The sequence below is a fragment of the Lissotriton vulgaris genome, chromosome 11, assembly GCF_964263255.1.
Source record: "Lissotriton vulgaris chromosome 11, aLisVul1.2, whole genome shotgun sequence".
Taxonomy (NCBI): domain Eukaryota; kingdom Metazoa; phylum Chordata; class Amphibia; order Caudata; family Salamandridae; genus Lissotriton; species Lissotriton vulgaris.
This window is the reverse complement of record NC_141699.1, coordinates 65,113,055-65,257,233: the sequence shown is the minus strand read 5'-3', so window position 1 is coordinate 65,257,233 and position 144,179 is coordinate 65,113,055. Positions and strand designations below refer to the sequence as shown.

Genomic DNA, 144,179 nt, shown 5'->3' with positions numbered 1-144,179 from the left:
TGACACAAATGGTACAAATGAAAACAAAGAGAAGGCACTTGGGTCCTCACTCTCACCACCCACAATAGTAGAACTTGGAATTAAAGAAAGAACCACAAAAACACCATTGCAGAGAACCACCCACTCATTGCCTACTACAACCAGTGAGGTTTCAAAACTACTAGATCTATAGTCTATAGTTTACACCCATTGTGTATGTATTTTAGTTATCCATGCATAATCAATTGCCACCTCACCTCTACATCCTGTCTTAGACCAACTTCATCCATGATAAAACACTACTTATACCTAAACCTTCATACCATATTCCTTCCAGATTCAAACTTGATTATTTGACAACCACACAACTACAGCTAGAGACTGCGAAGATGCGGAACAACCTCTTACACCACTTTTCCTATTAGCACCAACAGAGCCTTTGTTGGTAGAGGGAACAACTTGGGATTCCGATAAAGTTTGGATGAGGTCGCTATAATAAAATAGACTACTGGCTAATGACCCTGCAGTGGAGACACTTGGTTTCTAAAGCCCATTCACAAAAAAATCAATTGCTTTCCAAATATGTGAACAACAATATGCCCATGATATAACATACATAAATTGTATCTTGAAACCTATCACTTCCCCTGCTATGCACTGAATAACTCAATTTTTAAGGGCACGAAAAATAAAAAGTACCCAATCTTTTGGAATCTTATGCTTCAGCCCGATACTTGTGGCTGGAAAATATATGCAAAATTAGTCTATCACATATTAGGAGGGAATGTTCCTGACGTCACTCCTTCTGGTCCTAGACTTTGGAACGACCAGGCTGTCAAGTTGAGAGAGCATGAAGGTCATCAGGTCTACCCTGGGTTCTAAAAACATACAAAAACATTCCTTTTCTGTTAGGGTTCTTTCTCCTTTTGGTTCCCAGTCACATTTCTTGCAAGGCCCTCGACAAAAGATACTGTGTCAAGAACCCTTTTATGCAGTTTGTCCCAGTAACTCTCATATAAGAACCCTTTTATGCAGTTTGTCCCAGTAACTCTCATATAAGAACTACAATATCCATAATGCATAGCGGCTGAATTCCAAAATTACGGCATAGTGTCCTTCTAATTTATTCCCATTATGGTTATCTGCCAGAGTAGATAAACTTAAAAACAAAATGCTCACCTTCTCTCGCCTTATAGGAGTAAATTCCATGTTGTGCAGGGGAAAAGTTAATCTTCAAATTCCTCTCATGGGGATTGTTTTTGAAGAGCCCCAAGGGATCACATTAACCAAAGTCTTAAATGCAATCAGGAAGCTTCACCCTGGTAAAGCCCCAGGATTAGACAAGATTCCAGGGGACCTATTTTGGGCAGAACCAAAAATATGGGGACCCTATCTTTGGGCAATTTTTAATGCTACCCTGAGAGGTATGGCGATTCCGGACACCTAGCTAGGGGCTGAAATCTTACCAGTCTTCAAAAAGAGCTCACCTCTCCTGCCGACCAACTATAGGCCGATCAGTTTGACCGATGTCACCCAGAAATTGTCTGCAAGGATCCTCCTTGATCGCCTTCATGTGTGGATGGAGGAGTGTGAAATTCTGAGTGTCTATCAAGCCGGTTTTAGAAAAAACATCTCGACCATTGACCACATTTTTAGGCTCCAATTACTATATTGGAAGGCGGTGTTATAAAATTTGAATTTTGTCGATCTGAAAACAGCCTTGATTTGGTCCCTAGAGACAAACTGTGTGAGGTTCTTAAGCAATTGGGAATCTCCCCCTACCTTCTGACGTTGATCATGAGATTGCACGTGGGCAACTTTGCACAAGTAAGGTACGGGAAATTTGGGGAATTAACCCCTCGCTTCCCAGTTAACAGAGGAGTAAGGCAGGGGTGTGTGCTTGCCCCTACCCTGTTTTGTCTTTTCATCAATGCTCTGGTTGCCCAACTAAATGAGGTAGAAGACAACAATGCGCCAAAGCTGGTGCATAGTAAGGTGCCAGCAATGATGTTTGCAGATGACACTTTGTTATTATCTAAGTCACCTATGGGCATCCAGAGGATTCTTGACAGTTTTGTTACATTAAGTAAAAACAGGCGGCTGGAGATTAATACATTAAAGACCAAATTTATAGTTTTCAACATTGCCAAAACCTCACGCCCATGTGGTAAATAAAATTACCGTATCATTTTTCCATACAATTAATAGTCAAAAAGGATAGCTCAATCAAATGAGAGGCAGAGTCCGTGGAATCTGAGTCATACGGGCTTTAATGAAATACCTCGAGGTATTGGACATCGAGTTCCATCACCACTAAGGTTCAGGAAGGGATATTCAACGTTTTATTAGCATCATACATTATATATAGTAAAACAGTATACTTGAATTGAATACAGTAGGCGTAACAGGTGAAAAGAGAGAGATAAGAACACATGTGCGTAACAGGAGGCGTGTAAGAAGGCGTACACATGGGCGTGCACTTGACATGTCAGAGAAAACGTCACATAAAACGTCACAAGTGGGTGGATGCATAGAGAAAGTTTGCAGAGTCGGCAGAAACTCTTGACCTAGATGCGCGTGCAACTGAGCATGACGTGTAACTGGGGAGAGCTGGGGCTTTGACTTTTGCACGAGTAGAGGAGACTGATGTCTGGGGTGTCAGAACGACCTGCACCTATAGCATATCTGGTATCTCATGTTTGGAGGATGTAGTGTCTGAAGTAAAAGGTCTCTCGGGCAGAGGCCGTTCAATACTGAATGCTAGTGCGTGCATACGAATCTTCATGTAGAGTGCGGGGCCATGGGCCTACCATGGTAGCAGGAGCAGTAAATTTCTTGCATGGAGACAGGAAGGCAGGGCCCTTTGCTCTGCAGCCGGGAATATGTTTACCTATTTCACTAGACTGGAATGTGTTTTCGCAGAGGCTGAACAGATAACTGTAGGCAAAATAACGTGTTGGCAGGCAAGCAGGCCGAGCCGGGCACCGCTCGTCTGTTCTAGCATGTACGGGAAGGAAGTTACACGACATACAAGGAACATGGGTGCATGGATGGGGTGCAAGTGGGGGACACATTGGCTACCTAAAAATTTCTATTACCTCATTCCCTCCTTGGCCCCTACTACACCCTTTATGTTATATCTATATTCATAATACCATCTATCTGTTCATATAACATCATTTGCTCTTCTTTCTTCATTCGGGAACGGGAACGTGTACTTGAACGGGGAATACAAGCTGTGGCGCACAAGCCGCAAATCGCTGGCCCACATTGCAGACAGAGACAACAACTGAATAGGATAAGCAGTATGGTTCCTAGGAAGGATAGCAATATCCATCCCCAAGCGGATATCACACTCCAGAGCCAACCGGACCAAGTCCAGGAGCCTGGGTTCTGGTGTATCAGGTGAGCAATTTCGTGAAGCCGGGTTATGGCCTTATACACGGATGGCGCGTTATTAGGAATAAACACGCAACAACTGGATCCGATGACTCTACAAGCCCCGCCCCTATCGGCCAGGATGACGTCAAGGACAAGGCGATTTTGAAGAACAACAAGTCTCATAGCAGACTGCTCCTCAGTCAGGTTACCTAAAGCAAAAGTAGTCTTGTTCACTACTGCTTCCAAAGTTCTGGTCAATCTTCGAATTATCTTACTATTTTGGACAGGACCTATGAACCAAAAATATCCTTTAATATAATCCTTATACTGATCCCATGCTGATTCAGAATAATCGATAACAGGAGGAAGATCTCTCTTATGTCTCACATGTACTAGATGTGGATTTCGATGATAATCAGGCGGGGCTAGGAAAACAGGTGGCAATAGGAACGCAATATAACACGTCCCATCCCAATCTAATGGTAGACGTACATAGGCTGTCTGACCACATATAAAATAAGAATGGCGTGAGGCTTTGAAAGTTGACTTTCCTTTATCGCTGAATTCGACCACAGTATTACAATCACTGTGTCCTAGATGTACTGAACCATTCTTCCTGACGCATAATTCACCTTTCACTGGCAAAACTGTAATAAACGGCAAGTTCGAATTAGTCTCGGACTGGACGTTCAGGATCATGAGATTGAGGGAAAAGTTACCTAATCCATATACTTCATTTTCTAGATCGGTTCCTGTCCTTTGTGGAAGACCTTCCTTGTCTGGGAAACATATTTTATTCATGACTGTATTCAGGTTCCCCCATATCCAATTACCTTGAGAAACCTTGGACTGACTGTCTAGGGAGGACATTAATGTAAACCATGCACAACACGAACCATTATGTGTGAACGGATAAGGAAAGAGGGGCAGAGCTCCATTGTATTTCTGATAGGGAGGGAGTCGGCCACATACCCAGCAATTGGTGGCATTGCTGGTCTGGTGAGAATGATGTAACATACGGATGAATGTATTGTTGCGCATTGCTAGTCGATAGGACAATTCATGAGGGGGCAGGTCGCTGAAAGTGTGCTCTACAGAATTATTAGAGAAAGTATGTACATGTGAATCAAGAGGGAAAAAAACATGTAGCATGAAACTTATGCAGGTGATCGTAAGACTCAGAAGAAACATAAAAACTAATGCAATAACGCATCGACTGTGCAAATTTTTACAATGTTGTTCTCTTTTGTCAGTTCGTCTATCTCTCTGACTACTTGGGTCTATCTTATACATGTCAGAAACCTGTCTAACCGCTTCACCCGAGGGGGACTTAAACAATTAAATGCTGTCTGACTTACTAGACCTCAACTTGGCACGATACTCCTGTTGGGGAGTTTTTTCTATCAGGGGAAGTTTAGAGTCAGTGTCCAAAAGGGGGCAGTCCTTAATCGAAGTCTCTGGACACAGTCCGTGAACTTTTTTAATATGACTGGAGTGTAACCACCCCTTGCGACCTTCCAGCTTTACAGCGGTCCTCGTTGTCATCAACACCAGCTTCGGCTGCTTCCATCTGGGTTCCAGCGGACTTGATCTGTCGAAATTTCTGACATAAACAAACTCTCCCGGAACGACTTCATGCGGTTTTACTTGGGTGTTGTCCGGGAAGGCAGCCGCAACCTGTGAACGACAATATTGTAGTGCAGACATCAAGAAAGCTAGGTAATCTGTCAACATAGTACTATCGACATCGGTAATCTTTTTAGGCATAGGCGTACCCCACATATTGGGAGGCCGCCCGAAAACTACCTCATAGGGAGATAGTCCGGTTCTGGAATGAGCTACCATGCGCATATAGAAAAGGGCAACTGGCAGTGCTACGATCCAATCTACACCTTTTTCTGCACAGACTTTAGCTAATCGTGTTTTCAGGGTTTGATTATGTCTCTCAACGAGACCAGCTGCTTCAGGATGTCGTACGCAATGAAATTTCCACTGGTAACCTAACAGGAGCGATACCTGTTTCATAAGTTCGGACGAGAATGGCTGACCATTATCAGAGTACACGACACGGGGCAAGCCGTATCGTGGGAAAAATTCACGAACCAGCTGCTTGGCAGTGGTCGCTGCAGTGTAATCTGGGACTGGATATGCTTCTGTCCATCTGGAAAGGGCACATACAACTACGAGGACATATTTGAATCCTCTACATCGGTCCATCTGGATATAATCCATCTGGAGGACTTCAAAAGGATGGTCAGGAGGATGGAAACCACCTTGTTCCACGGGAACACCTTTGCCTGGATTGAACTGACAACAGATCATGCAGGTACGCACTTTCTGTTTTGCTGCTGCTCGTAAATGCTTGTTGAACCATAGATTTTGAATGCTATCTAACATGGCTTTTTCTCCTAAGTGTGCTGGACTATGTGCTGTGTTAATGATAACTTGAACCATAGAGTCGGGGAGGAACCATGTGGCTCTTCCCTTCGTCATCCATCCCTGATCTGTTTGGATCCCTCCTTGTTCAGTCCATTTCTTGATTTCGTCTGGTGTTGCATGTGTCTGTATGTCGAGTACATCTAGTGTGGGATCCTTAACTGTCATACAATGTGTCAGTGAAGTTACTTCAGTCTTTGTCATGTCAGTCGGAATGTCTGTCTGAGTCTGAGCTGTGAGTTTGGCTGTTCGGTCTGCTAGGTCGTTACCCTGGGAAATAGTGTCAGTGACTTTCGTATGTGCCTTGCACTTCATGACAGCAATGGATGCAGGTAAATGTATTGCTTCTAACAGGGCTTGAATGAGGGGACCATGCTGTATCTTGGCACCATGAGAAGTTAAAAAACCTCTTTCTTCCCAAAGAACACCGAAGTCATGAACGACTCCGAATGCATACTGTGAATCTGTGTATATGTTTACTTTCTTGTTCTTGGCTAGTATACAGGCTTGGGTCAGAGCGATGAGCTCTGCTGCTTGGGCAGATAATGTGTCAATACGATGTGTTTCTAAGATTTCAGTTTCAGTGGTCACTGCATAGGCGGCCACTAATTCTCCTGTGCTTGTTCTCATACATGAACCATCCACGTAAAGTGTCAGGTCTGGGTCGGGCAATGCGATGTCTGTCAAGTCTTGTCTGGGCTTCGTCACGGTATTGATGACTTCTACGCAGTCATGTGGTGTCGGGTCAATTGTGCTCGATGGTAACAATGTGGCAAGGTTGAGTATGTTGCAACGTCTGATTTCTATGTGTGGCTGGAACAGTGTCAGTTCATAACCTGTCAGTCGTGCTATGGTCAAGTGTTGAGTCTGGGTTCGGTTCAGAAGAACTTCCACAGAGTGTGGAACCTGTACTGTAAGGGGATGTCCTAACACTATTGAGTCGCTTTGTCTGATTGCTAGAGCTGTTGCTGCAACTGATTTCAGGCACGCAGGCAAGGCCTGGGCTACTGGATCCAATGTACTAGAAAAATAAGCACAAGGCTTGTGGTGTCCTGCTTGATCTTGTGTGAGAACAGATAACGCTGTGCCATCGCGTTCAGTAACAAAAAGTGTGAAAGGCTTGCTATAACATGGTGTCGCTAAAGCAGGTGCTTGACATAAGGCTTTCTTTAACTCGTCAAAAGCTTGTGTGTGTTCCTGAGTCCAAGGGAGGACAGTCGAAGTCGCTGCCTCCGGTGTTGTCAACTGTATGAGTGGTTTGGCTAGATATGCATACTGAGGGATCCATTGTCTGCAGTAAGAAGTGAGGCCAATGAAGGCCCGTACCTCCTTCTGTGTCTTGGGTTGTGGCAGATGTGCAATTAACTGGATGCGTTCTGGTGTCAGTTGTCTCCCCCATTTGGACAGCAAGTGTCCAAGGTATACCACTTGCTGGGCACAGAATTGCAGCTTCGAAGGGGACACCTTATGCCCCTTTTCGGCCAAGAAACATAAGACAGTCAGTGACGCGTGCTCGCAGTCACGTTCGGTCCGTGCAGTAATTAACAGGTCATCAACATATTGGAGCCGAGCAGTGTCAGCAGGCATGTGAATACTATCTAGTTGTCGTTTCAGGGCTTGACTGTAAATACTGGGACTTTCCGTGAACCCTTGAGGTGCACGTGCAAATTTGAAGCTTCGGCCATTTAAACAGAACCCGAAAAGGTACTGGCTTTCCGGATGAATGGGGACACTAAAGAAGGCGTTCTTGAGGTCAATTACAGTAAAGAAAGCAGCTTCGGAATCAATGGCAGTCAATAAGGAGGATATGTCTGGCACCACTGGATACTGTGGTATTATACATTTATTAAGCTCGCGAAGATCAATCACCAATCTGTAGACTGGAGGTGCATTTGGGTCAGTTCGTTTAAGAATCGGAATGATTGGAGAATTACATACATTGGAGTCAGTTTCTACAACGACTCCTTGGGCAATGAGCTCGTCAATAATTTTCAGTAAGGCTGTTACAGCCTCAGGGGGCAATTTGTATTGTCGGATTTGGGGCAGTACAACACCTTGCTTAAGTGTGACACGATAAGGTGTAATGTGCATACAACCTACATCAGTCGGACCCTGTGCCCATAAATGCGCTGGTACATTTTGCAATCTTGGATCAAAATCTCGTAACACATAATGACCTTTGAAGTCACGCAAAAACAATCTCACTCCTTCCGGAGAACAACATATTACAGCTCCTAATGCTTTCAACGTTTTAATACCAAGCAGATTTTCAGGACATGCTTTCGTAAGTAACAAGTCTGTAGTACGGGACAATGGTCCAACTGCAAGGGAAACTGGCTTTGATACTTCGTTAACAATAGGCTTTCCTGAAAAACCCAGGGAAACATTCTGTGAGCCTGAGAGGGGTGCCCCTGGAACCTCGTCATGACTGATGGTAGTTCTGCTCGCCCCTGTGTCAATCAAAAATTTTCTGTCTTTCCCTAATACCTGACTATGTACATAGGGATCTTTTTGATCTACAGGAACCTCAATAAGAGGCAAGCCAACCTCCCTCTCTAGGCTGTTTCATGAGTACTGCTGGTAATCGGGGTAATCTGACTGTGCATACTGATACATTTGTTGTGTGACATGTTGCGTGGCAGCAATAGGCTGGGGTAGCGGTTGGGGTACAGATACGGTCTGTAGTCCTTGCTGTGGTGGTTGCGTATTCTGTGGGATATGTTGTGGGACGTGTTCTGGTCTAGGAGGACGCGGTCTTTCTTTCGTTTTGCCTGTAGCAATATTGTGTTTCAAAACGGCACATTCGTTGATAAAGTGACCTGGCTGTTTACAATAGTTGCAATTCCCTTTAACAGGAGCTGCAGAATGACTAGTCTGGGTGGTACCCCTCTTCTGACCATCTGCAGGGACGGACTGGGCAACTAGTACTTTCATTTTCGTATCTTTCATACGTCTCTGTTCATGTTCGTGTTCCTCTCTAAATCGGTTCTGGTGGTACTGTAACATTTGTAACATTTGAGAAGGGGTATTAGCTTGCCATGTGCTCTCGACTTTCAATAATCTATTTTTTACTTGGGGTAAGGAATTCTCGACTAATTTGGTCACAAAAAGATGTGGGTATGATTCGCTACTTGTTTTCAGGCCGCTATTGATAATGAAACATTTCTCAAATCTGGAATAAAAATCACTAGTGTCTTCGTCTTGTTTCTGTTTGCAGGATGAGATTGCATCCTAGTCTTCCTTTTTAACTGTCAATAACCTCGGTAAAACCTGTACTAATAATCCTGGTAATGCTTTAGTTTTGGCCCCGAGACCAGTACCTGGAATACGTGTATTTTCTTCGTCCTCTAATTCAGTCCAGATAATCTTTTTATCTCCCACCTCCCATTCTTTTTCTTTAAGTTTCTCGTAAATACCGGCTGGCAACAGTACTTTTAACATTTTAAGAATGTCGGGATACGTATAGTCTCCCATGAGTAACATGTCCTTTAATTCACGGTGAAAACCTGCCGGATCTTTATCATGACAAGGCACTATTTTTTTCATTTCCAATAGTTCCATTTTGCTTAAGGGTGTGTATACGAATACGCGTTGAAGCGCACCCCCTGGAGCCTGGATGGGATGAACTTCTCGTAAGAAATTCTGTCTGTCTATGTAAAAGGTTTTCCTTACTGGGGGCGGAACAGGAACAAAATGTGGAGTCAGAAACGTTCTGTATTTGTGGCATTGTTCTAGAATCACATTAATTAAATCGGTACCTAGGCCTCTCCATCTTTTCAGGAGTAAGTCTTCCAATATATTATATAGGGGACCTGGATCAGAATGTTGACTCTCATATAACATAATGAGATGTTGGATCATGTACATACCAGCCAAACGCTGTTCGTCTGGGGTAAGACTCAAAAACGTTTGCGCTACTGAATCATCTTTATATATACTATCATTTCCAGCCCATTGAACTGCTGACCGCGCTAATTCCTGATCACGCATTGTACTAAGTTCACTGTAACCTATTCTTTCTTTCAGTATTTTATTGGTGTCTTGAAATACATGTTCAAGAGAACATTGTTCTGGTATGGGAGAAAGGAAACGTTTCTTGTTTTCTAGACGAACGGGTCTGTCAAAAGGTCTGTCAAAAGAATACTGTTTAGGAAGTCTCGCTCTACCTACGTACGCTATCGTCCCTTGGCTGTCTTCTGTCTCTACTAACTCGTCCTCATCTTCGGTTTCATTCTCTTTCTCAGCTCCCCTAACTTCTTTTTCCTTTTCGTGTATTATTACTATTTCTTTGCGGATCTTTCTGTACATGGCGTCTATGCAATTTTGTTTATCATGTTTACCATCAGCTATATTGTTACTCCAATTTATCAGTATGTCCATCTCTTCTGTGCTTGTACCTGGCCGATCTCGTTCTCTTATCAAACAATTTATCAGAAATCGTAAGATCATTTTTTGTGTCTCAACCTTTTGATGTGCCATGGCCTCGCGAATGCATTCTGGTCTCTCCCCTGTTCTAATAAAATGATATATATTGTCTAGATAGTTAGTCATTCCCGGTAAAAGAATCAGATAGTTCGTAACACGTCATAGACGTATCGAAAATAACATCATCTCTTCTTCGCCAGGTACTGGGTCATATCTACAATCGGTAAGGTACTGTTTAAGGGATTGGAAAGTCGCTGCTTTGGGTGTACGCTGTAATGCTAACTCTCTAAGCGTCGTTCGTTTTACTTGTGGCGGGGTGCGAAGGTGACCTCCTACGGCGCCTCCTGTAGCGGAAGCGAGGGCGTGAACTGACTGGGTTGTAGCTGCTGGTGTCATAGCGGGTAAAGGTGGCATATGTAATGGAGGTGGACTCTGGGTTATGGCTGTCGTGAAAGGATTAAGAGGACCAGTAGTAGGCGGGACAGTAACAGTAGCGGCAGCAGTAGCAGTAGGGGAAGTGACAACAGGCGCGGGAAGCGCGTCTTGGGAACGTGGAGGGGTCGTGGCTTGAAGAGTGGCTTGAACAGATGGAGCAGGCTGCTGTACATTATTAACGGGTGGTACAGGTACATTAGTATATGCTGGAGCAACATCATCTAAATAGGAAGAAAGGAAAATGTCTGCTGCGGTTTGTTTATGACGGAGTTTAGTCGGGACCAATGGTGGTGGCAAGTTACGTGATACTTTCGGGGTCGCCTTGAGTAGGCCCTCGGCAAGAACTGGATACAGTCCTGTAATAAGGGCATTTCTTTGTCTGTCTTGTTGTTCTATTCTGACTCGTTCTCCTTCCTCTAGTAACTCTTTTCCTCTAGCTTTTTCGGATTCTTCTCTACTTCTCTCTGCTTTCCTGATTTCTTTCTCTGTTCTTCTATGGGCTTCTTTACGCCATAATTCTATGGCATTTTTCTGGGATTGTCTGGCTTTCTTTTTCCATAATGCTTCTTCTACTCTCATGATGCAATCAGCATCCCATGTCCCTGAGACAGGCCATCTATACTTTTCTTCCAGACCCTTGGTGTAGTCCACCCACAAATCTAGATACAGTATGGCATCTAAGCCATGCTTATTGTACATAAAATGTCCAGGAGTGTCCCTAGGTGGGACGGGAACTGCTTCTTCGAGTATCCCTTTCCTAGTTCCTATCTGACGTAATTTCGAGAACAGGGGCATATTGAGACTGATTTGAACGTGAACACAATAATACACAGTAATGAATTGCAAACAATCATTCATACCACGACATTAAACACATTGAAACATGTCAGACTGATATTACCTGATACATAGAAAACACAAATCCTGAAAGTCTCGAGAAACAAATACTAGAATACTGGATTACTAGATGCACTGCTAAAACAGTACAGACAATACCGGTCCCATAAAGAGACACGTCATACCGCGCTCACCTAAGTGAACACGTCTGGACCAGGTCTGTCTACCCAGACCTGTCTTGACCGGGCCCAAATTAATGGACCCGTCTAGATGCGTTCCCAATAACGGTACTCACCGGGAAGCAAGAACTGAAGGCCTCGGAAACTGGACTGGACTGGACTGCGTCAGGCTACGAATTCTCCTACGCATGCGCATCGGAACAGGTGGGCCTCTGGATACCTCGGACCTTGCTCTCTCGACTCGGGGCTCTGGTCGGGATCCTCCGCATTCCTCACCGCCTCGTCTGGATGCCGGGTCGCAGTCTCGTCTCCTCCGTAGGCCCGAGGGAGATTAGCAGGAAAACCCGCAGGAGTGCACTGGTTCCGTCGCAGCTGTAGAAGGGGCCAAGGCCTGCGGTACATCTCCGGCGAGTGGGGAAGGGGGGGGTCCCTATTCGGGCGCCAAATTATGTGGTAAATAAAATTACCGTATCATTTTTCCATACAATTAATAGTCAAAAAGGATAGCTCAATCAAATGAGAGGCAGAGTCCGTGGAATCTGAGTCATACGGGCTTTAATGAAATACCTCGAGGTATTGGACATCGAGTTCCATCACCACTAAGGTTCAGGAAGGGATATTCAACGTTTTATTAGCATCATACATTATATATAGTAAAACAGTATACTTGAATTGAATACAGTAGGCGTAACAGGTGAAAAGAGAGAGATAAGAACACATGTGCGTAACAGGAGGCGTGTAAGAAGGCGTACACATGGGCGTGCACTTGACATGTCAGAGAAAACGTCACATAAAACGTCACAAGTGGGTGGATGCATAGAGAAAGTTTGCAGAGTCGGCAGAAACTCTTGACCTAGATGCGCGCGCAACTGAGCATGACGTGTAACTGGGGAGAGCTGGGGCTTTGACTTTTGCACGAGTAGAGGAGACTGATGTCTGGGGTGTCAGAACGACCTGCACCTATAGCATATCTGGTATCTCATGTTTGGAGGATGTAGTGTCTGAAGTAAAAGGTCTCTCGGGCAGAGGCCGTTCAATACTGAATGCTAGTGCGTGCATACGAATCTTCATGTAGAGTGCGGGGGCCATGGGCCTACCATGGTAGCAGGAGCAGTAAATTACTTGCATGGAGACAGGAAGGCAGGGCCCTTTGCTCTGCAGCCGGGAATATGTTTACCTATTTCACTAGACTGGAATGTGTTTTCGCGGAGGCTGAACAGATAACTGTAGGCAAAATAACGTGTTGGCAGGCAAGCAGGCCGAGCCGGGCACCGCTCGTCTGTGCAGGATGTAAGTCAGAGGTCAGGGATGCATAAAGTTTTCAGAGACAGAAGAGACTAGGAGCCTCGTTTAAGGGCCTAGCTCAACTGGGCCAGAAAACATGGAGAAAACGTAAAAGTGCACCATGTAAAGACGTTGGCACCATAGGCCTAGAAGCCTAATGAACGGGATTTTCAGGCATGACTGGATAACTGACATGTTAAGGTTGGACGCAAATGCATATGCGTCTTTCTAGCATGTACGGGAAGGAAGTTACACGACATACAAGGAACATGGGGGCATGGATGGGGTGCAAGTGGGGGACACATTGGCTACCTAAAAATTTCTATTACCTCACCCAAACCCCTCTTTAAATTGTACCTTGCTAGAGAGGGTGACTGTCTTTGACTATCTAGGTGTCACGCTGTCCGAAACGTTTGAGTGGGGCCCGCAACTAGCCAAAGCAAGCCGCAAGTTATCCCAGATGGCAGGAGGAATCACAAAAAAATACAGAAATTCCCGGCTGTTCCGGTGACTGAGATTTGCAAAGTGCAAGCCAGGAGCGCTGCAATGTATGGGGCTGAACTATGGGGTCATTGTCCCTCTGGCAGACTGTCTAAAACAGAGAATAACTTCATGAGACAGTTGTTGGGCCTTCCGACAAGTACCCCCCTCATCCCCTTATGCCTGGACCTAGGAATTAGACCTATTGCAGAAGAGACTGGACTTAGACCGCTAACCTTTTGGTGTAGACTGTGGGTGACCTCGGAACTAGCAGTCTACCAGTCAGAACTAAAGGAGATTTTGAGCATCCCGGGTGTGGGCAAATTACAATGGTTTTTACATATAAGGTAAGGATGCTATAGGATAGGTATGCCAAACTTATGGAGCAATCCCGAGGTAGTGTGCCCGACAATTTCACGCTTAGAACTAGTAAGAGCCTATAGATCGCTTAAACTAGCTGATATCCAGTGGAACACTAAACTTGGTCACCTCACAGCTGATTTTTAAAATATAAAGCTGAGTACCACATTGAGCCCTTCCTGGATGATATTCAACCGATCATGGCAAGAAAGTTATACACGCATCCGTAGAACCACAGCCGGAGGCAGATCCTTCTCCCACTGTGCCGCCAAGACCTAGAACACCCTCCCCCTTATCCTACGACAAACCGAAGACCTTCTAACCTTCAGGAGACAACTCAAGACCTAGCTGTACGACCAGTAGCAACAGCACCCCTCGCCCCCACCTCCCCTCCCTCAGTGCCTTGGAACCCTTGCGGGTATGTAGTGCGCTCTACAAATTATTTGATTGATTAATTGATTGACATTCAGTTTAGAATAGGGACCTTGCCGCTTCATGCCTCTACTAACAAATGGTTAAAAGCCCCCCCCCTTGGGTGCCACACTTGCAACTGTGTAGATGAGACTGATACTCATGTTTTTTTCTTTTGTCCCGGCTATAAAACAGTCAGATGGCATTGGCTCGTTCTACTTTGCAGAAATTTGGGGTGTAGGCAGTGTATGGAGGCATATAGTATATTAAGAACTGATACTCACCCACCCATTGTTTTTGCCGTGTCCTGATTTCTGAACATGTGGCATAGTCATAGGGTGCTTTTAAACTCACCACTGCAAGTATAAAATCCCCACAGTGTACATCTTGTCACATTTTAACAATTTTTAACGTTTAACTAATTTGTAACTTTTTCCTAACCCTTTTCACATTCCAAAAACTAAAAGTATTGATGAAATGAAATTTGATCGTACCAAAATGATTTGTGGCTATTCCTTTTATGATAATTTTGGCCATATTTAGGGTATTTGCTGCAGTAGTTGCCGGAGGTCGAGAAGAAGCTTTGTATTTTTTGAACAAGCTACCCTGTGATGAATTTTAATGTTGTCAATAACCAAGTTGTGTTGGTATTTTATTTTTTAAGTATTGGTCTTGTCATGTGTTTTTTCCGCTATTGTTTGTATTACCTACTTTTTATGGTCTACATTTACCGAAATAAAGTTTGTTAGAATGGCATTTCACCTCACTTTTCATGATGTTTCTTTGACTTGTGTTGTGGCTGCCCGCTTAATTCCTTCTCTTGTTCTCGAAGTGCAGGGGCAAGCCCCCGCAAACCCTGGCTGCTGTTAAGATTTCATGAAGATTTCGGCCAGCAGGCCTCCCATTGAGTAAGTGGCAAAGCCTCCTGTATCTGGTATTTCCATTCCAAGTCAAGGCACCCGGCGGGCATCATCGAAACATAAATCCATAAGATATCTTGTGACGATGCAGATGCCCATGTTAACAAAAAAAGGGGGGACAAATTTGTGGGCTTTAGTAGATCCAGCGTACATGCCCTAGATACATTTAACAAAGCGAAGGTACGAAGTTCCTAGGTGATGTGGTAATCCCCATTAAAATGCCGTAGCTAGAATTAGGACCCAGTACTAGAATACAACTAAGGGGCCGGCCCTACCCAGGGTTGTAGGCTTAACGCGGTGTTCCAAATGCATCTCTTACGAACCCTCTCGTTTTGGAAATAAAAACAGATTTGAAATAAAATGCCGTAGCTAGAGAAGTCTGACAGTGTATTACAGGTGGTCAAGGAGGGGAATTCCTCCTTTTGGAACTACGGCTCTCACACACCCAGCAAGCTTGGTGTCATGCTTCATCATTTGAGCCTGCTCCTCGTCGGGCCGGTGCTGCAATGCCCGACGGGCACCCTTAAAGGGGCTCTTTCTCTGAGATCTTCTGTTCCTTGCCGTAAGGGTGCAGTGGGTCTGAGGCAGAGGCGCAACTAGAGCCACATTTTGGGGGGGGGGCTAAGAACAAATTTTGCGGGGGGTGGCTGAATCTTTAAGCAGTAGGCAGAGTGGAGCTGCAGGGGCTCTTAGAAGGGGCGAAACAACAACAATTCTTAGTTAACATGCAAATGGTCTTTAAAACCTGTGAAGTGCTCGGTGCGGCTGTGTTTGTGCCCAGGAAGCTGTCTCATCCTGGGCTGCCAGACACGATGGGGGGCTGAAGCCCCTCGAGTCCAATGGGCGTTGCGCGCCTGGTGTGAGGGGCATAGTTGTGTGTAGACGTGTATTGTGATGTTAAAACAGGTGAGGGAGTCCTCTGTAAGACTTTATTATGTGAGGGACCCTGCCCGAATAAAATAATGCGGGAGGGGTAGCGTATTTTGTTTTTGATATGACAAATTGCATACTCTACTCCCCGATGGTTGACATGTTTCTCGCCCTAATATAGTCATATAATGATATATAGACGCAGACGAGGAAGCACTGAAATGTCGCTAGAAGAGGAAATGAACGAACGCGAGCGGGAAGTGCTATTAATTTTTGATGAAGTAACCACTGGTGTAGCGGCCAAACAACAAACTTCTAAGGCTCGCAACGAGAAGATGCCAGATGTCTTGATACGATTAAAGCGTCTTGAAAAACTGTCCAGAGGGGAGCTCTCTAAATGGTGGGAGTCAAGATCCCTACAACGATATTTAGAAGTAGGGAGGATCCCAAGGGGGTTAAGAATACTTGTAGCCCCGACCTATGAAGACCCTGACCCGCTGATGTTGCAAGAGTGGGCGGACAATAACCAAGAATCATCATTCCGCATGCTTAGAATTTTGATTGAATATGCGGAGAAAGATCGTGCAAAGATGTTAGAGGAAATAAGTCAAATTAACGACATGTTGGCAAAAGAAGACAACCAAGAGCCAATAACCCTTTACAAAAAGGAGATGGGTGAACGCATAAAAAAATTGGCAACTTCCATCAAAGAACGGAAGGCTCAAAAATTTATAAGGGACAAGAAAGATTATGACCGTGGGCAGATCTACACGTTTGCCAAGAAGTTTGAAAATGTGAGGAGATTGAAAATGAGCGGTGCTACCCAGAAACAGCAGATAGCTCAGTCTGGGGTGAGCATTGTACCTAGCTCGGATGTAGTTACCTCAGCAGAGGAAGGTCCTAGTGGGGAAATGGAAGAAAGAATTCCCACTGTGATCGATGAATTTGGTTTTTTTCAGGAGGACCGGCGTTTCAATTTCCGCCCAAGAACCAAGTAAACTACGCCAAACCACCAAGGGCAAAAGGCAAAGGCGCAAAAGGCGCCAAGGTGCAAAACAAAGAATAATAGCTAACACACAGCTGTCACCGATCATTGTCCCAACTATAAGTCAACAACCACCATCAATAATTAATTTGACAGATTTGAAACTCTCCACTGAAGAAGAGCAGACACTCAACTTGGGACTGTCCTTTTGCCCAGAAGCTGAGTTTAATTATGTTCAAACTCGTATCGACATCTTCAAGTTTGCTAGGCTTTTGAAACTTAAAAAACATTTTTCTATGAACCCGAGCTGGAGGAGTGGAGTTTTGAACCCTAGTAACAGTGAGAGCACATTTGGAGAATTGAATGTACAGGATATGGACCTCATGCTAGACTTTTATCCTTCTGTCGGAACAGATGGAAATGATGTGAATGTGAATTTTGAGGAACAGGGACCATCTGAACCTTTGGAACTTATGAGCCACGCGGATGAAGTGGCAAGAACCGAAGGACTGACCATCAATGCCAGCGATCCGACTGGTTTTCGCCCAAGATCCCGTTACACTCCTTATATTGCAGGTGACAACATTGACATTTTCAATGATCTGGTAGTAAATGATTTAAAAAACCTGGAAAAGTGTACTAGTGTGTGCAATAAAAACTTTAGCAAGCAAGAAAAAGCCCAGGCAACCCTTATTGAGAAAATCAAGCAGACTGAGAATTGTATTGTTCGAAATGCTGATAAGGGTGTGTTAGACCTGTCTGCATCTGGGGATACTCTAACCAACATTATTTATTTTTGTCCCCCTTAGCCTCCCAGTGTTTCTATTTTTATTTTTATATAACCACCAGGATTTTTCAGTGCCGTCAGGGGGCTAGGTGTTCCTTGACTATGACGCCATTTTCCCCTCATACTCTGTGAGGCCTAGTTATGCTCCTGGAAAATCTAGGGACACTCAGGAACCTAAAATGGTGTCCACCAACTGCCATAACGGACATTCCAGGGGAACAGGCCCATAGGCTAATATGAGGAAGGTTCCAGAAACATCTAGTGGCTTCCAGAGGTCTCAGGCCACTCTATAAAAGGCCAGTGACCAGCAGCCATTTTGTGCAGTCTCAGGAGTGACCAGTGAGGAGAGAGGCGACTTGTGGAGGAGGATTGTGCACCAGTGGTGACCAGTTCGACCTGTGGGCCGGCTGTCGCGTTATTGGGAAGTGCCCCCTTTCAAGCTGACCAAACCCCACTGTCACGTCATCCATAACGCGTGACCAGAGACTTTGTGACCAGTTTGTGAAGTACTGGGTCGTGTTGAGAGAAGACCCTCATTGTCTGCAGCCAAGCGTCCCTTGTGAGCGACCTGCACATCTGCCCTAAAGGCTATAGGCAGATCAAGTGAACGTCGGACTAGTGTGGGGCTAATTGGCCGAGAAGTGAGGACAGTCCCCAACACACCACTCGAGATTGTCCCAGATGCTTTGGTGAGAAATCGGCGGAAGCGGCTGCGGCCCCTACCTGTGTGGGAGACGCCGAGATCAAGTCTGTCCCAGACGCGTGGGAAGTGGCCAGTTGACCCGTGTGTTGTGGTGAGGAGAGGCGGCATCCGGAGCCGAGCGGAAGGACCCGGCGCGTCAGAAGAGGTGTGCCCAAGGCGAATTCGGAAGAGAGGAAGGACCCGGCCGCGTCACAGGAGGTGCGACCGAGGCGGAGCGGCGCAGCTTCTGCCTGAAGTGACGCGAAAGGAGGCAGAAGCGCCGCCACGGTCCCGTCGGTGGAGCGTCCCAGACGAGCGTAAGCTTCCCCGTCTCCCCCCTCCGACGCCGACCTCACAGAGGCCCTTCGTCAGCGCCAGAAGAAGGCAACGCCGACCGGATTGCCCCTTAAAGAAAGTAAGCCGGGAAGTGGGGAAGCGGGAGGCGGCTGTGCCGGCAGACAGCAACTCGCTGAGGCAGCAATAGCGAGCGCGGCTGCGAAGTGCCGTTTCTTCTAAGATAACCCTCGTGGAACTGTTGACTATATACTCTCTGACTATGAATATGAGTTCATGAAGGGAGGGAGTGTGAAGGGAAACGAATCGCTTGGTTCAGGTGTTTGTGCAAGAATTGTAGAAGCTGGGCTAGAGAGTGCCAGTAATATTTAGAGCTCCCTGACAAAAACCTCTGCAGGCAGTGAATCACCTGGAGACAGTTCCACTTCCAGAGTGGTGTAGCTAGTATAAACAAAAGGAAGCCTTATTAATTCACCTTGTTTTCTTTGTAGCTAAATAACTGGCTGTGGGCTCTGAGAACAGCGCTGCTAGGGGTAGAAGTCTGACAAGCTGACCTGGGCTCTAAGTACAGATGGGTAAGGTACACGCCAAGATTGTGTAAGGTGGCACATTGAACCTGAAAAGTGGGTTTTCCCTTCTGTAACCATTGATTGAAGAAGTAATTTTGTGGAATTGACAGTAACTTATCTCAAGTGAAATGTACCTGTGATTTAGCATTGCTAGAGTGAGAAATGTATTGAAGACTGTGTAACATATGTGAATTTATGCTGAGCTAAATGTAAACGGATTTTGCATATGAAACAGAACAATCATTATTTTTATAAAAGGTACTGGTATTTTTCTAAACTGGTGTAGCGTCTTTTATTTTTAGTGGTCAATCATTGAGTTACTGTGAGTGAGCCTTGTAAGCACTTAACTAACGCCTTAGAGTTTAGCTGTTTCCTCTACTGTGCCAGGCTACCCTATGTAGTCTAGGATACCCTAGGTCTAACATAATTTGTGTTTCAGCGGTGGGATCACGGATTTGTGCTTACACTCACTTAGTAGTAACACAGTGCCTACCACGGGACCACACCTGGAGTTTTCTCCCTGCGGCCCTCCTAATCTGAATTTTGCTTTTCCTAAATTTACTTCTGGTGGTGGGTGGAGGTTGACCCCAGGTCACTTTCTGGATTTCTCCTGTGTAAAAGTGTATTCTCTAAGTGGAAATGGAGGTAAATGTGGAAGAGCTGGAAAACTATACCGTGACCCAACTAAAGGACTGGTGTCAGCAGCAAGGTGTATTTTTTAAGAAAGGCGCCAGGAAAGGTGAGCTGCTGACCAGCATCCGGGCATGGGTGGAGGCTCATTCCGGGGAGGAAATAGATCCAGAGGGGAGTGACAGGGACACTGTCCTTGAGACCGCAACACTGTACCAGGCGGGAGGGGGGGAACCTTTTAACAGGTCCTAGGACACCTTCCAGAGTGGGCAGCAGCGTCTCGGAGAGGGGTTTGACCGACGCCGAGCTAGAGGATAGGAGGGAGGAGAGGAGGATGAGATTAGAACTAGCCAGGATGGACATGGAAAGGGAGGACAAGAGGTTGGCACATGAGCGAACCATCAAAGAGATGGATCTACAAGCCCTAAACCTAAGGTCCCCCAAATCTGAGAATGGTGGCAGCGAAACCAAGTTGAACCCTAGAGAACCCCGACCCTATTTACCCAAAGATGTCATGGCTAGCTATGTACCCAGTGATGATATTGCAAAATGGCTAGCCGCCTATGAGGTCTCATTGAGGGCCCATGGGATCTTGGAAGCCCACTGGGGGGGTGGGTTATATAAATACATGCCACCTGCTGGCAGGGATACCTTGTTGGCCCTGGAGCAAAGTGAGCAGACCTACTACCCTGCTATGAAGGTGGCGCTGATAAGGAAGTTTGGGTTAACCCCTGAGAAGTATAGGCAGAAGTTCCGGGGTAGCCACAAACTAGGTACGCAGAATTGGGTGGACTTTTTGGATTACGCCAGGAAGGCCTTGGAGGGTTGGGTGAAAGGCAGCGAGGTAGGGGACTATGAAGGTTTATATGACCTCATACTCAAGGAACACCTACTCGAGAAATGTCTTCCCGAGCTGCGACAGCATCTGGTGGACAGCAAGCTGACCAGCCCCAGGAAGCTTGCTGAGGAGGCGGACATCTGGGTTAGTACTCGGGTGTCATCTAAGGGGACTGGAGGGGATCCCCAGAAGTCTGGACAGGGCGCCCCCCAGAAGAAAGAGGGCGGGGATAATAAGAGGGAGTTCTCAAGAGGTCCACAAAATACTTCGCAAGGAAGGGGCAGAGGATTCATCCCTAAGAGTAACCCCCCTCGCAACCCTAATCCTGGCCAGAGCCAGCAGCCAAGGGTTGTTCATTGTTTTGAGTGTGGTGGTGTGGGACACTATAAAGGAGATGTGAGATGCCCAAAAAGACCACCCCCTCCCACTGGAGGAAAAGCCCCGGGAATAACTAGTGTAGTGCTCGGGGAGGAGATGCCTTTGGGTAACGGAGGGGAGCGGGCGGGTGTCACTTTAGTGTCCCTGGGTGTTAAAGAGATGGTGCCAAAGACCCAACTGCCCTCTAATACTACCAAGAATGAGCAGTGGGTCACCATCAACGGCCGTAGAGGGGAGGCTCTGAGAGACACAGGAGCCAGTATGACTATGGTAAGGAGTCAACTGGTGTCTCCAGAGCAGGTCATCCCAGATGTACTCCATCCCGCCGTGATGGCTGACGGCAGATTGGGCCACTATCCGGTGGCTGAGGTTCTCTTTGAATGGGGAGGGGTTGCAGGTCCACTTCGAGTTGCCTTAAGCCCTGCCGTGCCTGTTGACTGCCTGTTAGGAAATGATATGGAGCACAATGCTTGGAGGAGGGTGGAGTACCAGACTCACTCTGAGATGCTGGGACCCCCTGACTGGGCCTGTGTCAGCACAAGGTCCACGACTGCCCGAAGGGGGAGTTCACTTACGCTGGAGCCTGGAACAATGGCCCAGCCGGCTGCCAGAGAAGAGAAGGACAGGAGGCCGGAGGACCCTGCCTCGGCATCTCCGCCTCGTGAGACAGACAGGCCACCTGCGGAGGTGGATCTGGAGTCCACAGGGGAGAATGTTGCTTCCTTGGAGAACCTACCCATCCCTACTGAATGGCATGTGGAGGGAGGTCCTTCCCGGGAAGAGTTCTGCAAAGCTCAGAAGGAGTGTCCTACTCTTGAGGGGCTGCGGCAACAGGCCAAAGCCCAGGCAGCAGGAAACATTGTAGGGAGCTACCAGATTTACTGGGAGGATGGACTCCTCTACAGTGAGCCCAAGGCACCTGGACATGGTTCATCCAGGGCCTTGGTGGTCCCTCATTGCTTTAGATACTTTCTTTTGGAACTGGCTCATGAGATACCCTTGGCAGGACACCTAGGACAGGACAAGACCTTTGCCCGGCTTGTCCCCCACTTCTACTGGCCTCGAATGAAAGTGGCGTCTGATACATATGTCGGACGTGTGTGTCTTGCCAAGCCAGTGGGAAAACAGGGGTGAAGCTAAAAGCTCCCCTGGAACCACTACCTGTCGTTAGCACCCCCTTTGAGAGGGTGGGCATCGACATTGTAGGGCCATTGGATCCACCAACTTCAGCTGGTCACCGGTTCATCCTGGTTTTAGTGGATCATGCCACACGGTACCCAGAGGCAATTCCTCTGAGGACCATCACTGCACCCGCAGTGGCAAGGGCCCTGATGGGGATCTTCACCCGAGTGGGTTTCCCCAAGGAGGTTGTGTCCGACAGGGGGACTAACTTCCTTTCAGCATACATGCGGGCTATGTGGAAGGAGAGCGGTGTTACCTATCGGTTTACCACCCCTTACCACCCACAAACCAATGGTCTTGTGGAAAGGTTTAATAAAACCTTGAAAGGCATGATAAGAAGTCTGCCTGAGAGCCTGCGGAGGAAATGGGACTTCGAACTTTTGTACGGGCACCCTGTACGGGGTCCTCTCAGCCTGGTGAAGGACGGATGGGAAAAGACTCCCAGGAAGCTTCCCCAGGACGTGGTGAGCTACATGCTGGCCTTCCGGAGCCAAATGGCTAAGTTGTGGAAGCAAGCTTCTGACAACTTGGAGGCCAGCCAAGCAGTTATGAAGGAGTGGTATGACCACAACGCTCACCCAGTGGAACTGGAGCCTGGACAAAAAGTGTGGGTAATGGAACCTGGAGAGCTAAATGCCCTCCAGGACCGTTGGACAGGCCCCTTTGAGGTATTGGAGAAAAAGGGTAAATCCACCTACTTGGTGGATCTTAAGACCCTGAGACAGCCCCACAGAGTGCTGCATGCCAATCGCCTCAAGCCACACCATGAGAGGCCCGAGGTTGTCTTAATGATGGTGACCGATGGAGCAGAGGAAAAGGAAAGCAAACCTCTCCCTGATCTTCTCTCGTCCCAAGAAAAGGATGGGTCGGTGGAGGGAGTGATTCTCTCACCATCCCTGACTCCTGAACAGCAGAGAGATTGCCGCCAGATCCTGGAGCAATTTTCTCCTCTGTTCTCCCTTGTCCCGGGTAGGACCCACCTGTGTACCCATGACGTGGACACAGGAGACAGCCCACCTGTGAAGTCTAAGATCTACCGGCTGTCGGACAAGGTGAAGGCCAGCATCAAAAGTGAAGTCGCTAAGATGCTGGAGCTAGGAGTGATTGAACCTTCTAGTAGCCCTTGGTTTAGTCCGGTGGTTTTGGTACCAAAAGCTGCCCCGCCGGGCACCACACCTGAATTGAGATTCTGTGTGGACTACCGAGGACTAAATTCAGTAACCAAGACAGACGCTCATCCCATCCCTAGGGCGGATGAACTTATTGACCGGTTGGGAGCTGCCCAATACTTAAGTACCTTTGACCTAACTTCAGGGTACTGGCAGATTTCCCTTACTGAGGGGGCGAAGGAAAGGTCAGCCTTCTCTACACCTCAGGGACACTACCAGTTCTGTGTGATGCCCTTTGGGCTCAAGAACGCCCCTGCCACTTTTCAGCGGCTGGTGAACAAGGTCCTTTCTGGTATGGAAACTTTTTCTGCTGCTTACCTGGATGACATTGCTGTCTTCAGTAGCAGCTGGGAGGACCATTTGCAACACTTGCAAGCTGTTCTTTATGCCCTGCAACAGGCTGGCTTGACAATCAAGGCCAGCAAGTGTCAGATCGGACAGGGGTCGGTGGTGTACCTAGGCCACTTGGTGGGCAGAGGGACGGTGCAGCCCCTCCAGGCAAAGATTGAGGCTATCATAGCCTGGGAGCCCCCCAAGACTCAAACTGAGGTCCGAGCCTTCCTGGGCCTCACTGGATACTACCGTCGCTTTGTGAAGGGGTATGGCACCATTGTGGCACCCCTCACTGAACTTACTTCCAAGAAACAACCCCGACGGGTAATCTGGACGGAGGCTTGCCAGCGAGCCTTCATGACCTTGAAGCAAGCATTGTGTTCCGCTCCAATACTCAAGGCCCCTGATTTTGCTAGAGAATTCATTGTCCAAACAGATGCGTCAGAACATGGCATTGGGGCAGTGTTATCGCAGCGAAATGATGAGGGCTTGGATCAACCCGTGGTTTTCCTGTCTAGGAGACTACTCCCCAGGGAACGGAGGTGGAGTACCATTGAGCGAGAAGCCTTTGCGGTGGTTTGGGCTCTGAAGAAGTTGCGGCCATACTTGTTTGGCTCGCACTTCCTGGTTCAGACTGACCACCGCCCCCTTCGTTGGCTAATGCAAATGAAGGGGGAAAATCCCAAGTTGTTAAGGTGGTCCATCTCCCTACAGGGAATGGACTTTCGGGTGGAACATCGGCCTGGATCGGACCATGCCAATGCAGACGGTCTATCCAGGTATTTCCGCCTTAGTGATGAGAACTCCCAAGGGATTGGGTAGCTCTCCCCACTTTCAGCTGGGGGGGACGCGTGTTAGACCTGTCTGCATCTGGGGATACTCTAACCAACATTATTTATTTTTGTCCCCCTTAGCCTCCCAGTGTTTCTATTTTTATTTTTATATAACCACCAGGATTTTTCAGTGCTGTCAGGGGGCTAGGTGTTCCTTGACTATGATGCCATTTTCCCCTCATACTCTGTGAGGCCTAGTTATGCTCCTGGAAAATCTAGGGACACTCAGGAACCTAAAATGGTGTCCACCAACTGCCATAACGGACATTCCAGGGGAACAGGCCCATAGGCTAATATGAGGAAGGTTCCAGAAACATCTAGTGGCTTCCAGAGGTCTCAGGCCACTCTATAAAAGGCCAGTGACCAGCAGCCATTTTGTGCAGTCTCAGGAGTGACCAGTGAGGAGAGAGGCGACTTGTGGAGGAGGATTGCGCACCAGTGGTGACCAGTTCGACATGTGGGCCGGCTGTCGCGTTATTGGGAAGTGCCCCCTTTCAAGCTGACCAAACCCCACTGTCACGTCATCCATAACGCGTGACCAGAGACTTTGTGACCAGTTTGTGAAGTACTGGGTCGTGTTGAGAGAAGACCCTCATTGTCTGCAGCCAAGCGTCCCTTGTGAGCGACCTGCACATCTGCCCTAAAGGCTATAGGCAGATCAAGTGAACGTCGGACTAGTGTGGGGCTAATTGGCCGAGAAGTGAGGACAGTCCCCAACACACCACTCGAGATTGTCCCAGATGCTTTGGTGAGAAATCGGCGGAAGCGGCTGCGGCCCCTACCTGTGTGGGAGACGCCGAGATCAAGTCTGTCCCAGACGCGTGGGAAGTGGCCAGTTGACCCGTGTGTTGTGGTGAGGAGAGGCGGCATCCGGAGCCGAGCGGAAGGACCCGGCGCGTCAGAAGAGGTGTGCCCAAGGCGGAGTCGGAAGAGAGGAAGGACCCGGCCGCGTCACAGGAGGTGCGCCCGAGGCGGAGCTCCCGCCTGAAGTGACGCGAAAGGAGGCAGAAGCGCCGCCACGGTCCCGTCGGTGGAGCGTCCCAGACGAGCGTAAGCTTCCCCGTCTCCCCCCTCACAGAGGCCCTTCGTCAGCGCCAGAAGAAGGCAACGCCGACCGGATTGCCCCTTAAAGAAAGTAAGCCGGGAAGTGGGGAAGCGGGAGGCGGCTGTGCCGGCAGACAGCAACTCGCTGAGGCAGCAATAGCGAGCGCGGCTGCGAAGTGCCGTTTCTTCTAAGATAACCCTCGTGGAACTGTTGACTATATACTCTCTGACTATGAATATGAGTTCATGAAGGGAGGGAGTGTGAAGGGAAACGAATCGCTTGGTTCAGGTGTTTGTGCAAGAATTGTAGAAGCTGGGCTAGAGAGTGCCAGTAATATTTAGAGCTCCCTGACAAAAACCTCTGCAGGCAGTGAATCACCTGGAGACAGTTCCACTTCCAGAGTGGTGTAGCTAGTATAAACAAAAGGAAGCCTTATTAATTCACCTTGTTTTCTTTGTAGCTAAACAACTGGCTGTGGGCTCTGAGAACAGCGCTGCTAGGGGTAGAAGTCTGACAAGCTGACCTGGGCTCTAAGTACAGATGGGTAAGGTACACGCCAAGATTGTGTAAGGTGGCACATTGAACCTGAAAAGTGGGTTTTCCCTTCTGTAACCATTGATTGAAGAAGTAATTTTGTGGAATTGACAGTAACTTATCTCAAGTGAAATGTACCTGTGATTTAGCATTGCTAGAGTGAGAAATGTATTGAAGACTGTGTAACATATGTGAATTTATGCTGAGCTAAATGTAAACGGATTTTGCATATGAAACAGAACAATCATTATTTTTATATAAGGTACTGATATTTTTCTAAACTGGTGTAGCGTCTTTTATTTTTAGTGGTCAATCATTGAGTTACTGTGAGTGGGTCCTGTAAGCACTTAACTAACGCCTTAGAGTTTAGCTGTTTCCTCTACTGTGCCAGGCTACCCTATGTAGTCTAGGATACCCTAGGTCTAACAGGGTGGGAATGTAGTTCTCTGGGATAGGCAGAAATATATATCTGAAGCCTACAAACAACTAAATAATAGAGCTTGCTATGTGAGAATTAAACAAGAAATCATGTTTAATAGTCATGCACAGTATAACTCAGACCTAGAAAACTGGTATAGCCAGTCTTTGATCACCCATGATGAGCTTAAATTTCTGAAGATATCTAACCCAGTCACCCCAGTGTTTTATTTGCTCCCGAAGGTGCATAAGGATGTACGCAACCCCCCTGGTAGGCCGATTATCTCAGCCATAGGTAGTGGGTTGGAAAATACCTCTAAATTCATTGATTCATTTCTCAATCCTCTGGCTTCACAACTGCCTTCATACATTCTTGATACAGGGGACTTCTTGAAATCCATTTATGACATACCCTAGGAGGAGGATTTGAATCTGGTAACAATCGATGTTACCACATTGTACACAAGCATTAAACATAGCGATGGACTGAATGCCATCAGACACTTTTTAGGAACAAGACCAATCAAATTGTGGGCCCATACGCAAATGTTGTTGTCAATGGTTTCAACCTGCTTAAAGAATAATTTTTACATTTTTAATAATGAACTGTTCCATCAAACCTGTGGTACTGCGATGGGCACCTGCTTCGCCCCCAGCTATGCGAATTTGCATATGGGCTGGTGGGAGGAGCAGGTGATCCGGAAGCAGTACCAAACTGAATGGGAAAACAACATCCTCCATTGGAGTCGTTTTATTGATGACTTGTTTGTTGTCTGGAAAGGCTCTATGTCAGATCTAAACCTCTTTCTGGCAAAAATACAACAGAATAGTTTGAATCTAAAGTTCACGAGTACCGCTAGCACTGAATCTGTCAATTTTTTAGACCTTACTGTTTACATAAAAGATTGTAAAGTACAAACTAAGATATATAGGAAAGAGACCTCTGGAAACACTGTGCTACATGCCAGTAGCTTCCATCCGACATGTCTAGTGAACAGTATCCCCTATGGGGAGGGTCTTAGAGTCCTGAGAAATTGTAGTGACCCACAAGACAGAGAAAATGCCCTAAGAGATTTACAACAGCGCTTTAAACAAAGAGGGTACAGTGATAATTGTCTGAAGTCATCTTTTAATAAAATCAGACAGAAGACCAGAGAGGAAGTTCTTTTCAAAGACAAGAAGATGAAAAAACAGGAAGGGAATGAATGCAGGGTAATCACAAACTACAACAAATTGCATGGCTCTGTGAGGAAGATATTAAGCAGGCATTGGCATGTCATTAAAAATGACCAAATTATTGGTCCTGCTTTAACCACCAGACCTCTGATTACTTTTCGAAAGGCAAGATCCTTTAAACAGATACTAGTCAAAACCACACTGACCAAGGTAAAAAAGAAAAAAAAAAAAAGTAAAATGAGCGATTGGTTGTCCAGAAAGGATGGGTTCCTAAAGTGCAGCAAATGTAAGGCTTGTGAACATGGGAAAAATACCAGTGCATACAAACCAGGCCTCTCAAACAGAATGAAAAAAATCAAAGGACAATTTGACTGTAAAACGGAGTTTTCGATATATGTTTTATGCTGTGGATGTAATCTACAGTATGTTGGTAGTACAATCAAACCCGTTCATCAGCGGATACTACAACATTTGAGGGCGATAAAAAATGCAGACAGGTCATATCCAGTCGCCCCACACTTCGAAAAATTCCATGATAAAAATGTGAGCAGTCTATCCTATTATGTAATTGATTCCGTGCCCTTGAATGAGAGAGGGGGGAATAGGGTGAAAAAACTACGCAAACTGGAGTCGTGGTACATAGTTGAATTAAATACAAAAAGCCCGTATGGATTGAACATTGAAGAAGATCTATACACTCACCTATGAATTGTTTATGATCTTAAAGTCATTTTTTGTGGTTTATTCAACTTCCTGCATAACAAAGTTCATTTTCTCTAGGAGAAAAGTTGTAGAAATATATGTAATTGTTTTTAAATATGTGTTTTCACAGATATCAAATAGAACTGATTGGGTTTGCCCACTGGGGCTTTATTTTTTGATAAATTCTTTTGATTCTTCTATGCACATTTAGAGTACTAGTCGGGCCATATTGGACTTGGATGTCGATTATTGATTATAATTGCCAGTATAGTGGCTTTGGTGAATCAAAAAAAGCCCACTTGGGCTGAATGAGTTTTCCAAGAAACTGTGTTAAGGTCCTTAATTGGGATAGAGGATTGAGCAAATAAGCATGAATTATTTATTGTTTCTTGCCCATTCTTTCACTGTTTTTACCACTTTAAACTAGAGGCTTTATTTATGTATATTGCATTTTGAAACATTCATCTAAATGGCCCGAAAAGAAATTCATTACTTTAATACTGTGCACGAAGAGAATCTATGTAAATAACTTTTCCAGTTCTATGATTTTGTTAGTCACGTGATGCATCACGTGAGTACTGAGCACTTTAAATGTATGTATGTGTTTAAGCAAACTTTATCGTGACCAAGCCTGCTGGGTCAGGCGAAACGCGTCGAAAGCGACTAAGAAAATAAAGAAAAGGTTTTTCCACTACGTTGTGTCGTCTCCTTCGAAAACTGGTTCGAGGTTCTGAGCGCTTTATATATATATATATATATATATATATATATATATATATATATATATATTCACACGATTTAACCAGCAGGTTCCCTCCTCCAGTCCCGGGAAGAAACCACACAGGAGCCGTGGCCACGATTCAGAATTGCAGTTTAATGCGAATCACAAGGACCTACGCGTTTCGGAGTAAAACACTCCTTCCAGGCCCGTGAGGAAGGAGTGTTTTACTCCGAAACGCGTAGGTCCTTGTGATTCGCATTAAACTGCAATTCTGAATCGTGGCCACGGCTCCTGTGTGGTTTCTTCCCGGGACTGGAGGAGGGAACCTGCTGGTTAAATCGTGTGAATTTACGGGGGTGGCTACCCCTGCCGTGTGCCCGCCGAACAAGAGGCTTGGGGAATAGCCATAACTGTGTGTTGATAGATATATATATATATATATATATTGCTCCACAATCCAACTTTGTGTCGTCAGGAAAAACGGCCAGCACACGGGTAATCCGATATAAAAAGTGTTTTATTTGCAACCCCCCTCACCCCAGACAGACGTGTTTCGCTATAGAAGCTTCGTCAGTGTCAATTCGTGTTTGTGTCCAATAGCCATTTTAAAGCCCACCCAGCCTGAATTAATTCATCGACATAAAAGACGGTTTATACATTAAAAAGGCGGCGGCCATCTTATAATGTGCAGTTTCACATACATTGTTAGTGACTTATAATGGCAATTCTAAATAAAGTGCTTAAAGTGCATAATTAGAAATTCATTAAAAACCACAAACATTTATATTTCGTGTACATACTAACATTTTTGAAATATATAAGTCATTTCTTAATTTCAACAGTGACTATTTGATCATGATTTTTGATCGATTTGTTACTATGGTGTTACATCCAGGGATAAATCCCCGAATATCATAATAATGTCAACTGTTATATTTCTGACTTTTGTTATTTAATTTCTTTTAGTTGCTTAGAAGGGGCGAAACAACAACAATTCTTAATTAACATGCAAATGGTCTTTAAAACCTGTGATGTGCTCGGGTGTGGCTGTGTTTGTGCCCGGGAAGCTGTCTCATCCCGGGCTGCCGGACACGATGGGGGGCTGAAGCCCCTTGAGTCCAATGGGCGTTGCGCGCCTGGTGTGAGGGGCATAGTTGTGTGTAGACGTGTATTGTGATGTTAAAACAGGTGAGGGAGTCCTCTGTAAGACTTTATTATGTGAGGGACCCTGCCCAAATAAAATAATGCAGGAGGGGTAGCGTATTTTGTTTTTGATATGACAAATTGCATATTCTACTCCCCGATGGTCGACATGTTCCTCGGCCTAATATAGTCATATAATTATATATATATATATATATATATATATATATATATATATATATATATATATATATCACCTACTGGCGGTCGCCAGTAGGTAGTTATAGTCAGGATCTACTTTCCATAGGAAATCCGCAACATTCTATTGGGAATAACTTTGGCGCCAGTGGACGAATCTTCGCGAATTTCTCAAAGAAGATGGCCCGCTCCGCTCCTTCCCTGAAAATGTGGGGGGGATTCGTCAAGCGGGGGCCGAGATAAAAGGGGGTCCCAAAACGTGTTTTCCCCATGTTAATTTCCATAGGGCGGTTGGACTCACTTTTAGCCCGAACGGCTGAATGGATTTCCACCAAACTTGGCAAAATTGTAGGGACTGGTAGCCCGATGTGCCTTTGCTATGTCTCAAGATATGTGCTCCAGTGGATTTTGAGTAATTTATGTGCAAAAAAATATATCTATCTATAAGCGCGCCCCGGTACTCGCACCGGGGAGCGCACCAACGCGCTACGCAAGTTCGCGTGCGGAAAGCTGATTGGCTCCTGGGTGTCTGTCAACATTCCAAACAGTCCTGAGCGGCCGCCATGTTGTGTCTCGGTAGGTTCGAGACACAAGAGGTGGCAAAAACAAAGGGGGAAATGACCAAAAGGGGGCAGAGTAGACCCCCTCTGATAACTTGCGCGTGCAATGCACTGCTGATGACGTCACATATTACATCACTCATGACATGTCAGTGACATCACTCATGACATCACTGATGACACCATCCTTGTGTCAGAGTGACAGACCTCCTTTCACTGTAATGTAACCCTTGAAACAAATATTCAAAAATAGAAACTAAAATTTACAAAAAAATGGAGATACCCATACCAGTTACAACAACCAATTCAGTAATTCCACCATCTATATACACATCCACTCATTCACCAACTGTTCTATAAAGTCACTCATACATATACTCACTCATCATATGTAGTAATACACCTATACATCCTGTTACACACCGACAGTCATCCAAAACTTACTCACACACATACTCACACATGCAAATAAACTTTTGAACATCCATTTATTTGCATATACAGCTATACACACACTACCACCTTACTTCTAAGGAAACTTACACATACTTACTCTCTTAAACAATCACTTATAGAAACACATACCTATTTAAACAGGAACTCTTACAATCTCTTACTCTCACATATACTCACTTATATACATCAATATTCACATATACTAGATTAAAACATATGTAGTTACTGATAAAGATACTAGTGAGACAGTCATTCACTTAATAACACACACATATACACACTCAGCCACCCATACAGTCCTGCACATATGCTGTCTTCAAAACACATACAAACAGAGAGTCAGTCATTCATGCATCTATGTGCTAAGTCATACCCCCACCAAACCATACAGACACTCATACTGATACTAAAAAAACATCTAACTGTAACTCAGGGCATAGGTGTACCCAGGGCCTACCAGGGGCTGCAGCATGTATTATGCCACCCCTGGCTGGCCTCCTAAATCTGACACAACTGGCTGCACGACAGCTGGGGCAAGGTGGTGTAATCACCCTTTGCTTTAGATATAGTATACCTATATCTAACCCTAAAATGGACACATAGATTCCTATCAGTCACTCCTATGGCAGGCCTTGACGATCCTGAAGGCAGAGTGCTTGGAATCATGTGAGATGGTGCTCTGGCATGAGCTGAGCCTGTCTGCAGCTTGCGGAACCAAGTCCTAATAGCTGTTCCATGATAACGCGTACCATATACTCTTAAGTGCATTATAATCCTCGCGGTTATATGCCAACTCTGGTATCGCTTTATCAAAACATGTCGAGTAAGGTGTCATACGAATTGGAATACTAACCCCTCGCCAATTCTGGCGACGGGGTTAGCATTCCACCCTTCTAGAGGGACACAACATGGATGTAACTGTGAACCCCGGTTAAAGTTAACTCAAGCCTCAGCTCCACAAAATGGATGCTGCCACCACAGACACGAGTCTGACCTCCTGCTGCTGGGAGTCCTTCCAGCGAGGAGAGCTTGGACAAAGGGTTTCCTGTCCGGGGCGGTGCTAGCACCATCCCAGACAGGGTTTTGTGTATCCTGGGTAGGCAGGGCTTTAGAGGAAGGTGACTGCAAGTGGCACCCCGGTGCTCACTATGCATAGGCCGGCTCAAACCAGTTCTAGGGGCACACCAGCCCCTGAGCTGGGGGAAGCCCGGCATGGGAGAGGGGTGTAACCACCCCCCTTCCTGGTCCCACCACTGGGCAGGACCTAGTCGCGTGCCTGCCCCCTTTTGCAGGATAAAGGTAGGAGCAGGCCCCCTTCCAAATTAGATCATCTTTGAATCCTGAAACTACTTTCCACGAAAGGAACTCAAGACTTCTTCCTAAGATTTCTCCCTTGTGACTAAGGAGTAGTCACCCTGCACCCGCAGGCACCATCTAAGAACACTGCGGTTTGCTGCACGTCCTTCCTCCGGAATCCGACTGACCAGCACGACGAGACCCGGCTTCCCTGGCACCTCTGACCTCTACCTACATCTACAGCTAAGCTGAGAACCGTAGGTGCGACGAGACCTCGAGGGACCGGCCATCATCAGAACTGCACGACATCTATTCAGCACGACCGCCGAGGGATCCTCGAGTGAGTGCTTTGGGGTCCGAGAAGCCCCGACCTAGAGCAGCTCCAGCACCGAAGTCCAGCCCCCCAGCATCCACAAGATCTGCGTGGGGCCCTTCTGCTCTTTGCTGCTCACCGCGTTGTCCAGGTCACTTGCCCGTTGGCTACTGGCCCGTTTGACGACGAACTTCGACACTTCCGCCGCTGGTCTGGTTGCTCCAGGCTGGCCCTTGCTCCCCTCCAAAAGAGGAGTACCCCGGACCCTCCTGGTCCACTCCAGACGCCATCTTAGGTCCACCGCGTGGGCTTGCATTTGCCAAGACTTGTTGCCCCAATCCTGGGTCCAGCGACGTCGACAGCAGATACCCCCGGGGGACAGCTCGCCCTCCATCCTGGTCACCGACAACGCCTCCTGGTCCGAGAGACTGCAGAGCACAGCGTCGCCCACTCACCTGGTCGAGGTGACTCCATCCGGTGCCATCCTGGTGCCCATCTAATCACTGGCTAGTGATTCAGAACTTGGTCCCCTCTGCTTACAGGTATCCATCTTCATCGATCCAGGCTTGGATCCATCGAACAATCTTCACTGGTCGCCTGCCAGCAACTTCTTCTTTCAGGCTCCTGGTCCATCAACGCGGATTCCCGATGACACTTGAACCCTATGCAGCCGCAGCCCCTGGGCTAGGTAAACCGAGTACCATGGTGCTCCAGCGTAGATCCACTCTCTACGTGTCTAGATCCACTTTCGTTTTTGACCTACCTAGTCGGGTTCGCCCGAGAACACTAACTTTTGCTTTTACTAGCCTCCATAGACTTTGTCCCGCATCCCGCGTGAGAGTGCACACTCTGCACCCGAGTCCCCTAGGCCTCCTGCTCGTAATCTAAAGGTTCAGTAGTCCAGTCCTAGCGATTCCAAACCCTATGAGATTAGTACTTACCTGCTAGTAATTTCGCATTCCACTTTTAGAGTATATATAGTTTTTCGTGCCCCTCGGGCATTTGTGTAAATTGTGCGACTTAAAGTATTTTCGTAAGAGTTTTGTTGTGTGCTTAGTACCCTGTCCTCATAAAGAGTACAGGGCTGTTGTGATCTAAATAAATACACTGTTTATTTTCATAACACTTGTGTGGTGTCCTTTCACTTGGTGTTCAAGGGGCATATGTGATGGTATAACAGCTGGCTTAACACGCCCTCTAGAGTTTAGCCCGAAGACTGCTCGTATCCATGCTACTAGGATAGCTGGTCTATAAGGTTGACTTACAACCAATCATCAATAAGGGTTGTTTGGACTGATACAAAGTGCTCACTAGAATAGTGAACATTATATATCAGGCCAACTTCTCACATTGGTGGGCAGCGGTTGGGATTTGAGCTTGCTGTTGTTTTACCACACGTATCCTAAGAATATCTTGTGAAAGATCACATAAGTACCCAGGTACATATAACTTAGCTTAGAATACTCTGAGTTCTACTGAACCAGCTGTTGTAGTTCCACAGGGCCTAGCACACCCTGACTACAACTCTTAGCAAGGGATCAGTAGGCAAACAAATAGTGTAGGTAGGTGCATCACTTACACCACACTAGAAGCATGTCTATCCACGGAGAATCTTCCCAGACTCCTCTTGTGGTTGAGGACCCTCCACAGGTCCCTTCAAGATATGCAGCTCTTAGTTTCCAGGAGATGAGACAAGTGTGTACATCCAGGAAGATAAAGCAGGGGTCTAACCGCACCATTCCCTTTCTGATTGGTCTCTTAGAGACTTATGATGCCAAAAGAGCTGAGAATATTGGCCCTTTTAATACAGATGGGAACATGCCTCCCCTAGAGGGAACCACTGGTGACCCTGACCTCCACCTCCAGAACACAGGTAGTGACCTGGAGGAGGATGATCAGGAGTTATCAGGGGATGAGGCAGACAAAGGTCAGGTAGAAGTCAGTAGACTCACTAGGACCAACTTAAGCAGACATGAGAATGGTACTAGGGGACCCCTGGGGCCACCCCCAGGTGGGCTTAACATTGGGAGTGGACGAGTTAGATCTCTCTCTGGAGGCTCTAACAGATCCATTCGAACCAATGGCTCTCAGGCCTCTGCTCACAGAGGGATGACATCCCCTCAGAGGAGAGTGTATGAAGCTAAAGTGAGGGAAGTCAATCTGAGGATTGAAAGGGAAGAACTTGCCCTGGCCAAAGAGAGACTTGCCTTTGCTAGAGAGCAAGAATTGAGTGGGGCAAACCCCACTGGTGGCAGCATTCTCCCAAGAGAAAAAGACAGGAGTTTAGACACTAGACACCTGAGTAAGATAGTGCCCCCCTTTAAACAAGGGGGTGATATCCACAAATGGATAACTGCTTTGGAGAGGGCTTGCACTGTACAGTGTGTCCCCCAGAGTCAGTGGGCAGCTGTCTTGTGGCTCTCCTTTGAAGGCAAAGGTAGAGATAAGCTCCTCACTACTAGAGCTGAGGATGCTAATAATTACCAAGTCCTGAAGAATACACTGATTGATGGGTTTGGCCTAACCACTGAGCAGTACAGGTTGCTGTTCAGGGATACCCAGAAAATTCAGTGTCAGGATTGGTCTGACTTTGTGGATTGTGCCACTAAGGCTTTGGAGGGCTGGTTGCTGGGCAGTAAGGTTACTGATTATACAGGATTGTACAATCTGATCATGAGGGAACAGATTTTAAACAATTGTCAGAACCAGTTGTTGCATCAGCGCCTTGTTGACTCAGATCTGACCTCTCCCCAAGAATTGGGAAAGAAGGCAGACAGATGGGTCAGAACAAGGGTTAAGCAGAACCAGGGCCAGAACCAGGGTGGTCAGAAGAAAGCAGACCAGAATGGTAATAATGCCAAAGGTGAACAAAATGACCAGAAGTCTTCGACAGGCCCCCAACAGAACAAAGAGGGTGGGGGTCAGGCTTCCCAGAAAAAGAAGAACCAAGAAGGCCAGTCAAAAAGGTGGTGCCAATACTGTAAAAGTAAGACTCACTGGTTTAGTGAGTGCACCAAGAAAGGAGGACAAACTCCTGCCACTACAGCCCCTAAGGCACCTGCACCCCCTAGTACAGTCAGTAGTGGTAGTGTACCTCCCAAGGGATTAGTTGGGTTAACCTTGGGTTCTGAGGGGTCTGACAACTTAGTTGGCACACTCACTCAGGCTGTCCTTGTCTGTACAGGGGATATGGATATGTCCCCTGATGTCAGTCCCAATACATTGGGCAAGTACAGGCAGACACCTTTGATAAATGGAAAAATGGCTCAGGCCTATAGGGACACTTGTGCCAGTGTCACCATGGTGACACCTAAGTTTGTGGACCCTGGACAGATCATGCCAGGTACAGATTTCCTGGTGACCAATGCCAGCAACGTCACTACCAGTCATAGTATGGCGATTGTTGCTTTCTCCTGGGGAGAGTAAGTGGCCAAAAGAAGGTTGTAGTTAGTTCAGACCTCCCAGTGGATTGTTTGTTGGGCAATGATTTGGAGTCATCACAATGGTCAGAAGTGGAGCAGAGGACTCACATGGAAATGTTAGGGTTGCCAGCACATGTGCTTGCTGTGACTAGGTCACAGGTCAGAAAATGCCCCACTGAACAGGTGCTGGATCCTGGAACAATGGACCAGACACCTTCCAAGAAGAGGAGCAGTAGGGTTAAGGCATTGCCTTCCCCCTTGCCCCAGGTTGAGGATCAAGTCTCTGAGGAGGCTGCCCTGAAAGAGCTACGGGAAACTGAGCCTAAAGAACTTGAACTTGATCAAGTTGAGTTTCTGGGCTCAGGGGGACCCTCTAGAGAAGACCTGGGGAAGGCACAGTTAGACTGCCCCTCACTTGAACCCCTCAGACAGCAGGCTGCTGCTGAGGCTGTAGGGAATGCCACAGGTACCCACAAGGTATACTGGGAAGATGGACTCCTGTACTCTGAGTCAAGAGACCCCAAGCCTGGTGCAACCAGGAGGCTGGTTATCCCCTTGACTCTGAGAGGTTTCCTTCTTACCTTGGCCCATGAGATTCCCCTTGCAGGACACTTTGGCCAGACAAAGACCTGGGACAGGCTTGTCTCACACTTTCACTGGCCTCATATGAATGAAGATACCAAGGAGTTTTGTCGCTCCTGTGTCACTTGCCAAGCCAGTGGTAAGTCAGGTGGCACAACAAAGGCCCCCCTCATACCACTACCTGTGGTGGGGGTACCCTTTGAAAGAGTGGGGATTGACATTGTTGGTCCAATGGAACCCCAGACAGCATCAGGGCACAAGTTTATACTGGTGGTGGTGGACCATGCCACCAGGTATCCTGAAGCTATTCCACTTAGGACCACTACAGCACCTGTAGTGGCAAGGGCCCTAGTTGGAGTGTTCTCCAGAGTGGGCTTCCCTAAGGAGGTTTTCTCTGACAGAGGTGCAAACTTCATGTCAGGATATCTGACTGCAATGTGGAAGGAATGTGGTGTCAATTACAAATTCACCACACCCTATCATCCACAGTGCAATGGGCTTGTTGAAAGGTTCAACAGGACCCTTAAAGGGATGATTCATGGACTACCTGAAAAGCTCAGGCGTAGATGGGATGTCCTGATACCCTGCCTCTTGTTTGCTTACAGAGAGGTCCCACAAAAGGGGGTTGGCTACAGCCCTTTTGAACTTTTGTATGGGCATCCTGTAAGAGGACCCCTGTGTTTGGTGAAGGAAGGATGGGAGAGACCTCTCAAAAAGTCTGCAACCAACATAGTGGACTATGTACTTGGTCTCCGCTCCAGGATGGCTGAGTACATGGAGAAGGCTTCTAAAAACCTTGAGGCAAGCCAAGAACTCCAAAAAGCTTGGCATGACCAAAAGGCTGTCCTGACTGTGTACAAGCCTGGACAGAAGGTGTGGGTGTTGGAGCCAGTGGCCCCAGCAGCACTCAAAGACAAATGGTCTGGGCCCCACACAATCCTTGAGCAAAAGGGAGAGGTCACCTACCTGGTGGACCTTGGAACTCCCAGGAGCCCCCACAGGGTGCTCCATGTGAATAGGCTTAAAGCATATGTTGACAGGAAGGACATGAGCTTGCTCATGGCCACAGATGAGGGACAGGAGGAAGAGAGTGACCCTCTCCCAGACCGGCTCACTCAGAATCCTGATGATGGATCAGTAGATGGTGTTGTCTTTTGTGGCAGCCTCTCTGAGCATCAGCAGAAGGATTGTAAACTAGTTCTTCAATCTTTCAGACATATGTTTTCCCTGACACCCAGCCAAACTGATTGGTGTACCCAAGAGGTTGACACTGGAGACAGTCTGCCTGTCAAGAGTAAAATCTACAGACAGCCTGATCATGTCAGAGACTGCATCAAGACAGAGGTGCAGAAAATGTTGGAGTTGGGAGTCATTGAACCCTCAGATAGCGCTTGGGCTAGTCCAGTAGTTATAGTGCCAAAGCCTCACACCCAGGGTGGTAAGAAAGAGATGAGGTTTTGCGTAGACTACAGGGGTCTCAATGCAGTCACTAAGACTGATGCCCACCCAATACCAAGGGCAGATGAGCTTATAGATAGATTGGCTTCTGCCAACTACTTAAGTACATTTGACCTGACAGCTGGGTATTGGCAAATCAGGTTAGCTGAGGAGGCCAAGCCTAAGACAGCATTTTCTACCCCTGGTGGGCATTATCAGTTTGTGGTAATGCCCTTTGGTATGAAAAATGCACCTGCCACCTTCCAAAGGCTGGTGAATTAAGTTCTCACTGGGCAGGATGACTTCTGTGCAGCATATCTTGATGATATAGCTGTCTTTAGTTCCACCTGGGAGGATCACCTGGTCCACCTGAGGAAAGTGTTAGAGGCTCTGCAGAAGGCAGGCCTCACTATCAAGGCCACCAAGTGCCAGATAGGGCAGACACAGGTTGTATACCTGGGCCACCTTGTAGGTGGAGGCCAGGTTCAGCCATTGGAGAGTAAGATCCAGACCATCAAGGACTGGGCTCCTCCAACCACCCAGACTCAGGTTTGAGCTTTCTTGGGCCTGACTGGTTATTACAGAAAGTTTGTCAGAAATTATGGATCCATAGTGACTCCACTTAATGAACTGACAAGTAAAAAGATGCCAAAGAAAGTTCAGTGGACGGCAAGCTGTCAAAAGGCATTCGATGACCTAAAACAGGCCATGTGCACAGCACCTATCCTAAAGAGTCCAGACTTCTCCAAATCATTCATTGTCCAGACAGATGCATCTGAGTTGGGTGTGGGAGCTGTTCTATCTCAGCTGAATTTTGATGGCAACGACCAGCCCATTGCTTTTATTAGCAGAAGGCTGACCCCCAGAGAGAAAAATTGGTCAGCTATTGAGAGGGAGGCCTTTGCTGTGGTTTGGGCCCTGAAGAAGCTGAGGCCATACTTGTTTGGCACTCACTTCAAGATTCAGACCGACCATAAGCCCCTCTTGTGGCTAAGTCAGATGAAGGGTGAAAACCCCAAACTTCTTAGGTGGTCCATTTCCCTACAGGGGATGGATTTTACAGTGGAGCATAGACCTGGCACTGATCATGGCAATGCAGATGGGCTCTCCAGGTATTTCCACTTACAGCAAGAAGACTCACCTGGTCAAGGTTAGTTTATTGTCCCAAAGTTTGGGGGGGTCATGTAGGAGAGTAGGGTCTGCAATCCTATGATCACCCCAGATTTTTGCTTTTTGCTTCACTGGTTTACGACTTTCTCTGGCTGTGGGCCAGCTAATCAGACCCACAGCCTAGCTGTTCTCTCACTAAATTGACATGTGCCTTAGGTACATTCACCAATTGGTACTGGGCCACCTTATCAGACCCTGTAACTCAGGGCATAGGTGTACCCAGGGCCTACCAGGGGCTGCAGCATGTATTATGCCACCCCTGGCTGGCCTCCTAAATCTGACACAACTGGCTGCACAACAGCTGGGGCAAGGTGGTGTAATCACCCTTTGCTTTAGATATAGTATACCTATATCTAACCCTAAAATGGACACATAGATTCCTATCAGTCACTCCTATGGCAGGCCTTGACGATCCTGAAGGCAGAGTGCTTGGAATCATGTGAGATGGTGCTCTGGCATGAGCTGAGCCTGTCTGCAGCTTGCGGAACCAAGTCCTAATAGCTGTTCCATGATAACGCGTACCATATACTCTTAAGTGCATTATAATCCTTGCGGTTATATGCCAACTCTGGTATTGCTTTATCAAAACATGTTGAGTAAGGTGTCATACGAATTGGAATACTAACCCCTAGCCAATTCTGGCGACGGGGTTAGCATTCCACCCTTCTAGAGGGACACGACATGGATGTAACTGTGAACCCCGGTTAAAGTTAACTCAAGCCTCAGCTCCACAAAATGGATGCTGCCACCACAGACACGAGTCTGACCTCCTGCTGCTGGGAGTCCTTCCAGCGAGGGAGGCTTGGACAAAGGGTTTCCTGTCCGGGGCGGTGCTAGCACCATCCCAGACAGGGTTTTGTGTATCCTGGGTAGGCAGGGCTTTAGAGGAAGGTGACTGCAAGTGGCACCCCGGTGCTCACTATGCATAGGCCGGCTCAAACCAGTTCTAGGGGCACACCAGCCCCTGAGCTGGGGGAAGCCCGGCATGGGAGAGGGGTGTAACCACCCCCCTTCCTGGTCCCACCCCTGGGCAGGACCTAGTCGCGTGCCTGCCCCCTTTTGCAGGATAAAGGTAGGAGCAGGCCCCCTTCCAAATTAGATCATCTTTGAATCCTGAAACTACTTTCCATGAAAGGAACTCAAGACTTCTTCCTAAGATTTCTCCCTTGTGACTAAGGAGTAGTCACCCTGCACCCGCAGGCACCATCTAAGAACACTGCGGTTTGCTGCACGTCCTTCCTCCGGAATCCGACTGACCAGCACAACAAGACCTGGCACCTCTGACCTCTACCTACATCTACAGCTAAGCTGAGAACCGTAGGTGCGACGAGACCTCGAGGGACCAGCCATCATCAGAACTGCACGACTTCTATTCAGCACGACCGCCGAGGGATCCTCGAGTGAGTGCTTTGGGGTCCGAGAAGCCCCGACCCAGAGCAGCTCCAGCACCGAAGTCCAGCCCCCCAGCATCCACAAGATCTGCGTGGGGCCCTTCTGCTCTTTGCTGCTCACCGCGTTGTCCAGGTCACTTGCCCGTTGGCTACTGGCCCGTTTGACGACGAACTTCGACACTTCCGCCGCTGGTCTGGTTGCTCCAGGCTGGCCCTTGCTCCCCTCCAAAAGAGGAGCACCCCGGACCCTCCTGGTCCACTCCAGACGCCATCTTAGGTCCACCGCGTGGGCTTGCATTATCCAAGACTTGTTGCCCCAATCCTGGGTCCAGCGACGTCGACAGCAGATACCACCGGGGGACAGCTCGCCCTCCATCCTGGTCGCCGACAACGCCTCCTGGTCCGAGAGACTGCAGAGCACAGCGTCGCCCACTCACCTGGTCGAGGTGACTCCATCCGGTGCCATCCTGGTGCCCATCTAATCACTGGCTAGTGATTCAGAACTTGGTCCCCTCTGCTTACAGGTATCCATCTTCATCGATCCAGGCTTGGATCCATCGAACAATCTTCACTGGTCGCCTGCCAGCAACTTCTTCTTTCAGGCTCCTGGTCCATCAACGCGGATTCCCGACGACACTTGAACCCTATGCAGCCGCAGCCCCTGGGCTAGGTAAACCGAGTACCACGGTGCTCCAGCGTAGATCCACTCTCTAAGTGTCTAGATCCACTTTCGTTTTTGACCTACCTAGTCGGGTTCGCCCGAGAACACTAACTTTTGCTTTTACTAGCCTCCATAGACTTTGTCCCGCATCCCGCGTGAGAGTGCACACTCTGCACCCGAGTCCCCTAGGCCTCCTGCTCGTAATCTAAAGGTTCAGTAGTCCAGTCCTAGCGATTCCAAACCCTATGAGATTAGTACTTACCTGCTAGTAATTTCGCATTCCACTTTTAGAGTATATGGTTTTTCGTGCCCCTCGGGCATTTGTGTAAATTGTGCGACTTAAAGTATTTTCGTAAGAGCTTTGTTGTGTGCTTAGTACCCTGTCCTCATAAAGAGTACAGGGCTGTTGTGATCTAAATAAATACACTGTTTATTTTCATAACACTTGTGTGGTGTCCTTTCACTTGGTGTTCAAGGGGTATATGTGATGGTATAACAGCTGGCTTAACACGCCCTCTAGAATTTAGCCCGAAGACTGCTCGTATCCATGCTACTAGGATAGCTGGTCTATAAGGTTGACTTACAACCAATCATCAAAAAGGGTTGTTTGGACTGATACAAAGTGCTCACTAGAATAGTGAACATTATATATCAGGCCAACTTCTCACAAAACATATTTATTTTTCAGAAAGACACACATTCACTGGATGGTGTCATCAGTGATGTCATGAGTGATGTCACTGCCCATGTCATGAGTGATGTAATATGTGACGTCATCAGCAGTGCATTGCACGCGCAAGTTATAGTGATTCCAACTAACTATAACGTGGGAATTTCAATGGTTTTATGCGAGTAAAATTTCCAGCTAACTATAACTGGTGTGAAACCTATGGTTTTTTCAGTGAATATATATATACTAGCAGCCCGCCCCAGTGTTGCCTGGGGCAGAAGGGGGCTGGGGGCTGCATTTTTAGCCCGGGGCCAGAAGGTGGCTGGGGCAGCATGTTGTCGAGCGGTGCACCCGCCGACTCCCTCCCGCCCCCCCGGCCTCCAGCCTCCCGCCCCCCCACCTCCAGCCTCCCGAGTACCGCCCGACTCCCTCCCGCCCCCGACTATTTACTTTTCTTACCTGACCCGCCGCTCCTCCTCTTCATGTCGCCACCACTGCACCGCCGCCTCTTCATGTCGTCGTCGCCGCTACTCACTGCACCACTGCACCACCGCCCCGCTGCTCCTCCATGACGCCGCCGCTCCTCCATGACGCCGCCGCTCCTCCTTCGTCATGACGCACGTCGCGTCGCGGCCAGCGCTAGGTCCCGGCCGGCGCTACTTTCAGGGGACTACTTTGTTTTGTAAATTAATTTTTTTATTTAGCTTTTTTTTTTAAATGTTTATAGCCTATGTCCATCTACACACCCTGACAATTTCAAAGATGTATCGGGTGTGCAGATTGGCGCTGTGGTTCCAGAGATTACCTTGCCAAAAGGTGCAAGTTTTCTCTTTATAATAGTAGTATAGATAGATATAGATATATAAAATAATGTGGTTATTGGTTGATGGCTACTATGGACACTACCCAGGGACTCATGGAATTCAAAGTTTTTTATTGTATTTTGTGTTTAACTTTGAAACTGCTGGTGTAATGAAAAGTGAAGAAAGAAATACATAATCCTCGCCTCGGAGTTCTTAATAGAATTAAAAGTTTCCTTCAATACAGCTAGGAAATGTCTCATTTTGCTTATTAACGTTTTTATTTTACTTTTTACTATTTAGATTTAATTTAATGGTACTGTTTAAAATGCAAAAATATTTACTGTTACACTTTTACTTTTCGTAACATCCAATTATTTTACCAATCTCCAACTACTGACAGCGCTGAGAAAATGACGGTTAAACTACAAATCCCAACAGTCGTAAACCACTAAAGCCGGTGTACTATCAATAGACCCACCCCATCTGTCTTTACACCCCCCACGTTTCCACGCATGCGCAACATTATGCGCATGCGTGGAAACCACATGTCTTGGCTGCATGTATTTTTAAGCTCCCCACTCTCTGGCCGTTTAGTGCGCATGCGTGTGATTACACGCATGCGCTTTCAAGATCCAGCGGCGAACACTACTCCTGCTTGAGCAGCATTAACCACATAACTGCCAGCCAAGGCAGGCAACTGAAAACGGAGCAGAAGGGGAGCCAGGCAGCGGCTGCACAGCTCTCATAGTAGCCACAGCAAGTCAGCTGCACTGCTATATACCGGCGCCGCGGGTTCAGGGAGGTACAGTGACTGCTAGGAGCCAGTGAGCTTACAGAGAGCCCCCTTTTCGGTCACAGGCTGCTCTGAAGACAGGCAGTGGCAGCAAAACACTCTACTGTGTGTGTCACTACACTGTCCGAACACCGCTATCGTACTGGGACATGTGGTATGGTAACAGTTATGTATTACACTGGTGGCCCAAGGAGCTAATGTGCCTACTCCAAGGATCTGTGTTTGCTCTCCTATACTCACATGTTCACTTGTTTCATTCCACATGAGTTTACATAGCTTTTCATCCTTCTGAGGTCGATACAATGAGTACCATTGAACAGAGGATACAAACAGTGGTGCTGTGTTCTGCTAAACAGGCAGAGCACAGCAAAAGACAGTACCACAAGGACAGCACGGCTATACAAATATCCAATCCACCACTGGCCTGAAACCCCCATTGCATGGCCATGCAGTCTATAATAACTGCTGACTGGCACCACTGGTGGACTCAGCAGCTATGACCTGCCTGCTGGAAGCAGGCATGGCGACCAGCTGACAACCTGCAGCCCTGCATTTAATTTGGCCTCATTTCTGACACTGTGGAGTGGGTCAGGTATAAAAACAAATTGTATCCACTTAAAAGATGCCCTCTCCCAGAAACCTCTGAAGGCAACATTGGAGATGATAGATCATTGCAGGATTCCTGTATCCTGGCACCTTTGGAGAAGGCATGTTAGGTGGCAGGGCTGTACTTTTAGAAGACCAGGTGGTGGAGTACAGAATGAGATAGATAGAGTGAGGGCGATAGAGAGATAGATAGATAGATAGATAGATAGATAGATAGATAGATAGATAGATAGATAGATAGATAGATAGCGATAGATAGATAGAGTGAGAGCGATAGATAGAGTGAGGGCAATAGATAGATAGATAGATAGATAGAGTGAGGGCGATAGATAGATAGATAGATAGATAGATAGATAGATAGATAGATAGATAGATAGATAGATAGATAGATAGATAGATAGATAGATAGATAGATAGATAGATAGATAGATAGAGTGAGGGTGATAGATCAATAGATAAAGTGAGGGCAATAGATAGATAGATAGTTAGATAGCTAGATAGAATGAGGGCGATAGATAGAGTGAGGGAGATAGATAGATAGATAGATAGATAGATAGATAGATAGATAGATAGATAGATAGATAGATAGATAGATAGATAGATAGATAGATAGATAGATAGATAAAGAGTGAGGGCGATAGATAGAGTGAGGGCGATAGATAGAGTGAGGGCAATAGATAGATAGAGTGAGGGTGACAGATAGAGTGAGGGCAACAGACAGAGTGAGTGCGACAGATAGAGTGAGGGTGACGGATAGATAGAGTGAGGGCGACAGATAGAGTTAGGGCGATAGATAGATGTGTGTGGTTGTGTGTGCATGTAGTTGTATGTGTGTGTGGTTGTATGTGTGGTTGTGTGTGTGGTTGGGTGTGATTGTGTGTGTGGTTGTGTGTGCGATTGTGTGTGTGGTGTGGTTGTGTGTGTTCGTGCGGTTGTGTGTGTGTAGTTGTATGTGTGTGTGCGCGGTTAGAGAAGGATGCATGTGGAAGAGAGCAGCAGATCAGCACAGCAAAAGAGAACAGGGAGTTAAAGAAGGAGGCGGTTGGAAGAGAACAGCAGATCAACACGGGAGAAGAAAACAGGGAGTTAGAGAAGGAGGCGGTTGGAAGAGAACAGCAGATCAGCACGGGAGAAGAAAACAAGGAGGTAGAGAAGGAGGTGGGGTGGAAGAGAACAGCAGATCAGCAAGAGAGAAGACAACAGGTAGTTAAAGAAGGAGGTGGGTGGATGAGAGCAGCAGATCAGCACATGAGAAGAGAACACGGAGTTGAAGAAGGAGGTGGGGTGGAAGAGAGCAGCAGATTAGCAAAGGAGAAGAGAACAGGGAGTTAAAGAAGGAGGTGGGGTGGAAGAGAGCAGCAGAATAGCATGGGAGAAGAAAACTGAGGTAGAGAAGGAGGCGGGTTGAAGAGAGCAGCAGATCAGCTCTGGAGAACAGAAGTGAACAGGGAGTTGGAGAAGTAGGTGGGTGGAAGAGAGCAGCATAACAGCACAGCAGAAGAGAACATGGAGTTAAAGAAGGAGGTGGGGTGGAAGAGAGCAGTAGATCAGCAGAAGTTAACGGGGAGTTAAAGAAGGAGGCGGGGTGGAAGAAAGCAACAGATCAGCACAGGAGAAGAGAAGAGAACAGGGAGTTAGAGAAGGAGGCGAGGTGGAAGAGAGCAGCAGATTAGCACAGCAGAAGAGAACAGGGAGTTAAAGAAGGAGGTGGGGTGGAAGAGAGCAGCAAAACAGCACGGGAGAAGAGAACAGGGAGGTAGAGAAGGAGGTGGGGTGGAAGAGAACAGCAGATCAGCATGAGAGAAGAGAACAGGTAGTTAAAGAAGGAGGTGGGTGGATGAGAGCAGCAGATCAGCACATGAGAAGAGAACAGGGAGTTAAAGAAGTAGGCGGGGTGGAAGAGAACAGCAGATAGTCATAGGAGAAGAGAACCGGGAGTCACTTTTCATCTCTTATCTTTATAACCCTCCTCCCCCATTTATACCCCTGTGAAGCCTGATACAGATAGTCCACACTCACGTGCATGCGTTTCCAGGAGCCCCCATAACCGGCGCATTTATCTAATATGATGTCTACCTCCTTCATTTCTGTCTAACGGTAACCGGTCGCAGCATCGCACGCCCCGCATGGCTTCTTGGGTAGTAGACGAGCGGCCGCGCTCCCCACGCTAAGATGGCGGCCGGGGAGGCAGGCGTCACACAAAAAGATGGCCGCTGAAACGTCGGTCTTCTCATCGAAATAACAGGCCGCATCCCTCACAAAGATGGATGCCAAAGTAGTCTCTGCTCTTGCACAACGCGTAAGGACTAGAGTATCGCGTCCTTCAAAACAAGGCTAAAGCGGTTATTGGGATCCACGTAACAGTAGCCACGCATGCGTTTGTCTCACAAACGTGCCGGTGTTCCGTGGTTCCCTGCTCCCCGTCTGTATGCGCTCCCCCCTCGTGTGTGCCCATGCGCACTATCCTACGCAACCGCACAATGTACTTTTGGCTGTACAGGTATTGTTCTGCCGTTTTAGTGCGCATGCGTGTCCTTGCACGCATGCGCACTATATATGTTTTTTAATTTGAAACTCCCCACGGCAGCGGTTGAAGTCCCAGGAACAGCCGGGGGCCACCCCCTCCCCATCCACAGCCTGACCTCCCAAAACACAAGCCACGTGCACACGCCACATGCTGGTCGTGCACTAAACACAACCACACGCTGTGCAACGCACATTGGGCTCAAAGTGGTTCAGCCCCCCCCCCACGAGTAACTTCTACAACCAAATGTCTGACACTTGGAGCTTTTCTCTTGTTTAAGGACGCCTGGGTAGGGGATGAGATACCTGGGCAGGTGGGCGGGGAGCTGAATAGGTGGATGTATGTGATTCTATGCGTGGTGGATGGAAAGGTGCTTGTGTGGATGAAAGGATGAGTGAAGTGGTGGTGGATGAATGGGTGGATGTCTATCTGGCTTGATAACTAGGAGGATCTGAATGGAGAGGCAGGCGGTGAAAGGGCGGGTTGCAGAGATCTGGCGTTCAGGGTTTTTAAATATCATTGACATCACTAATCTATAGCGTGAAATAACATCCGGTGGAGAAGAGGATAACTACACTTTCAGGGGAGAGACTGGCCCTCACCTGTGGGACTCCCACTCATACATCTCTATGGTGCCCAGGGAGGTGACCTTATATTCCTAAGTCACAGGGAAACGAGGATTTAATTTGTAAGCATTCACTACAACAATAAATACATTCTGAGGCAAGAGTCTTGGTTTACATCCAATAAACCGACTAAATGCCAAATACAGAAAATACAGCACCTTCGGTGGCAATGGGTCACCTTGTTGCAAACACACAGAGGCCACAAGCCAGCGTGAATGGCGAATACGCCGCACTTCAGGCCTTGGGGGCCGTTAGGCCTCTGGCCTCACAGTTTCTTCACTTACCCATCCAGCAGTGCACAAACACGCCTCCCCACGAATTCATCCATCAATTCATGCTCCAAGCATCCACAGTCAACCATCCATCCATGCATTCATCCATCCACCCCTCACACATCTATCCATCTCCAACCCAGCATCCATCCACCCACAAATCACACATCCATCCACCCCTCACACATCCATCCATGTCCAACCCTGCATCCATCCATTCATCCCCACCCCAGCATTCATCCATCCCCAACCCAGCATCCATTCATCCACCTCTCACATCCATCCGCCCCACTCCATTCATCTCCAACTCAGCATCCACCCAACTCCAAACCAGCATCCAACCAACTCCAACCCAGCATCCATCCATCTCCAACCCAGCATCTATCCATCCCTAACCAAGCATCAATCCATGCCCAATCCATCATCCATCCATCCCTAACCCAGCATCCATCCATCCACAACCCAGCATCCATCCATCTCCAACCCAGCATCCATCCATCCCCAACCCAGCATCCATCCATCTCCAACCCAGCATCTATCCATCTCTAACCCAGCATCCATCCATCTCCAACCCAGCATCCAATTAACTCCAACCCAGCACTCTGAAAAAAAAAAGCGACAAAGACTCCCATCTACCCAGTGGCTATTGCAGCGTGATAACAATCAGCGCAACTGCCTGCCTGTAGCGGTCAATACATAGCCCCTGCAGGGCGCACCAGTAGGAGCCCTCTGATGTTGGTGGTTGGGGTCTCCCACGGATGCTGAGGGCCCCCCTGATATTGAGAGTGTGTGCCTCGGAATATACCCTGACTCTGGGGGATTCAGCACGAGCCAACCTGAACCCAGCTGCCTGACCCTAAGATGGCGGCCATTGGACCCAGGGTTCATTGCGTCCAGGTACCTGGGACTTGCCCGACTCTAAAATGGCGCCCAGACTTCAATTTATAACTACAAGACCCCATCTAAGCTTGGAGACCATTTACTCTACCGTCTTGGGCCCGCACAAGGTTTTTTCACTCCCACTGCTGATCTGCCAGATCTGACCCGCTTCCCAGCTCCCTGCCCCCCCCCCCCCCCCCTCTTTCCTCTTTCCTCTTTCCTCTCCTGGGGACTGGTTTCTTCTGTCTTGGACTTTTGCAACTCTAACTATTGTAACCATGTGCCCTTTACCAAAGCACTCCTTCTCCCCTTGTTGAGAATGGATCCAACATTTATACCCTGGAGTATGTTGGTAAAGTCACTCGGGATCCAGACTCTTCTCCTGCTACACCTCGGCGACGGGAACTTATACTCGGCTGGGTTATTGCTTCATTACCCCTGAGCTGGCACGGCAGGTTAGGGAGGTTTCCTATCTGGCGTGGTATGTATCTGACCACTCCCCGCTTCTGGTGTGCCTGGCGAGGGGCCGATGTGGAGCTTATACAGGCAGTTTATTTGCTGGCGGTGTCCGTCATGACAATGAAAGTGACCATGCCCCTGCATATTTTTAATAAAGCACTAAAAAGAATACATAATCACACTATAATAATTTATTTTTCAAATGTTTTCAAAATAATTTTCACTGAAGTACAATATTGTGTTCTGGATATCAAAAAATATAATTTAGAATAATCACCACAAACTCTGATATTACAGTAAACAAGTTGTAAAAATAGTTTGAATGTATCAAAAAATAATAAATGTGAGCACCACAAACACCGATATTACAGTAAAGAAGTTATAAAAATATTTCCAATGTATCGGAAAAAATAAAATGAGCACCACAAACAACGATATTACAGTAAACAAGTTGTGAAAATAGTTTCAATGTATCAGAATAACTCATTTCACTTCACTGAGAAGGTTTCTTTACTTCTCTCACAGTACTGAAAACAGAGAACACAGTTGAGATCTGGGTCACTATCAGTGTAAGCATCTGTTCTTGGAATGTAGAGCTGTGGATTCACATGTGCCCTCCCACCTCCCCCGACACCTGTGGTTGTTGCAGTTGTTATTATTTACTTAACATACGCATTGACAACTCTGTAGTACACTTATATACTGCATTCTCAACCTCTTGCGGGAAAATAGTCTAACAATGGAATTGATGCCTATGCGCACTATCAACAAAAGGAGTCACCTAACCTCGCGACTGGAAAGACTTCTTCAAAGAAAAACTACTTTTAAACATCCGTAACCAAAACTAGATGGCACAATTATGCAAAGCATGTGATCTACAGCTCACATGCGAACACATCTTTACCGAAGGTAAGTAACTTGTTCATTAAATACATTTGCTACATTTGAAAACTTCTTGATGTAACAAGGATGTTGCATCTTTTCGAATGCATTCGATATGTATCCATCTGCAGCATTGTTTACATAGTGCCTGTTGGAAAGATAGTAAAAAAAAAATATTTATTCACTTTGCATTGTAAACAGGTAAATATGTTTTTATTTCATTTGTAAACTGAAATTAGTTTTCAGAGTTTGTGAAACAAATCTGTAGGAAACTGCACTGATTTGAAATGCTCAACCATAGTTTGTGACTGATATCTAAAGCAACTTTCACATAAAGTCACTTGGCTCATGCGTACAAGGTCCCCAGTGCCAGTGCTCTTTCCTAGCATGGTAAATGCATACTTGTTCCACATTTCACACAGTCCCCAGTCAGTGGCAACAAGCTCAGAACCTACTTCCACCAGAAAATCAGATCCTTCAACGTTCCTCCAACCTCGCACTAGCCAAAACCACGCGCGTCCACAGAGCCAGAGCAGGAGCAAGATCCTTCTCCCACATCGCAGCCAAGACATGGAACAAACTACCACAAGATCTCAGACACGCCCCCTCTTTGAACACCTTCAGAAAGACCCTCAACAGTCGCCTGGCACAGCACTAAGCCGGAGAGCCACAGTTAGTGGGACAGAGCACACAAGCTCAAAGAGGCCCTATCACCCACAGGACATGGGGCAGCCACCACGGGTGTGTGCTGATTTGCGTTGGGGCGAGTGAAGAGATTGTCGGCCCTGAGGACCTCCGGAGAAGGCTCGTCCTGGGTACTGCGAGAGTGAGGGGCTGAGGTGGCCGGGGTCTGGTGTAGGCGCGGTGTCAGGCTGGAGACAAGGGCTGGGCACAGTGAAGCTGGGGCCACCCGCAGAGGTGTTTCGTTATATCGATTTCGAGGTTGTTTATAGTGCAGCCATACCATATACTCTTAAGTGCATTATATAGCTCGCGGTCAAATGCTATCTTGAGAATGGCTGCACCAAACCATGTCGTGTTTGGTGTCAAACATCTTGGAATCATACCCCCACTCCGGTACTGGAGGGGGAGTATGATTCCACCCTACTCAGGGGGTGACATGGCACAAGCTGCAACTGCCGGTAACCAACTACTCTTTCATTTGGCTATTCAAGAGGTTATCTATGGTAAAACAATAAGCTTAACACTTCATCAAGACTTACCCTGAAGGATGCTCTCCACAGCTACCACTAGGATAGCTTTCTTTAAAGGTTGTCTTTAACCTAACACTATAAGGGTGGAATTGGACTGTTGCAAGGTGTTCACTATAACTAGTGAACAGCATATGCCAGGCCAACTTCTCACAATGACCATTACTGTTCCCGCGCCCGGTGGTCGGAACGGGGGAGACTGACTCTGAGAGGTGACCGGTGCCCCGTCCTTCCCCCCGGCGCCAGCGTTGGCCAGCAGGACTTTGCCGGAACCGGGAAGTGAGCGGGGTGAGGTGATCCTAGGGTGGCACCGTGGACAGCTACATCGCATTGGGTCCCGTTTGCAGTGGGGTCCTGAGTCGTACTTTGCTACCACACTGGCCAGCGTCCTGGGCCTGGGGACCACCTTGGGGGCACCATTGGTGAAGCAGGGCCCCCGGAGGCCAGATTATAAGGTCTCAAATGCGAGAACTATTGGCTATGCCAATGCTTGTTTATTTTTATGTTGTTGCTACGATGCCCACATAATGCCTGGGAGAGGGCCAGGTGTGTAGACGTATACATATGTACTCGGGCGGCAAACAATGCGCTCCGAAAGCTGCAGACAGGCTCAGCTCATGCTAGAGCACCATCTCACATAAAACCAAGCACTCTGACTCCAGGATTGTTAAGGCCTGCCATAGGAGTGACTTATAGGTATATATGTGTCTCGATATAGGTTTAGATATAGGTATACTATATCTAAGCAAGGGGTGATTACACGGCCTTGCCCCAGCTGAGTGATCAGCCAGTTGTCAGTTTGGATAGCCACTCAGGGGAGGCAAAAGATAGGCTGCAGCCCCTGGTAGGCCTTGGATGCACCTATGCCCTGGGTACCTATAGTACACTGTACAGGGGCTGATAAGGTGACCCAATATCCAATTAGTTATGCACCTAGGGTACATGGAGTCCATTTTAAATAGAGAGCAGATAGCCTTGGGCCCTGAATAGCAGGAAACCAGCTAAACACAAGGCAAAAAATCTGGGGTAACCATAGTCAGGTATCCACCCTCCTACAGTTCCCCTAATTATGGGCGTTATCCGTGATAATGCACACTCCCCAGTGTGAATATACACCCCCGATAATGGACATTGTTATAAATAAACACAATCTCTATGGCAATATACGTTCTAAGTGCTGATAGGCGGTCCCGAAAGCCATATACGTACATGTCTCTGTTGGGAATATACATACTCCATTTTTTCCTGTAGGGTACCTTTTGATTGAGACCAGCTGAAAGCTCCTCTAGCAAAATGCAGGGCATCTCTGAAAGCGCGAGCATGTTCACGGAACTCAGCCTACCGTTTTGAAAAATAATCGCCACCCAAAGTATCCGTGTTGTTTTTGTCTACATGTGAGTTATATTTTTGGGTGACTTGGAGTTGATTTTTCCTTTGAGAAACAACACCTCCTGTTTCTGGTAGTCTGTGACCTGACCATTTTTAAAAAAAATTGCATTCAACACGAAGGTCTATGCATGTTGTATGGTTTCTAGTCAATCTATGGTATTCAACAGCGGCCAGCTTTTTTTACTGTAGGGTACCTTTTGATTGAGACCAGCTGAAAGCTCCTCTAGCAAAATGCAGGGCATCTCTGAAAGCAGGAGCATGTGCACGGAGCTCAGCATGATGCCGTTTTGAAAAGTGCTTGCCACCCAAAATTATCTGTGTTGTTTTTGTCTACCTGTGAGTATTTCTTTTCATGAAGCCCTAGTGTATAACCTCAAATCCAAGTTTACCTTTTGAGAGTTCTATACTTGACATTTCTAAAAATGAACATGTTGAGTGTAAAACAAAAAGCTGTATCTTTCAGAGCTGCAGCCCTCCTTCCCTCTCGCCCCCTTCCACCCCTCTGCTTCTCTTGCTTCAATCCTACCCCTCCCTAACCGCATGTCCAACCCCAGCCCCCGCACCGGTCACCACCACCCTTCTCCCTCTATTTCTCTTCAGCACCTTCTCTGCAACCCGTTCCCTCACCACTGATTTCGCTTATCCTCCCTCCCCTCGCCTTCTGTGCGATCTACACTGCCCCTTTCCTCTCACCAGTTCCACGTCCCTGTCTCCCGCCTGCCCTGCTCTTCACCACAAGCCGTATCTTATTCCACTTTTTCTTCCCCTATCTTCTCCAGGATACAAGAGACCATCTACCCTATTGCACATTTTCTGCCTCGCACCACCTTTTCTTTTTTATTCTGCCTGTCTGTCTCTCCCCCGCCCTTTTATATTTCTGCGCATGTTTTTCTCCCTATTATAGGCCTTCTCTGCCCATTCCCGTCCTGTTCCTCCCTGTCCCCGCCCCTCACTTCCCTATTTGGCCTTCTCTGCTCTCCTGAATGCACAATTTCAGCTCTATCGGGTTCTTTCCCCGCGTGCCGCTCTCCCTTCTAGTTTTCCTTGCCCTCTCCTGCTCTGTAAAAGGCACCCACCTTTCTGAGTCACTGCCTCTCCACCTGCCAATGCTCTTCTTCTCGTTTTCCAGTTTCCATGTTCTTCCTTCCCTTTCCACGCCTCAAGCACCCCCTCTCATTCCAATAGCACACCTCTATCTTTCTGGTATGTTTCCTCTCACCACCTTTTCTCGAATTTCACTTCATTTTTTTTCTACCTTCTTAATTCCCTTTTATGTTGCTATGTCCCCATTAGCCCCCGCCCCAATTCAAAGCCGCTCATGTCCCTACCCTTTCCTCTAGTTAACTCTCCCCTCCAGATGCCGCTCCTTTCTGCCCCTGCGTTGTGTCTTGCCTCTCCTCTCTGCCCCTGCATTGTCTTGCCTCTCCTGTCTGCCCCTGTGTTGTGTCTTGCCTCTCCTCTCTGCCCCTGCGTTGTGTCTTGCCTCTCAACTCTGCCCCTGCGTTGTCCTGCCTCTCCACTCTGCCTCTGCATTGTGTCTTGCCTCTCCTCTCTGCCCCTGCGTTGTCCTGCCTCTCCACTCTGCCTCTGCATTGTGTCCTGCCTCTTCTCTCTGCCCCTGCGTTGTCCTGCCTCTCCTCTCTGCACCTGCATCTCCTCTCTGCCCCTGCGTTGTCCTGCCTCTTCTCTCTGCCCGTGTTGTCCTGCCTCTCCTCTCCTCTCTGCCCCTGCGTTGTAGAAGACCTGGCACATGTTACTTGAGGCACACTGGTGTCGTGGTGTTAAAGACAGGGGCACTGCTTTCAGAGTCTTTGCCTCCTAAGGGGACCCCAATCACCTGCCAGCTCTTTCACAGGAGCGCAACATTTCCATGCTCCCCCATCTGACCAAAGCTTCCATTCCAGACTACAGACCCCGGTGTCTCACAGAGGATCACACAACACCACACAGACACACACCACACAGACACACACCACACATGCAACACAACACCACACACACACAAACATCATACACACACAACACCACACACACACTCACAGCAGTGTGTGAGTGTGCAGGGTGAGCAGTGTGTGAGTATGCAGGGTTAACATTGTGTGAGCGTGCAGGGTAAACATTGTGTAAGTGTGTAGGGTGAGCAGTGTGTGAGTGTGTAGGGGCAGTGTGTGAGTGTGCAGGGTACAAAAACTGGAACTAAGTCCACCACACACACATAAGACCAAATACACCACACACACAGACACCACCACACACACACTCGGACACCACATTCTCACCACCTCACACACAACCACACACACACACCACCAGCCGTCAGTGCACGCTTCCACCAGGCACACACACCACCAGCCATCAGTGCACAATTTCTACAGGCACACCACCACCAGCCATCAGTGCACACATCAATTGTTAACGCATCCACAATTAACTATTGTAGCAATCTCAATATGGTGCACTTTACTTTTAAACATATTCATCTAAAGCGCAGCATGCCACCATTGATACAACTCAAATCCAACCCACATAATTCCATTACACACCACATGCATACACTCCATAACACATGGCTAAAAGACATTGCCATTTACAATGCCATTAGCACTAACTCAAATAAATCCAAGACCTATTGCATTTCCAATGCTTGTTAAATGTTAGCTGTATCTGGGTCCGTGTTGTAATTGTGTGTGCTGTGTGCAAAACAAGTATTGACAAAACTAACAGTAGTGGCATAATTAAAAATGCCAACCTGGTCACGCAGAAAGGGTCTTGGAAAACCTTCACAGATTACAGCCAGATTTATTGCTATTGGCTTTTTGCAATGCTGGTTTTTAAGGTGCACAAAAGGATCCATGATGCTGGCCAGACACAGTCACATTAGGGCCTGGATACAGCTAAAGGCTTGCCTTAGCCAAGGTAACAACTCTATGCCACCATATGACCTCTAGGGGTTCGTAGCCATAAAAGGCGCCCAAAAAGCTGCCTTTAAAGCTACTAAGGGTTTGCTTCCTTATCAATTTCAGAATAAAATGGGGTCCACCTTTTGGACGCAATTGGGTTAATAGTATGTTCAGCTGAGTAAAATAGCCAGTGTACCTCAAGTAGTAGTTACAGATTCTGAATATTCTTATATACTCCTACACTAAAAAACTCAACATGACCTCCAGTGACGAATAACAATGTTTGATTCGGCATAAGATGCTTGTCATCATGGATGCTGCGTTTTTGTAATGCTGTAAATAACAGGTGTTGCCTTTACACCCCAAGTGGCACGCTATCACCTCAGACTGAGGACCACCAGATATGTGGAGCCGGTGACCTCCAAGTAGCACACAGATGTCTGCAGAGGGTTTAACTCCTATGTCGACCACCCTCCACATTTCATCATCCCACATAAGGCGAAAACCAGTTAAATTCACCTGCAGCCACATACATGCCCCTTTCTATGCAATAGGGGCAGCTGCCTGAGGCGCCACCAAACCAAACAATAGATTTCTCCTGCAACCAGAAAATCGTGCACCTGACATATCTGCCAACATTTGAGAAGAGGAAAGTTTTGTAGAAAATACAGGGGAGTTTATTTTTTCCACTGACTTCCATTGTAGTGAAGGCAATTTCAGGTGTGAAGCAACAAAAAGTTTCTTATTTCCTGCTGTAAAAATCGGGAGTCTCCCGCCCGACTCGGGCGCGTTATCACGTATAAGACATTTGAGGGGAGAGAGTGGTGTCCAAACGTCACTACACCTGTGGCTGCAAGAAGTCCCATCCTGGGACCTGTCATCACCTAGGAATCTGTACTTTAATATCGAAGGCACGGCGGCCTCTGGGCTTGGGAGGGGTCCTGTCTGATGTGGACAGCCGCTCACTTTCCCCTTCGAAAACAGACTTCATCATAGCAACGAGACGTAGAAATAAAAATACTGCACACGCTGCCCTTTTCTGGACAAACTCGATGTGTAAGCGGTGTTAGACCGACCGCATGTGAGGATCAGACGCTTCCGCGGAATCCTGTCAGGGTCATAAATGGAAAGAGCAATGCAGAAAAGAGTCCCCCCCCTCCCATAGTAATAGACATCCTGGCTTATTAAAACAAGAGAGCAGCATCGTAGGTGCCACCTTCAGCCATCTCTTTATGGCCCCCTGAGTTACTTGCTTTGCACTCTCACTGTAGGTCACCTCTGCTGACCTGCGGGTCACCTCTGCTGAGCTGGCCATTGTTCACTTCATGACGACAGCCCCTGCTTGCAAGGCTATGCTCCGAAGCAGTCTTCATGTGACAACCATGTTACACAGTTATTATTTCCCAACAATGCTTTTATTTGACAATACCTCAAGATCTTGTAGGAAATTAAAATTACTGTGCTTCTTGTCCTGATTTTTGGGCAAGCGGCAACTTAAATCCCACAGGAAGATGTCCTCACAAAGTTCAATTGTTAATTATACAAACATAGATAAAGTTTAGTCCTCAAGGTTGACAACCAAACGTCCTTTTCGTGATGTAAAAGTATAGTTTGTGGCAGGCGCTTTTTTTCTGCACATTTTTCCACAGCACCCCCTGCAAGCCGTCCACGTCTCTCCCACCCTTTCACCCTGTTCCTCGGCACTTCATCCCACCCAAGCCCCAGGGCTCCTGCAGCCCTCCCCACCCCCTCCTCACCTCACAGTATGCAGTAACAGCAACTCTCTTCTCTGGTACAATTCCGAGGAGAAAGAGGGCCCTGTGACCGACGACTGTGCTTAAATAACCCACCGTATCTCCCTGCCGAACTCCTCAGATGAAATGTATGACTTAGCAGACCCCCACACTGGGGTCTGCTGGTGCAGCTCCGTCCCTGCCTCCATTCCCTATCACTAGGGGCATCTTAAAGCATAGCGCGGCCAGGTGCGCTGCTGAAGAGGCCTCTTTCCACCTCCTCAGCAGCGGCGCTGCCTTTGCATGCTCTGCCTCCTGGCTTCCAAGTGCCCCGTGGTAGTAGTGGGCATGTTCACGCATGCGCAAGGAAAGGGTGCACAACCAGATGGGGCAGCGCGAATATACAGGCAGAACCTGCATGAATCGGCACCCCTCTGACGTAGGGGGTGTACAAAACGACGGGGGTGCGATTTTAGTTAGAACACCGGCCCCGCCCAGTCAGTCATGACAGCGCTAAGGGTCAAGGGATTTGTAGTTTGTTGCTTGATTTGGAGCCCTCGGGAAGGAAAGATGACTGGTTTATCTCCCGTTCCACGTCGCAGTTCGGTCTCCCTCCCCAGACGCGTAACCTCGGGGGCGTAGAAGAGTCGGACCCGCGCCCTCCCGGTCCGTACCACTCAATTCCATCGCTATTCCACGCGCCAGGCCTAGCACCTCCCTCGATCCCCGGCCTCGCGTGATGGAGCTCACCGGCTCCGGTGGCGCCTCCGTACCCCTGTCCCTGGTGGCCGTAAAGGCAACGGACTCGACGGTGGCCGTGAGGGGGCAGGAGCAGAAGACGACTCGGGACAATAAGAAGGTGCTGGACGAGGAGAGTTACATCGAGGTGAGTGAGGAGGGCACCAGCCTGTGGAAGCACGGGAAGAACCCAGAGCACTGCCTGGCAGGGCATGGGGTGTCCTGGGGACAAGAACCGTGAGACCCCCGCCGTGGCCGGAAGAGCATCCCCTGCCCCAAGGAGAGACGGCCGTTATCGGTTAGACAGCAGAGCCACAAGAAGCCAGCATCATCAGAGACAGGCACTATAGGATCACCACTGAAAGAGTAGCACCAAAAGACACCCCATCATCGTTACAAGAGACATTCATTGTCCGAACTGACTGAGCACCCCGAGACCTGTCACCTGACTGAGGCAGCAGAGCACCCCAGTCACAGTGGTAGTCCAAGGGCATTCATTCAGAGACCATCACTTTCCAGCTAAGAGAAAAGTAATAGAGGCAACCACCAGGTGAGCACCACCAGACACTGGGGCAATACTTGGGACCCTCCACTCACCTACCCCCCCCCCCCTCCTTCTCTCCAAGGGAGACATTACAGGGGCAACCCCAGTCACAGGGGTAACTCAGGTGCATGCACTGTGACACCATCACCTTCGTCAGGAGAGGCCGCCCTCAAAGGAACAGTCAAAGGGGCAGCTGCGCACCTGCGGCCAGAGAGTTAATCTAGATGACCTGCACTGTATGCAGAAGAGACATAAATGATGGAAGCAATGCTGCACAAATCAAAGATTCAGCCCCAGTCAAGAGGTCCAGGTTAAATCCATCGTTCTTTTGCTCCCCATGCCACCCCAGTTTAGACCCAGCCATATGCAAATCAATCTTGACGCTGCTTCCCCTGGGAACAGTCCAGCCCGAACTGCCAAGCCAGGTCCTCCCTAGACTAGAAACAAGCAGCATTGTATGCAGGGCATTCTCTCTAACCCTTTCCCTTCCAAGGGAGACGTTATGGGCAGCTGAGCACTGTGAGTCCCTGTTCATGTAGCAGAGAACTCCCTTTAAACCTTTCCGTCCCGTGAGATGTCCGAAGACCTCACAGGGGCAGCTAGCACCCAGCCACTGGAGTGGTAGCTGGACGTGCTCTCTGACACTTTCATCTTTGTAGGCAAAACTCTTCCCTCTATTATAGCAAGAGAGAGTACAGCAGGCTGGCCATCATCACATACAGAGCAGAACACCCCATTTGACAGTGGTAATCCTTGATATGTACTGCAAAGACCCATTTATGTTTTTGAAGTTTCATATAGAGCGGACCACAGTTGATGTCGGCACGCTTTACATTGGAGCGAAGCTAGACTATACATAGAGATAGAAGCAGATTGTGGTTTACATTATTAGCCTAAGCGCCCCCTCATACAAATACTCATTTGCACTTTATTCTGTACTTTAGAAGCACTTTATTCAGTTGTTACTGAGATTTATCTGTTTCATGTAGGTGACTTATTTGTGCGAACCATCTCTGGCAGCTATTGGCACTTTAATGAGCATTCGTAGACTATACCTTCTTATACGTGATGTAACCTAAATGATTTAAGTATCCCAGCTGATTTAAGTCTTGTGTTTACATTAAGGTTTTTACATGTTTTATCATGATTGCATTTTAAGAATGACCATAACGAAATATGTCTAAATGCTATGTTGTTATGCACTTTAATGGACTTGTGTCTATATAAAGTATTTATAATCCAAATCCTACTTTACATTATGAGATTCAGTCGTACAGATAATACTTGTCATAGAACAGATTGAGCAGCAAGGCAGCCAAAACTCTGTTTGAACACAATTAGTTAGGAACAGGAGTACATTTTTCTGTTGAGCCCGTAATTTTTGTTTTCCACTTGGATATGTAGTTTATGCACTATGTAATTTGGGGCATTGTAGTGTACACGCTTTATGTTATACATGTCGTCCTAAGTATGCTTTGATTGACAAAGGGGTGCCATTAGAGGGAACTTGGGCCTTCTAGGATGTGCTTAGTGATTCATTGCCTTGCAGTGCAGAATTTAGAGACTCCAGCCTAGATTTAGAAAAACTGCTGAACAGGGCCATTCCATTGTCTAGTCCGTAGATAACAAATAAGTGGAATACCGTATGAAGATCAGTTCATTGTGCGCAATTGCTATTGAGTATTTTTCGCTATGTTGACATGACCGATCAACAAGAGTCTTTGTTGAGTAGAAAAGTCCAAGAACTTGGCTTAATTTAATAACATTGTCCTAATTCCTAAAGGGGTTTTCTTCAGTTTGCAGAGCTGCTCTATAGACAATATAGCCTCATGGAGTGGTATAACTCTAGGGACATGCATTGTGAGGTCATTATCATAGGAAGCACCGAGTAACCCCAAAGGAAAAACTCTAGGAGCTGTATAGTCTTAGAGTTGGCCTCCAGAGGCTGATAAATAAACTCAATGAGTATCCGCGTCAAACTCTAAATTAAGTTAACTCAATTCTTCATCTTTGGAAAGAGAGTCAAACAACTTGACACATTGATTGATGGGGGGGTAGATAAAAATGTCTCGGCATATAAGTCAATAGGTTTCTCGATTGAGTCCAGAGACACGATGTGCAGCAAAATTAATTCATCAAAATCGAAGCCTACACACAACTATCAGCATGCATAACCTTATCCAAAAATCTTTGGGCCTACAGCTTGGACCCAATCCTTCAAGCTATGGAGGCAAAACTCCTCCCAAGCAATAACATACTGAAGTGAAATAATGCTTGGAGCAGATGCCAAGCTTTTGGATGCTTTGTTAGCAAAAGCCAACAAATCCACCTTCTGTTTCTCAAAAATGGCCACCCTGGCAGCGGTTCGGATTAAATATGGCCTATTAAACTAGTCAGATACCAGACAGGGCACTTTCCTTGAGATTTGTCATAAATTGAGAGCATCAAATGCGGCAACGCTAGACAAACTGACATGGTAAGAAATAACGGGCAAATTGGTCAACCGCCTTTATCTGGAAGAAGAACTCCAGAAACTGCATGTATGGGAAGTATGGAATCTACATGTTAGCCAAACAGAATTAAACAAGCATTTGCAATGCAATAGGTCTCGCATTAATTAAGTTTGAGCTATTGGCATTGCTAAATATTGCAACACCAATTGCAACAAAAGTCTATAAATTGTAGGCCAAAAAAGTGTATATATTTTAGTAGCAATGGTGGCATGCTGCACTTTAGATGAATATATTTAAAAGTAAAGTGCGCCATACTGCAATTGCTACAATAGTTAATTGTGGATGCGTTAACAATTGATGTGTGCACCGATGGCTGGTGGTGTGTGTGCCTGTAGAAATTGTGCGCTGGTGGGGTGTGTGCCTGGTGGAGGAGTGCACTTGCGGCTGGTGGTGTGTGTGCCTGGTGGAAGTGTGCACTGACGGCTGGTGGTGTGTGCCTGGTGAAAGCGTGCACTGACGGCTGGTGGTGTTTGTGCCCGGTGAAAGTGTGCACTGATGATGTGGTTGTGTGTGTGGTTGTGTGTGTGTGTGGTTGTATGTGTGGTTGTGGTTTTGTGTGTGGTTGTGGTTGTGTTTGTGTGCGTGGTTGTGGTTGTGTGTGTGGTTGTTTGTGTGTGGGTGTGGTTGTGTGTGTGTGTGGTTGTGTGTTTGTGTGTGTGGTTGTGTGTTTGTGTGTGTGGTTGTGTGTTTGTGTGTGTGGGTGTGGTTGTGTGTGTGTGGTTGTGTGTGTGTGGTTGTGGTGTTGTGCGGTTGTGATTCCTTTGGGATTTCCGGATGTGGGGGCACTCCTGCACTCAGCCGGCTACGAGCCCCCCAATCATACAGCACAGCACAGCACAGCTGTCAGACTCCTCGCACACACGCAGCCGCTATGAGGCCCCCAATCATACACCGCAACTAGATGTCAGACTCCTGGAACGCACCCGGTTGTGAGGTCCTGGGCATTCAACGAAGCTGCTGGCTGTCAGACTCCTGGGCACGGATTCGGCTGACAGTACAACTGGCTGTCAGACTCCTGGTCAAGGACCAGACTGTGAAAATCCAGCTGGCCGTCATACCTGGACTTGCAGCTTTACCGTGAGACCTCGGGCATACAGCACAGCTGGCTGCCAGACTCCTGGTCACGCACCTGGCTGACCGCCCCAGGCATACTGGCTGTCGGGTAGCAGTAGAGCAGTCTTTACTTAATGCAACAGTGGGTCAATGCCCCACTCACCGGGCAGCAAGGCAAAAAGAGAGCAGGCCCGACCGGGTCATCGGTTGCCCTGCTGGTATCACGCTGCTTGTAGTTGGTTGCTAAATTGGCAATGTCAGTGAGTCCTTTCTGAAAGAAATGTAGAAGATAGGCAACTAGCGTGTTTTAACTGGCTCTCTTCTTCGCCTTTTGCTCTTAAGCAAATAAGTAGCAGTGTAGAGGTACGAGTTGGCATGGTGTGGATCTATGTAGGTTAGCATGTGATGAGCCAAAAATAATGGACATTTGTGAAATTCTGAAGGTTTTCAGATGTTTCAGCTTTGGTTAAATGTGACCAGCTGCAAAGGCATACATTTAGACCATAGAAATTATGAGTATGGCTGGATGGGATGGAATGGGAGATGATGGCGAACTTTGAGCATATTTTTGGGGTGACGGGAAAAGGAAAGGAGAAGACGACACGTTCATAATGTCAGCAGGTCCATCCTGACTCAGCAATTTGACCAGCTCAGGCAGAGGAGCATGAGAATGTGATTCAACACTTACTGAGACATGACGCCAGCCCCAACCGCCGCGCTAAGGAGTTTAAAGTATTTTTTTTATTAAATGGAAGTGCGTGAGTCTCGCCCTGCAAAATAAAATAAAAAATAGGAAGACATGACGGGTGGGAAGACAAAGAGTATGAAGGGAGAAATGATGTAAGAAAACCGACCCGGCTGGCGCGCTAAAGATTTTAAAGTTCTTTAAAAAAAAAATGGAGGTCGTGTGCCAGCCCCGCCCTGCAAAATAAAATAAAATAGAGAGACATGATGGGTGGGAACACACGGAGTATGGAGGGAGACATGACGTTCGAACCGGCGGATGATGAACTCCTTATCCGTCAGCGGGGATATGAGGAGAATTAAACTGGCAGCCTGTTTTTGGTGGTGGGAGGGAGGGCACCCTAAGGGGAGATGAAGCTGCTAAGTTGAAAGCACGGCGCTCATGAAATGGACACCGCGCTGAATAGTTTAAAGAAATAAAAACGAGCAACTACTCAGGGCACAAGAACAGCGAAAGTAAGAGTCGGATTCCGACACGCGCCTCTTGCCTGTTTATCAGCGCCGCGCGCCTCTCTGCAGACTCCCCCTGCATTCCAGAGAGGCGCGCAACGCGATCTGGCCTGCATTGGCATGTCGTGTCGACAAGACCTGGCCGCACGCACAATGTTATCCTATGGGGAAATGCTGCGCGCGGCCAGGTCTTGTCGAAAGACTGCTTTTTGAGCTGAGACGACAGCTATAGTTCTCGCTTGCATGAACGAGCTTTCAGCGCGTTCGTCGTAGGCGAGACCTAAAAAGGAGGTGCGTGTGGGCGTCCAGAGGTTGAGCAGACCCATGACAAACATGGAACGATGCAGCACCCCCATGCCTAGACAGTGATGAACACCAAAATGATCCAGGGAAGTCATCATACTTGAGCATCAACTATTCAAAATATATAAAAAGTTAGTTCACCGCATTCCGGCTGGGGGCACTGCCATCATTGGATTTTGTCCTGAAATGGCAAAAACAAGCCTTCAACAACAAATGTAGACTCTGTAAAAAAGAAAAGGAAACCATCTTAAACATTGTGTCTATGCACTGCACCTCTTGAGGCAGCAGACTTTTACTGTGCAAATCATTTAACAACGTGAAGGTGCAGATATGTAGACAAGCCGGCATGGTATCTCTAAACCCGACCGACACCGTTTTGAACAAAGGATTTGTTCAATTAAATGTAATATTCGTGAACATCCTCCGCGCATAATAAAGACAGTAACACGGTCTGTGCATCCAGTACTGAGGAAGACCTATGGGAGACATTCAAACGTTTGTCATAAACCGAGTAATGGAACTGTCCCAGTGCACCATACAAAGATGGCTGCGATCAGAACTAACTCTTTATTGTCTTTTATCAACTTCGATGTTTACAGGACTGACTTATTGTATTAGTGCACACATTCAGTGGTTTTAATTAATCTCTCATGATTTTAATAAAGTAACAGTTGAGTCTCGGACCCTGAACTGTGCAAGTTGAATACAATAATTACAACAAAGAACAGGCACATCCCACATGGAGGGTGTTCAGTAATGACACACAATGCCTTAGTGGAGGGTAGCCACTCGCACAGCAGCTACCCAGAATAATAAACCAAAAGACTATCTTCAGGAGGGGCTGACACAAGGTTCTTGTGTGAACTACAGTGACAAACTAAACGAATGTCTTCAGGGAGGGCAGCTAAGAATTACTGGGGCAAACCACAGTGACAGGGAGGGCCGCTAAGAAGTACTGGGATAAACCACAGTGACGAGGAGGGCAGGTAAGAAGTACTGGGACAAATCAGAGTGAAAAGGAGGGCAGGTAAGAAGTACTGGGACAAATCAGAGTGAAAAGGAGGGCAGGTAAGAAGGACTGGGACAAACCAAAGTGACAAGGAGGGCAGGTAAGAAGTACTGGGACAAACCACAGTGACAAGGGGGGCAGGTAAGAAGTATTGTGACAAACCACAGTGACAAGGAGAGCAGGTAAAAAGTACTGGGACAAACCACAGTGACAAGGAGGGCAGGTAAGAAGTATTGGGACAAACCACAGTGACAAGGAGGGCAGGTAAGAAGTATTGGGACAAAACATAGTGAAAAAGAGGGCGGGTAAGAAGGACTGGGACAAACCACAGTGACAAGGGGGGCAGGTAAGAAGTATTGTGACAAACCACAGTGACAAGGAGAGCAGGCAAAAAGTACTGGGACAAACCACATTGACAAGGAGGGCAGGTAAGAAGTATTGGGACAAACCACAGTGACAAGGAGGGCAGGTAAGAAGTATTGGGACAAAACATAGTGAAAAAGAGGGCGGGTAAGAAGGACTGGGACAAACCAAAGTGACAAGGAGGTCAGGTAAGACGCACTGGGGCAAACCACGGTGGCAAGGAGGGAAGCCATGAGGTCCTGAGGCAAACTAAAAGGCCGTCTTTAGGTAAGGGGATAGGGAAGTGACAGTGAGTCAATGGACGGTGATAAAGAAAAGGTTGTCTTGAAGGAGAGCAGCTGTTGGGTGCAGGGGCAAAACGTAAGGAAGGAGATAGCAACTGAAGGAAGTTCCTGTAAAGGCACTGGCTGTAGTAAGTATTTTAGTATGATCAGTTATTGCAACTGTCGATAATGTGAGCAATTACATGTATTTGTCTTGCTTTAGCACTCATTTCAGGCCTGAATACAGTGGTGTAACTAGTTACTGTGGTTCCAGGAGTCCAGAGTTATAACTGGGGTTTCCAGGTTTATGAGATTCATGTTTTAAAATGTTTTTATTTGTATTTATCCCCCCAATTTTTTTTCCACTCAGTCTTTTGACTTTGTATACACATTTATTCTGTTTTGTAAGAGAAAGTGAAGTTGCAGATAGTATATTTTTCCATTCAGCTCATAAATGTATACTAACAGTTAGATGCTTATTGGGGTTTAGTAGTCTATACTACTATTATAAAGAGAGAACTTGCACCTTTGAGCCAGGTAAACTCGAAAACTACACCACCAATCTGAACACCCAAGACATCTTAGAAAACCTCAGGGCAAGCAGAAGGACATAGGCTACATAAAAATAAAAAAAACGTTGTTTAAAATATTTAGAAATAAAAATAAAGTAGTCCCTTGCAAGTAGCGCCGGCCGCGACGTATGCTTGAGGGGAGTAGCGTCGTTCACGAGCAACAGGAAAAGCGAGGACATGAGCGCCGGGAGGAGCGTCTGCGTAAGGGGAGGAGCGGAGTTCACCAGCAACAGTAAGAGGGGAGAACATGAGTGCCGGGAGGAGCTGCGGAGCGGCGAGAAGCGGAGGAGCAGTGGCAGCGCGGGGAGGAGCAGCGGATGAGGTAGCTGACAAGCGCTCAAGCAGTGGAGAGGTAAACACTCCAGCGTAGGGAGGAGCGGCGGATGAGGTAAGTCGGGACCTGGGGGGGGGTTACAAAGCCGAGGCGGGAGGTGGGCGGAAGGCGCGAGGCGGTAGGCGCTATGCCCAATGTCGGGGCGGGGGGCGGCGGGCGGGAGGCGGTATGGCCAATGTCGGGGCGGGAGCCGGGAGGGATGCGGACTGGGCAATGTCGGGGGGGGGGGGGGGTTGCACAAAGGCTTAAAATGCTGCCCCCAGCCCCCTTCTGCCCCGGGCAAAGCCGGGGCGGGCTGCTAGTTGTGTATAAAGCACACTCATCAGAATTGTAGTAGAGTTACCTACACACCTGCCACTATTTAGGGAACGCCCCCCACACCTTTTTAGGTCTCGCCTCTCAATGCGCATTGAGCAGAGCGAGACTATAGCGACTTAAACAGACTTTACCCAACTGGGCGATTTGGCGCTGTGCCCGTGCGCTTTTAGGTCAATGCGCAAGCGCATTGACCTAAAATGCGCGTGCACATCATCAAATCGCCATCTGTTCCCTCAGCCGCACTCCTCCCACACCTTTGAAGTGAAGCTTATCTTCACTTCAAAGGCCCCTGCTGCTTCACACCCTCATCGCCGCTCTCCCCACTCCGCCCCCTCCCCTGCCCGCCATGTCGCATTTCTCCTCCCCCCTCCCCACAGCAATGCCCTCCGTCTTGTTTTTTTTTCCCCTGGGTTCTTAATGCCAGATTCTATGGCCCATACCTTACAACCTGACCCCTCCTTTCCCCCCTCCGTGCCTCGTACCACTTTCTCTCTTGCTCTGCTGGTGTCTGAAGTCTGGTATCTACATAGTGTCTTATGGACGTGGCACGGGGAGAGGAAATAAATAATTACTGTTCAGTACAGCCCCTTAATCCGTACTCCACGCAAGACTGTCACTGGACTGGCTTGCCTCTGCCTGTGCCAGTCCCTGCCTTTGCAGCACAACTCGCGCTCTCTCTGCACTGGCGGCGACGGCAGCTCTCACTCCAGGCTGTCACTCTGCCTCGCAGCACCGTAGCCACACCCTGGCCGCACTTGTTGAAATACAGGCAAAACGAGTAGGCGGGTGAGCAAGCGGGCAGGTGGAACGCAGCTAATGCAGCAAGTGCATGGTCATTGCGGCGGCCCATACCTCCTGTTGGCTCTTGCCCGAGAGTTGGCCCCCGGGAGCCGATGGTTGTGCCGGGGCTTCCTGGCTTGTTTTGCGGATGCTTGGTCTGCTGTGCTCCACTCTGCGATTCCGTGACTCTGTGGTTCGTTTTTCCGTAGCTCCCTCCTCTTCCTGGCATAGACATTGCTTAGATATAGGTGCAAATTACTTTGAATCAGATGCGCAATTAGGTTTGCCTAATGACCCCTTGTGTTTACTGCCAAAAGCTTCTCCTGCACGTTTTAGTCTCTCATTCTGATTGCAGGCTAAGCCCTGAGTTTACCTGCTGTTTAGTGTTGCAGGTCTAGCAGTGCAGAGGGTGTCCCCCTGTCTCGGTCTCTCTATGAAATCCAGCTGTCTTGTGTGTATGTGTGTCTTTGCATCATGATGGTGTCAGTGCGGTGCGTGTGTCTGTCTGTCTGTTGTCCCTCCCTGTCTGGTGTCTGTCTCTCTGCAGTCGGCCTGTTTCCTTACTTACACCCCAGCCGCCCAGACAAGGCTGAGCAAACCCCCACCTCCCAGCTCCCTGGTTTTTATACAGGATCAGCGCACACTTTAAAGGCTTTCTGGCACTGCGGAGAATTCAGTCCCAACACCAACCACAAAATGCCCGGAGCAGGTATCAGCGGGCTACACGGAAGTGCTGGGATTTTATCTTTGTCCCGACTTTCATAAACTTTCCCTTTCATTGACATAGGAGGACAAACCAGAAGGGTTATAAGAGAGGTGTTTGAAACATGACAGAAAAGAAAGCGTTCCGATTGCTGCAGGATGGCTCAGCGGGGTGACCGTTCTGTTCTATAACCTAAGTAACGTTTGTAGGTCAGGAGTTCGATTCTAGGCACTGACAAATCAGCTCATCTATCTTCTGGTGGGTAAACTGACTTTTATTAATAATAAAATATGCTATTACAGCGCTTAGAAGCTTAAAGAGTGTGGCATACAAAAAGTAATTGGTACATTGAGCATGCATTATTTGTTCACATGTACAAATTCTACCATGGCCTTTGTGTGTGCCATGGTAACGCCGTTTGTACATTTTCTTTAATTGCTTTGAAATGAATACTGTCAAGTTTATTAATGCACACACATTTTTATCCTAAAAAATAAGGTATTTACATTTTGTTTGGTTGTATCCTTTTTTTGCAGTCCTGAAGCACATCTTGGCAAAGGTGCTGCACAATTACACATAAATCAAGTATGACCTATTTAGTCCGTAAACCCAGAGCTGCCTGTGAAACTCCTACGTGTGATTTGTGGCATTCACCCACCACCACTACATCCACCACACCCACCACCACTACATCCACCACCCCATCCACCAACACCACTGCATCCACCACCCCAACCGCATCCACCATCACCACATCCACCGCATCCAACACCACCACATCCACCGCATCCACCACCACATCCACCACCACCACATCCACCACCACATCCACCACCACATCCACCACCACCACATCCACCATCACCTCCAAATCCACCTCCACATGCACCTCCACATCCACATCCACCGCCACAGCCACATCCACATCCACATCCACCACACCCACCACCACCACATCCACCACACCCACCACCACTACATCCACCACCCCATCCACCACCACCCCATCCACCACCACCACCCCATCCACCACCACCACCACCACCGCATCCACCACCACCCCATCCACCGCATCCACCACCACATCCACCATCACCACCACATCCACCATCACCTCCACAATGACATCCACCGCCACATACACCACACCCACCGCCACCACATCCGCCACCACATCCGCCACCACATCCGCCACCACATCCACCACCACATCCACCACCACATCCAACACATCCACCACCACTTCCACCACCACCGCATCCACCACCACCACCGCATCCACCACCACCACCGCATCCACCACCGCATCCACCACCACCATCACATCCACCACCACCACCACATCCACCACCACCACCGCATCCACCACCACCACCACCGCATCCACCACCACCACCGCATCCACCACCACCACCGCATCCACCACCACCACCGCATCCACCACCACCACCGCATCCACCACCACATCCACCACCACCGCATCCACCACATCCACCACCACCTCCACAACCACCACATCCACCACCACCACCACCACCCCATCCACCCCCATATCCACCACTATCACCACCACATCCACCATCACCATCACCACCACCACCACATCCACCACCACCATATCCCCCAGATTCACCACCACCACATCTATATGTGTGTGTGTGTGTGTGTGTGTGGCTCTGTGTGTGTGTGTAGGTGCAAATGCAATGTTCTTGGATTTTCGTCACAATAAAATATACTGAACATAATCTTCACAAAAGTTATTTACAAACGTTTAAGCTATTGCCATTATAAATTACAATAACTTTTATTTAAGTATTAATTATTTACAAAATTAAAAGCCATTGTTATTTGTAATATCAATACATCTAAGTCACGTAAATACAACACACATTGCATTACAAATGCTATAGGTGTCACATTTGCGAAAGTTAAAACTATTGACATTGTAACTGACAACTATTAATTTTGCTATTTTCAAAACCAACACATAAATAAAAAGTGTCATTTACAATACCAATCGCTCAAACTTTCCTAATGCAAGACCTATTGCATTTCCAATGCTTGTTTAATTGTCTTGCCTGCACCTATGCACATTGATTGTCAACCTGAAGAGCCACTGAAAAGAACACTTGCGATCTGGGGTGTGCCTTTTTTTTAGAAATAAATAGAGGCAGGGAAAGTTAGGGGTGCATTAAAAAAAAAAAGGAAAACTGTGTAAGCCTTGTAAATAAGTCTAGTTTTCCCGACTTACTAAATTCTAGGATTTGCTGCCTGTGTCACATTTATCTTGTCTATCCACAAAATGGAGGTCGCATAGAATTGTTAAGTGCTATAAAAAGCTGAGCACTAGCACAGGGCCACTGTTAAGTGACATTCCTCAACAATTACCGCATTCAATCTTAGTGATGTCATCAAGCAGCTGGGCCATAACCCACCTGGGTATATGAATGTGACACAGCTTCATCATAGAATAAAAGTTGTGCATTGCCCAATCAATATCATGACAGTGACTGTTACAATGTGTATGTTTTTTTGTTTTACTATGAACAGAGCGTGCAGAAGATTATCCAGCGAGATTTCTACCCAGATGTTGAGAAATTGCGAGCTCAGAATGAATATCTGGATGCCGAAGAGTGTGGAGACTTGGAAAAAATGCGACAAATTGCCATCAAGTTTGGCTCATCGCTCGGGAGGATTTCCAGAGATAGCCCAGCCCCATGTAAGCACATCTTTTGGCAACTAACAGAAGCCTGATTTTCACGTCCATGACCATTCTTCCATCATGCTTCTCCTCCCTCTGCACAAAGCAATTGGGATTTCTTTAAATTAATTTGTAAGAGAACTCATATGAGCCATGTGTTCCACCCTGCCCTTTTAAAAACTGCATGCATCATTGCGCAGCCTGCATTTGAATCCAAATCACTTTTCATATAGGTTTACTGAATAAAGAATCATGATTTTATTAAAGACGAGAAGGCTAGCATTATGCATGAACTTTTATTCACTCCTTCTGAGCAGCAAACTATGAAAAGCTTCCAAATGGATCTTAAAACATCCCAATGAGAAATAGAATGTTCAGTCCCATTTATACTCTGTGTCCTCCATCTTCCTCCTCTTTTGTTTGTGTTTCATTTTGAACACTCTTTTATCATCTTTCACATCAACTCTATCCCCATTTAATTATCTGAAAAAATGAAATTGCAATATAAAAATAATCCTTAAACTTTACAACAGCATAAATGACAACCAAACCAACTTATAGCAGTAAACCTAACCATAAAATGATCATATACCCCCTACCCTTAATCCCCTTTGTAGGGCAGGGTGGGTGGGATAATGCTGACCTCTGTGTCCTTGATAAAATCTTGATTCTTTATTTAGTTAACCTATAAGAATCATCATTTTATGTCCAGACAGGAGGCTAGCATTATGCATGTTCAAAGTGTTTCGAAAAGCATTTGGAATCAAGATCACAGCTTTAAATTGCAATTTACTCAATCTTTCAGCAGATGACCAATCAGCTGCCTTCAAAATGTCCTCTAAACGACGACCCGTCATACAGACCTTACTTGCCATAGCTCCTCTAACCGAATGAGCTGTAAACTTAGACACATCCACATAGCTTCATTCATAGCTGCTTTCACCCACCTTGCAACCATAGCGTTTGTTACCTCTTTAAAAGGTTTCACATTAGAGATTAACAGCTGGTCAGCCCCTGCACCTCTCTTATCCACCATCCTTGTCTCATTCTCCTTCAAACATCGTATCACACATAAATTAGGTGAAATATCAAATCTTGGATGAAAATACATCCAGGCATTGTTTTAGCTCGCTTACAAATCTCAAAAACCTTCTGGTTGAACAAAAACCTTTGTGACACCTCCAAAGCCCTAGCATCCAAAACTCTTCGAAAAGAAATAAGACACAGCAATGTAGCCAACTTCCAGGTCAACACTTTTACCTCCAATTGTTTGTTGCTTGGCCAACCTTCAAAAAACAGCAAAACCAAACCCACATTTCACAACGTCTGATACTTTGCGATAGGTGGTCTCTTCAAAGGAATTCCTTTCTCTCTGCAGACGAAAGGGTTTCTACCCACAGATACACCTTGTAACAATGAATGTTCTGCTGGCACAGCTGATCTTGAACAATTTACTGTCCTGCAAAACATTCCCTTCTCAAACAGGTCTGCTAAAAAACTAGCCATCTCTACATCTGCCTCCACAGGATCCAAACCCCTTTCCATGCACAAACATAGCCATAACTTCCATGTTCCTCTATACTTCCTCCTTGTTCCTGGAGCCCAAGACTCATCTAGTAAACTAGAAGCTGATTCCGAAAGCCCTGTGAATCTTCCAGAATGCCTGATATCCTCCAAACTAGTAGGTTGAGAAAACCCAACTCTACCAAAAGAAGCTACTCCTCCTCTATGCCTAATAGCACGCCTCTGAATGATATTATTCAATATGTCTCCTCTACCGCTAACTCCATCGCTGATGGAAACCAAGGTTGAATCTTCCAAAAAGGAGTTACTAGTACCAGCTGACATCTCGGCCTCCTCACCTGAACCAACACTCTCTGACTCATTGAAAAAGGGTGCTTAAGGATTACCTTTTATTCCCCTCCATTCTGCAAAAAAGCATCTATCGCGCTGCCCCAAAGATCCAGCCTCCAACTCACATAATTTGCCAACTGATAAGTCAGTATGTAAGCAAACAGATCTACCTCCAAATGACCCATCAGCCTCAAGATCTTGTTGAAAACGTCCTCTCCCCATTTCCAATCTCTGTAATCTATCACATTTCTGGACCTCCAATCCACTACCACATTCTGCCTTTCAGGCAAGTACTCTGCTTTCAGGTCTATTTTGTGTTCCAAACAAAATCCCCACATTTCCTTTGCTAATGCAGACAATCTGTTTGACCTGCTTCCTCCCAACTTGTGTATATATATGTACCCACTGCCAAATTGTCCATCTTCAATTGCGTTGAACTTTCCTTCAAACCTAAGACTAACAAACCTGTTTGCAACTCTAAACAATGTATATGTGCTATCTTCTCTTCCAGAGTCCATACTCTGCCTCCTGACCTAAGCAGGACGCTCCCCATCCATGATTGCTTGCATCGGTCTCCAACACCAATTCTGGTTTCGCTCCAAATATTGTCCGACCAGTCCAGGCTTCCAAATTTTCCTTCCACCACACTAATTTCTCTTTCGCATCGCTACTCAGACAAACCATATCTCCGTACCATAAACCCTTTGCTAGTACAGGAGTCTTTAACTGTTGAAGAACCCTGTAATGCAGTGGCCCTGGAAATAGTGCCTGAATTGCCGATAAGCGACCAATCACTCGAGCCAACTCCCTCAACTTCACTGATTCCTTTTTTGATATCGAGTACAACTCCTGTCTTATCTTCCTCAACTTTTTCTCCCGTAACCGACTTATCACTGTGTCCACCACAAAACCTATAAACTCCATCGACTGAGATGGTACTATTATTGATTTGTCAAAATGAATCACAAACACCCAGACTCTGCAGTAAATCTACCACGACATCCAATTCCTACTGCAACTCCTCCACATCTTGATTCATCATCACTATATCGTCTAAATAGACAATCCTTCTTCTTCCTCTTTCTCTCAAGAAGCCTACCACTGTATGCATCACTTTCGTGAAGCACCAAGACGCTGCTGACAATCTGAAAAGAAGACTTTGCAACTCATACAACTGCCCTTTTCATCTGAACTGTAAGTATCCCTGACTCGTCCTCGCTATTGGAACCGTGAAATAAGCATCTTTTAGATCTATTTTCACCATCCAATCTAAGTCCTGAAGCAAATCCCTCAATAAATACATTTCTTCTATTTTGAAATGTTGATACGTCACATACTGATTCAACTGTAAGTTCATTACAGGCCTCCAGCCCTTGTCCTTCTTTTCTACTAGGAATAAAGTATTCTGGAACACCATCTCGTTCAGCTCGTACGACTGGCATGGTTCCAAATCGTTCTCTATTCTATAACCCTCTATTCCCTGTAACACCCATGCATCCTTTGTTATTTACTTTTATTGATCTCTGAAATACCTGATGAGATAAACCCAGAAACAATCCTCGTACTCGCCTTGTCCTTGACTTTGATTAGGGGTATGTCCCTTTCCGCAATTACCTGTTCACCTTGGTTTCTGCCCCTGTGCTAGTAGAATTGTCCCACTCCATGGTTTTCCCTGTATGCTCTTTACCCTTGGTATGTTGTAATGTGTTATGAGGCTCTGAAGCCTGCTCGGCAAGTCGGGTGCCCTCTCCTACCAGCTCTGCCATAAAAGCTAGTATTTGCAAACACTTTGCACATGAAGGAGGAGCCAAGATGGCGACCGGAGCAGACCTGTAGGCTCCCGGCTCCACCAGCCTTTCTCCGCCGCACCGATATCCTGGCATAGATCCTGGTGCAAATTGACGACGGATTGTGTGCGGCGCGGCGCTGATCTCAGCGGTGTTTTCCCGGACTCTCGACCTGCCCGGCGGCCGGAGATAGCCGCGGAACAGTTTACAGCCCTGGACCCCGCCTGCACGGTCTCTTTGTGCCGTGCCCCGGAGAACTGCTGATGGCCGTAGTGCTCGATCGGCGCTGAATGCTGGACCACCGGTGAGATCCTCGCGAGGCGCTGCCCGTGCTAAGCCACCTGAAGCGACTCGAAGCAGGCGGGGAGAAGGAAGCGCTCGCGACGCTGCAGCACCCCTTCGGAACGGATCCTTTGTTGGCGGTAGACGGTATGGGGAGAGGATCGCTCGGCCATGTTTGCCTGACCAGGATTGCCTGACCCCATGCCTCTCTACCCGGGTCTGCCACGGGGCGCCTACCCTGCAATGTGAGCCTCACTGGCACGGTATATAGTGCTCCTCCAGCATTGAATGGGTGTACGCTAGTGCTTCACCTATCCTGGCGATTGCCCCGGAATTTCGCCATAATGGCTTTGCTTGGTGCTTTGTGTGGTGGGGGAGAGCGCCCGTTCCCGCCAGTGGCCTGTGCTGCCCCGCCTGAGATGGGGTCCGAGTTTCCAGCGACTCCCCAGGGAAGTGAAAGGCAGGGGCTACAGCCCACACTTTCTCTTGGCACCGTTCTGTCCGCCCTGTGCGACCTCCGTGCGGATATGTACCATTGCTACGGAAGATTGGGAGGCAAGCTGGACGACATGGCGTCTGCGCTGCGGAGGGGATGTAACGCGCTGATCCCGCAAAGCTGCCACTCGCCTCCGCCTACATTCCACGGGGATACAACGCTTTCTCCTGCCTGTTGGACACCTGTGCCCGCTTCCGATTTTATTGGCGCCCAAGACCGCCCGCCTGACAACTCTGCCCGGGATACTTTGTTTCCCCCTTCAATGGAGAGTGCTACATTGTTATTGGATTTATCATCGCGTGTGCCTTGGGACCTATCTACGGCATTGCTGGTTCTATCGACGGCTCCTGGGTTGTGTCCTTTGACTCTGCTGCCTAAAAACTCATACACTCCTGATGTTTCTGTGGAACTCCCTGCTACAGTCGACGGATTTGCTGGTGACTTTCGACGGCCATTTTGTGTTCCTAAGTCACTTTCATTCTTTCTCTCGCCATATTGCTTCTTTGTTCTACAGTGGGCGGGCCTCTCTCGGGGAACGTATCTGGGGGTGTATCCACGTTCGGGCCAGGGCTAGGCTGCTTTCCTTACTATCGGCTTCTTGGCTGGTTGAACCGGGTTTGGGGTTGTTTTTTGTGTCCAGTTTACTCGACCGCTGCAAATTGACGTTTCACTCATGTATTTGCCTTATTGCTTGCCGGCTACCCTGACCTTGGGGTGGAAGATGTATCTGTGGCTGGTGGGGACCGGGATTGCCTAGAATTGATCCTCCTCCTGTTCTATTTGTCTCTGAGAGTCGATGATTAGGGTACGATGACTTTCTCCAACTGCATTGCATAGCTGATTGATTTGTACCGACGCTTCAGTAATGGACGATATTTATGATGTGGGAATCTGTGGAGGGCTGGGATCTCCGGGTGATTTGGTATCGAGTGGGCTCCTCCCCGCCTTCTTCTTTTTGGGAGTTTAGGTTGATTTATTCTTTCTCACTCCCTATATTACAGGTGTTAATGTTCTTTTTCTTTCTTCATTCTCTTCCTTCTTCTTTCTTGTCTATATTTCGGGTTTTTACAGGGCGACAGGCACTCTGTGGGGGGGGGGGCAGGCCGTAGCCTCCACAATGTTGCAGGGTGGGCGGGGTAATCTGGTATATTCTTAGTTCTATGGGCCTTCTTTTTTCTATTCTCTGCGCTTCCTTAAATCTGGTTCGATTCTGGGTCTGGGCTAGGGTTGCCAGGGAGGGGGCGGCGATGTTTGGGGTGCATAAATGATGGATGATGACTTGCCACTGTTTTGCACCGCGACAATACATTTGATGTTAACTTCCACTGTTGTTTTCAGATACAACGCCGCTTGCCCATACTGTGAAGCCATTATACGGACTCGAATCTTCTTAGTACTTATTCTTCACTGACTTCCTTATGACGAAAACGCAAAAAAAACTTACAAAAATTAACCTTCAATTCTCCTCTCCCCCGGCGACATGATTCTTTCCAGTGTAACGCTTATTGATTACTAACTTTTAACTACTGCTGCTGGGGAACTGTACTGTTTGCATCTGTGCTGACGAAGTATCGTGGCCGGCCTGATGGTTGTAGGCCCGTATTTGTTCTTTTATTCATGCACAATAAAGGTTTTCAAAAAATTAAAAAAAAAAAAAAAAAACTTTGCACATGGAATACTGCGCCTTGTCTAAGCTTGTGAAGGTCTTCACATATTTGGTTAAAGACTTCACTAAGCCGTCCCAAACCGCAAAGCTTTTGCATCTTCAGTTGATTCTTTTCTAGCCAATTCACATAACTTCAGATAAATCCGCATTAGTAAGGTTTTACGGCTTTCTGCCAACAGACCTGCATTTGTGTTGTCCAGAAAACAAATTGCCTTTTGACACCATTCTCTTGAAAGAGTTAAATCTACATCAGTGCCCTTTAAAAAGGCTTCCTCCACAGAATCAAAAATCTTTCCCAAAGGCCCAGGACGTCTAACACTTTTTCCAGTCTCTTTCTGGGCTCCTTCCCCATCTTAAACACAGATTTAATCAAATCGGGGTCTATGTTTGGTGTCAAAGTCACTTTCTCTGCTATGACGGGCCTCGAACACTCAGCGCACATAATATTTAGTTCCTCCTTCTCCAAGGACTTACGCAATTTCACCCTTATGTATTCTGAGACATGGTCTAAGGCCCACCAATCTTTGCCCCTGGGATGTCTTATTTCCTGTGGGTCAAAGATTTTTTCTCCAAATGGATCTACCACTGTTAATGTTTCTCTACTCCTAGTCTTGCTACCCACTTCAATCTCTTCATCAAATCCGTCTTTTATATTCCAGATCTAGAATATATACATCCAGATCATCACTTGATCTGTCCCATTACATTTTCAACTCCTCTTTGAGATTTCCCCCATTCTCAGCGTTCAACTGACCTCTCCAAGTGCCGCTTCGTACACCTGCTTTTTGCGAGCTGCTCTGGGCCCCTTTGTTTTTGGATGTTTCCTCCATGTGTCTCTTTTTCCTGAGGCATTTTCTCCCAGACGTCTGTTCGACTCGTCATCATCCAACACAGAAATATCCTCCTCATCTACATTTTTCCTTTCTCTCTTACCCAAACCTGTTGTATTGTTTCTTATATAGCTGCCTGTACTTCCTCATTTGCCATCCTACGCAACATCTCCTCCTTATTAGACTCTTCACTTTGATTTGCATCCATAATTATTTAATCGATATTGGCAAACTTTTCTATTGTAAACCAACACTATCCTCCTATCCACCGTTCCTATTTGTTTTTATATTATTTTCCTCAAATTCCACTTTTTTCTTTTTTTTAATCTCTCCGATGCACCTCAGCTATATCGATGCGTGACTAACCATTCCTGGCTAATGAACATACCACTAAGTGCTTTGCTGCCTAGTGAACAGCCTTGCACGCCTATTGCCCACAAAAACAAGCCAAAATATTTGACTAGGTCCTCATTCCTGTAGGAAATTGCCTCTGTATTGTTTAACAACACCAAGTGCCAGAAACAAGCTGCGTTACCTAAACAAGGTCAATCTCCTTTCAAATTTGGGCTTAGTATTGCAAATAGACGTCGAGCATCAGTGTAGTAATACGCTGTACGCTCTGACGTCAGCACGACCTTTCAAATTTGGGCTTAGTATTGCAAATAGACGTCGAGCATCAGTGTAGTAATACGCTGTACGCTCTGACGTCAGCACGACCTTGCTCAATCTGAAACGCTCACACGCTGTAAATACCGGCTCTTGGATGCTGGCGCATCTTGAAATTACATGGAAGTGTAACAGCTCTTTGCGCTCAAGCCATACGCTCCCTATCGTTCACCCAACTAAGAAATATGTTTTTGAATCCAAATTTACTAAAATATTTTCTGTAATAAAAAACAGACATCTACTCCCTGTACTTAATGGAAAAACAAATCTATACTGTTTTAAAACTGAAATACATTTCTTTCATATTTCAAACACCTAAATAGCTTTAAATTCAACACACAAACACTCAAATACCCATACATTGGGTAATATCACTCCGAATCGAACAATCTTAGGCATACTATACATTCCAAATCCTTAAAAGTACTCCATACACTGATCTGCTCAGAAGCAGCAAACAAAAGAGGAGGAAGATGGAGGACACACAGTATATATGGGACTGAACATTTTAGTTCTGATTGTGATGTTTCAAGTTCTTATTCGAAGTTTTTAACGGTTTGCTGCTCAGGAGTGAATATAGGTTCATGGATAATGCTAGCCTCCTGTTTTAACATAAAATTATGGCTGCCAATGTACTGAGGATAAAGCTATACAGTAAAGATTTACAGCTGTAAATACCAAACGATTGTGGAAATATTTAGCACCCTTACATAGTACATTTTGTGCATTATGTATTCCCTTTTTACCATTTTGGATGAACAGATAAGATAATTTTATGTGTGTATAGTGCCTCATACTTTGACAGGTGTTCTACTCAGAAAGAAAGGCTGGTTGAAAAAGTCAACATAATGAATTAAGAAATAAACAGATCATGCGTTTAATCTGGACCTTGATTAGTAACTGTTGTACCCTTTTCAATATGTGGACATTACAAGGCAAGCTGTTGGTGTGCCAGTGTATGGCCAAATACTCTGTATACCAAACTGCTACCCTTGTTTGGTACTGGTACTGTAAATCATCTTTTAGTGGATGTTGACACATTATTTAGAGGCAGCCATGTAATGGCTAATACCGTATTCTGTGGGTGGAAATCATTTTGTACCAACTATTAAGACCGTTTCTGGAGTCCATCTTTTAATGTCTTATTACACCATAATTGGAGGCCATTGTTTATTTGCAGAGTGCCCAGGGCAACATGCTTTGGAACGGCAGCTCAAACACAGAGAATCTATAACTCCCTCCATTTAAAGCAAGATTTTGAGACTCAGCTGGCCTCTCGCTATGCAATGGCAGATCTTGTCTATTTGGTATTTAGGGTCCTGAGAGATAAGACGTAGAGTTTTAAAGATCACGCTCGCTTCAACTGGTCTACTGATGTGTGTTCTGTAATTAATTCGCTAGCATCGTTGTTGCTGTTGTGACCATCAGGGGTCTCCAGCCAGTTGATTGCAAGCTCCCAGACACCTTCAGAGAAACTCACAGCCTTGGGTTAATATTACACAAGGTCTTATTATAATTTTAAAGTTAAGGGAAGTCTGTGGTTATTTTACATTACAGATAGCGGGGCCTAATATTGAGTAGCGTACAGCTCGATTTATGACCCAGGCTGGGGGTGGGGCACAGAGATGAACAACTGAAGTGCTGAGGTATTTAACTCTTAAAACAAAAAATCCTTGTCCACTCAATATTGGAGCTGTGAATAAATTATGTTTATGAATGCTTTTAATTGGGAGAAAAAGAAATTGAAAAGTTACCTTAATGATTAAGTTAACTCTTTATTTGAATTTTCTCTTATTTGAAAGTGTTGCATTTACAAATGGCAGGCCTCTTGCTCCCAGTGGCAAGTAGACACTGTGCCATAAGTATGAAAAATACAGCCCATTTTTTAAATGAGAGAAATTTTAAGTGCAGAAAAATTACTGAATATTTTTCTGCACTTTCAAATTCTTCCATTAAAAAAATATATTTTATGTTTGTTAAATATTTGCACCGTTACATGCAGCACACAAAGGAGGGAGGGAGAGGGAAAGTGGATTCGGTCTCCCCTAGCAATTTACATACACAGAATGGAATCCACTCAGGTAGTGGTAGTGGTCCCTACAATGGTGGGGAGCACACAGTGTTGTTTTGAATACCCCTCACACACCAACAGGCCCCTTGGTGTCATGCTTCATCATTGGGGTCTTCACACCCCTCTACGGGATGTGGCGTGCTACGACTCACGACTACGTAGGAGCACTTGAAGTGTACTATGTGTTGGTGTGTGTAGGGAAATAAGTGTGAGTGGTGAGGTGGTGAAATGTGATAGTTAAAAAATACCTGGCTCGTAGGGTGAAAAATAAAATTTATTAGGCCCTCGGCTGGTATCGTTAAAAGGGGTGCAGGGTGAGGTTGTTACTGTGTTTTAAGGTACATCAACCTCAAAAAGTGCGTCAACATGTTTCGGAGTGTAAAAACTCCTTCTTCAGGACGAGGGAATGCACAACTCTCCCCACCTTACTCACTTGTAGTGTAGATGTAAAAGTGAATTCTACAAAATTTCTATATACAAATGTTAGGTGTAATGTTCCTAATAGTGTTTATAATATAATAGTCTGTTGCGCCCAATTGGCGATATTAGAACAAGACTTGTATACTAAGGCAGGATGGCCTCATGAGCCCTGCGTGGTATTGGGGGTTGTCTTTCGGCTCAATGTGGCAACGGTTTCAGCAAGACTCGATAGGCTGCCTTCCCCTCAACGCGGCTCCGAAGTAATCAAACTTTTACATGTGAGTAAGGTGGGGAGAGTTGTGCATTCCCTCGTCCTGAAGGAGTTTTTTTTTTTTGTTTGTTTTTTGTTTGTTTACACTCCGAAACATGTCGACGCACCTACGTAGTCGTGAGTCGTAGCACGCCGCATCCCGTAGAGTGGTGCGAAGACCCCAATGATGAAGCATGACACCAAGGGGCCTGTTGGTGTGTGAGGGGTATTCAAAACAACACTGTGTGCTCCCCACCATAGTAGGGACCACTACCACCATGTAACGGTGCCGCATATGGTGAAAGCTATGCCCTGTGCTGCATGTACATAAGACACGGGCTCTCAGTCACCCATAAATATATCCCATTCAAACACACACGTTCATACATCCCCAAAGATCACGCTTTCACTGACACATTCCCTGTCATAGTGCCCCTAGGCAAAGTATTTTCTTCAAACCATAATATCTGGCTCTATTGAAATTAGGCTTAAAGTCAAGGAAGCCCAGCTGAGGATGTCTGGTAACAATGCTCAGGTTTTTTAGCCTTCAGTAGCTCACGATGATTTTTACTGATCAGAAGTAACTCTCACTACAGAAAAAGTCGGAGGCCCCTGATCTATCTACTATCGCTTCAAAAAGAAATGCAAAAATCTTTAGTCATAGTTTTGGAAAAAATTGCTCATAAAATCTTTTTTCCCCAATGCAGATGTCACCCCAGCCACTTTTGAAACACCAGAGGCTGAACTTGGCACTCCATCCCTGATGAATAAACTCAGAAGTGGGAACAAAGTTGGGACAGAAGGTATGGAGTGCTGTAAGATAATGTATGGATGTTGAAAGTGATAGTTAGGTGGACTGTTAAAAGAAGATGTACATTGGGTGAGAGAGCACATAGCGAGGAATTGGAGGTCTTTCTGGGAGAACATAAGGAGAAGAGGAAGACATTGGCATTAAAGCCCAAATTGTTGAAAGTGTGGCTGCTTCAGGACAATGTAAGGAGAGGAGAGAGCCATTAGAGTGAGAGCACAGAGTGAAATAGGAGAGGCTGGGTATGGGGTATGTCTGGTGGGAGCACAGATTGATGGAGTGGGGTTGAGGGAGGATTCTTCTGAAGAGGAATGCTTTGCTGTGTAAAGGGCTGGTTGTGAACACTGCGAGTAACGAAGAGATCTCGCACTGTGAATTGCAAAGTGAGCTCACCTGCAGAGTTGTGTAAAATAAGGAAGGAGGCCTCCTGGACGAGGGACGAACTGTCAATATTTATTGAAATTGCAGCTAACCTTTCTCTCCAGAGCTCTCAAGTTTCCTGGTTCCATGTGTGTGTGTAGGTCTTGAAGGTCAGGTTAATATCTATGAATTCTCATACCTGTTGTCCTGAACTCTGTAATGGAATAAAGGGGGCAATGCTGGAGGACTTCTGCACGCATGGTATTGAGAAACTAGAGAATTGGTTAAGCCTTTGAGGAGCGTGGAAAGCAAACACATGGTGATGATGGACGGAGCGCTCAAACTTTTCAGACCCTCACCCCCAGTCACAGATCTGGGTTGAATCCATCATCATTCTTTAACTCACATTGCCACCCCAGTACAGACCCAGCCATATGTAAATCAGTCTTGACCCTGTGCCTGATGGGAGCAGTCCAGCCCGAACTGCCAAGCCATTTCTTCCGTTGCCCAGAAACCAGCACCCTGGGACCGGTTTTGGGGTAGCACCCCTCATCAGCCAGGCTAGCTTGAATCCAGTGGCAAATTGAGCAAGGGACTCACGTCTGGGCATACCGTGCCAACGTAGGGCGAACAAAGGAAACACAAGGAGATGGATTTAGGCCCAGATCTCTGTACTGGGGTGAATGTATGACATTGTTCTGCATTCTGTCCATCAATTGTTCTTTTTGCATTTCTCACCAAGAGTGGGACGGGTATGCCCAGACATGGGTCCCGTGCTCTTCATGCCACTGGAGTCAAGCTAGCCTGGCTGATGAGGGGTTAAATCCCGAAACCGGTCCTAGTATGCTTGTTTCCTGTCCAGGGAGGACCTGACCTGGCAGTTCAGGTTGGACTGTTCCCATAGGGAGCACAGTCAAGACTGATTTGCATATGGTTGGGTTCAAACTGGAATGGCATGGGGAGCAACAAAACAATGGATTTAGGCCCAGATCTCTGTACTGGGGTGATTGTAAGACATTGTTCTGCATTCTGTCCATCAGTTGTTCTTTTTGCATTTGTGAGGAGCGTGGACTTTAAGACCCAGATCCTGTATTTGAGATACAGATAAAACTATCCTAAAATGTCCCCTTTTTAGGTCTCGCCTGGCGTTGCTGCGCAAAGCGCTGCTCGCTGGGCGAGAGATATTGTAAGAGAGTAGATTTGAGAAGAGGACTTGAAGCCCGCCCCTCATTTTCATTGGCTGACGTCGCCGTTTATGCTACACGGTGGCCTGCCATTGGAAATGAGTTTTTTAGGCCACTGCCCTTTCTCCCTTTAGTCCTGCTGATCCAGACAGGGTTGTCTGCTTTGCTGCTGTCGCAAAGCAATTTGTTATCTTTATGGGGCCATCTGTGTTCACTCAGCTGCATGTTTATATATGCATCACGCTTGCACTTAAAGTGAAAGTGCAATGCAAATATAAACACGCAGCTGATTGAAAACAGATGGCGAGCGCTTGTTGTTACTGGGGCCGGTTTTGCACCTCTCCAAAACAGAGCTTGAGTCTGCACCCTACAGTAATTTTGCCCTTTTCATTCTTGATGTTATCTAGAAATAAATGGGCTTCTTCCATCAGAGAAAACACATAAGTTATGTTCCCCTCCTGTAACGCTCTTGGACAGGCCAGAGACAAAGAGAGATCCTAATCGCATAGTTCAGAGTTCCTTTCAAGTTTACAGGGGTTTCTACCTCCCGACATACGTCCTAACACTTGGCCCCGGCCCCCGTCACTGATGGCAGCGTGTACAATATACAGAGAAGGGCGGACATGTTTGCTGCTCACTGCCCGGCGACAACACAACTATTTGAGGAGCCCTGGAGCTTGGAGCAATACAATATAGTGGTATCTGACCTTTCCTTCATTTAACATAATGCTTATTTTATTTCTTTACAATACTGGCTTAGGCAGGCCAGAAGGTGGAAGTTCCTCACAGAGTTGTTGGCAGGCATAACTTGTTAAGTAGCGCACGTCACCAGTAAACCTAGATTCCAGTTGAGTGTTTTAGAGCCAGTCTGTCAATAGAAAGCATTACTTTTTCTTGGACAGTAAAACGTGGTATTTCGGGAAGCGGCAAAGTGACTTCGGCTCACAGATTCGCACACCGCTGTCAACAGCAGACTTTGTGGCAATAACAGAAAACGTTATTTTTTGTCTGAGAACAGGAACAACCTCGCTGTGTCGTCTCACTGCACGGCAATGTTGTGGTAATTTGCTACTGAAAGCCGCTTGCTGTCCTCTTTGTAAAAGTGGAAGTCATGTGAGTGACGCACGATTCCTCTGCAGGTGACTCCTATTGGAGTGCAAATTGGGTTACGCTTCATGTTTAGTTTCCGCATTTTAACACCTGTAAACGCACTGGGGCAACTTTTGAAGGTTAATGTCATTTTACTACATTGGAATGTGAATTTGTTTATGTATGTTTCAGTTGGCCATCTGTGCAAAGTTATATTGCCAACATAGAAGGTTTTTAGGGTATAATTTGCCCTCGGGCTGAACTAACAGGGGCAGAGTGTACAGACCGGGCTGAGCTCCCAAGCACAGACCGGTGTGGCATGTATACAGGGAGAGGCTACAGGCCTGCCTCCTGCTGTAACCTGGGTAGGCGCAGGCTGGTCAGAACCTTTGCGGAGCCTGACTCAAAAAGGTGACACAAGATTTCAACCGTGATCATTGCCAGGTGCTACAAGTATTATTAAGTCATCAAAGCAAAGAGTGATGTGCCCTCAGAAGAGGGATGCAGAAGTCACAATATGTCCGGATGCCACTCGGTCTCACTGAGATCTACAGTTGGGCATCCATTTGTTGGATGTAATGCCCTCACACACCCTTGCAGGTGTCCTGCTTCATCATATGGGCTGCTCCTCGTTGGGTCGGCGCTGCAATACCCAACGGGTTCTCCTCAAAGGGGGCACTTTACCAGAGATCTTTTATCCAACAGCCGTTTTGTGAAGTGCGGGGCCAGAAGTGTGTAGACGTGATAGTGATTTAAAACAAGGCTGAGAGTACCTGAATGACATTTTATTCTGGGGGTCTCTTGCCTTAATTAAAAGAAAGAAAACCGACACTTAATGGAATATAATGTTTCCTGCTTATGTATCAGTTAGTGTGTGTATTTAACGGTCAACAAGTTTCTCGCGTTTGTGTTCAATGACTCGCGATTCTTCTGGACCGTACAAAAAGGAGCGGGAACTGTCTACACTAAAGGATCTATCTCAGTATCCAGAAGGTTACACAAAGTGTCACAAAAAGAAGGTGCTTGATGTGTCAATGTACCTGTGATGCGCTGGATCTACCTAAAATAAGGAGACACAAAGGCATGCATAACAGGTAATTTTAAACCAGCATTTGCAATGCAACCGGTCTCGCATTTACGTTTTTTTGAGCTATTGCATTGCAAATCACAATGCCTTTTATTTATGTTTACGTTTTTGAAGCATAAATAAAACGCATTTACAATGCTAGTAGCTTAAACCCGCGTAAATGCGAGACCTATTGCAGACTGTATGGCTGTTTTCACGGGATAGCAGGTTTCATCTTAGCTTTGTACCCAATAATGGTAAAAATACGTCCTGTCCTTTTCTGTTACCTGTGTGGGTATTCAAAGCTGAGTTCTAAAGGGAGAAACGAGGGACATTAACCCCTTCCATGCTGATGACGGCCCCCAGCCGTCATGCATCACTGTGGGCATGTGCTGATGACAGCTGGGGGCCGTCATGAACCCGCCCACTCTTTAAAACGGCCGCACAGGCGCAGAATCGCGCCCGTGCCCAAGGGGTTAATAGCTTGTACCTGTTGACGTACACCCGGTAGCAGACTAGATTTAGACAGCCACTCTCTTTGACAGGCTACAGCCCTGCAGACTCTTTGCAACTCACTTGCAGTACATGATCTAGTCCATATTGGCATCTCTTCTTGGTGGATAGCTTGGATGTTTCAACTTTACCTCACATTCCTCGTATAGAGCAGAACCTTCCACCCACCTACAGAGTTAAATGCCAAACCAAGACTTTAAAACATAACTTGATTTTGATATTGTGCTCCTGTTGAGGTCCCGTAGTCCGATAATTTGATGATATGTTTGTTTGCTATTTCCCCAGAACTTCATTTAAAAAGTGGGAAAATTCCCATGTAAAATAAATGATTGTGAAAATGTTCTTTTGTGAAATCTTATTCGTCTCGAATTATCTCTTTATGGTCTTAGTGAGGAAACTTGTCAAAGTATGAAGCTTGGTAACTTTGTAACATTCAAAATGTGCATTTAGCACCCGCCTAACTACGTGCTTGTTAGAATTAGTATGAGAGCCATGGGCAGACCAGCACCATGGCTGACATGTTGAATGCACACCGTGGTTCTTCATCCAGCAAGAAATGTAAAACGTATATCCCAAAAAGACTTAAAGACAATGACTGAGCCACTTTGAAAAGGGCGGGATCAAAAGATCAACTGGCCTCCCATAAGGCTAATCCATCAAATAATGCTCAAATGTCCTGAAATCCCTACTACCACAAATAGTTCTGAATTATGTTTCTTTCTTACTCGAGACCTGTTCTTTGCAGAATGCAGATTATTCGGCAGTTCCAGAGGTGAGCTACTTGCTAGAACAGTTCTTCCAGTCTTAGATTCGGGGCAGCAATGTTGGTTGACTTGTCATACACCTGACCACCTCCATTTCTAGATTGGCAATCCCTGATGTTGGTAGTACCGAAACCTCCAGTGTTCTTTAGAGTCTTGATCATGGACCACCAATTTTCTCTTGGAGAAAAATAAATGTTTGAATCGAAGCTGGGTCCACCTCTAGCTGACTTGTGAATATATTAGTCCTTGACCAATGCCCCTTTCTCAGAGATATTCTCAATCTCCTATATCCAGTGAGTCTTTTTTTTTTTAACGGAAACTGGTTTTCAGGACTCTGTTGCAAAAAGTCCACTGCTTAAAGCTGCATATAGTCCACTTACCTTCTATTGCATTTTGCATCTTTGCAGTTTTAGTTTTTTCCTGACTCGTTGTTGTGTTAGCATGGCTGAATGTATGCAACAATATTCTGTGCCATCATGGAGATCAATTGTTGGAGGTATTTGTTCCCTCAAGGATTGCCCCTTGAACCACGGGCATTGCCCTTGCTGTCCCTTATTTCAGTGAACCTGACCAAGCGGCGGAACAGAAAGTAAACAAGACTACTTATTGCTTTTTTCAGTTTCTGTACTTTCCACTTTCCCAACAGAAACAAAGAGGAGGATTTTTAGGGGCTCCTACATAGACAGGGGATCAGTCCTCCTATGGTATGGGCATCGGAGCTAAAGAGCTTAATTCTACTACCACGTGTATTTATACATCCACCTCCATGTGTAGTATTGTTGATTCGAAAGGCGTCGACAGATGCTTCTCATTACATATCACTAGAAGATGCGCGTGATGGAGTCCAAGGGCCGCACCCAGTCGGTCTTTAGACAGACTTCCTTTCGTCTCTACGGTTGTCTCGTCCCTTATCCTCACTTTCCCTCCTCGCCCGCCCCACTACTTTCTCTCTCCTCTCTCTCCTCCCCTAATTGTATTGCTGATTGTTTGATATAATGTTTACTTGTTGATCTTCTTCTGGTATATTGTTGAACCACATTGTTGCACTTCCTTTTGTCTCTCCTGTCGTCTCCTCCCGCGTTCTTCTCCCTCTATTTATGTCTCTCCTTCCCTCCTCTCTCAATGTATTGAGACCAAACTATTTTGTCTGATGCCGGATGGAGCTACTTGGTTTAGCTATAGGGGAGATGGGCCGTGGATTCCCTCCTTGGTCGTCACCTACCCAGTCGGTCTTTAGGCAGACTTCTTTTCGTCTCTCCTTATTGTCTCTTCCATAGCTACTATCCTCTCTCCCCTGAGTCTCTCCCCCTGCCTGCTACTCTGCTCACCCCCCTGTCCACCCCCCTGTCCGTTGTGCCCTTTGACTAAGCACTCCTTCTCCCCTTGTTGGGGAAAGATCCAATATTTATACTCTGGAGTCTCAGCGAACCCGCTGAGTGAGTCCACTGTGCCAAGGAAGCCACTCACACTTGAGGTATGGAATGGCACCCCTTGCCAAAGCACTCCCTCTCCCCTTTTTGGGGAAGGATCCAGTATGTAGGCCTTGGAGTCTCGGAGACCCCTCTGAGAGAGTCCACTGCGTAAAGGGTGCCTCTAGCAATAGTGATAGGGAAGGGATACCACTTCCCCTGGGATCACAGCTTACTGGACTTTGGACGTTTCCTTGACTCGTCTACCGGTTTGTGTCCCCGTCACCCTTCCCCTCCTCTCCCTATGCTGTGTCTCTCACCCTCCCCTCCTCTTTCCCGCCTTCATTATCTGTCTACTTCCTCTACTCCAACCCTCCTCCCCTGAATCTCTCACCTTCCTTCTTTTCCCCTTACGTATTTGTGCTTTTTGTTGATCTCCACCTTACAAGTAACTATGTTGCCATGCTCTAAGAACTGTGTAATCTTTGTAACGATGTAACCTGTAACTATGATCCAATGCTCATGTAAAGCGCTCTGATACCTCCGGGTCTAGCCAGCGCTATATAAAACTTTTAAAATAAAATAAATAAATAAATAAGAACCTGATTCTGTTCAAGACAGACGTAATCCTATTTGAATCGAAAGTCAGCCTCAATAACTGTGCAGTTGATAAAGCCCCAGCTGCATTTCTTGGAGGTCTGTCTATTTGAAACTAACTTTTAAAACGTACTTTGGAGAAACAGAATCTGATGGAGCCTATCAAACGCTAAAGCAGGATAAGGACTATCCATGACTAGCCATTTATCTGCCATCCCTGGAAAACCACAGTTTGATTGTAATTATAAACTCAGCCTGTAGACCTGTAAGGTGCATAATAGTATCCTGTCCTGCATGCAAAATATAGTTCACTTGAAAGAACTGCAAAAAGCAAAATGATGCTCCCAGTAATGCTAGCCTGCTACATTGGCTTCCGGATGGAATGGCTTGTCTCACTTACAGGATTAGTATTTTGGACAGCCCCACTGTTTAAAGAAAAACTCAAGATTCAACCAATATCCCCTTATTAGAACACATTAATCTGATGATCATGGCATGGTAGACATCCCCCGATTCAGCTTTCTAGAATCGGGCGAAGTGTACTGTATTACGTAGTCCTTATACGACTATATTTTGTGCTGGGTCTGCCTAGTGTTTGGGTGTATAGCATTTTCAGCAGGCATATGACTTTACACATGATTCCGGGTTACCATTAGAGACCAGAATCGAATTGCATTTGTGATGATGTCTTGCAAGAATTATGTTGTGTTCCTTTTGTAATTTCTGTGGAAGTAACCTTTCCTTTTAGCTTTGGGTGTATGGATGTGGTGTTTAAGAGTTAAGGGCCGAAGAGTTTGCTAACTACTTCTGCTTCTTCTGGCCTGAAAAAAATGTCCCGATGCTTGAAGGATAAAAGTAAGTATGCGGAACCTCTAGTTGGCGAGTGCTTTTGAGTAATGTCATTGCTGAGTCTACAGTGTATTTGGGTCATGTTGAATGTATGTTAGGAGTGGTAGAGGCCTGTGTGGCATCATGGTGAAAAGTGTTCTTTCAAGCCCAATGATAGCCTACTGCATGGCATATCTGTTCTCTATTTGATGTATGAAAGTCTGTTTTTTCAACGTTTGTGTGTGTCTAGATTTTCTGGGTTCTCCTTGACCTTCTATTAATGCACAGAAATGAAAACATAGTGAAGCGGCAGTACAGACAGTTTTTGTGTTTTCACATTCCATCCAGGAGATGCAGAGAAGGATGAAAATAAGGCTTCCCTCCCAGGCCTGGACGACTTCTTAGCTAAGCACACCAGTGAGGACAATGCATCCTTTGAGCAAATCATGGAGGTGGCTGAAGACCGTGAAAAAATGAGGAACAGCTGGCTGCATGAGGCAGAGGAGGAGTCCCTACAGGTGGGGACATCGTTGAGTCGATAAACGCTGTTGTGTGGGCTTGGCTGCATGGGTCAGATAGGAAGTACTACTTGTTGGGGGTTGTCACAAGGGTTGGCTGCATGAATCAGATGGGAAGGCCTTACAGGAGGGGGCATTACCTGGCCTCTGTGGTATTCCCTTGGGTGATTCTAGTGTTGACATTACTGCACAAGTCAGATAGGGAGCTCTTAAAGATGGAGGACTTATTGACTTAGGCCGCAAGGCGTACTTATAGGGACGCTGCTGAGTGTAAAGGGGTTGTCCTGGAAAGCATGGGTCAATGAGGTAGGGAAGAAGGTTGACTGCTGAGTAAATGGTGGCTGTCTTAGGGTGCATGGGGTCATGAGGCAGAGGAGTAAAACATACAAGGACTGTATCTTGCTTGTAAGAGTGCCCTTGCTCTTCTTTCTTGACTTGAAATACCTGGTTTAGTAAATGCACGTATATTGCTTGCATTTGACTGATAATTCTGTAATTTTATAGCGTGAAATCAAATTATTTCCATTCTCTGTGCTTCCCTTAGCCTGATAGCAACAAATAGGAGGATGTTGAGGGGCTAACAGTCAGACATGGGGGAGGGCTTTTTAGGTTGGAGGGGGAGAGTTAATCCTCTGATGTCACTGGGCACTAAAGCTAATATGACATCACTCTACTACTGCAGGCATATGTACATCGACCTCAATATGTAACATAGTTGATTCTGGACATCTTTGCATACTGTTCCCATTGATACTGTGACCACCCTTTACTCTGGGAGTACAGAAACTTTCTGGGTTCGAAGAGTGTCAAGATGCTGCTCTCAGAGGGCACTATGAGTGGAGATGACGAACTGCTGTGTTAAGCGTGTTCTTCCCTACAGCTTGGTTTTCTTGTAGTTTGAGTAGGATGGAGTCTAGCTGCAAGAGGTTTTCATTTGAATGTGTTATTCTGACTTTTCTTTTGTTGATTGTAGAAGCACCAGGAGATCCTGGCACTGCCCTCAGCCGAGCGGCAGGCCATTCAGAGCACTCAGGCAGGAGTGGATACATGGCGGTACCAGGCAAGGAACTCCCTGATGTATTACCCCCCAGGTGAGTCTTGTGCTTCACAAATGCTCAAAAAACTCAACATAACATTTAAAACAAAAGGATAAATAACACCAGTGACAGGTGGATGTCCACTGCAGAAACATGTGGAGGACACTGTCCTCCAACCACAGAGTCCTGATAATGCGAACGATCACTATCATTCACTGTGCTCTCTGTAGGAATGAGGGGTCAACCCGGCGTTCATATCTATTAATTCATTGACCTCTCTTTTGAAGGGGCCCTAATTACATCTTAACACGACCTACATTAAGCGACCATTTATAACCTATGTAGTAGTAATGAGTTGGCAAGGACTTAAAATCTCTGTTTAATTAGTCGTGGTCTTGCTTGAGAGTTGTGAGCCATGCACATTTTGGCACCAGTAGTGAAGGGTCATGTTTTTTTGGCCATTAAAATGATGTCCGCAAGTGTTGACTGGGAACAGACTGGCTAGCAGTGTCTGATGGATAGATGCATTCCGACTACAGAACTTACACTTGTTTGCCACCCTTTATATTGTTCCTCTGAATATTTTTCTCATGTTAATTTTAGGTGTGCCTGATCTTGACGATGTATTCAAGAAGCCCAGAGACGTGATCCACCGGAACACCCGTTTCTTAAAAGACCCCTTTAGTCAAGCCTTGAGCAAAACCCAGCTACAGCAAGCAGCTGCCCTCAATGCACAGGTACAGCACAAGCTTTGCCCCGTTTACTTTTGCTTCTGTTATTCTTTGCGATCCCTCCCGTCTATCTCTTGACTTTTGGTCCTCTATTCTGGTGCTCCTTTTCCTCCCTTCCTTCTGCTCCACTTCATGTTTCCTTCCATTTTCAACTCTCCTGTGTCTTTCCTTAGTCCCTATCTTCCTTCCTCAATTTATTTATTCTTTGCTTATCAATTCCTTCAACGTCCTCAGTCCTGCCAAAAAGTTCCTGTTAGAACTGGCTATTTCTGGTTGGCTAAGGCTGACGCCAAAGCTAGGCAGAAACCACCATTCTAGTCAGGGCAAGGGAGTCACACGCCAAGATAACCCCTGCTCACCCCCTTGGTAGCTTGGCACGAGCAGACAGGCTTATCCCGGAGGCAATGTGTAAAGCATTTGCGCACGCTCACAACAGCAACAACATCCTAGGCACACCACAAAAGGAACTCCACACAAGGTTATATAAAAATAACTTTTGTTTTTGTTGTTTTTTGTTTTTTCTTTAAATCCTTTTTTTATTTTTTTATTTGAGCAAGTTCAATTACATACTACAACAACAAAAAACAAAAAAAAACATAGTTCAATTCATATGTATCAGACATCATAAACAGTTAATAATACAGAGCATATCTGAGGTTCTTAAATCATGATCTCTGATTACGAAAAAATAATAAAAAATAAAAATAAAATAAGGCGTAGAAAAAATGAAGAAAGAGAAATAATAACAATGATCATATGCACAGTTATAATACATTTAGGAAAACTGATAATGATACTGAGTAAGTGTTTCTTGCCCTAAGATCCCCTTTCATTCTCATACCAAAGAGTAATGGGAGCCCATATCTGGGCCCCGAGCAATCTAGATTTCTTCCCTCTTGTTTTATATATTGCTGTTTCTTGTTTATAAGTCCCCAAAAACCGACTTAGCCACATTTGAAAGGTAGGTGCCTCTAGATCTTTCCAACGGGCAGCAAGTATGATTCGAAGGACAGCTATACCTAGAAATACGGACATTACTTCCTCCTTTTTATATCCCAATGAGTCGTCATAGCCAAATATGTACAGGGTCAATGAAGTTCTTAGATTATGTCCAAAGATTTCTGCCCAATAATCAGAAATCATTTTTTTAATTAGATCTAATTTAGGGCAGTCGGCAAACATGTGTACAAGGTTCGCTGCAGACCGCCCACACCTTGGACATTGATCGTTAAGCCTTTGGCCCCAAGTAAATAATTTGGCAGGTGTATAATAGAGGTCATATACAGTTCGATAATGTTGTGCTTTTAAATTAGATGCCAAAAATAATTTAGAGGATAGCATCAATGACATATCCACATCTATGTTGGGGTTATCTAGTTTTATTACCCATCCTCTCTCAACTCGCTCCAAATCATCACGATGACTCTTAATTAAAAGATCATAGATATTGCCTATCCTAGTGGCCCGCCTAGCTATGATTTCAAAGAAAGGGATGATCTCTGATTGTATATTGGGTAAAGAGTATGAAGGCTCTATTTGCCTTAACAACAGCCCTCTGGCTTTGTCCCCTAATGCCAATTCATATATTGATGGTATATTATGTTCTGATAAAGCAGCTGCTGTTGGCTTGATGTTAAATAGAGGGACCATTTGCTGAAGGAGAGTCGCCCATAGGTATAGAGTCAGATTTGGTATGGCTAGCCCTCCCCTATATTGTGGTAAAGTCAGATATGGCATTGCCCTCCTAATTTTCCCATAGCTCCATATAAATTTAGACATACAAGAGTCCATGATTTTAATCATTTTGTCATCGACCATCAGCGGGATTGCCCGAAATAGATATAATATTTTTGGGAAAACGTTCATTTTGAGGTAATTCCCTCTACCTACGATTGAGAGATGGAGGTTGTTCACTCTTGAAAGATCTTTTTTAATTTTCTTTATCAGTGGGTCGTAGTTAAGTTGGTTAATATCTTTCACCTTATGAGAAATACAAAAGGTATTTCTCCAAAAATAACTTTTGTATTGTCAAAACACATCAGATAGTAATCACACAATATACATTGTGCCAACTGGCACAGGCAATATTCACAAGGGGTTATTTACAGGACAGGGCCACATGGGCCACTGTCAGAATCAACACTTGTAGAACTAGAAATACTGTTAGAAATAGCACTTTTGAACATATAACAATCAGTTTCACACATGGTGCATAGAACATTCAGAGGTGTAGGAAAGACACACGATGTATAAACATACATTCAGCGGTGTAAGGAACAAGGCACATGATGCATCAAAACACATTCAGAGGTGCAGCACAGGAAAACACATGATGCATAAAAACATTCAGAGGTGTGGGTAAGACACATAATGCATAAAACGCATTCAGAGGTGTCACAGGCATAATGGCATAGCGCATTACGCCTAACTCACATTTGGGCCTAACCAGTAAAAACTACAGTAGGCAATCTCTCACTAGTCTAAACACATTAGACTCTCCCCCTAAGCATAACTCACATAGTGAAATAAACTCTCACTAGCATAAACCTACATAGGTAAAATAACCTCATAATCACATAGCGCAAACATCACCTTAGGCAATTACTATCATAAACATAACAAAATCACATTGCGCAAAAATCACCTTAGGGCCTTGCGCCCTACCCACATACCAGTCCCCTTGGCCAACTGGCTAGCTCAAGGAGACTCAACAGCCCTGTGTCCAGAATGCCAGGGCGCGCTGCCAATGCAGCGCCAGTCAGGGGTGCGCCACCGGCGCTAACCTAAACGTTGCAGCTGCCCACTAATTGCTGGGCAGCTGGGAACAGTAACAGGGCCTAAACGTTGCAGCTGGCACTAAGTGCTGCGCAGCTGTAGCAGGCCTGGCACCCCTGTGCCATCTCTGTCCCACACAGGGACTCTCTCTCCCTTGGTGCCTAAACGGTGCAGCTGCCCACTAATTGCTGGGCAGCTGGGAATCAGCCAAACTGCGACAGGGCCCTCACTGGCCCTTAGAACAAGGACTGCGCCAAAACCTGGGGGCCCTCTAAGCTCTAGAAATGCATTTGGCGCACTTTGGAGCCCTCTAGACTCTCATAACAAACAGACAGGCAGCCTGTGGGAGCCACTTAGGCTCTATAAATAAACAGGCCCATCGTTGGAGCCCTCTGGCTCTATGAATCATCGGGCCCCTATATGGTGGAGCGAGCTGACTCTGGGGGTTAATAACGTGGGGGCGGCCCACTGCCATCCGGGGCCGCCCTGAATGCTCCTCTGCCATCGGGGAGCGCACAGGCTCCGAAAATCAGCGTGATCCCACAGAGCTTCGCGAACTCTACCTACTGCACATCACGTGGGAGCAGCCCTCTGCCAGGCGGGGCTGCTCACTAGGAACTCTGTCCCGTGCCTCCATGGCACCATGCTTCACCCCGGCCGTCGTCTCCATACCTGCGGGGCTCTCTCTCTGCATAGGAGCCCCGCATCCACCTGCTCACGCCTGCCCCTTCACCCGGTCCCCCATCTCGGGACCGTGGCTCTTTACCGGCACTCGAGGAGGCGGGGTGGGCTCCCGACCTCCTCTCTCTCGCCAGCTTCCTCTCCTCCTATCGCGGCGGGGCAGCCAGCATCTCCCGGCCACCGCAATGGCTTCCCCTAGGCAGGGGGAAGCGGAAATAACGTCCTCCCGGCCCGCCCACAACCAGGCGGCGGGCCGGACAACTCCTTCCGGCGTGTCCCCCCGGGCAGCAGCGGTGAACTCTCGGGGGCCGAAAACAAGGGGTGGGCACCCTCGCAACTGGAATAAAAGCACTACTAAGCGCTTGGGGGGAAAAGTAGAGCACTCCCAAGTGCTACAAGTAAAATACAGCGCTCTCGAGTGCTATAAGGGAGATAAAGCGCTCTCAGCGCTAGCGACAAAATACAGCGCTCCCAGGCGCTTGGGGTGGCGAATAAAGGTCCACAGGTCCAGACAAAGTCCTTCCAGCAAGCCTTCCCCTGGGCCCCAGCAGCAGCATGCCCCTGGCCGATTCAAGTGTCCGAAACAAGAACATTTTGGAAGGGGACACAGCCCCTTTTTATACCATAAAATCCTTTGTCTAGCAGGGTGCAGGCAATGTGAGAACCAGCTAAAACTGGTTATAGGGAACTCCTTTCACTGGCCAGGCTGGGGAAATCAGACGCAACACAGGGGGTGAAGCCAGCATTGTGTGGGGAAAGCCCAGCCCTATTCAGGCCCAGGAGCACTCCTCCCCTCACATCAGCATGCTAATCACTCCATTCACCACCGGTGCAGACCCACCCAGACTCTTGGAGCCTGGCTCACCAGCCAGCTCCAGCCTATCACACGCCAGACACTAATTACACAAACATGCCAACTTCTAGAAGTGGCACTTCCACACTAGACACATTCATGCCACATACATCATTGCGCAGCATTCAATTTCACAAGTTCGCACATACCAAACTCGACCCTGCACCACACCCTTCGCTCCCAAAGTCTCTCACCTTACGAATACCAACCCACATACTAATACCACAGAGCCCGGCACTAACGCCAGCGCACCCTCCCCCCACTCTAGTACCCCCAATCACTCACCCTCGGTTCCCCTCCCCAGTCCCACACTGGACAAGATTATGTCCACCCTCCTCCAAGTCATAGAAGATCTTCACACTATCAAAGAACTTCTCTTCATACACCCCAGACACCCCTCACCCACCACCACTTCCCCGCCCAACAAATCACCCTCCCTCCCCACTGACCCTCTCATTCAATACTCCCCACATTGGACCTCTATCCCCGGTCGCAATCACACCAACCGCCCCAGACGCGCCTTCAATCCCCTTTCGGACCACGACATACACACCCTCCTCCGTTCATATGTCCCAGTTCCCCGTAACCACACAACCACACACCTTTCCATACCCACGATTCACTCAAATCCCCTTAGGCCCCCCACACAAAACAACAGAAGCTCCGTCCCCAATAACCTTAGAAAAGTCCCCCTCTCTCTTGAACCTTCTACCACCCTTTTCTCTCCCCGACTCAAATGCATTCTACTCAACTGCAGATCGGCCCCTAGACACTCCTCCGACATCGCGGATCTCATCATAAATATGGACCTTGACCTAGCCATTCTGACCGAAACCTGGCTTACTGAATCTTCTACACCTGTAATGGACATTTTAGTACCCCCTCCTCCTCCCCCAACTACCACATCATTAGACTTGACAGGGTCGGCAAGATGGGCGGGGGAATCGCATGCATTTTTAGGAGCAGCCTCTCTGTAACTAAAGCCACTTCTCCCTCCCTCACCTCCTGTGAACTCATCTGCCTCAATGTCACCAGCGAGGGCAAACCCGTATGCTCTCTACATGTCATCTACCACCCACCCGGGGACAACCTCACCTTCACCCAACAACTCATGGACACGATCTCAACCAATTCCGGACGGCAGAACACTCAAATCTACCTGGGTGACCTCCATCTCCACTGGAACGATCACAATGGCGCGGTGGTGAATAGTCTTAAAACTTTCCTCAACGCGCTTGACCTTACCCAAATCAGCAACAGCCCGACTCATGACAAAGGCTCTATCCTCGACCTTATCATCGCCAAAGAGGACTCCACCCAACTGGGGGCAATCCAACCCTGTGACTGGTCAGACCACCACATTATCACATTCTTCATCAACGAAAAAGTTAAACTTAACCCGGCTCAACCCACCAAATCCAAGATTTGGAAAAGGGACCTGAAGAAGCTCAACCCCAACTCCTTACCTTCCCACAGCTGCAATCTCCTCATTCCCCCTACTGGCGCCTCGGACGTACTATCTCTGACCAACCTCTACCTCAACTCTATGACCTCAATAATCAATGAAGCCGCCCCCCTGCAACTGAAGAGAGTCTCCACCAAGCACTCTAACCCATGGTATGATGGGTGACTCAACGAAGATAGGCGTGCCATGCGAATGGCAGAGCACACCTGGAGATCAGACCCCTCAGCACTGCACCTTAAAACTCTTAAGAAAAAGAGAAACGCCTACTTTAGGAAAATCAAGCGCTCAAAAACAGATTTCTTCAGCCACCAGGTCGATCAAGCAAAAAACCGCCCAAGAAAACTGTTTGAACTAGTCAAAACTTAAACCAAGGAACAACCTCTACAATCAAACAGCACAACAGGCGATATGCCATCCTGTGAAGACTTCTCTGCTTTCTTTGAGCTAAAGACTGATAACATAAGAAGCGATCTCCTCAATGATGTAAGCCGCTACTCCAGCCCCAACAGCATAACTTCCACTCAACCTAAAAACAACGCGGCCTGGTCTTCCTTCGACACCTACTCAGAAGAAACAATTAACAAACTGCTTGGCACCTTGAAACCCTCTAATCACCTCACAGACCCCTTACCTGCTAATGCTGTAAAAGACTTCATCCCCCTGCTCCTCCCACTTTGGACTAAAATCATTAACAGCTCCCTTCAACAAGGACTCATCTCTGAGTCCCTCAAGGTTGGACAAGTCACGCCTATACTCAAGAAACCTACAGCTGACCCTGCTGACCTAAACAATTACAGCCCTATCACCAATATCCCCACCCTGGCCAAACTGCTGGAAAAATGCGTACAACTCCAACTGACAAAACACATCGATCAGTTTGACCTCCTCAACCCGCATCAGTCAGGCTTCCGAGCAAGACACAGTACGGAAACGGCTATGACACACATAATTGATGACGTCCTCCAAATCCTAGATCATAACGGCACCTGCCTCCTCATCCTACTTGATCTCTCCTCAGCATTTGACACCGTCAAACATGAGAATCTACTTGAGCTGTTAAACACCAGAATGGGTCTATCTGGGACCGTTCTCAAGTGCTTCACTTCCTTTCTACATAACCGGTCTCAAAAGTTCAAGATCAACAACGTGTTATCCCCATCTGTACCTGTAACATTAGGTGTCCCACAAGGATCTTCCCTATCCCCAACTTTGTTCAATCTAGTCATGGAACCACTCACCACTTTGTTACAAGCATCTAATGTTCACTTTCACATGTACGCCGATGACACTCAACTCTATCTCAAACTACAATCCCCGGAAGACATCAAACTTCTGAACTCTACGCTCAGAAACACCCAATCATCTTTGGCCGATAATCACCTCAAACTAAATGCTCTGAAAACTGAGTTCCTTCTGATCTCACCTCCTGCGAAAATCTCCACCACCCAAACCTGGCTCAAGCACCTAACTGCACTCAATGTCCAACCCACTATCGTGGATTCCGCGAAATCCTTAGGCATCACACTTGACACCAATCTCAACATGCAGCAGCATATCAGCAAAGCAACTAAGGGAGCTAATTTCCAAATCAACACTTTGAGGAAACTTAAGCCCTTCCTCCCAGCTAAGGACTTCCACACTGCAGTACAAGCCCTAGTCATACCACGCATAGACTACGGAATCGTCGCTCTCTGCGGACTCCCCCTATCAACAACCGCACCCCTAAGAGCCTCCTTGAACGCTGCAGCGAGACTTATCACTGGATCAAAAAAACATTCACATATTTCCCCTGACTTAAAATCCCTGAACTGGCTGCCCTTCGAAGCCAGGATACAGCTGAAAATCGCTTGTATGACTCACATGGCTGTACACCACAAGTCACCCAATTACCTCACTCAAAAGCTGACTATATCAGGGGGCTCGAGATCCACCAGAAGCACAAAAAATCTCCTCCTGAAACCGCAAAGATTCCGGAAGGAAAAAACATATAAACGCTCCTTCTCTGGAATGGCACCCAGGATCTGGAACGCATTCCCTCCCGAAACAAGGGTTATCTCCTCCACTGCTTTTTTTAAGAAAGAAGTAAAAGCCATCCTTATGGCTAAATTCACTTGAACTCTTTTTGGATATATCGAACACATTGCATCGACTTTGTGTTATTTGCTTATCTGATTGTCTAACTGTACTTTTTGCTTTATCTGATTGCTATCCTATTTTGCTACTCACTTACTACCTACTACTATTTTGTACCCAAAAGTTTGTTTAGCCACCCCCTTGTTTCCCTTACCCCTCGTTTCTGTAAAGCGCTCTGATATCTGCAAAGATCTTGTTCGCGCTATATAAAACTTTGAAAATAAATAAATACATAAAATCAGGAACTACCACGGTCCTACATATTCCCCATTCATTCCTATGGGAGGGCAGGTCACTCTCACCACACACACAGAGAGCTCACGCACTTTACACTGTACCACAGTGAAAAAGTGCGCAGAGGCCTAAAATCACCAACACCAGGTTACAGAAACAGGCTAGGAAAAAGCAAAAAGTTTCGGGGTGAACCTGCCAAAAAGGGCCAGGTCCAACAGTTCCTTATCTCCTTCCCTGTCATTCTTCCGCAAACCTTCTCACTTCCTTCCTCAGTTTCTTATTTCATTCCTTCACACCCTGCTTCCCTTCCTTTCTTTCTCTCATTTCTTATCAGTTACCTCCTTCTACTTTTGCACTCCATTGACCACTCCTTTTTAAAACATTTTTTTTCCTCCCTCCCATCTGCTGCATAATACCCAGATTTCAACATAAAAAATATGTTTCTAGCTCTGATGCGTTAAGATATTAAAAACAAATTCACACTCATGATGCAGCGCAGGCGCATACGCTTTACGAAAGTTATCTGGCCACCTTTCAGTTCCTGACTGTCATATTTGGATCTTAAATTGCTATTAATGAAGTGAAATCTTTAGAAACATTAGCGTGCATTCAAATGTAGAAATAGCTAGCTAATACAACAGGAGAAAGTGCCACATCATATAGCATAATTTGCCTTTTCTTGATGCATAATGCTGTCACATACTTTGGCCTTCAATTGTTGCATAATTTCAGTCTATGACAAACAACTGAATTTTATAGAATGTTCTCTTAGCAGTTTCTTTGCTGAAGGAGTCTCTTCTTTGTTTTTGTTTAGTACAAGCAGGGGAAGGTAGGGCCTGATGGAAAGGAGCTGATACCCCAAGACTCTCCTAAGGTCCAAGGATATGGATTTGTTGGCACACCGTCTCCCATTCCTGGTGAGAAGAAACCTTAAATTATGATTTATGTGTAGATGCACAAAGGATGTAATTGAAATGCAAAGAAGTAGCTTTGTGTCATGCATCAGCAAGGTGCTTAAAATGCTCTTTACTCTTCAGTAACTTGCCTCTGATCACTTTCTACAGGGATATGTCATTAGATTAAAGAACTCAATTGTTTACCATTTTTGGTCAGGGCTAGAAAATCCTTTCGTTCCAGATCACCAAGACAAATCATAATAATTTTGGTTGTGACTGGAAGACCCTGTTGTTTGGCCATCTTCAGTTTGAGGTCCTCTCTGTAATTTCATGACCAAGAATTGCCTTTGCTGAAAGTCCTTTGATTATTGGCCCTGATTAGTTGCCTGACTAGAAATATCATTACCCATGTTGTAAGGGAGATGATGTCCGAACCTAGGTGGATTACAGAAGCCCTAGAAAGTATTTCCACTATCCAGTTCATTGTTACGTCATGTTGAAATAATAGGGTAAGAAAGCTCTAGGTGCCCTTCACATTCTATGGGTGTTCTAGGAACATATGAAGGGCTTCAGTCTCCCGCAATCTTAAACCAGCACTGAGCACTAGCTTTAAAATTCACACAATCCTAAAGAGGTGACTTTTGTAACCACCTCAGTTGCCTCCCACAGAGAGCCTGCAGCTGGTCACTTTGTCTCCCAATAACTAGTTACTCTTTAATTAAGACACTTATTGAGACCGTCACACTTAGTTTACAAATGTAGCGCTTGGTTTCCATACCTGCTGCACTCTTAAATGCTGCGGTGAAGGTGTTGGTTGCCTTGTCTCCAAGCGTGATCCAGCAGAACCTCATTCACTGAGTTTGCTCGGCACACGCATGTCCCAGAAAGGATGGTCCTGCTTGCTATGTTTGTAGTCATGACCTCCTAACAGGAGTGAGATAATGGTGGCTAGCTATAGTGATCAACAGACTTTTATACACCTGTAAATTCCAATCCCTCTTTCTGCACCAAAGAATTTGGTACCAATTGTAGCTGAAAGAGGCCTAAATGATTATGTAAATCGATGCAAAGTCGTATAGTACATAATTATGAAGACATTTAAGAAAGTCTGAAAAAATGTACATCCTACACTTGGGTAACTTTTGATAGCTTGGGCAATCCCCTTCAGGAAAGATGCACACAAAAGACCTTGTTCCATCCTTGGTGGTAAGCATGCTCAATCACAACGGTGTGTGCTTGGCGCCAACATTATGGTTCCCCTGCCGAATATAAAAGAGGGCAGACCATAGTGTGATCACGGCAGAGACTACTCCATCTTGGTTTTGGTAAAACTTTTTCAAAGAATTAAGGGTCGGTGAATTGGCTATATGTCTGTCTGTCGAATTAGGAAGGGTGGACATTTAGCTGTTTTAACTGCCAGTCACACCTTGCCGGTAAGGGGCAGTAAAACACAAATAATGCCCCCCTTAACCATAGGAGATGACTTCCATAGTGGAGGGGATGGGGGGGCATTTTATTTTTTTATTTTCAAATAGAAAATACCACTGCAGGATTTCATTTTTAAAAGAAAACAGTTTGGTGCAAGGCTCTGTCATGTTGGCGGAGCCCTGCACCAAACTGCAGAAAGCATTTACAGGAACCGTTGTGACAGGGTTTCCTGGCACTGCTTTAAGCATGAAAAGAAACAAACGCTAGCTTTGTCGTCATTTCATAATTTGACGAGCGGAGGTGCAGTTAAGGCGACGGAGTAAAGTACTCTGTTGCCCTGACTGCAATACCTCCGCCTGTCAAAATATAAATCGCCCCTTCGCTTCTTGGTTGCGGGCAGGGCATTGGTAACATCAGAGGAAATCATTTGCTTTGCTTTAGGCCTACTCTGTGAAATAAATCTCAGTTACTAGGGTCATGTTGCTCAATGGCCACTTGGTTTTTGGTTTCATAGTATGTTATAAAAATGTTTAGGTCTCGTAGGTTTAAAATTCGTATTCTTGGAAATAACCTCATAGCAGTGACATGGAGTCAGATTCATTAAAATGATATTCCAATGAATTATTGATCTTGAATTGGATGTTGTTTGTGAAAAAGTATTTTGAACCAACATAAGCAAAATGGAAACCATCAACCGATAATCTAATCTAATCAATACTTCCGGGGTGAGCTGTGATCAGTCATGATTATGCCTACTGTGTATACTCACTGAGTATAGTGGCAGTGTGGGCTTGGGATATTCAGAAGTTTTGTCTCAAAGTTCGCCATGGAATCTCTATTTCTTGCTAATTAGTGCCCACATTAACGGCTTCCATCTCTCTTTGTGATACTTGCTTGCAAACTTTGCCTTCATGAGCTCCCCTTCCATGATCCCTAGTACAATTCACATGGCAGCACATTAGACATACCCAAGAGGCGCCAGCCTCTCCTGTGCTACTGTATGTGGCAACAGGTGATAAAAGCGTTTTTTACTGCACGCAGTCCATTCTTTCAGTATTGTGGGTAGAGTGCTTAAAGGTTCACAAATAAACTGCTAAGTACAGTTCTCATATACATGGGGCCGTATTATGGAAAAGCCCCCGGGGGCGCAACAAGCAGTTGCGCCCACTTTGCCCGCCCCCGAGGTACTTTGGTATTTCAGAAGGGGCTGCAGACGCTTGTGCGTCCCCTTCTGTAATACCGATAGCGCACATCTTCCACCAGCGCTATCTTCAGAGGGCGTTCTCTCATTTTCATCCGCGCGTGGCCCCTTTGCCTCTGCGCCTGTGCCGATTTATAGATGTGAGCGTAGAGGCAAAGAAGTTGTCAGGAGGCGCACTGACAGTGTGCCCCCTGATGGCAGCTCTCTGGAAGGGGTAACGAGTGTCCCAAAGACCCCTCCCCCCCCCACTCCCCCAACATCCCCTTGCAGGCGGATGCAGTCACTCTCTGTACCAGCCTGCAAGGAGATCTCTAATCCTCCTTAAAAGTGCAGGGGAGTTGCCCCCTGCACTGTGAAACACAGAGTGGCTTCAAAGCAGCTGCTTCGTTTTTCACATGAATGCGCTGCCCTGGGGGCAGCTCGAGTCTATGGCTGCCCTGGGGCAACAGCACTTTCAATGTAATAGGGTGCAGTTTCCCTGTTTGCGCCCGGCACACCTGTTTTAAGATGCGCCAGGCACAAACAGGGAAAGTTCTCAACAAAAGGCAATGGGTCCAAGGATTCCAGGCCTATATCTGTTTTCACAAAATTTTATAAAAGCAGAGGAAACGTACTCAAAGCTCTGGACCTCTTGAGCTTTAAAATTGTACAGTTTTGAAGAGAAAGAGAGTATGTATTCCTTTTCTATAAATATATTAGTTTGAGGCTGAATCCTGTTTCCTTAAATGCAAAGTGCCATTCAGATGTCAGAGTACTCCAGTTTAGGATTAATTCAAAAAGGAAATCTTTATTGATGCAGATTTGAACACAAACAGCCGACACGTGTTTCGCCCTATGTGGCGAGTGGCGCCAGGGCTTTCTCAAGGCTGTAACGAAGGAAAGGTTGCGTTAGAAAAATTGATATGTGTTTTACGTGACCCCAAAAGAGCAGGAAAAAGAGAAGGAACCAAAGAGTGCAAGGTAGTGAGTGAAAGGGGGGGGGGGGGAATCCTTAAAAGGTTTTTTACATTTTTACATTAGAATAGAATGTAAGGGATAAACTCTTAGATAGAGCTCAGAAATTTCTAATAATTTCTGATTTGTCAAGAAACGGTAGGGTAGTGATGAGGAAGGAGTGAAAATGCTAGCAACGACAGATGGTATTTGCATACAGTATTAGTGGTCAGATGTTATAGATCTAATATTGTGCAGTAGTTCCTAGTGATGCATGCATCTTTGCTTTAGCAAATCCTAATTTCCTTACAGAACAAGTGAAAATGAGGTTTTTTTAAAGAGGGGAATACAGAACACCCGAAGTATCAGTGCAGAAGAATAGCTTTGAGCATTTACAAAGGCATTCATAAAAGCAATACCTATTCCAATTTCATTTAGACATTCTGTTTGTTTATTCAATTTTCTTCATAGTGTGTACTCAACATCAGTAGTTACAAAAACTTAGTTCTGTTGATAAAATGCATCATTTACCATTTGTTTTATACAAGTAATTCACAGTTTCTTATCATTAGATCCTTCATACCATTTCATAGTGTTTTATAAATAGTCACAAGTGATCTTAAAACAATGTTATGGAATTTTATACAAAAACAAACATAGTAAGAGTTTCCACATATGTGTTTTTCCCAAGGTTATCTTGGGAGTCTAATATTTTTGTAAATTATTTTCTACATTCTAAGCGACAAGGTTTGTTTTGTTGTTTTTTAAAAAAATGTCAGACTTCCATTGGGACGTAGGTCACATTTTAACATTTGAGAGGGAACTGAGAAGGTAGTTTTAATTTATAAGTTTCAAGCATTTTTTTAGGCATTATTTTTTAATACTTTCAAAACACGTGAAAGTTAATAAAATTAAATGGCGAGTGAGCTGGACTACGAAGAGACGCGATAAAGCTTGTGCGCCCCTGTTCAAATCGCATTGTTAAAAAACGCGAATGCGGATAGAAGTGTATTTCAAACAACAGTAATCAACACGATTTACCGGTCGAAAGGCAAGTAGCATATTCAATGTGACGAGTATGGTGGCGCTTGTGCGTCACAAGAGGTTTCCCATTGTTAATCAAACAAAATGTACAGAGCACAGACTAAATAAATCAGCCCCGTAAAGACGGCTTTTCTCTCAGAGTACGTAAAGCAGGAGCAGGAGGGTAACAGAAACCACAAAAGCACTCAAACTCACTTTTACTTGGAGTTAAATCTCCTTCGTTCCGAAGTGTCTTCAGACGAATGCCATATGTAGCGAAAGTCTCGTAATGAGCTTCTATGCCACCGGCTGATTTATTTAACCCGCATTTTCCGGAAGTGAACCGGAAGCGAAGGCGGTGGTTTTGGTTTTATCAAAAACTCCGATCTTTTAAAAAAAAATAATATTTGTCGATTTTGTTTTTTATTTTGGTCATGATGGTGTTCAGACATGGATTACCGATAATTTGTGTGAAGTTAAAATACATATCGAAGACAGACTTACTATTGTTATCATTAGTAACGGAGGTAGGCTGCCATATTGAGGGGTATTAGGTCTGAGTCAGATCTATATATTTGTACAGTAAACCCGAGAAAAAATCTGGGAAGAATTAAATAGATGAAGCACAAGCTGCAGGTCACATTTTGAGACAAATCCAGCTTGTAATATCAGTGAATTAGACATGCATCATGAGTTCCAAATACCTCAAGGGATCATATATTTTTTTATAGTTCAGATGGAGATCAGATCATAATACTAGTACTTCTCTAACGTTTCTCTGTCTTCAATATCTATTTTAACTTCACACAAATTATTTTTCAATATCTAGGTCATCTTGAGAACCTTGGAAAATAAATAGTATCGGCAGCTCATGTCTGAACATCATCATGACTGCAAAAAGAAACAATCGACAAATTGTATTTTTCAAGTAACATGGGTCCTTATGTACATATATCGATCTGACTCAGATCTAACACCTCTCAATATGGCAGCTTGCCTCCGCTACTAATGATAACAATAGGAAGTCCGCCTTCGATATTTTTTTTTTTCACCCGAGTTATTCTCAATATCCAGGTCATCTTGAGAACCTTGGAAAATAATTAGTATCGGCAATCCATGTCTGAACACCATCATGACCGAAATAAGAAACAATCGACAAATATTATTTTTTTAAAAGATCGGAGTTTTTCGATAAAACCAAAACCACAGCCTTCGCTTCCGGTTCACTTCCGGAAAATGCGAGTTAAATAAATCAGCCAGTGGCATAGAAGCTCATTACGAGACTTTCGCTACATATGGCAAGCGCTTGAAGACACTTCGGAACGAAGGAGATTTAACTCCAAGTAAGTGAGTTTGAGTGCCTTTGTGGTTTCTGTTACCCTCCCGCTCCTGTCCTGATTTAGGTACTCTTAGAGAAAAGCCGTCTTTACGGGGCTGATTTATTTACTCTGTGCTCTGTACATTTTGTTTGATTAACAATGGGAAACCTCTTGTGACGCACAAGCGCCACCATACTCGTCACATTGAATATGATACCTGCCTTTCGACCGGTAAATCGTGTTGATTACTGTTGTTTGAAATACACTTCTATCCGCATTAGTGTTTTTTTAACAATGCGATTTGAACAGGGGCGCACAAGCTCTATCGCGTCTCTTCGTAGTCCAGCTCACTCGCCATTTAATTTTATTACCTTTCACGTGGTTTCAAAGTATTAAAAAATAATGCCTAGAAAATGCTTGAAACTTATAAATTAAAACTACCTTCTCAGTTCCCTCTCAAATGTTAAAATGTGACCTATGTCCCAATAGAAGTCTGATATTTTTTAAAACAACAACAAAACAAACCTGGTCGCTTAGAATGTAGAAAATAATAAAAAAATATTAGACTCCCAAGATAACCTTGAGAAAAACACATATGTGGAAACTCTTACTTTGTTTGTTTTTGTATAAAATTCCATAACATTGTTTTAAGATCCCTTGTGACTATTTATAAAACACTATGAAATTGTATGAAGGATCTAATGATGAGAAACTGTGAATTACTTGTATAAAACAAATGGTAAATGATGCATTTTATCAACAGAACTAAGTTTGAGTAACCACTGATGTTGAGTACACACTATGAAGAAAATTGAAGAAACAAACAGAATGTCTAAATGAAATTGGAATAGGTATTGCTTTTATGAATGCCTTTGTAAATGCTCAAAGCTATTCTTCTGCACTGATACTTCGGGTGTTCTGTATTTCCCTCTTTAAAAAAACCTCATTTTCACTTGTTCTGTAAGGAAATTAGGATTTGCTAAAGCAAAGATGCGTGCATCACTAGGAACTACTGCACAATATTAGATCTATAACATCTGACCACTAATACTGTATGCAAATACCATCTGTCGTTGCTAGCATTTTCACTCCTTCCTTATCACTACCCTCCCGTTTCTTGACAAATAATCAGAAATGATTTGAAATTTCTGAGCTCTATCTAAGAGTTTAGCCCTGACATTCTATTCTAATGTAAATAATGTAAAAATGTAAAAAACCTTTTAAGGATTTCCCCCCCCTTTCACTCACTACCTTGCACTCTTTGGTTCCTTCTCTTTTTCCTGCTCTTTTGGGGTCACGTAAAAAACACATATCAATTTTTCTAACACAACCTTTCCTTCGTTACAGCCTTGAGAAAGTCCTGGCGCCACTCGCCACATAGGGCGAAACACGTGTCGGCTGTTTGTGTTCAAATCTGCATCAATAAAGATTTCCTTTTTGAATTAATCCTAAACTGGAGTACTCTGACATCTGAATGGCACTTTGCATTTAAGGAAACAGGATTCAGCCTCAAACTAATATATTTATAGAAAAGGAATACATACTCTCTTTCTCTTCAAAACAAACAGGGAAAGTGCACCCTTTACATTATGGGGCCCATTATGCTTTGATTGAATTGGTGGAATGAGTTGTAGCCTCTATATACCAACATTTGAGGGGTAATCTTGATCCTTGATTTGTGTTCTTAGCCTTAACAATTCAACTGATCTCACACACAGATAGACTCAGCAGGTAAAAGTGGTGGCCAGCAAGAATATTTCAGCTTCCTGATTTCTACAATTGGATACTAAAGAAATAGGAGTGCAGGGCTTTCTTCAAATGTGAAGACGAAACATTGGGTGCTTACAAAAAAGTATCTCAATACATTTTCAAGTGGTTACTACCATTATTAAGAAGAGTATGGGCCCTTCTAGTCCTTAATCGCATTCTTGGGCAGATGGATTCAGAGACACATTTTTGTGAAGAGGGCAGTCGGGGCCCAAGCTCCTTCCATTAACATGCTCACAAAGATATGGGTCTGCATGTTTGTGGGTCTCAATTCATCTAAAAAAATGTTGTCTGCACCCATAAGAAAGACTTAACTTGTGGAGTGATACTAAATGTAAGGTTCTGTGCAGTATTAATGTAGCAGAACCCAAATTGACACCACATGTCCCAATCTGTGCGCCCATCTGATATGCTGTCAGTCTTTCAAGATGATGAAATATGGAGGCAGATAGCTAGCTGTGTGTTCAAAGCTCCAGACTACAAAGACCCTTAACTCTTACGTGAGATATGAATCCAAATAAAAGAAGTTCAGGACATTTGAATCCAACCAAATTCCATAAATAACAGGGTCATAATCAATGAAAATTGGAAATGCTCACCCTACCTGATGGAACCGTAACTGTCCTCTCTCCTCACAAACTACCAATTTCTCTTCTTGGTTGGTGCTCTGAAGTAACCAAAATACCACATCTAGCACATAACAATATCAAAAAATAAACCAAAGAATAAGGGATTACAAGCTAGGTAATCAGGAGGGATTTGAGGCTTTGATTAGTCCGGATACACCATATCCATTAAGCTTTGGATTTGACCGATTTATGCTCTATTAGAAGAAAATATTTAAGACATGTTAACGTGATTCTCCTTTTTTCAGGTGTTGAAGATTCACCACTTATGACCTGGGGTGAGATTGAGAGCACTCCTTTCCGGTTGGAGGGGTCTGAGACACCTTATGTGGACAAATCACCTGGACCGGCTTTCAAGGTAGGTTATTCCATTTTTTTTTTTTTTTTTTACTGCTTGAGTCTTATTGGTTTTCCTTGTAAGGTAGACTGACCTCATGGACAAAATATCTTCATATGCTTTTCAATTAATGGACCTCGATAGAGGATTTCTTAGTGTAAAAATAGATATATTTAATTCTGTGGCATAACCATACACTGGCACAGTTTCAAAAGCTACTCAATCTGTGCTCATGCAAAGTTGTGGAAAGTTAGAGTAAAGCAGTGTCCTAGCTGATCCAAATAACCGTGGGGATTTCATATGTGCTATTCTGTGTATACCCAAAGAACTGTGTGAAGATGGAAGTGTATTCTACAGGGAGTACTCCAGGATTCATCTTGTCCTCCCTTGCTTTCAGATCCTGGAGCCCGGACGCCGGGAGAGGCTAGGCCTGAAAATGGCCAATGAAGCAGCTGCCAAAAACAGAGCTAAGAAACAAGAGGCTTTAAGACGAGTCACAGAAAATCTGGCCAGGTATATCTTTGCCTCCTTATTAGCAAACCATTGTACTTTTGCTGCAAATGCTTGTTATTTACCAGTGTGGCTGCTGCTCTTAAAAGTAGAACCTTTCATGCATTGATTTAATCTATAATTAGGAACCTTTTTTTATTCCGTTTCCAGACCGGTGCTCCAGGAGCCCACTCCCTCTGAAAGATCTGTTCTGCACGTTCATCCTTTTGTAGAGTGTTGGCCCTGTTGACGCAGTTTCATTAGGTGACAAATTAAACATCTGCATATAATTCTGTTAAATTCTTTTGCGGTTCTAGAGGGGGGAATTAGAGAATATTTCAGATCATTTTTTCCAAAGAACTTGTTAAAGTTCTAGAAGAGTAGCATAAATGACTGTGCTTGTTGCCTATATCTCCTGACTAGAGAGACAGTTGCTTAAGCTGGAAATGGTTACAGATTTTGCAGTTTCCCTCAGGATAGCGACATGTTGTTGTTCTTTGTCCCTGTTGCTTGGAGCTGATTATTATGCATTTTAGCCTTTTTCTGTTGTGTCTGTGCCATTAGATTGTCCACATACAGTGTAACTGTGGTATTTCACTGTTTTGCCTTCCAACTTGAAGTGCAAAACTGTAGCCCAATCTGAAACGCAGGGTGCATTGTGTTGGCGGAACACCACTCCAACAGCTAAAGCACTGTAACATTTTCCCAGTTTTTATGTTAATGCTTTTTTTTTATAACCAATTTTATTGACTTTTGATTGCAACAAAGAATACAGCACCATTTAGAAATACCTTTTAGAAAACAAGACCAAGACACACGCATATCACATTGATATAAAAGATTTGATGTACAGACGGCCAATATCCGCAAACCCCACTTCCAAGCTAGAGATCATATCAGTCCAAATCAGTCTTCTATCACTCCATCCCATTTGCCCCACATTCAGCGAAATTTCTTAGGACAACCCCATGCCACATAAAGAGGCCGTTTCTGTGTGGCACACAAGTCCACCCCCCTGTGTTATGTTAATGCTTTTAATGAAAATACTGTGTTACTCTTGCCGAGTTAGGGTATATATTTGGAGACTTCTTGCAGGAACTGATTTATTTTTATTTCTATTTATGGGGCATTGCTGTCTGTTTTGGGATCAATTATCCCAAAATCTTTTGTTTGTGGGTGAGTGTGCCAAGTAAACGTGTCACTTTTTTTGTACTACATAAGAACTGCAGATGGCTCCCATTTGAGCTCCGAAGAGCTGGAGCTATGTATTTTTTAACTCATGGGCTCACGTTGACAGTGAGACAGATTTTTGAATCTGGTTCTTGACTGCTGGTATGCTCATATGATTTGCAGAATTGAATCTTTCAACTTGCTAGGTACACAGATTCCCCTTTTCGAGAACTTTAGAACGCTGATTCTACTACGTCTGAATGAAGTGCACTGTCCTCTATTGCTGAGTATCCAGTTTCTGCAGCATGATGGAAGAGTTTGATGCCGGAAGAGCTTCTAAAAGCCTCACCCTACCTTGCCCAGTTCTGCTTGTTGTATATTTTCATAATGTTGTAGGGAAATTATCTGACAAACAAAATACTTCTATTACAGAGTCTGCTTGTTGATCTAAAGACACTGATCTACACACTTGGTAGAAAGGGGAACCCTAATCTCTTCATATCCTCTGCTTCCGAATATGCACAGAACCGTATAATTGTTTCTCATTCAGTCTGGTAAAACAGCTACTGCCACCAAAAGGATAGCTTTAACTTTGATATCTCTCTGGATCCGATCTGTTTATCTTCAGTGTTAAAGATATTAGACTGACCACAGATGCCGACAAAATAGTCTGAAGGGTGTGTTGAGGCATGGTGAAATTCTATTACTTACACACCCATGGTTGAGTCATAGTGTTTTACTTTTTTTCAAAAATATTACATACAATTCCGTATCTAACAACAAGATTACCGGTTAATGCAAAGCATTGATTTTTATAGAGGGTATTAAGCTGTAAGTCTGTTATTGCTGGGAACTATCTTGAGCCCTTGTTCTTTGAGTACAATTTACTTACATTTATATGTTTTTGATAGTTATATTGTTTTCTTAATGTGTTATTGTTTGTATTGATTGTTATTTATTTCTACTTTCAGCCTTACCCCAAAAGGACTGAGTCCAGCACTTTCTCCAGCCTTGCAGCGATTGGTCAATAGAACTGCTAGTAAATACACAGATAAAGCACTGCGAGCGAGCTACACCCCATCACCAGCACACCCAGGCACCCCTGGGTCTAAAACACCAGGAGGCAGGCTGCACACACCTACGGTAACACCGTCCCCAAGAAACTCTACTCACAGCCCTGCTGTGGCACAGGATCCAGCATCTATCACCGATAACCTTCTGCAGCTGCCCAAAAGACGGAAAGCATCAGATTTCTTCTGAAGAGAACTGATCTGGACCAGAACTGATGGGTGTAAAGAAGGTCTAGTGCACACGAGTGAAGCACTTGGGTCTGACTTTAAGCCAGAAACCCTGGTCTCTGAGGACCAACAAGGTCTAAGTCCTGGCCAGATGTGTTGGACTAATGGAAGGCTGTCCCGCCGCCTCTCTCTTCACTCTGCTTCAACCGGACAGACTACTGAATCTTTGTTTTATGAAGTTGTGGATGATATGGAGGCGATAAGCAGATGGGAGGAAGGACAAGCCATAGGTAAAACAGGTAGCAGGGTTGATGGAAATCTGTTTTATGAATAATGCGCACATGGTCTACGAGAAGCTGGCTGCTGTGGCAGCACAGGCGGTTGGGCCTATATCTTGTTCTTTGAGTTGCTTTCTATTTCTTTTCGTGAGTGGAAACAGTCTGGAATAAACCGCTGCTTCGGCAAGGAGATTTTTGGAATTTGTTTTGCATTTTCTCTAATTTGGTCATGTTGTTTTCACTAGTTTATTTCCACCAAAGTTAAAAAACTGTGCAAGAAAAAATAAAGATGTACATAAAATATGTGATATGATAAGAGGACCAATGAAACCAAAAGCTAATTTTATGTCTAGTGTAAAGCTTTCACAAGCCTACACTACAATCTGATATATTGCGTAATTTCTCTAAACTGTCCCTTGACTTTACAGCCTCTGAAAGAAACCTGGAGACTGCAAAACAAATGTTTAGAACGGATGAAGTTAGCAAATTTATAAAAGTGCTCCGTAATGCCAAATCAATTCTGTAACCGAAAGTGGGCGCTAAAACTTAATTTGGTGAACTGGAAAAATTGTTTAAAAAAAGAAGTGCATACAAGATTGCTTGGAAGTAAAATCACTTAGACAAAATACAATATTAATTTCAGGATGTCTGGTTGCGGGAAAGCCGAGCTGACCTGACACTAACCCAGTTCTAAAGCGAGTTGATAAAACTGAAACAAATTCATGACCTATTCAAGAAATGGCTACATACAGTCACAAGACTCGGTCATGATGTAAGCCATCAATGGTTGAAGCAGCTCGTTTTCCCCTCTCTTTGAATGTGTATAAGCCCAATACCCATCAGTAGTCCGATATATATCCTTGACAGGGAGCGCAAAGAGGTATCACTGATGTATTAGGAGCCTAATCAAACTACCATCTTTCTAATATAACCCAACCAGGGACTAGAGCGAGTATTTAGAAGCCTCAGCACGTGCCTAATAATTTCCCTCGGTAAAGAAGCATAAGGGTTCGTCCATATAGGCAACATTGAGAGATAAACTGGAGCCCACCTCTTAGCAACAGCTATAAATAGAGATTCCTGCCCAGAGGCACAGACCCAACATCAGGAATTTGTTCTCTGTTGTCTCTAAAGGTCGAATTAATACCACCCCAAATATCTGCACTGTGTTGCACCAGCAACTGTCTCGTCTTAACCTTATCGGTGCTCATGACGAGCTCAGCTCATCATGAGCCACGGTGCCACTCCAACGCTGGAGCCGCACGTGCGGCTCCAACGCTCGCACGTGGGGATAATTTCCCAGCTGTGCTGAGCGTTCAATGAAAAAGGGTGTGGCTGTGACGAGCTCAGCTCGTCATGAGCACACGAGCACCGGGGCGCTGTGCGCGCCTGCCCCTCAGCACAGCGGGTGAATTACCCCCGCGGCGAAGGGGTTATATTTATCAGGGGGAGCATGTGCATATTGCCCTCCCTTCCTGCAAAGGAATGACTCCCACAATGTTGGGAATTGCCCAGAGAGGGGACCAATTTAACTCATCAAAGATGACCTCAAGATATTGGTATTAATCCATTCTTTCTACTGGTTGGCTGTTAATGCAGATTGACTTGAATCTAACAAAGACCCTTCATTTCACATTACTGCCGGATTAGTTAAATTATTGACACGGCCTAAGGATACTACATATCTTTAAACTAGGCGTTATAAACCACTGTAGGTTTTGGATAGAAGGACTGCATCATTGCCATATAAAAGCAGAGGGAGCATTTTACCCCTGCCCAGGGGCCACACACTCCACCAGCAGCTCCAACTCCAGCTAGCTGATTAATGCAGAAATGTTTCTGTTATTTCGTTTAATGGGTGTGTTGTATGCTGACTTCCAGCCTTCAGTTTGCTGACACCTTTGAAGGCTAACCTTATTTCATGATATTGCTGTACTCGTAAGTAAAGCTGCTAGTTGCTTTTAATATCTGGTTTCAGATAATAGCCATTTCTATCTCCTGGTGATTAGTGGCCAATTTGGAATCATCTATGTATTTCACCTCTTTAGTTTTGGTATCTGCCCATGTGGGATCCTATGCTGTAGATGACATTTGGCAAGTCTCCCATTACTATCAACTTTCCTAAACACCTAATTTAGTGACATCATTTTTTTTTTTTTTACAAAGGTCTAGACTTATGTTGAATTTGCTGTGAGTGATCTGCCCTCGCCTAATACCATTGAAGATACTCTTGACTAAATTAGCTTTGCCCATTAAACAAACAGCCTCATATAACCAACTCGATCACACCATAAAGCTGTGCACAGTGGTCCTCTCTACAGGTAGAAGCTAATGTGCCTTTATGACTGCTTTTAGAAAGAATACTATGAGAGGCTGTTTGTTGAGTGCTTATGAAACACATACTAATAAGTCGAACTCAAAAAAACTATTAAAACATACAAATTCTGCATGCAACCCAACCTAAAAAGATATTTTGTCTCCTAGACAAAATAGGATCTTTGAGTATCTTGACAATAGTCATACTTCCTGTATGCCTTAAACTTTAACATGCTGTTTCTTTGAGGTGCAAGCTATTCCCCTATAGGTACACGCCATGTCACCTGCCCCATAAAGATCATGATTACAGATAATCCCACATTTAATGAACTCTCATCTTTGCAGTGTTAGTCATCCATCCACAAGTTAATCGCTGATCTGCTGGTTAGCCTGTGATCACCACTAGATCCACCTCCACACATAGAAGCACTCTAGAACAGCCACCTATACACAAAGCCCTGATTACAATTTAGAGTATTTCCTTAGGTTAAGGGGTTACTTGGGCGAGGCTTTACTTAAGGGACAGTCTTATGCATGGGAAAGATGGAGCAAGCAGCGAGGCACAGCGGTGCCCGGGACGTGGGGTGTCTTGAGCAACACTGGGAAATCATTAGATGGGTGGGGACGGCAGGGCTTCCAAGTGTGTAGAACCCAGAGATGTTCTTAATAATAACTTGTATTTGTATGGTATTCATACCCCACTCCTGACGTTTCTAAGTGTTGTACATAACTGCTGTTGTCATTAACTCAATTTATGGTACACAACTGACTGACCTCGAACGATGGAAGGCTGAGTTGCTTAACACCTCCAGAATTTCCCAGGGACAAGTGGATAGCTCATTGCACTATAAGGCTTGCTTTTAAAAGCCCTACAAGCCCACATCTCCTGACCGAATGAATGGGCTTCTGCAGTAGATGCTTAGTAGATGTAGCTGTGCAAGCAAGGAGCTTGTTATTCCAGTTCATTGGCCCTCTGATTAATGGTCAAAGGTCAGGGAAGTGCTGTGGACACAAGGCCTTTGTTGCATGTTCAGTTACAGGTGTGAAATTCATATTGGATCAAGACTCGCTCTCTGAGAGCAATTTAGTAGTAGGGAGGAAGACCAACAAATAATTTTGGTAAGGCCAAAGGATATGTTAATAATGGAGAAAAGCCTGTGGACCAAGAGCTACAGGCTCACCATGATGCAGACCTTATCTTCCTCCACTTCTGGCCCTCTCTAAGCTTCAACTTGCGAGTAAATTTCACTGCGAATGAGAATGAGAAAAACACAGCACCAGGCGACTCATGCCGAGGCAGACCGATTGCAGGGAACTTTCTCAACCAATCTTGCATCACTTTTGGGTAAATCATTTTGTCTGCAGAGTATTTGTGTTCCCAAAGACCTGCCTGGCACTCATTTTTGACACGCACATGCCTGGACAATGCCCCAAATACTGCCATAGTTGAGTGAGCCCTTACACCAGATAGAGGTAGAGCTCTATGCAAAGTGTGACCATGGGCGATCCATGACCTTATCCATCGGGTAATGGTAGGTTTAGCAGCGGGTCAGAGGGCATCCCTGTCAGCAACGTCACAAAAAGCTGATCAGGGGAACACCGGTCCCTAGTTTTGTCCAGATAAAAGCATAAGGTGTGCATGATGTTAAGACTGTGTACAGGGGGTGAAATGTCCTGGAAACAATCTTTGTGGTTTCCTTAACAAATCCATTAAGGTCAACAGTTAAGATGCCAAGTGGACTCTTCCTGCCTTCCTCGTTTACAATGATAAAGCATTTAAATGTGGTGGCTGTGGAAGATGGCGCACACTACCACAGTAAACGAAAATGACACACAATTGGACAGTTATTTTTCTGAAAGCATCTATAAGCATCTGGTGCACTAAAAGGAGGAAAAGCCACCAAGTCTCCCTCTGCTGGAAGAATTCCAAACGTCAAAGAAAAAAATCTTGGAGCAGCCAACATTTTATTGTTGAGATCGTGGTTTCAACACATTCTGTTTCAAATTAAATAGAAAAAAAATTGGCGGCATACATACTACTACTTGGGAGCACACTACCCGTAGATAGAATAGTACGAGTAACCTACAAGGTCTATGACTTCACACATGTTAGTGGGACGACTTAAGAGATCACTTTTATGGATTTTTCTATCTAATTTGACATAGAATATGTACGACTAGCCCTGATGAAGTCTGATGCTACTGTTACAGCACTAGACGATACACGTGCTGGCATAATTGGCGAAATAGATAAATTACATATGTTGAAACCAAGATCTCAGCATGCACAACCCTGAAAGCAGCAGTAAGACCACCACAGCTTTTGCTTGCGGTCATTCAGGTTTTGGGGTGGGGTATGCTTTCATGTTCACCTATAGGTAATCTTAGTACCCCAAAAGTGTATGGCAGATGTAGTGATACGTTATTGCTGCATTTCCCAGTAATGTAATGCCATTACCCAGAACTTGTTGTCCTCTAGCCTCTTATAAAGAAAAGTGTGGATTAGTATGTTTATATGCACTCCTTTATATCCACACCAACAATTATTTTTAGCACATTCTGGAGAACTTATGGTCGTCCTTATACATCTGGTTAGTAAATCCAGTTCTCAAAGCTAAAAGAAATGTAATCTATTTTGTTGTGGTGCATAACATGCAAAACTGCTGTAGTGTTGAAAATACTAATTGTTATTAACAAACTTGTGTGGATTAGTACTAGTTCCATCTCTGTTTTTACAGCTGGGCAGAGCCTTGGCGGTGGCCTGCTCCATTGAATAAAGATATTTGTGTTTTCACCACCCCAATGCAATGCAGTCCACAGCAAGCCACCTTTCTGCTTCAATTAGAAGAAGGACTTTAGATGCACTGCTCTGTAACGTAATGGAGTACAGAAACCACAATTGCACTGCACCAGTGGTGGTTTTCAACATTTTAAAATGTAGCACCAGGGTTAGTTATCCAGTAAGTGTGTGCTCATACTGAAAACCTACAAAGGTATAAGGACACATGCACGTTTTTAGGTCTCGCCTGTCGATGCGCATGCGCATCGAGCAAGCGAGACTATTGCGAGTTATCCACTCTTTATCCACACTGCAAGGAATCGTGGCGATTCCTTGCAGTGCACGATAAATTTAAGCTCAATGCGCATGCGCATTGAGCTTAAATGCGCGTGCACATGCCCCCAGCCGCCTACTCTCTCTCTCAGCCTTCCCACAACTCCGCCCCCTCACTACTTGATTGCACGGCCGCTAGGCCGTGCCTCTCCTACTCTCCTCCCCCTCCTCCTCTCCTCCCATCTGGGACTTCTCATTTACAACATGCGGCGGAGTAGTGAAATGAGTGGTAATCGGTGCCGTTCACCTAAGATAAAATAACGCTTTCAAGTTTTTATTTTGCACGAAAAATTCTCTAGTCAGACAGCCCCAAAACAAGTTTTTCACCACTGGACACAACCTTGAATGCCGCTCGAGATTCATCTCGAAAACATACGTTTCCTTGTGTAGATTTCACAAACACCGTGATTGATTCCCCTTCAGAAGACTTCTCCTCCCCCCTCCTCCTCTCCTCCCCTGCCTGCCTGCCGTGTCGCACCTCTCCCCTCTCCGCCCCCTCCCCTTCCCGCCGTGTCGCATTTCTCCTCCCCCCTCCCCTCTCTTCCCTCCGGCTTGTTTGTTGATTTGACCCGCTCCGCCCCCTCCCCTTCCCGCCGTCTTTGAGTCTCTGGTGAAATAACTTTTTTATCAAGAAGAAGAAACAGCAGTTTTTCCCTTCACCCAGAGCCTACTCAGTGCCAAGTCTTTGTTATTATCGCGGCAATGTTGCATTTGATGAGTAACATGCAAGATACTTTTAAATAGAATTACATCAGCAAGCTTTGCTTTCATTTTCGTGTTTCAGTGCTGGCGTTATGTTTTTTGAGCTTGAATTTAACATGTAAGAGACTTTTAAATAGAATTACATCATCAAGCTTTCGTGTTATAGTGCTGGCGTTCTGTTTTTTTGGGCGCGCTGAAAGCTTGCATTTTATAAGTAACATGTAAGAAACTTTTGAACCGATCTTGTAGCTTGCATTTTCGGAAAGTAGTTTTACGACATGCAAACATGCGAGAGGCAAGATAGTGTCATCAGGAGCTATTTATTCTTCAATACAAGTGCAAAAGTAAGATGCAAGAGACTATTAAATAAAATTACAGCAGCAATCTCGACCATTAGACTTCTGTATCACTGCTGCTTCTTTAGCTTAGCATTCCGTGAGCGCAAGCTTCTATTAGAGAACCGAAGTCCCGCCCTATGACAGTTTCCTGCAAAAAGCACGCGCATGCATTGATTTAAAGCACGTTTGTTTAGTTGAAGGAAACAGGTATGTTAGTTACTTTTTTTCTCTGTACTCGCAATCTAAATAAATGTTTTTACAGCGCTTTTACTCATCTGGTGTTTGCCGAAGTATAAGCACGTGCATGCTTTGTTTTAAAACGCGTTTGTTTAGCTTAAGGAACAAGTTTATTAGTTAGTTTTTCTCCTGTACTCGCAATCTAAAGGGACGCTTTTACAGCACTTTTACTCATGTGGTCTTTGACAAAGTGTCAGTGCAGCTTCTATTATGTGCCTCTAACATTTATGAGCAAGCACACGCATCTGAAACCTTTTATGACAATGCAGTGTCGCATTTCTCCTCCCCCCTCCCCTCTCTTCCCTCCGGCTTCTTTTTTTTTGTTTATTTTACCCGCCGTGTCTCCGATCCTTTCAGATACACAAAGAGCAGCGTATTATCTCTGGCCTCACTTCCTAGCGTCCGTGTGTGCTCACTGTTCAGCTCTGGTATACGGGGGCCCGAGCAGCGGCCCGCACCACGTCCTCTGCTGTGCTCTGTTAGTAAGGGGATCCTCCCCAAAGTGTGTACTCGCTGCCTCTGCCCCTCCCCAAGTGTCGAGGCTGCTGAGTCCAGTCCAAAGGCGCCACGATTTCTCTCCGGCCTGTAAGCTCCCTCATGCAACTCAGGTGAGCCATGACCTTCGGTCATCTAGCCCGGTGGCCTCACATGCTGCCATTCGCTCCAAGATAGCAGAACGGGGATTAGACAGAGGCGGAGGTGCAACACAATAGGACTGCACTGCACCAGGCTACCATCCTGGGAGAGCCAGCCTGAAGCAGGACGTCGCCGCCAGTGCGCTCCTTCGTTGGATATGGCCACCGCTGGGTCTGCTCAGGCTGTTTTGCCGCTGCATAGAGTTTTCTCGCCAGATGCCAGCAGTCAGTCCCTCACCCTCAACCCCTCACCCTCAACCCCTCACCCCCTCACCCTCAACCCCTCACCCTCAACCCCTCACCCTCAACCCCTCACCCTCAACCCCTCACCCTCAACCCCTCACCCTCAACCCCTCACCCTCACTCACCCTCACTCACCCTCACTCACCCTCAACCCCTCACCCTCACCCACACCCACCCTCACTCACACTCACTCACCCTCACTCACCCTCACCCTCACTCACCCTCACCCTCACTCACCCTCACCCTCACTCACCCTCAACCCCTCACCTCACTCACCCTCAACCCCTCACTCACTCACCCTCACTCACCCTCACTCACCCTCAACCCCTCACCTCACTCACCCTCACTCACCCTCACTCACCCTCACTCACCCTCAACCCCTCACTCACTCACGCTCAACCCCTCACTCACTCACCCTCAACCCCTCACTCACTCACTCTCACTCACCCTCACTCACCATCACCCTCACTCACCATCACCCTCACTCACCCTCAACCCCTCACTCACCCTCACTCACCCTCACTCACCCTCACTCACCCTCAACCCCTCACCTCACTCACCCTCACTCACCCTCACTCACCCTCAACCCCTCACCTCACTCACCCTCACTCACCCTCACTCACCCTCACTCACCCTCAACCCCTCACCTCACTCACCTCACTCACCCTCACTCACCCTCACTCACCCTCACTCACCCTCACTCACCCTCACTCACCCTCACTCACCCTCACTCACCCTCACTCACCCTCAACCCCTCACCCTCACTCACCCTCACTCACCCTCACTCACCCTCACCCTCAACCCCTCACCTCACTCACCCTCAACCCCTCACCCACCCTCAACCCCTCACCCTCACTCACCCTCAACCCCTCACCCTCACTCACCCTCAACCCCTCACCCTCAACCCCTCACTCACCCTCACCACCTCAGCCTCACCCTCACTCACCCTCAACCCCTCACCCTCACTCACCCTCACTCACCCTCAACCCCTCACCCTCACTCACCCTCACTCACCCTCAACCTCATGCTAAAGATTTACAAAAAAACCCATAAACAATTCTAAAAGCACTAACTCTAATGCTGCGAGACCTATTGCATTTCTAATGCTTGTTTAAATGATTGTAAAATGTATGGCTAACTTGAATACATTTATTTCGCAGGTGCTCAAAATTACACTTCTTACTTTAGGCTTTTATGTTTGTAACTGTCAATAGAACAAGAGAATGCACCCTGCCTTTTGGTATAAGGGCCCTAACTAGAGGGTCCCGAATTGATATAAGAAGGGGTGATTAGCCTGGGAGTTGGCACTGCGCGCTACACACACAAGGTCAGACCAGAAAAACTCAACAGAGCATAGTCAAAATATATTATTTTATTTTCTTTAAATATATATTTTTTCCTTTTTAGAATAAAGATATCAAAAACATATAAAAAAGTGGAGCAGTACTTTCAATCTACATGATGCAGTGGAAACATAACAAGGACGCTGGCTGCTGTGGCAGCACAGGCGGTTGGGCCTATATCTTGTTCTTTGAGTTGCTTTCTATTTCTTTTCGTGAGTGGAAACAGTCTGGAATAAACCGCTGCTTCGGCAAGGAGATTTTTGGAATTTGTTTTGCATTTTCTCTAATTTGGTCATGTTGTTTTCACTAGTTTATTTCCACCAAAGTTAAAAAACTGTGCAAGAAAAAATAAAGATGTACATAAAATATGTGATATGATAAGAGGACCAATGAAACCAAAAGCTAATTTTATGTCTAGTGTAAAGCTTTCACAAGCCTACACTACAATCTGATATATTGCGTAATTTCTCTAAACTGTCCCTTGACTTTACAGCCTCTGAAAGAAACCTGGAGACTGCAAAACAAATGTTTAGAACGGATGAAGTTAGCAAATTTATAAAAGTGCTCCGTAATGCCAAATCAATTCTGTAACCGAAAGTGGGCGCTAAAACTTAATTTGGTGAACTGGAAAAATTGTTTAAAAAAAGAAGTGCATACAAGATTGCTTGGAAGTAAAATCACTTAGACAAAATACAATATTAATTTCAGGATGTCTGGTTGCGGGAAAGCCGAGCTGACCTGACACTAACCCAGTTCTAAAGCGAGTTGATAAAACTGAAACAAATTCATGACCTATTCAAGAAATGGCTACATACAGTCACAAGACTCGGTCATGATGTAAGCCATCAATGGTTGAAGCAGCTCGTTTTCCCCTCTCTTTGAATGTGTATAAGCCCAATACCCATCAGTAGTCCGATATATATCCTTGACAGGGAGCGCAAAGAGGTATCACTGATGTATTAGGAGCCTAATCAAACTACCATCTTTCTAATATAACCCAACCAGGGACTAGAGCGAGTATTTAGAAGCCTCAGCACGTGCCTAATAATTTCCCTCGGTAAAGAAGCATAAGGGTTCGTCCATATAGGCAACATTGAGAGATAAACTGGAGCCCACCTCTTAGCAACAGCTATAAATAGAGATTCCTGCCCAGAGGCACAGACCCAACATCAGGAATTTGTTCTCTGTTGTCTCTAAAGGTCGAATTAATACCACCCCAAATATCTGCACTGTGTTGCACCAGCAACTGTCTCGTCTTAACCTTATCGGTGCTCATGACGAGCTCAGCTCATCATGAGCCACGGTGCCACTCCAACGCTGGAGCCGCACGTGCGGCTCCAACGCTCGCACGTGGGGATAATTTCCCAGCTGTGCTGAGCGTTCAATGAAAAAGGGTGTGGCTGTGACGAGCTCAGCTCGTCATGAGCACACGAGCACCGGGGCGCTGTGCGCGCCTGCCCCTCAGCACAGCGGGTGAATTACCCCCGCGGCGAAGGGGTTATATTTATCAGGGGGAGCATGTGCATATTGCCCTCCCTTCCTGCAAAGGAATGACTCCCACAATGTTGGGAATTGCCCAGAGAGGGGACCAATTTAACTCATCAAAGATGACCTCAAGATATTGGTATTAATCCATTCTTTCTACTGGTTGGCTGTTAATGCAGATTGACTTGAATCTAACAAAGACCCTTCATTTCACATTACTGCCGGATTAGTTAAATTATTGACACGGCCTAAGGATACTACATATCTTTAAACTAGGCGTTATAAACCACTGTAGGTTTTGGATAGAAGGACTGCATCATTGCCATATAAAAGCAGAGGGAGCATTTTACCCCTGCCCAGGGGCCACACACTCCACCAGCAGCTCCAACTCCAGCTAGCTGATTAATGCAGAAATGTTTCTGTTATTTCGTTTAATGGGTGTGTTGTATGCTGACTTCCAGCCTTCAGTTTGCTGACACCTTTGAAGGCTAACCTTATTTCATGATATTGCTGTACTCGTAAGTAAAGCTGCTAGTTGCTTTTAATATCTGGTTTCAGATAATAGCCATTTCTATCTCCTGGTGATTAGTGGCCAATTTGGAATCATCTATGTATTTCACCTCTTTAGTTTTGGTATCTGCCCATGTGGGATCCTATGCTGTAGATGACATTTGGCAAGTCTCCCATTACTATCAACTTTCCTAAACACCTAATTTAGTGACATCATTTTTTTTTTTTTTACAAAGGTCTAGACTTATGTTGAATTTGCTGTGAGTGATCTGCCCTCGCCTAATACCATTGAAGATACTCTTGACTAAATTAGCTTTGCCCATTAAACAAACAGCCTCATATAACCAACTCGATCACACCATAAAGCTGTGCACAGTGGTCCTCTCTACAGGTAGAAGCTAATGTGCCTTTATGACTGCTTTTAGAAAGAATACTATGAGAGGCTGTTTGTTGAGTGCTTATGAAACACATACTAATAAGTCGAACTCAAAAAAACTATTAAAACATACAAATTCTGCATGCAACCCAACCTAAAAAGATATTTTGTCTCCTAGACAAAATAGGATCTTTGAGTATCTTGACAATAGTCATACTTCCTGTATGCCTTAAACTTTAACATGCTGTTTCTTTGAGGTGCAAGCTATTCCCCTATAGGTACACGCCATGTCACCTGCCCCATAAAGATCATGATTACAGATAATCCCACATTTAATGAACTCTCATCTTTGCAGTGTTAGTCATCCATCCACAAGTTAATCGCTGATCTGCTGGTTAGCCTGTGATCACCACTAGATCCACCTCCACACATAGAAGCACTCTAGAACAGCCACCTATACACAAAGCCCTGATTACAATTTAGAGTATTTCCTTAGGTTAAGGGGTTACTTGGGCGAGGCTTTACTTAAGGGACAGTCTTATGCATGGGAAAGATGGAGCAAGCAGCGAGGCACAGCGGTGCCCGGGACGTGGGGTGTCTTGAGCAACACTGGGAAATCATTAGATGGGTGGGGACGGCAGGGCTTCCAAGTGTGTAGAACCCAGAGATGTTCTTAATAATAACTTGTATTTGTATGGTATTCATACCCCACTCCTGACGTTTCTAAGTGTTGTACATAACTGCTGTTGTCATTAACTCAATTTATGGTACACAACTGACTGACCTCGAACGATGGAAGGCTGAGTTGCTTAACACCTCCAGAATTTCCCAGGGACAAGTGGATAGCTCATTGCACTATAAGGCTTGCTTTTAAAAGCCCTACAAGCCCACATCTCCTGACCGAATGAATGGGCTTCTGCAGTAGATGCTTAGTAGATGTAGCTGTGCAAGCAAGGAGCTTGTTATTCCAGTTCATTGGCCCTCTGATTAATGGTCAAAGGTCAGGGAAGTGCTGTGGACACAAGGCCTTTGTTGCATGTTCAGTTACAGGTGTGAAATTCATATTGGATCAAGACTCGCTCTCTGAGAGCAATTTAGTAGTAGGGAGGAAGACCAACAAATAATTTTGGTAAGGCCAAAGGATATGTTAATAATGGAGAAAAGCCTGTGGACCAAGAGCTACAGGCTCACCATGATGCAGACCTTATCTTCCTCCACTTCTGGCCCTCTCTAAGCTTCAACTTGCGAGTAAATTTCACTGCGAATGAGAATGAGAAAAACACAGCACCAGGCGACTCATGCCGAGGCAGACCGATTGCAGGGAACTTTCTCAACCAATCTTGCATCACTTTTGGGTAAATCATTTTGTCTGCAGAGTATTTGTGTTCCCAAAGACCTGCCTGGCACTCATTTTTGACACGCACATGCCTGGACAATGCCCCAAATACTGCCATAGTTGAGTGAGCCCTTACACCAGATAGAGGTAGAGCTCTATGCAAAGTGTGACCATGGGCGATCCATGACCTTATCCATCGGGTAATGGTAGGTTTAGCAGCGGGTCAGAGGGCATCCCTGTCAGCAACGTCACAAAAAGCTGATCAGGGGAACACCGGTCCCTAGTTTTGTCCAGATAAAAGCATAAGGTGTGCATGATGTTAAGACTGTGTACAGGGGGTGAAATGTCCTGGAAACAATCTTTGTGGTTTCCTTAACAAATCCATTAAGGTCAACAGTTAAGATGCCAAGTGGACTCTTCCTGCCTTCCTCGTTTACAATGATAAAGCATTTAAATGTGGTGGCTGTGGAAGATGGCGCACACTACCACAGTAAACGAAAATGACACACAATTGGACAGTTATTTTTCTGAAAGCATCTATAAGCATCTGGTGCACTAAAAGGAGGAAAAGCCACCAAGTCTCCCTCTGCTGGAAGAATTCCAAACGTCAAAGAAAAAAATCTTGGAGCAGCCAACATTTTATTGTTGAGATCGTGGTTTCAACACATTCTGTTTCAAATTAAATAGAAAAAAAATTGGCGGCATACATACTACTACTTGGGAGCACACTACCCGTAGATAGAATAGTACGAGTAACCTACAAGGTCTATGACTTCACACATGTTAGTGGGACGACTTAAGAGATCACTTTTATGGATTTTTCTATCTAATTTGACATAGAATATGTACGACTAGCCCTGATGAAGTCTGATGCTACTGTTACAGCACTAGACGATACACGTGCTGGCATAATTGGCGAAATAGATAAATTACATATGTTGAAACCAAGATCTCAGCATGCACAACCCTGAAAGCAGCAGTAAGACCACCACAGCTTTTGCTTGCGGTCATTCAGGTTTTGGGGTGGGGTATGCTTTCATGTTCACCTATAGGTAATCTTAGTACCCCAAAAGTGTATGGCAGATGTAGTGATACGTTATTGCTGCATTTCCCAGTAATGTAATGCCATTACCCAGAACTTGTTGTCCTCTAGCCTCTTATAAAGAAAAGTGTGGATTAGTATGTTTATATGCACTCCTTTATATCCACACCAACAATTATTTTTAGCACATTCTGGAGAACTTATGGTCGTCCTTATACATCTGGTTAGTAAATCCAGTTCTCAAAGCTAAAAGAAATGTAATCTATTTTGTTGTGGTGCATAACATGCAAAACTGCTGTAGTGTTGAAAATACTAATTGTTATTAACAAACTTGTGTGGATTAGTACTAGTTCCATCTCTGTTTTTACAGCTGGGCAGAGCCTTGGCGGTGGCCTGCTCCATTGAATAAAGATATTTGTGTTTTCACCACCCCAATGCAATGCAGTCCACAGCAAGCCACCTTTCTGCTTCAATTAGAAGAAGGACTTTAGATGCACTGCTCTGTAACGTAATGGAGTACAGAAACCACAATTGCACTGCACCAGTGGTGGTTTTCAACATTTTAAAATGTAGCACCAGGGTTAGTTATCCAGTAAGTGTGTGCTCATACTGAAAACCTACAAAGGTATAAGGACACATGCACGTTTTTAGGTCTCGCCTGTCGATGCGCATGCGCATCGAGCAAGCGAGACTATTGCGAGTTATCCACTCTTTATCCACACTGCAAGGAATCGTGGCGATTCCTTGCAGTGCACGATAAATTTAAGCTCAATGCGCATGCGCATTGAGCTTAAATGCGCGTGCACATGCCCCCAGCCGCCTACTCTCTCTCTCAGCCTTCCCACAACTCCGCCCCCTCACTACTTGATTGCACGGCCGCTAGGCCGTGCCTCTCCTACTCTCCTCCCCCTCCTCCTCTCCTCCCATCTGGGACTTCTCATTTACAACATGCGGCGGAGTAGTGAAATGAGTGGTAATCGGTGCCGTTCACCTAAGATAAAATAACGCTTTCAAGTTTTTATTTTGCACGAAAAATTCTCTAGTCAGACAGCCCCAAAACAAGTTTTTCACCACTGGACACAACCTTGAATGCCGCTCGAGATTCATCTCGAAAACATACGTTTCCTTGTGTAGATTTCACAAACACCGTGATTGATTCCCCTTCAGAAGACTTCTCCTCCCCCCTCCTCCTCTCCTCCCCTGCCTGCCTGCCGTGTCGCACCTCTCCCCTCTCCGCCCCCTCCCCTTCCCGCCGTGTCGCATTTCTCCTCCCCCCTCCCCTCTCTTCCCTCCGGCTTGTTTGTTGATTTGACCCGCTCCGCCCCCTCCCCTTCCCGCCGTCTTTGAGTCTCTGGTGAAATAACTTTTTTATCAAGAAGAAGAAACAGCAGTTTTTCCCTTCACCCAGAGCCTACTCAGTGCCAAGTCTTTGTTATTATCGCGGCAATGTTGCATTTGATGAGTAACATGCAAGATACTTTTAAATAGAATTACATCAGCAAGCTTTGCTTTCATTTTCGTGTTTCAGTGCTGGCGTTATGTTTTTTGAGCTTGAATTTAACATGTAAGAGACTTTTAAATAGAATTACATCATCAAGCTTTCGTGTTATAGTGCTGGCGTTCTGTTTTTTTGGGCGCGCTGAAAGCTTGCATTTTATAAGTAACATGTAAGAAACTTTTGAACCGATCTTGTAGCTTGCATTTTCGGAAAGTAGTTTTACGACATGCAAACATGCGAGAGGCAAGATAGTGTCATCAGGAGCTATTTATTCTTCAATACAAGTGCAAAAGTAAGATGCAAGAGACTATTAAATAAAATTACAGCAGCAATCTCGACCATTAGACTTCTGTATCACTGCTGCTTCTTTAGCTTAGCATTCCGTGAGCGCAAGCTTCTATTAGAGAACCGAAGTCCCGCCCTATGACAGTTTCCTGCAAAAAGCACGCGCATGCATTGATTTAAAGCACGTTTGTTTAGTTGAAGGAAACAGGTATGTTAGTTACTTTTTTTCTCTGTACTCGCAATCTAAATAAATGTTTTTACAGCGCTTTTACTCATCTGGTGTTTGCCGAAGTATAAGCACGTGCATGCTTTGTTTTAAAACGCGTTTGTTTAGCTTAAGGAACAAGTTTATTAGTTAGTTTTTCTCCTGTACTCGCAATCTAAAGGGACGCTTTTACAGCACTTTTACTCATGTGGTCTTTGACAAAGTGTCAGTGCAGCTTCTATTATGTGCCTCTAACATTTATGAGCAAGCACACGCATCTGAAACCTTTTATGACAATGCAGTGTCGCATTTCTCCTCCCCCCTCCCCTCTCTTCCCTCCGGCTTCTTTTTTTTTGTTTATTTTACCCGCCGTGTCTCCGATCCTTTCAGATACACAAAGAGCAGCGTATTATCTCTGGCCTCACTTCCTAGCGTCCGTGTGTGCTCACTGTTCAGCTCTGGTATACGGGGGCCCGAGCAGCGGCCCGCACCACGTCCTCTGCTGTGCTCTGTTAGTAAGGGGATCCTCCCCAAAGTGTGTACTCGCTGCCTCTGCCCCTCCCCAAGTGTCGAGGCTGCTGAGTCCAGTCCAAAGGCGCCACGATTTCTCTCCGGCCTGTAAGCTCCCTCATGCAACTCAGGTGAGCCATGACCTTCGGTCATCTAGCCCGGTGGCCTCACATGCTGCCATTCGCTCCAAGATAGCAGAACGGGGATTAGACAGAGGCGGAGGTGCAACACAATAGGACTGCACTGCACCAGGCTACCATCCTGGGAGAGCCAGCCTGAAGCAGGACGTCGCCGCCAGTGCGCTCCTTCGTTGGATATGGCCACCGCTGGGTCTGCTCAGGCTGTTTTGCCGCTGCATAGAGTTTTCTCGCCAGATGCCAGCAGTCAGTCCCTCACCCTCAACCCCTCACCCTCAACCCCTCACCCTCAACCCCTCACCCTCAACCCCTCACCCTCAACCCCTCACCCTCAACCCCTCACCCTCAACCCCTCACCCTCAACCCCTCACCCTCACTCACCCTCACTCACCCTCACTCACCCTCAACCCCTCACCCTCACCCACACCCACCCTCACTCACACTCACTCACCCTCACTCACCCTCACCCTCACTCACCCTCACCCTCACTCACCCTCACCCTCACTCACCCTCAACCCCTCACCTCACTCACCCTCAACCCCTCACTCACTCACCCTCACTCACCCTCACTCACCCTCAACCCCTCACCTCACTCACCCTCACTCACCCTCACTCACCCTCACTCACCCTCAACCCCTCACTCACTCACGCTCAACCCCTCACTCACTCACCCTCAACCCCTCACTCACTCACTCTCACTCACCCTCACTCACCATCACCCTCACTCACCATCACCCTCACTCACCCTCAACCCCTCACTCACCCTCACTCACCCTCACTCACCCTCACTCACCCTCAACCCCTCACCTCACTCACCCTCACTCACCCTCAACCCCTCACCTCACTCACCCTCACTCACCCTCACTCACCCTCACTCACCCTCAACCCCTCACCTCACTCACCTCACTCACCCTCACTCACCCTCACTCACCCTCACTCACCCTCACTCACCCTCACTCACCCTCACTCACCCTCACTCACCCTCACTCACCCTCAACCCCTCACCCTCACTCACCCTCACTCACCCTCACTCACCCTCACCCTCAACCCCTCACCTCACTCACCCTCAACCCCTCACCCACCCTCAACCCCTCACCCTCACTCACCCTCAACCCCTCACCCTCACTCACCCTCAACCCCTCACCCTCAACCCCTCACTCACCCTCACCACCTCAGCCTCACCCTCACTCACCCTCAACCCCTCACCCTCACTCACCCTCACTCACCCTCAACCCCTCACCCTCACTCACCCTCACTCACCCTCAACCTCATGCTAAAGATTTACAAAAAAACCCATAAACAATTCTAAAAGCACTAACTCTAATGCTGCGAGACCTATTGCATTTCTAATGCTTGTTTAAATGATTGTAAAATGTATGGCTAACTTGAATACATTTATTTCGCAGGTGCTCAAAATTACACTTCTTACTTTAGGCTTTTATGTTTGTAACTGTCAATAGAACAAGAGAATGCACCCTGCCTTTTGGTATAAGGGCCCTAACTAGAGGGTCCCGAATTGATATAAGAAGGGGTGATTAGCCTGGGAGTTGGCACTGCGCGCTACACACACAAGGTCAGACCAGAAAAACTCAACAGAGCATAGTCAAAATATATTATTTTATTTTCTTTAAATATATATTTTTTCCTTTTTAGAATAAAGATATCAAAAACATATAAAAAAGTGGAGCAGTACTTTCAATCTACATGATGCAGTGGAAACATAACAAGGACAGAAACTGATAAAGGAACAATAGGGAAAAAAAGGGGTTATGCCACATTCAAACCTGCCCAGTACCAGCCATACTTCAGACACACTATCTTATATACATTCTCTCACTCTACCTTATATTCTATCATACAGCTTTCATTCTTCCATTCATTCTTCAATCCTGGCGTATGCAACACATAGATGACCAATATGTTGCAAAGATCGGGATGTTCTTCCAGGCAGGTGACTTTTAATACGGGTCCTGATGTGATTAGGACAAAAAACCGTATTCCTGGAAATACAAGCCGACGCGTGTTTCGGTGACAGGCCAATGAGGCCACACCTTCGTCAGGGCTAGAGGCAGTACACTGGGCGAAACACAAGTATAAAATCTGTATGTTATTCAGTTAAGGCGGGTCATAGGTATCCGGAGAAGTGTGCTTTACTTGGAGGCTAGAACCTCTAATTTTCTTTTACTGGAGTCCAAAGCTAAGATGTCTTTGGGTTATTCCATCAAATAATGGCGGGGATAAACTCGATATACGGGCATAGGACGTTAAAACATTTTTTTGATTTCTCCCTAAATAGATCACTATTCAAATGGCATTTTCCCACAAATACCAGATTAGAGGCAGGTGGCTTTCAAGGACGGTTGACAGGTTCAGTATTCCAAAATCGGGAGAACCTGTGCGCACTCCTATACTCCTCCACACGTCTTCCGTAGCAACAGACCGAGTGGAGGAGTCGGCGGAACCCCACCTAAAATGACGTGCCTTTACTTGGAAGGAACTCAAGTTACCAGTCACGCCGGATAGTGGACATTACAATATAGGAGTGCGCACAGGTTCTCCCGATTTTGGAATACTGAACCTGTCAACCGTCCTTGAAAGCCACCAGCCTCTAATCTGGTATTTGTGGGAAAATGCCATTTGAATAGTGATCTATTTAGGGAGAAATCAAAAAATGTTTTAACGTCCTATGCCCGTATATCGAGTTTATCCCCGCCATTATTTGATGGAATAACCCCAAGACATCTTAGCTTTGGACTCCAGTAAAATAAAATTAGAGGTTCTGGCCTCCAAGTAAAGCACACTTCTCCGGATACCTATGACCCGCCTTAACTGAATAACATACAGATTTTATACTTGTGTTTCGCCCAGTGTACTGCCTCCAGCCCTGACGAAGGTGTGGCCTCATTGGCCTGTCACCGAAACGCGCGTCGGCTTGTATTTCCAGGAATACGGTTTTTTGTCCTAATCACATCAGGACCCGTATTAAAAGTCACCTGCCTGGAAGAACATCCCGATCTTTGCAACATATTGGTCATCTATGTGTTGCATACGCCAGGATTGAAAAATGAATGGAAGAATGAAAGCTGTATGATAGAATATAAGGTAGAGTGAGAGAATGTATATAAGATAGTGTGTCTGAAGTATGGCTGGTACTGGGCAGGTTTGAATGTGGCATAACCCCTTTTTTTCCCTATTGTTCCTTTATCAGTTTCTGTCCTTGTTATGTTTCCACTGCATCATGTAGATTGAAAGTACTGCTCCACTTTTTTATATGTTTTTGATATCTTTATTCTAAAAAGGAAAAAATATATATTTAAAGAAAATAAAATAATATATTTTGACTATGCTCTGTTGAGTTTTTCTGGTCTGACATTGTGTGTGTAGCGCGCAGTGCCAACTCCCAGGCTAATCACCCCTTCTTATATCAATTCGGGACCCTCTAGTTAGGGCCCTTATACCAAAAGGCAGGGTGCATTCTCTTGTTCTATTGACAGTTGTTCTTCCCCCCCTTTGGCCTGCCTATATCAGTTAGTAACCCACGGGGAACCCCCTTCTTTTGTTTTATGTTTGTAACCACTGCTGGCCTGGTTTACCTTATTAGTCACAAACATACTAAATTTTGTGATAGCTTTTGGGGTTAAGACAGTTTTTGCGGAGATTAACGTATTTCCAGCACAATTGGGGGCACAATATTGGTAAATTACCTCTGGCGGTTATCCGTATGCTTCATGCAAAGATCGGTGTGTAATCTGCTGATCGCAGATTGATTCATAATAAATAATTTGGAGAATTAATGGGCCTTCTGCATAGCCATATGCGCACCCGTCAGGTCACCGAGATCCATGTCTAACCTGTAGGTCACAAACTTCAATCATAAGAATGCTGAGTGAACTCCCTTCTGCTGACATCTGCAGGACATAGTTTTTTTTTCTGCAGACCATAACTCAACGTTGGTCTTTTAGGTTATTAAATTAAGCGGCTAGGGTGGAAATGAACAACAATTATAAGTTCTACAACAATTCACTTTGTATTGTGTGTTATATACACAACTATTTTCTTTGCTTACTACTAAAGTGACCTTGCGGGTGTATTAACGCCCCTTGATGGGCAGATGTGAATCCAGCTAAGCTGCATTTGACTTCAGCACCTGCATCCAACTAGAACACAACTCTGATGGAAAGAACTAATGACTGACCTTGCAGTTTAAGTGATGTGGCTTGCAGAAGGCGAGTGGGGTTTCCAATGTACTAGCCCCCTTGCAAGTAGTAGCTCAGCACAGACTTGTGGCTATGTCCCTTTCACCATAATGCCTTCAGATCAACTTGAGAAGGGAGGATAGTAGCCGGAAGTGCAACTATGGTAGAACCACTGCTGCAGTGCACTGTAAGTCACTGAAACCCTTATGAAGAGGGGATTTGGATGGTCCCATTTCCCACTCCAAAATGGAGGAGGGGTGTGCAGGCTCCCAGAGCCAGAAGACCTTACAGCTGTGAGGTTGGTGCTCCAGCACACAGGGTGAAGGTCTAGATGGGGGGAGATGCAGGTGACATTCTGTTGGGAGCAGCACATAGGGGAGATGTGGGGGTGAACGGTTTAAAGGGAATTTTATGTCATGTTAATAAAGTTCTTATTCCGTCAATGATCAATTAAATCGTTTATTCGATTATGTGGTTCTTATGCATTAACTCACGCTTGTAAGGTGTCTTTTTCTTCAGCGAAGAAGCACAGCACCACAGATTTGAGATTCTAAGCCTGACTGAACATAAACTTTTTTATGGTTTTCAGAATTTCAGCAGATCATTGGTGGGATGAAAGTGTAACGAAAGTGCATTCCACAAAAAGGGAGAAACTGAGAAATAGAAGCTGACACAACCTAGTGGTGAATTTGAGCTGGGGACTAAACTCTATGTCTTGCAAGAAATGGCTTTTTGATCCCTATTCAAAACCCTAAACATTATTATTTCTTGAAGAGGAAGCCAACAGAGCTGATCTGCCATGACTGAATCTAAGAGTGACAAAAACCAGCCTTGTTGCCTGGATTTGAATAACTTGAACTGGTGATTAAAGACAATATTTTGGGAGACCCAGATAAAGGGCTTTGCCCTAAGTGAGCAGAGAGCTGACCGCGAGAAGTGTACAGCCCTCGTACAGGAATGGCATGATCTTCTGCACCTTGCAGGTGCAAGATGCAGGAAGAGACCACCAAGTAAATCTCAGGAGTCAAGTTCAAGTCCGTATCGTACTCCAATCCTAGAATGTGGGACTATACCCTCCCATCCATAAATCATCATCGCCCGCCATCCTTGTGGAATTGCTTTTGCCGACTGCTACCAAGTACAGATGAAGTTAACTGTCATTGACATACATACTACAGCAGAAGTCATGGGAGAGGGCCAGCAGGACCAGTCTCTCAGTTTACCTATTGAATATGGTGGGAAAACAACCTCCTCCGAAGGGTATGTTTTTGGGGGGGAATCGCTGCAGTCCAAAAGGTAAAGAGGTGAAGGCGGGAGTATTGGCATATTGGCTACAATGGCTCAAGAAAGTAAAAGTTAAAGTGCTGAGCCAGCGATTCTGTTTCATGACGATGAGAGGTGAGAATCGGGTGTTTGACACTATCAAATGTCGCGGGAAGATCAATTTGTATTCAGCCCACACTTTCAGATATTAACTGTAGATCATCTAAAGCTAATTGAGAGCAGCATGAAAGCCAGCTTGGACATTGTGCCTTCAGCTGGTGGTTTCCATAAAAGTACCACAATGTGGGTTAAATGTCCAACAAGAATGTTTTCTACTGCTAGGAGTAATGAATTGGGGCAGTCATTTGAATGCGTGGTGTGGCAGAGAATGTCTGTCGTCATTTCTTGATGATCGTGGTTAACCTGGGTTGCTTTAGTTGGGTAGGTACAAAACCATGATCAAGAGAGATGTTAAGAACCTCTCTAGATGTTTGAGGCAATTGGATAGTGTGTGGTGCATTGGGAGGAGTTCTGATATATGAGAATTGTAAGCAACGTATGGACCGTGTATGAGGAGATGCGGACAACTGGGCAATGGAGGAGTAAAAGCTGTGTATACAAAGATCACACCTTTTGTTATCCATACAGACAAGTGACCTTTTGGTGCTAACGCTTTCTACCCTGGCAGAGGGATAATACTTTCTGATTTTAAAGCATCCACAGCTTCTATTCCTCCCCACCCCCCTATATTTTGCTGGTTGCACCACAGGCAACTTCCTGGTGTTGTTAAGAATCACCACAACCCCTATCAGCAGGCAACTAAAGACCTTACTAAATATTTTGGTCACCTAACTGCTACTAAGTAACCTAATGCACTTCTGTCTCACTCATATGGCACTTGGGCAACAAACCACCACATATATCACTTAGGTGTGGAATAGGTTGGATTTGTGGTTAGAAATCCCAAATCCTGATTCACAGAAGTTAGATTTGCAAATTGTTCACACGGCATATTTCATCTCTAGTAGGGTGACTTTGCCCTTCATAAGTTTAAAGCTAGAATGGTGATATAAGGGGATGGCATGTAGGAGGGTAGTTTTCCTCAAACATTCCAAATGGTACTCCACACCCAATAATTTGAGATCTAATCTTTGTGCCAAAAAGGGTGGCACAAATGTGCAAATTGCTAATAGCAAGGAAATACTTGTATGTGCTCAGGTGCATGCCTGTAACAGTCCACACAAGGAGGTAAAGGGCATCAAGAGTATGCATGTAGACCTGCAATGTATGTATATTTCAATACATACTCCTAAGATCTTAGCCAAATATCTACGGTTTGTAGATTTCTGCATATATTTATGTTTATGGAGTCCATCATAACCACAACACCACCAATATTTCTTAACAGTATGTAAACCTCTTTACATTCTCCTTTTGACAGTCCTGCCCTTAAGCAAATTTGAATATGGCTTGGTATAAGAACCAAGTAGCTCTTGTCTTACCCTCTAGACAGTCTCAGGGCTTCTGAAACCTCCACTCAAAGATTTTGTGGTTTAGACTTGAGTGAGCAGAGATTGCAATAGGGTGCTCTTCAAAGTAAATCACCTCTTGTACTTGTGTGAATCCAAAGTATTGCCTCAAGCACTCATGGAAAGTGTTGGATGAAGATCTGAAAACGTACCAGGGCTTCACGCTGGATTTACAAATTCACTACTTGCCCTAAATTTGGGACAGTTGCTTTAAAAAGCACTGCCCAGACTTCTGAAGAAGTTGAGGTGAGCCAGCATGGTGCATCTGATGTAGCCTCCATGCATGTATTTAATTCTACTAAGGACTTTAACGCTAAACATGCAGCAGGTTTGAACCTAAACCACTTTAAGATTTGTAATGCTATTTCTGTCAGTCTTCTCTCCCAATTAATAAAAGTAGCTAGTGAAATCTGGATTTTCAGATGTGTTGAGGTTAGTAATTCGGTGCCTCCAACAAACTGATACATGGGCCACTCGATGAAAAATTACTTAATGTAATCCTTCATTCTGACACAAAATGGAAAAATACTGCTGATTGCCATTGGCACCGTGAACCAGCGGAAACATTTATTATTTCCATCTCAATAAAGGATTTTGAATAGAGATTTAACTACCAGTCTTTTAAGTAGATTAATAAATGTGTTCCCAACTTCAGTGCGCAATACACTCCTGTGTTCATTGTTTGAATGTTGAGGTGTCATTTTCTTAGTCCTTGCTGCCGCCACCACGTAAAATGCTCCCCAGTTTGCTTCTGTTGGTCGTTTTGTGGTTTTCATGTTTTCCCCCTTTGACATGTGGTGGTGGTGTGTTGGAATCTTGCTTCCTGGCCTCTGATTTCCCTGCCCTTGACTCATCCTTGTCCAGCTTATGCCCCAAGGTTGTTCCTGAGTCTATCCCTTTCTTTGAGGATGCCGAAGACTTTAGTTTTGTGATGCCCTGTGTCCAATTGTGGCCCAATGCATCTTCAACAGTATAACGTCGGGTGACGTCGGGCTGCAACATGTGGTAGATGAGATCTTTGACCTCCACTGACAGGCTTTTCGACCTGGGGTAATCAACACGGTGCTCTTTTTGCAACTTTAGCATGCGTTTGATGTTGCTGTCATCATAGGGCATTGTGCCACAGACCATGATGAAGAGAATCACTCCAAGACTCCAAATGTCACAGACCTTAGGTTGATAAGCTATCCCCTGGAGAACTTCAGGAGCTGCGTAGGCTGCTGACCCACAAAAAGTCTTACTGAGGTGGATCTTCCCATGCTCATCCTTGGTACAGCGTTTGGCGAAGCCAAAGTCTGAAACCTTGACATTGAACTCTTTATCCAGCAGTAGGTTCTCACACTTGAGGTCCCGATGCACAATGTCTATGTCATGACAGTACTTGATTGCAGAGGAAAGTTGCAGGAACATCTTACGAGCCAGTTCCTCTGGAAGACTTCCTCTGGACTTGATGAACTCTAGTAGGTCTCCTTGGACGCCCAGCTCCATGACGATGTAAACTTTCCCTTCGGATGTTTCAAAGATTTCATAAGTTCTAATGATTGCGCGGTGGTTCACCACCGACAAAATCTCCATCTCCCTGGGGAGAAATTTTTCCAGGAAATCAGCAGGGGCTTTTTTTCGGTCTACGATCTTGACTGCCACGTTGATTTTCAGCCGGTCAGAGTAGGCAGACTTAACTTTGGCATAGGACCCCTCACCCAGATTTATACCCAGCGTGTAGCCTTTCTTTTTCAGAACGACGGCATCATCCATGATGCGGAGGCCAATGGAGGGCCTTCACTTCGGTCCAGCCGAAGCTTACATCACGTCCATATTTCGTGGGGAAGCCATGACAGCACTGTGGACAAGCTCTCTAACCAGGTTCATGAAATCCAGGTCTTCCCCTTGCTGGAGTTTGAGGCTGTGGAATGTTGATCATCATAGTTCCATCCGTGATGTCGCACGATGAAGTCATAAAGATTGATGTTCAGTGCAGCAGCAGCAGCAGCTGCAGAGGAATGGATTTCAGAGGTTTGTCCTGGTTTGTCCTGATCTGTGCTGGTTTGTGTTTCATTTCAGTTAAAGTAATTAGTAAAAGTTGTAATTTGTCACAATACAGTAAGGTATACTTTTCACACTTGACAGTAGGGCTGTTTATGTGGTGCAGCATATCAGAAAGTATGTATTTTCTTTAGATTGAAAGAGATTATTTGTATGACTGATCTTTGTCATGGTTATTTTGGGAGTTAAGGGATATATCCTGAGTACTCAGTGGCAGGTAATGAATCCTATTCCTGGTTACAGTTGGGAGAAAGGGTTTTTCTCTTTAAGTGCTTTGAGGGAGGTGAGTGATCTGTGACTGGTTGCTCTGTGGGAGAGGGAGTCTGTCCTTGATTACACAGGTGGGGTGTTGGAATCCAGCTGCTCAGGGAGAGGTATGTTCTGCTCCTAGTTAGTGGGAAGTGAAAGGTCTTTTCTGGTAACAGCAGGTGAGGTGTCTGTTGTTGATTATGTTGATGGGGGGAATTTGGCCTCGCTGCACTGCGTAAAGTGATAGATTTGCCCTTGGTTAAACAAGGGCAAATGTGGAACTAGTCTTTGGTTTCACTGTGGGTGAGCGATGAGGTACCATTCTTTGATAAACATGCGAGGAGAGGGATGTGCCCCTCGTTGCACTTTGGGAGGGGTGACGTGTCTGTCTTTCTACAAAACTTTGAGACGAGAGGGGTCCTTGATTGAATGGGAGCAAACCAATGTCAAAAAAGGAAACCTAAGAAATGTGGTGCCTACTCGGTTTAGCGGCTTTTGTAGAATAACTGGATGCCATTTGCACATATGTGTTTTCCTCTCTTATGTTGCATTGTGTTTTGTTTTTTATTTGTTTGCTGTATTGTTTTCAGGAAAGGGAGATGTGTTTGGACCTTAAGCAAGTAGAACAGCTTGGAGCTGCTGTATTCTGTGGGGAAATTGATGTATCCAGTCCCTGTCTGAATTGGTAAATAAACTTCTTAACTTCAGTCAAATTACGAGAGACTTCTCGCCCTGCTGGGATCTCATGGCAGAACTTACGTTCTCCATGTTAACATTCAAGATTGGTGCTTTGTTCATCTTGAGCCTATTGCCACAGTAGGGACTGTGGTCAACTTCAAATTTTGGATTAACACATTGCTGCACCTGGGTCTTTCATTGAGACAGCAATGTGTCATAATGTCTGATCCATGCCCGCATCATGTCCCTTGTTCCCTGTGTATTCTGGTCTATTTAATCACATTCTTGTCTTACATTTATCTATGTTATTTGCTTTTGATTGGTACTTTTTGAACAGTATTCCAAGTTAGCTGTTTACTGGTTTCTCCTCTGGCTGACAAGTGGCATGGTGAGTACTCTAGTATTAAACCATTCACCTTTACACGAATCCACATCAGAAGTCATTTTTACATTGGAGACTGGATTCTATGGTCGAAGAGCCCACTGGTAATCCTAGGTCTTTGTCGGCTACTCTCTGCTTTTATTGCAGTTTCCCACAGAATCAAAGGATTGCAACCCCCACCTCAGGAAGTGCAGGAATGGAGTTATTGTCTTACGAGCGGAAATTCAACAATTGCCACAAGATGTTACATAAACAAGAAAATAATGTACCTCTTCGTTATTTGTAGACCTTTGATGTTACAACCAAGCCTGACAGCACTGTAAGATCACTTGTTACATCCCAGGTTCCATATGAACGTCTGTCCTGCAACGTGAAGTTTAGGCATCCGTTCAAGCAAAGAGTATGGCATGTCGCTGCACATGGCCATCACCTACATGATCATGTCGTTCTGCTGGTGGCCATCTTGTTTTACCAGCTGAAAGTGGAGCAAGCAGCACACGGTACCGGTGTGTACAAACGTCAAACAGAATACTAGCGGATGGTGAAGCTGATGGAAGAAGAGGGAAGAGCTGTATTGTTTACTAGCTTCAGACAACCGTTTCTGAGACATTTTTACACAATTACAGGTATTGTTTTGATGATTGTCAAAAACATTTACCTCTTATTTCCAAGTTTTTATTTAACCCCTTCGCTGCTGGCCCGTTTCCGCCGCTGTGCGGTAAACAAATGAACAGGGCGGGGCCGTGACGAACCCCAGCCGTCATCAGCACACGAGCACCACGGAGCGTGACGGCTGGGGTTCGTCACCAGCATGCAAGGGGTTAAGCCAGATACATATGTTTTTGTCACCTTTCTACCACTTATGTTTTTTGTTATGTTACCAAATGTATACATTTACCTAAACAGCAGTTCTTTATTATGGCAATGCAGTTTGGGGATCCATCCCCATGTTTCCTCAATGAACTTGGTCAGCCCACGATGGGCTACAACAAATGGCTAAGAGTTAAAAATAAAAAATACAAATTGGAAGATTTAAAAAATGTATACAAAGGTAGATGCCTTTGACTCTAATTAGAAGATTACATTTACTGGGAATGGAACATGAAAATATGTTTGCATTATATGTTTTCGAAAAAGAACTTTCAAGAGAAGTTTTTCAGGCATAGGAATACATTTAATGAAATTATACACATTATAAGGAGCGTGGAACTCTTGATTGTTTAATTTAAACTCTCAAAGTTATTTTGGAATTGGCAATGCTAGTGTATCAAATTCATTAGAGGAAAACCAGATAAGCATAAGGAGAAACAATTATTGGGTAATGTTAAATATAAATGTATAACCTGGTTTAATAACTTTGCTTCAAATAAGAGTTTCCCAGTAGTTAGCAAAGAATGTTTTAAATGTGGAAAGTTAGGAACTTTTTAAAAGCTTGTTTAAAGGGCGGTACCAGGAGAGTGAAAATGATTTAGGAAGACCAGATACAGACAAGGAAGGGGTTAACTGTGAAATAGAAGAGGCTGTAGCATAAGAGTATGCTGATGCAACTATTTTGACCATCAATGGATATCCTGCTGTATGCCCAACTGTATTTGTGAAATTGATGGATAGGATATTGAATTAATAGCAGATTTAAAGGCACAGTATGTTTTAATCTACGGTCCTTTTCATTTGATAAGTTGAAGGATACGGCCAGTGGACCCAACAATATTATGGTGTTTGCATATGGTAAACAGATAATTAACACCATCAGTTAGTTATATTATCACAACTGTATGTTTCCAGGGCAGAAGGATTTGGGGCAAGGTGTATGTTGCAAGGAATGATGCACGTATCCTTGGATGGCGTCATCAAACAAATATGGTTATTCTTTTAAATACCAATGGCATTAACCCAGTGTATTGTAACAAACTTTGCTTCCTTAAACTTGGCAATTGTGTTTCCAAAAAGCCTTTGGAATTCAGCCTAGATTTTCAGGAACAAGGTTTAAAAAGTTAGAGGATTTTCAGATCCTGTTCATCTTAAGAAAATGCTGTCCCTGTCAAACAAAAGTTAAGAAGTGTACTCATTCGTTCTAAGAAAGAATCATAAGAAATGTTGGTTGGCATGCAGTAAGGTGTTATTGAACCTGTATCCTCAGCTGAATGGATTTCTTCTATAGTGCTGGTAAGTAATCGGGGAAATTAAGATTGTATGCAGAGGTACACTCTACGAACAGGTAAGTTGCTGTAGATTGCCTCCCTTTCCCCCCGTATACAGGAAATATTGGCCAGGTTGAATGGGGCAAATGTTTTGAGCACACCAGAGTTATCCGATGCTTTCCACCAAATGGAGATAACCGAAGAGTCTAAACACATTACCACCTTCTGGACTCGAGAATGAAATATTAGATATACCAGAATACCTTTTTGGACTCTGGTCAGATGCCTCCATGTTCCAACTATGAAACCATATTTAGTTTGGGAGCTTGGGGGAGGGGGAGTTGCTTTCCAGGTTGACATTCTGGTGTATGCTAAAACCCTGGAAATCCATAACAGAAGGATATTGGTACTATTGCGGTTACAGGATAAAGGACTCTCTTGCCATTTAGGCAGGTATACATTTAGGACAAAAGACAGAGTATTTGTCTTGTAGATTGATAAGTTTTTGCAGATTTGTTGGCAAATACTGCCCAGTTTTAGACATCCAAACCCCACTGGTAAACAAAGGGCTAAGGACAACATACCAACTCGAGCCAGGAAGTCAGGTGGACTGTAAACCACATACCTTCCACAACCTACTATGGGATGGTGAGGATGGTGCATCTAGACTAAAGGAGCCCCTTTTCCCCATAGATGAATAAACACAAGAAATCCACTATATTTTTTAAATTCTTTAGTAAGATTAATGTCCTAATCTAGTGCAGATAACACAAATTGATCTGACTACCTAAAAAAATTATTAGACCATATATTAAAAAGAATGGCAACATATTAGATAATGTTTAGGTGGTCTTCATTAAATCAAAGCGCTGACTGATGAACACAGCAAGTGGTCAAAAACCCTCGCCTTCTAAACTCTACCTAACTCTGTCTTAGCCCCGAAGCACCCATATGAGTTTTCCAGATTACCTCTAACACACATACCTTTTGTGCTTTGAAAAGGCTGTAGCTTGGCTCTGTTTGACCTTCCAAGCTGCGAAAGCAGAGATAAGGCTGGCTGCACCATCCCATGTTCTTCGGCCAAGATGCAGATGTTTTGAAGCACCTAGGACAAACTGAAGATGTCTATCCCCAAGATGCCTTTGCATCAGACTTCAATACCCTTTGCTTTTTATTATGAAAAGATCAAACTTTGTGATTAGTGATTTTAGTAAGAAAATGCAGGCATTAGAATACCAGATCTGTTGCAGATTTTGTAATACCTACTACACATTCTAAGCAGGACGGCTGGAATTATGTGATTATGCGGCTGTGGGCTTTACCACATAATTATGAATTTGTTCCGTTTGTCACACACGGTGTGGCGCCGCGGCCAGGGCGACTGACGGTGGAATCTGGGGCTCACGGTTCGATCCTTGGCGCCGGTGGCAGATTAGCCCAGCACCATGTGACTCTGGGCAATAGCTTGCTTAATCTTCCCGACGGCCCCCAGCGCCTAGAGACCCTTACGAGTGAGTGTTCGCGCTTTACAAATGTGGATTATTATTATCAACTGCTGCATAATCTGTTGATTTTACCCCCCCAAAATTAGTTTCTAGCTCAAGCTGATCAAAAGTTACCAAAAACGTGACAACGTGTTCCTGTACAGTAGAAGCGCCTTCACAAAAGTTTAGTCATCTTTCAGTCGCTTATTGCTGCATATTGTTGTTAACCACGAAATCTATGCCCAGACAGTATTACCATAAGTAAAAATGATAAAATTATGAAGTAATACTATCAAAATGTGCCACATGTTTTGCCTTTTCTTGCTGTATTTTTTAGTCAACCCTGCCGTATAATTTGGTGCTTCCCCAGTGGCGTAACATAAGCCTCTGCGGTGCGGGCCCCCGAGCTCCAGCGGGCCCCCTCCGCAAAAGTGGTAGGCGGTGGCCAGGGAGAGGGGGGCCTCCATGTACTGTGCATGGCCCCACCCTCAAGTTGTGTTACCCCACTGTGCTTTCCCTACCGCACAATTCCAGTGGCCCTGATAATAAGTCACACTAATGCACAATACATGAGCAATTGGTGCACTATCAAACTGTAATGAAGCACACCATATTACTTATATGCTAATAACACAAATGTAAACATGCATTAATAAATGGGGAATCTGCATATGAGTAAATGAAATACAAGGGGCACACAAGCAGTAAAATGCAAAGCGTGCAACAAGATCAGATATTTACTACAAATTATTGAGCAAGAGCCTGCCAGTTAGGCCCAATTTTAAGTGCTTTTAAGGAA

General features: G+C 45.6%; 2 protein-coding genes across 2 annotated transcripts; one reads left to right on the top strand and one right to left on the bottom strand.

Moving 5' to 3' along the window:
- Nucleotides 1-58,151: 58,151 nt before the first annotated feature.
- Nucleotides 58,152-113,306, top strand: ESS2 (ess-2 spliceosome associated protein). The gene is made up of 10 exons (XM_086942706.1): nt 58,152-58,531; nt 70,883-71,051; nt 82,063-82,158; nt 90,322-90,491; nt 91,465-91,582; nt 92,132-92,265; nt 101,215-101,317; nt 109,842-109,951; nt 110,328-110,443; nt 112,561-113,306. Exons 1-10 carry the CDS (start codon nt 58,385-58,387, stop codon nt 112,847-112,849), a joined length of 1,452 nt encoding a protein of 483 aa, XP_086798832.1. The 5' UTR covers nt 58,152-58,384; the 3' UTR covers nt 112,850-113,306.
- A 23,802-nt stretch (nt 113,307-137,108) lies between these two features.
- Nucleotides 137,109-138,158, bottom strand: LOC147678982 (testis-specific serine/threonine-protein kinase 1-like). The gene has a single exon (XM_086942448.1). The coding sequence runs from the start codon at nt 138,156-138,158 to the stop codon at nt 137,109-137,111; it is 1,050 nt and encodes a 349-aa protein (XP_086798574.1).
- Nucleotides 138,159-144,179: the final 6,021 nt, after the last annotated feature.

Coding starts and splice junctions, on each gene's coding strand:
- ESS2 (XM_086942706.1), top strand. CDS start 58,385: ATGGAGCTCACCGGCTCCGGTGGCGCCTCCGTACCCCTGTCCCTGGTG. Junction 91,583..92,131: donor CCTGATGTATTACCCCCCAG/GTGAGTCTTGTG, acceptor TGTTAATTTTAG/GTGTGCCTGATCTTGACGAT. Junction 101,318..109,841: donor CACACCGTCTCCCATTCCTG/GTGAGAAGAAAC, acceptor TCCTTTTTTCAG/GTGTTGAAGATTCACCACTT.
- LOC147678982 (XM_086942448.1), bottom strand. CDS start 138,158: ATGGATGATGCCGTCGTTCTGAAAAAGAAAGGCTACACGCTGGGTATA.